At 44.5% G+C, this 123,839-nt stretch overlaps 4 protein-coding genes across 17 annotated transcripts; all 4 read right to left on the minus strand.

Annotated features, from left to right (window-relative positions):
* Window positions 1-1,551: 1,551 nt before the first annotated feature.
* On the minus strand, window positions 1,552-40,044 carry LOC105497056 (zinc finger protein 160). Of its 7 annotated transcripts, XM_071086079.1 has the most exons (8): window positions 39,813-40,044; window positions 26,980-27,064; window positions 26,750-26,874; window positions 21,248-21,301; window positions 20,139-20,194; window positions 11,391-11,517; window positions 10,811-10,939; window positions 1,552-6,938 (listed from the first exon to the last, which is right to left on the minus strand). In XM_071086079.1, the coding sequence occupies exons 6-8, from the start codon at window positions 11,422-11,424 to the stop codon at window positions 4,753-4,755; spliced, it is 2,349 nt and encodes a 782-aa protein (XP_070942180.1). In that variant the 5' UTR covers window positions 11,425-11,517; window positions 20,139-20,194; window positions 21,248-21,301; window positions 26,750-26,874; window positions 26,980-27,064; window positions 39,813-40,044; the 3' UTR covers window positions 1,552-4,752. The 7 variants fall into 7 exon arrangements, with proteins under 7 accessions (XP_070942180.1, XP_070942181.1, XP_070942178.1 ...); XM_071086080.1 differs by lacking the exon at window positions 26,750-26,874; XM_071086077.1 differs by lacking the exon at window positions 20,139-20,194.
* Window positions 40,045-45,445: 5,401 nt separating this feature from the next.
* Window positions 45,446-95,778, minus strand: LOC105497057 (zinc finger protein 415). Of its 7 annotated transcripts, XM_024797783.2 has the most exons (5): window positions 69,351-70,601; window positions 65,966-66,067; window positions 65,123-65,204; window positions 55,968-56,094; window positions 45,446-48,777 (listed from the first exon to the last, which is right to left on the minus strand). In XM_024797783.2, exons 3-5 carry the CDS (start codon window positions 65,135-65,137, stop codon window positions 47,246-47,248), a joined length of 1,674 nt encoding a protein of 557 aa, XP_024653551.2. In that variant the 5' UTR covers window positions 65,138-65,204; window positions 65,966-66,067; window positions 69,351-70,601; the 3' UTR covers window positions 45,446-47,245. The 7 variants fall into 7 exon arrangements, with proteins under 7 accessions (XP_024653551.2, XP_011766047.2, XP_011766045.2 ...); XM_011767745.3 differs by lacking the exons at window positions 65,966-66,067; window positions 69,351-70,601 and adding an exon at window positions 91,920-95,778; XM_011767743.3 differs by lacking the exons at window positions 65,966-66,067; window positions 69,351-70,601 and adding an exon at window positions 70,720-72,673.
* Window positions 72,790-97,208, minus strand: LOC105497059 (zinc finger protein 347). Of its 2 annotated transcripts, none has more exons than XM_011767747.3 (5): window positions 97,133-97,208; window positions 91,920-91,980; window positions 86,591-86,717; window positions 86,018-86,146; window positions 72,790-80,638 (listed from the first exon to the last, which is right to left on the minus strand). In XM_011767747.3, the coding sequence occupies exons 2-5, from the start codon at window positions 91,932-91,934 to the stop codon at window positions 78,390-78,392; spliced, it is 2,520 nt and encodes an 839-aa protein (XP_011766049.1). In that variant the 5' UTR covers window positions 91,935-91,980; window positions 97,133-97,208; the 3' UTR covers window positions 72,790-78,389. The 2 variants fall into 2 exon arrangements, with proteins under 2 accessions (XP_011766049.1, XP_011766048.1); XM_011767746.3 differs by having other exon boundaries at window positions 86,018-86,149.
* Window positions 97,209-100,993: 3,785 nt separating this feature from the next.
* On the minus strand, window positions 100,994-121,368 carry LOC105497063 (zinc finger protein 665). The gene is given in 5 exon segments (XM_011767751.3): window positions 100,994-104,140; window positions 104,142-104,316; window positions 109,306-109,432; window positions 116,432-116,487; window positions 121,271-121,368. Coding segments are annotated over 5 exon segments (2,100 nt in total). The 5' UTR covers window positions 121,302-121,368; the 3' UTR covers window positions 100,994-102,429.
* Window positions 121,369-123,839: the final 2,471 nt, after the last annotated feature.

Genomic DNA, 123,839 nt, shown 5'->3' on the forward strand with positions numbered 1-123,839 from the left:
AACTCACTTTATTGAACTTGTGTGCATGGGTTCTGTCTCACTGGAGTCAGACATTTGGTAACCAGTGCGAAGTGAACCTACATCACAGGCAAGAGAGTTTGTAATCCTCCTATGCTTGGTGGTGAGAATGTACAATGGCACACCCACTATGGAAAACAGTATGTTGGAAAACTTCCTCAATAGGGTACCTACAAAACCTTAGAGCAAACATCATACATCATGGTCAAAAAGTGAGATTCCTTTCCCAAGGTTGGGGACAAGGCAAAGATGTACACTGTTACCACTTTTATTCCACGTAGTGTTGGCAATTCTTGGCTGAGGGTAGTGGCTCACGTCTGTAATCCCAGAACTTTCGGAGGCTGAGGCAGGAGGACTGATTGAGTCCAGGAATTTGAGACCAGCCTGGGCAAGATGGGGAGACCCCATCTCTACAAAAAAACCCCTGAAAATTGGCTGGTGGCTGGGCGAGATGGCTCATGCCTGTAATTTAACCACTTTGGAAGGCTGAGGCAGGGGGATCCCTTAAGCCCAAGTGTTCAAGAGTGCAGTAAGCTCTGACTGCACCACCGCACTCCAGCCTGGGTAACAAAGCCAGACCCCATCTAGAAAAGAATAATAAATGAAATAAGAAAAATAAGAGACCAAAAAGGAAAGCATAATAGTGTACATGATGTGATGGCTGTGGTAAGCTAATGACCCCCACCCCCAAAGATACACATACAAAGAATTTCCGTATCAATAGCCCTATACCCTATATTACATGGTTTCTCAAAGCCGAGTTTGCAGATGTCATCTGGCTGAGGGCCTTGAGATGGCAGAATATCCAGGATTATCTGGTTAAAGCAACATCATCACAAGAGTCCATATAGGAAAAATACGGGTGGACTTAGAATCACAGAGAATTGGCAATGCTTGCATAGCAAAGACACAAGGAGATTTTATGACACTACCTTCTGACTGTGAAAACGGAGGGATGTAGACCATGAGGTAAAGGATCTAAGTGGCCTCTGGAACCTAGCAGGGGTAAAGAAATAAACTCTTCCCTAGAGATTCAAGAAGGATCATAGTTCTGTAAACCTGTTTTGACTTCTGACCACCACACATTAACAGCATAAATTTGTGGGGTTTTTTGGTTTTGTTTTTGAGACAGAGTCTTGCTCTGTCGCCCAGACTAGAGTGCGGTGGCACGATCCCGGCTCACTGCGACCTCCACCTCAGGCAATTCTCCTGCCTCAGCCTCCCGAGTAGTTGGGATTACAGGCATGTGCCACCGCGTCCGGCTAATTTTTGTAGTTTTAGCAGAGATGAGGTTTCACCATCTTGGCCAGGCTGGTCTCAAACTCCTGACCTCATGATCCACCTGCCTCGGCCTCCCAAAGTGCTGGGATTACAGGTGTGAGCCACCATGCCCAGCCTAAATTTGGGTTGTTTTAAGCCACTCACTTTGTGGTAATTGTTACAGCAGCAATGGGAAATTAATAGTTTATGTAGAAAACCCTAAGAAATCTAAAAAATCTGGAGAACGAGATTTTAAGGAAATAGACTACGAAATTAACATACAAAAACTACTTTATTTCTATATACTAGCAATTAATACATGGAAATTGAAAATAAAATACAATACTCCTCTGGTTTGAATATCCCCAACAAAACTCATTTGGAAACTTGGTCCCCGGTGTGGCCATATTGAGAGGTGGAGCCTTTAAGAGGTCACTGGATCATGAGAGTTCTGCTGTCATGAATGAATCAATCCATGCACAGATTAATGGACTGTGTTACCATGGGAACAGAAATGATGGTTTTATAGGAAGAAGAGAGACCTGAGCAAACAGTATACTCAGCGCTCTCACAATGATGTGCCACATTGCTTCAGGATGCCGCAGAGTGTCCACCAAGAAACCCTTAACAGCATTGACCAAAAAGGCCAAAAAATGTCTAATTTTAGTAAGGAGACCTTTGTTTCTTACAAAGGGTCGCAGCCTGCAGGCTAGCCATCTGGCAGGGTGGGAAGCATGGTCTCTACCAGAAGCAACACAGGTAGTTCAGAGGAGGAAAGCTGCCGCAGGAATTTATGCTGAATAGCAGTATGTTGAATATTAAGTAAACATACTCAACAGGTTATGGGAGAGTCATGCCTGTGTGTGATAAGCAAACATACATGTTCCTAGTTTATCTACCAGAACAAAATAAAACTCTCATTTTCTATATTTACTCTTAAGAGGAAACTCACGAACATTAATCTTTTCAAATTATATCAATATTCCAAGAACATCATGAAGGAGGTTTTATCTTTATTCTCCACTTTTTTTTTTGAGACAGAGTTTTGCTCTTGTTGCCCAGGCTGGAGTGCGGTGGCGCAATCTCAGCTCACTGCAGCCCCTGCCTCCTGGGTTCAAGCCATTCTCCTGCCTCAGCCTGCCAAGTAGCTGGGATTTACAGGCGTGCGCCACCACATCTGGCTAATGTTTTTGTATTTTTAGTAGAGATGAGGTTTCACCATGTTGGCCAGTTTGGTCTCGAACTCCTGACCTGAAGTAATCTACCCGCCTCAGCCTCCCAAACTGCTGGCATTACAGGCGTGAGCCACCATGCCTGGCCAAATTTAAAAAAAAAATTTTTTTTTTTTTTTGAGACCAAGATTTGCTCTTGGTGCCCACGCTGGAGTGTAATGGCACGATCTCAGCTCACTGCAACCTCCACCTCCCAGGTTCAAGCAATTCTCCTGCCTCAGCCTCCCAAATAGCTGGGACTACAGGCATGCACCACTAAGCCCAGCTAATTTTGTATTTTTAGTAGAGAAGGGGTTTCACCATGCTGGCCAGGCTGGTTTCTCCTGACCTCGGGTGATCTGCTTGCCTTGGCCTCCCAGAGTGCTAGGATTACAGGTGTGAGCCACCGTGCCTGGCCTTTTATTTCCCATATTCTTACTATGTATTTTCACTTCATGGAAAACAAGATGCATAGCATAGGTCTTACTTGGCATACAAGAAACTGATGTGGAAATATAATAATATGGTGCATATGCATCAATGGCAATGCAGATTTTGGGGTGTAAGAATGTGAAATTAACTTTCGCTAAGATTTTCATTATACCCCCAAAAGTATCCTAAGCCACAGTGTGGGGCACATAATTCAAGCGCAAAATGTGGTTATAGGTTTCCAAAACTGTGTTATTTGATTTCACCACGAAAAAAATTGTTCTTGATCCTTTAAGAGCCTAGTGGTGCATTGTTATTATGTTATGAAGTATCCTACTGAGACAGGATAAAACTATGTTGGCAGAAAGAATGTGATTCATTCATAGAGAAAAACCATTCTATTAGTTAAAACATTATATCTATGATACATTCTGAATAAAACATTAGCAAAGTGTGCTTTAAGCAGATAATGTGAGTTCTACTAAAGAATATGTTACTCTACTTCTGTTGATTAAACTCTTCACTCTGACTACTCTCTCTTCACTTTCTTTCTTTTTTAGATGGAGTTTTGTTCTTGTTGCCCAGGCTGGAGTGCAATGGCATGATCTTGGCTCACCACAACCTCCGCCTCCCGGGTTCAAGCGATTCTCCTGCCTCAGCCTCCCAAGTAGCTGGGATTACAGGCACCTACCAACATGCCCAGCTAATTTTGTATTTTTAGTAGAGATGGGGTTTCTCCATGTTGGTCAGGCTGGTCTCAAACTCCCGACCTCAGGTGATCCACCTGTCTCAGCCTCCCAAAGTGCTGGGATTACAAGTGTGAGCCACTGCGCCTGGCCTCTCTCTTCAATTTCAAAAACAAGATCAATTTTTCATCACTCTTTGCTAAACAACAGGTATTGCTCTTTAATGGATAACGGGGCGACCTTTTCCCCTGCAGTATTTCTACCACACAATCAGTGTCTAATTACCTATTACTCTCCTCCCACAAAAATCCCAATGTCCTAGGGTCTTGGCCTGCTCCATTTCATGTTCAGTTGATAGACCATTTCTTTCTTCTAAGCCACAGTACTCTCCTGGTAGGAGAAAGGCACCCTGAACATTATCAGAATGGTGAGTGACATCACGGTTTTACATTGTTTTTTGCCACTCCCAAATGCTAATTCCGACAATACTTGATTTTAAAAGCAAAGTCCTCCTTCTTCACAAATTGGATAGAAATAATCCTTCACCTAATTAATGATCTTCACCCAATCGATGATCCTTCCATCCCAATGATCTTTCCAAGAAACCACCATGGAAGGTGTGTAAGGATGCACAATAACAGATTTCAAAGTTCACACTGAAACTCAACAGTAGGCTTTCCAAAAAACCTTAAATAACTCAATAAAACATTTCATAAGGTGAAGGTAACTGACTGCCTACAAATATCCTGCAATCTTTTCATATATGAGTTAAAAAATATAATCTTTAGCATATTTGGACTGGTGAGTATTCTACAGTGTATAATATCAAAGGCAAACAGGGAAACCAGAGACTGTTATTCCTCATAGGAATTCTCACTTACCGTCAGTCACTGGGTAATGGCCTAAGGATGCATATTACATTTGTTTGGTTTCATCAAAGATATAAATTTTGATGCCTAGTAACCTGCGAGGCCTGGATAAACCCTCTGCCACATGTTTACATGATGTGTCTTGCTTATGGCCTCTCGTATCTATTAATGCTTCAACCCATGAGGGATTAGCCACTGTCACTGCATTTGTAAGGATTCTGTCAAGAATGAATGAATTGATGTGAAAAGAGTGAATTGTACCTAATGACCTCACCACACTCATTTGTAAGGTTTCTCTCCGGTATGCATTCTGTGATGACTTGCAAGATTTGAACTCTGCCTGAAGACCTTGCCACACTCATTACATTTGTAACGTTTTTCTCCAGTGTGGATTGCCATATGGGTAGTTAGACTTGACCTTACCCTAAAGGCTTTCCCACACTCTGTACACCTGTAAGGTTTCTCTCCAGTATGAATTCTTCGGTGATTTGCCAGGTGCGCATTTTGAGTAAAGACCTTGCCACATTCGTTACATTTGTAAGGTTTTTTCCCAGTATGGATTGCCTGATGGGTGGTTAGGCTTGAACGAACACTGAAGGCTTTCCCACACTCATTGCATCGGTAAGGTTTCTCTCCGGTGTGAGTCCTTTGATGATTTGCAAGGTGTGAATTTTGAGTGAAGACCTTGCCACATTCATTACATTTGTAAGGCTTCTCTCCAGTGTGGATGACCTTATGGGTAGTTAGGTTTGAATGCATACTAAAGGCTTTGCCACACTCATTACACTTGTAAGGTTTCTCTCCCGTATGAATTCGCCGATGAGTTGCAAGGTATGAATTGTGCCTAAAAACCTTGCCGCATTCATGACATTTGTAAGGTTTCTCTCCAGTATGTATTGCCTGATGAAAGGTTAGGCTTGAACGATCACTAAAGGCTCTGCCACAGTCATTACACTTGTAAGGTTTTTCTCCAGTATGAACTCTCCAGTGCCTTGCAAGTTGTGACGTTTGAGCGAAGACTTTCCCACATTCATTACACTTGTAAGGTTTCTCTCCGGAATGAATTCCCCGATGACTTCTAAGGTGTGATTTTTGAGTGAAGCTCTTGCCACATTCAATACATTTGTAAGGCTTCTCTCCAGAGTGGATTGCCTGATGGGTAGTCAGACTTGAACGAACACTGAAGGCTTTCCCACACTCATTACACTTGTAAGGTTTCTCGCCAGTATGAATTCTTCGATGATTTGCAAGTTGTGAATTTTGAGTGAAAACCTTGCTGCATTCATTGCATTTGAAAGGTTTTGTTCCAGTATGGATGACCTGATGGGTAGCTAGGTTTGAATGCATACTAAAGGCTTTGCCACATTCATTACACTTGTAAGGTTTCTCACCAGTATGAACCCTCCGATGCCTTCCGAGGTACGAATTGTACCTAAAGACTTTGCCACATTCATTACATTTGTAAGGTTTTTCTCCAGTGTGGATTGTCTGATGGATTGCTAGGCTTGAACGAACACTAAAGGCTTTACCGCACTCATTGCACTTGTAAGGTTTCTCTCCAGTGTGAATTCTCCAATGACTAATAAGGTGTGAATTTTGAGTGAAGAGCTTGCCACATTCATTACATTTGAATGGTTTTTCACCAGTATGAATTAACTGATGGGTAGTTAGGTTTGAATGTCCTCTAAAGGCTTTTCCACACTCATTACACTTGTAAGGTTTCTCTCCAGTATGAATTCGCCGATGAGTTGCAAGGTATGAATTGTGCCTGAAGACCTTGCCACACTCATGACATTTGTAAGGTTTCTCTCCAGTATGGATGACCTGATGAATAGTTAGATTTGAACGAACGGTAAAGGTTTTGCCACACTCACTGCATTTGTAAGGCTTCTCTCCACTATGAATTCTCCTATGACTCGTAAGGTTTGAATTCTGAGTGAACGCCTTGCCACATTCATTACACTTGTAAGGTTTTCCACAACTGTTTGCTTTTCGTCTTTGTGTGAGTAATGAAAAATGGTTAAGTTCATGATATTTTTTAGACCTGTGGGTTTGGACACTAGAAGGAATTTGTTGAAGTGGTGATACTGAGGAACCATTGTTCGTAGCCTTCTCAACTTGCTTACATTCATACATTTTCCCTTCACCTTGAAATAGCTGCAGTTCAGGCAGATGCGAATGAAAGCTTACTCCCAGCTGATTGTTAATAAGCTTGTTTTCTACGTCTCTTCTGTCGCGCTGATCTCTTTTACGTTCTTTCTGGGTCATAAGCACTCCCTTGTAATTTCCTGTGTCATCTCTCCATTGACACTCAAAGTCATGCATATTTTTCTGAAGTTCCTTGAAGGAAAAGTCTTCAATGTCAGGGCTTTCGTGTCTTTCCAACATCACTGTGTGGAATACTGCTTCTGTACTGCTCTTCTCTTCTGGTAGCAAATCCTTGGTTGTACATTTAGGAGGGATATCTATAAGACATAAAGAACCACACATTTCCAATTAATTACAGTAAGTAAGTATTTTACATTGAAAACATATTCCACCAAAAGTAATACTTCTATTGAACAGACTTCGGAACTTCAGAACCGTGAATTTCAATTTTTAGGAACAAAAATGTAGTTTTTTTTTTTTTTTGAGACAGAGTCTCGCTCTGTCACCCAGGCTGGAGTGCAGTGGTGCGATCTTGGCTCACTGCAAGCTCTGCCTCCCGGGTTCACGCCATTCTCCCGCCTCAGCCTCCTGAGTAGCTGGGACTACAGGTGCCCACCACCATACCCGGCTAGTTTTGTTTTTGTACTTTTAGTAGAGACAGGGTTTCACCATGTTAGCCAGGATGGTCTCGATCTCCTGACCTCGTGAGCCACCTGCCTCGGCCTCCCAAAGTGATGGAATTACAGGCATGAGTCACCACCCCCAGCCAAAAGTAGTATTTTTTAACAAATAAAATGCAGTTATATGTAATTCAAATATTTGGGAAGGGCTGGGTGTTGTGGCTCATGCCTGTAATCCCAATGCTTTCGGAGCCTAAGGTGGGAGGATCACAGGAGGCCACGAGTTTGAGACCAGCCTGGGCAACATAGCAAGACCCCATCTCTACAAAAACAAAATAATTTAAAAATTAGGCCAGGCGCGGTGACTCATGCCTGTAATCCCAGCACTTTGGGAGGCTGAGGAGGGTGGATCATGAGATCAGGAGATTGAGACCAGCTTGGCAAACATAGTGAAACCCCATCTCTACTAAAAATACAAGAATCAGTCAGGCGTGGTGGCATGCACCTGTAGTCTCAGCTTCTCAGGAGGCTGAGGCAGAATCGCTTGAACCTGGGAGGTGCAGGTTGCAGTGAGCCGAGATTGTGCCACTACACTCCAACAGGGGTGACAAAGCGAGACTCTGTCAAAAAAAAAAAAAAAAAAAAAAAATCAGTATGGCATGCTGGTATGTGCCTGAAGTTCTGGATACTCAAGAGGCCGAGGCTGCCGGGCACAGTGGCTCATGCTTGTAATCCCAACACTTTGGGAGGCCGAGGCAAGTGGATCACCTTAGGTCAGGAGTTCGAGACCAGCCTGGTCAACATGGCAAAACTCTTGTCTCTGCTAAAAATATAAACAATTGGCTGGGCATGGTAGTGGGCACCTGTAATCTCAGCAACTTGGGAAGCTGAGGAGGAGAATTGCTTGAACTCAGGAAGTGGAGGTTGCGGTGAGCTGAGATTGCACCATTGCACTCCAGCCTGGGCAATAAGACCAAAACTCCGTCTCATCCAAAAAAAAAAAAAAAAGGGCTGAGGCATGAGGATTGTCTTAGCCCAGGAGTTCAAGGTTACAGTGAGCTATGATTGTACCACTGCACTACAGCCTTAGAGCCACTAAGATGTCTTAAAAAATAAAAAAATAAATCGGGGTAGCCTAGCTTCAAACTACCTACGACCAAAACACTCACATGATGCAATCCTATGTTAGCCATCAAAGGATTATTTCTCCACCATGACCTCACAGCACAAACCAATTGGCCAAAAACATATGGCTAGCTCAGTTGAAGAAAAATAAGTTATACACATTTAAAGCATACTCATTATGTACAGATACATGTTAAAATACAACATAATATATTATAATGGCTCACAGGAAACATAATTAAGAAGCAGGAATTCTGAACTGCAAAACCATAACAGCACTAGGAAAATGAATATTCAATAAAACTATGTCAGAAAAAAAGGTCTTGAAATACCTATTATATAACTATATCCACACAGAGCAGGCATTTTGCAACATTAGTAAGTGGTACATGACAGTTATATTTCTTTGTTTTTTTTTTTGTTTTTTTTTAGACAAAGTCTTGCTCTATTCCCCAGGCTGGAGTGTAGTGGCACGATCTCGGCTCTCTGCAACCCCCGCCTCCAGGGTTCAAGCGACTCTCCTGCCTCAGCCTCCCGAATAGCTGGGACTACAGGCGTGTGCCATTACACCTGGATAATTTTTGTATTTTTAGTAGAGACGGGATTTCACCATGTTGGTCAGGCTGGTCTTCAACTCCTGACCTCACTATCTGCCTGCCTCGGCCTCCCAAAGTGCTGGGATTACAGGCATGAGCCTCCGCGCCTAGCCTGACAGTTACATTTCATAATACATGCTGAAAACCATAATGTGTTAATTTTATTAAAATCAACTAATAAGATATTCTAGCAGCCCATGATAAAATGAATTGAGAGGAGTAACTGCATATATAAAATGTTCTTGTTTAAGGCCATGTGTGGAAACTTAAAAAAAAAAAAAATTATTGGCCAGGCGTGGTAGCTCACGCCTGTAATCCCAGCACTTTGGGAGGCTGCAGCAGGTGGATCACCTGAGGTCGGGAGTTCAAGACCAGCCTGACCAACGTGGAGAAACCCCATCTCTACTAAAAATACAAAATTAACCAGGCATGATGGCACATGCCTGTAATCCCAGCTACTTGGGAGGCTGAAGCAGGAGAATCTCTTGAATCCAGGAGGCAGAGGTTGTGGTGAGCTGACATCCCACCATTGCACTCTAGCCTGGGCAACAAGAGTGAAACTTTGTCTCCAAAAAAAAAAAAAAAAAAATTATTGTCTGTGGGATAATAAACAATTTTCTCTTAAGAAAAAGAAAGATTTTTATTTCAGAACCAGCACAGATAACAAGAACTGGAATATGATTTTTTTTAAAAATTCTATATTGACAAATTATATATATTTACAGGAAACAAACTGATATTCTGTTATAGGTATACAATGTGGACTGATGGAAACAAGCTTATTACCATATAAGTCATCTCAAAAACCTATCATTTACTCCTAATGTTTTCACCCAGTGACTGACATCTCCCTATTCCCTCCAGTCCTCAACCTGTGGTAACCCACACACTACTCTTTGCTGCTATTAGTTTTATTGGTTTAGATTCCAAATATAAGTGAGGACATGTAGTACATGTACTTCTGTGCTGAAGCCTGGAAAAACAGAATATGCACCCCATGTAAGACTAAGAATCAATGAGAGAATGATTTTGTTAGGTGTCTTTACAGTTATGCTGAGAACAATCTCAGAAGATAGAACCCACTCGCTTATCACACACCCCCATGAAGAACGGCAAAAGCAGAATGGAAGAAATGGCTGAGGGAACTCGACAGGCAGAGACGGCTGGAGTCTCTTCCATGAGGTTCGGGGCAGCAGATGCCAAGGAGCAGCAGCCAATGGCAGGTCTCCACGCACAGGAAATGGGGTGGAACATAAATAAGTCTAAATGTTAGGACTAAGCACTATGGAGGCTTCACCTCTGACTCATATGGACTAAGAACTGAGCACCATATGGAATTCAATACAGAGGGCGAGACCAAGAAAGCAAGCAGTCTCTTCAAAAGGAACCACAGAGTTCAAATGACAGGGTGTTGTCCATCATGGTCAAGACTTTGCCTCTGTCTCTGAGGCAACTTATTTCCCCAAAGAACTGTCTCATTTGCAGAGTTTCCCACACTTATTTATTTATTTATTTTGAGACGGAGTTCCGCTCTGCCACCTAGGCTGTAGTGCAGTAGCATCATCTTGACTCACTGCAACCTCTGCCTCCCGGGTTCAAGCAATTCTCTTGCCTCAGCCTCCTGAGTAGCTGGGACTACAGGCATGCGCCACCACGCCCAGCTAATTTTTTTGTATTTTTAGTAGAGATGGGGTTTCACAATATTGGTCAGGCTGGTCTTGAACTCCTGAACTCAAGTGATCTGCTCGCCTTGGCCTCCCAAAGTGTTGAGATTACAGGCATGAGCAACTGTGCCCAGCCTCCCACACTCTAAGGAGTGGCCTTCTCTCTGCCCATCTGAGCTCTTACCTGTGATCACACCTTTGACACATTCCCGCATTCTTGGTTTTCTTGCTATTTTCACACAGTTCTTCACAGTCCAGGGCTCTTTCCCTTCCTCCAACATGGAGATAATATTCATATCAAAATGACACAGTCCTGTTTATAAAAAGAAAGGATCACAATGTGCTGGGGCTTTTTCAGAATCCCAGCCCTATGTTTACATGAGAGGACATTACAGGTGGATCTAAGAAAACGTCAAAAATTCATCCACCGGGCCAGGCGCGGTGGCTCACGCCTGTAATCCCAGCACTTTGGGAGGTCGAGGCGGGCGGATCACAAGGTCAGGAGATCGAGATCATCCTTGCTACCACGGTGAAACCCTGTCTCTACTAAAAACACAAAAAATTAGCCGGGCGAGGTGGCAGCGCCTGTAGTCCCAGCTACTCGGGAGGCTGAGGCAGGAGAATGGCGTGAACCCGGGAGGCAGAGCTTGCAGTGAGCCGAGATCGTACCACTGCACTCCAGCCTGGGAGACAGAGCAAGACTCCGTCTCAAAAAAAAAAAAAAAAAGAACAGATCTTGACTTCTGGAAGAAAGTCATTCTTACCCAGAGAAACCAGGTTCCAGTAGTTCTCCAACATCACATCCCTGTATAGAGTCCTCTGAGCAGGGTCCAGGCATTTCCACTCCTCCTGAGAGAATTCTATGGCCACATCCCTAAATGTCAACCGTACCTAAAATGAAAAACACATTTCACCAAGTGGCTAAGGGGAGAGTTCAAAACTTCACATAAAAGGAGAAGAGGAGAAAACTGTGAGAATAGGTCAAATTGAAGTGGGTGAGCTGACAGATCCAGATTGTGACAATGTGACATACAGATTTGGTCTTCATCCCCCTCTCCTGACATAAGAGGTCTCTTGAAATCTGTGAAGTGATAAGTGTCTTTTTGTACATTAATGGGATAATTGGTGGCTGGAGCACCTAGGTAGCTTCAGGATGGAGAGCGGTCACTGGAACTAAGGCTCGGAGGGTGGTCACTGGAAAGACTGAGGCTCGGTTAGACTAAGCCTCTGTCCTCTCGGGAGGGCAGAGGGAATGAAGGTTCAGTTGATCACCAATGCTAATGATGGGAGCAATGCCTCCATAATGGGGCCTCCATGAAAACTCAAAAGACAGAATACATCCCAGCTCCTCACTCCTCTCCCAGACCTCAGCTAATAGATCACTTCCATCTAGATGTTCATCTGTGTGCTTTGTAGTATCTTCTCTTATAAATGGGTAAATATAAGTAAAGTGTGTCCCTGTGTTCTGTGAGCTACTCAAGCAAACTAATCAATTCCAAGGAGGGGGTCACCGGAATTCATAATTCACAGTTGGTCACTGAGAAGCACAGGCCACAACCTGTGTTTGCGACTGGCATGAAAGTGTGTGTGCTGTTGTGGGACTGAACCCTCAGCCTATGGGAGCTGACCCTATATCCAGATAGACAGTGTCAGAATGGAATCGAATATGAGAACACCCATGTGGGGTCTGTTGCAGGACTGTTTATTTCATGTGTAGAGGAAAACCCAATACCTCCAAGATCACAGAAGTATTCATATTATGGAAGCAAAGTAGGAGAAACTGAGTCTGTTTTTCCCATATTTCCCTATACATTAAGGACTTTTGAGCAAGTTATGTCTCCCTAATTCTGTTTGATTATTCTTTTACCTAAGAGGTTGTGATATCCTCTATATTAGTGTCCATTTCTCAGTTTTATGGGCAATAAGTATACAAATAAAAAACTGAAAACAGGTTATCTCTATGGAAGTGTTAGATATGTTTGATATACTTAGTGATAGTCAATATCTACATGAACTAAAGCACAACTGATACCTTAAGAAATGATAATGCGGCTGGGCGTGGTGGCTCACGCCTGTAATCTAGCACTTTGAAAGGCCGAGGCGGGTGGATCGCTTGAGGTCAGGAGTTCAAGACCAGCCTGGCCAACATGGTGAAACCCCGTCTCTACTAAAAATACAAAAATTAGCCAGGCATGGTGGCAGGTGCCTGTAATCCAAGCTATTCAGGAGGCTAAGGCAGGAGAATCACTTAAACCCAGGAGCTGGAAGTTGCAGTGAGCCGAGATCACGCCACTGCACTCCAGCCTGGGCGAAAGAGTGAGACTCCATCTCAAAAAAAAAAAAAAAAGAAAGAAAACTGTACTGAAGTGATGCTGTCTATAAGACAGAGGAGTAGGAAGTCCCAACCACTACCCATGGAGACACAGATTTCATAACACTACATGGACTAAATTGCCTTTGTGGGAAATCTGGCAACCACATCAGAGGTTAGAACTCTTTTGAAACACCTACTCACCTGAGGCCCTGCCCTGGCATGATGCAGTATCCCTGTGAGAAAACCACACTTCCATTTTCTCCTGGGGAGAGAAAGTATGGGAATATCCATCTAACATTCGGACTTCTTTTTTTCTCTTTTTTCCTGTAATACCACACAAGGCTCATAACGTTCTGACTTTTCAGGGCACTGCTAAGGGACAAGTTTCTGTCTTGCCTGAATACAAACACTGAAGTAACAGGACCCCAGGTAAGCAAGCTACTGAGAACAAAGCCATCCATCATAAACCAGAGCTTGTAGTAACGTAGGCAGACACTAGGTGGCGGTGCAGCCCCCAGCTTACTAGAACACCAGCGAAGCAAAGCTGCTGCGGAACAGCCGGCAGACAACAGAGGCTTTCCCCGCATACAAACCGGCACAACTGCTTTAGTTAAGCTACAAGCAAAAAGTCCCTAGAAAAGGCGTGAGGGATCTCCAGAGCCTCTAGTCAGGATGACTGTAGCATGTCTTCCCTGAAGGAAGCCAGAATCAAAAACTAGAAGTGGCTGATTAGTGAAAAGCTCAGGTCCCAACAGGAGGTAACAAGATATCAAAAGAGGCCGGGCACGGTGGCTCACGCCTGTAACCCCAGCACTTTGGGAGGCCGAGGCGGGTGGATCACGAGGTCAGGAGTTCGAGACCAGCCTGGCCAACATGGTGAAATCCCACCTCTACTTAAAATACAAAAATTAGCAGGGCATGGTGGCAGATGCCTGCAATCCCAGCTACTCAGGAGGCCAAGGCAGAAAATCGCTTGAACCCGGGAGGCGGAGGTTGCAGTGAGCTGAGATCGCACCACTGCACTCCAGCCTGGGTGACAGAGTGACACTCCATCTCAAAAAAAAAAAAAAAAGATATCAAAAGGAAAAAAAAGAAACATGGACCGTACACAGCAACACATTAAATCACCACAAAGTAATACTAAAGCAGCATATATATACACACACACACACACACACACGTTAACAAAGAAATAACAATAAGACTCCTAAAGTTGCTCAATGTATTAAGGCAGTACTCATAAACAACTTCAGAAAATCAGAAAAACAATAAATATGAGACTATCAACAAAGAGATAAAAACTATGAATAAGAAACAGAAATTCTAGACTGAAAAACATAACTGAATTAAAAAACACACTAGAGCCAGGCGTGGTGGCTCATGCCTGTAATCCCAGCGCTTTGGAAGGCTGAGCCGAGAGGGCTGCTTGAGCCTGTGAGTTCAAAACCAACCTGGCAACATAGTAAGACCCTATCTCTACAAAATAAATAAATAAATAAAAATGAGCTGGGCATGGAGGCATGCATCTTTAGTCCAAGCTACTTGAGAGGCTGAGGTGGGAGGACTGCTCGAGCGCAAGAGTTCAAGGTTGCAGTGAACTATGATTGTGCCACTACACTCCAGCCTGGGTGACAACAAGACTCTGACACACACACACACACACACACACACACACACACACACACACACAGTAGACTTGACCAGGCAGAAGGAATCAATAGTGAAGTGAAAAAAGGAGAAAATGAGGCTAGGCACAGTGGTTGATGTCCCTTCTCCCAGAACCTTGGGATGCTGAGGGAGGAGGGTCGCTTGAGGCCAGGAGTTCAAGACCAGTCTGGGCAACATAGGGAGACTGTCATTTCTACAAAAAATGGGCCAGGCGTGGTGGCTCATGCCTGTAATCCCAGCACTTTGGGAGGCCGAGGCAGGTGGATCACCTGAGGTCAGGAGTTCAAGACCAGCCTGGCCAACATGATGAAACCTCGTCTCTACAAAAATACAAAAACTTAGCTGGGCATGGTGGCGGGCGCCTGTAATCCCAGCTAATTGGGAGGCTGAGGCAGGAGAATCGCTTGGACCCAGGAGATGGAGGTTGCAATGAGCTGAGATCGCACCATTACACTCCAGCCTGGGCAACAAGAGTTGCCATATCGGGAAAAAAAAAAAATACACAAAATTAGCTGGGTGTAGTGGCAGGAGCCTGTAGTCCCAGCTACTCAGGAGGCTGAGGTAGGAGGATCATTTGAGCCTAGGAGGTTGAAGGTGCAGTAAGCTATGATCACACCACTGTACTCCAGCCTGGGCTACAAAGTGAGACCCTGTCTCTAAAAAACATAAAAAATAAAAGGAGAAAATGAAATAGAAGAATGATGAAGATAGTCAGGCATGGTGATGTGTGCCTGTAATCCCAGCTACTCAGGAGGCTGAGGCAGAAGAATCAGTTGAACTCGGGAGGCAGAGGTTGCAGTGAGCCAAGATCACACCACTGCACTCCAGCCTGGGCAACAAGAGTGAAACTCCGTCTCAAAAAAACAAACAAACAAACAAAAAAGGTCTGCCTTGGCCTCCCAAAGTTCTGGGATTACAGGTGTGAGCCACCACGCCCGGCCCAATCAGCAGCACTCTTAAACGCCAGTAACGTTCAAGCTGAGAAACACATCATCAAGAATGCAATCCTATTAAAAATAGCCACACACCCCCAAAAATGCCTAGAAATATGTCTAACCAAGGTGGTGAACTATCTCTATGAACTACAAAATACCAGTGAAAGAAATCAGAGACAACACAAACAAATGGAAAGCATTTCATGCTCATGGGTTGAAATAATCAATATCATTGATATGTCCAAACTGCCCAAAGCAATCTATACATTCAACAGTATTTCCTATTAAATGATCAACATAACTTTTCACAGAATTAGAAAAACCTTCTAAAATGTATATGAAAGCTAAAAAAGAGCTCAAAGAGCCAAGACAGTCCTAAGCAAAAGGAATAAAGCTGGATGCGTCACACTACCTGACTTCAAACTATATTGCAAGGCTACAGTAAACAAAATAGCATGGTACTGGTACAGAAACAGACACATATACCAATGGAATAGAACAGAGACCCCTAAAATAAAGGCCCACACCTCCAACCAATTGATCTTCAGCAAAATCAACAAAAATAAACAATGAGGAAAGGATACCCTATTCAATAAGTGGTGCTGGGAAAACTGGCTAAACATCTGCAGAAGAATGAAACTGGACCCCTATCTCTCACCATATAAAAAAATTAACTTGAGATGGATTAAATAATATAAGACCTCCAACTATAAAAATTCTAGAAGACTTTGGCCTAAGCAAGGAATTCATGAAGACCTCAATAGTAAATGCAGCAAAATGAAAAACAGACAAGTGGAACTTAATTAAAGAGCTTGTTACAGAAAAACAAACTATCAACAAAATAAACAATCTACAGAATGGGAGAAAATACTTGCAAACTACGCATCTGACAAATGACTAATATCCAGAATCTATAAGAAACATAAGCAAATCAACAAGAAGAAAACAAATTACCCTACTAAAAAGTGACAAAATAACATAAACAGACACTTCTCAAAAGAAGTCATACTATTGGCCAACAAGCATATGAAAAATGCTCAACACCTTGATCATCAGAGAATGCAAATCAAAACCATAATGAGACACCATTTCATACCAGGCATAATAGCTATTATTAAAAAGTCAAAAAAATAACAATTATTGACAAGGCTTCAGAGAAAAGGAAACACTTATACACTCATACACTTACGGGAATGCAAATCTGTTCAGACCATGTGGAAAGCAGTTCGGAGATTTCTCAAAGACTGAAAACAGAATTACAATTCAAACCAGCAATCCCATTACTGGATATGTACCCGAAGGAAAATAGATTGTTCTCTCAAAAAGACACCTGTATTCATATGTATATTGCAGCACCATTTACAATAGCAAAGACATGGAATCAACCTAGGTGACCATCAACAGTGGATCAGATAAAGAAAATATAGTAGACATATACCCTATGGAATATTATACAGCCATAAAAAAACAAAATCATGTCCTTTGCAACAACATGGATGCAACTGGAGGCCATTATCCCTAGCGAATTAATGCACAAATAGAAAAATACCGCACATTCTCACGATGGAAGCTAAACACTGGGTGCACAAGAACACAAAGATGAGAACAACAGACACTGAGGACTCCAAAAAGGAACAGGAAGGAAGAGGGGAAGGACTGAAAAACTATCTATCGGGTACTATGTTCACTACTTGGGTGATGGGATCTTCGGAAGACTAAACCTCAACATCACTAAATATGCCCACGTAAGAAATCTCATGTGTACCCCCTGAATCTAAATAGTATAAAATGAATCAAATAAAGTACGTACCAATGTACACACATTCAAATTCATAAGACACATTCTGTGGAAAAATCAAATTGTTTTTCCTACTATAATCTCAGAAAATGCTTCTAAAATCAGATGTGCCAGGTACAGTGGCTCACGCCTATAATCCCAGCACTTTAGGAGGCCAAGGCAGGAGTACTGCGTGAACTCAGGAAAACAGCCTGGGACATGGAATGAAACCTCATCTCTACAAAAAAATCAAGCTGGGCATGGTGGTGCATGCCTATAGTCTCAGTTACTCCAGAGGCTAAGGTGGGAGGATCCCTTAAGCCCCAGAGATCGAGGCTGCAGTGAGCTGTGATCCCACCACTGAACTCCAGCCTGGACAACACAGTGAAACCCTGTCTCAAAACAATAAACAAACAAACAAATAAATATATAAACAGATGTATAGTTTCCCCCCATACCAGCAAGCAATCAATTGTGCAGGAGGCACCGCCTGGGTGTCCTCCAACCCCAGTTCAGTTTCAACACCATCGACCTGGAGATAGTGTCAAATCCCACAGGTTGAGGGTTCAGTCCCACTTTGGGTGCCAATAGCAAGCCCCAGGTTGTTTTTCCTGTGCTTTTGACAGACTATTAATCAGGGTTCCTGTAATTCCCTCATTGGGTTCAATTAATTTGCTAGACCTCACAGACCTCAGGGAGATACTTTATGTACATTTACCCATTTATTATAAAGGATATTACAACAAATGTATATGAAGAGATGCAGACAGTGAGGTATGGGAAAAGGGGCTGGGACTTCCATGCCCTCCCTGGGCATGCTACCCTCAGGAATCTCCGCATGCTCACCTATCCTGCAGCTCTCTCTGAACCGTGTGCTTTTGGGTTTTCATAGAAATTTCATGAAATAGGCATGATGAAACCATTGGCCACTGGTGATCAACCTTCATCGCCTCTCCCTCTCCCTGGCAGCTGAGGAGTGGAGTTTAAAGCCCCAATCTTCCAATCTTGCCGTGGATATTCTGGTGACCCGCGCCCTATCCTGAAGCCTGTTGGGGGCTGCCAGCTATCAGTCAATACATCAGCATGCAAAAGGCAACACTTTGGAAACTCTACAGATTTTAGGAGCTGTATATGCCAGGAACTGGGTCAAAGACAAAGGCCATGTGAACAACCCACCAGTAGATAAAGATAAAGCATATCATTTCATTTCGTAAGGCCTTCCAAAACAAGATAAACCAAACAAATAATTGAGAAAGGGGTAAGCAAAGAAAGATTACTTTTACAACAGAATAATGTGCAATTGAAAGGAACACAACAGTGCATATATAAAGAATTAAACCAAGCCGGGCACGATGGCTCATGCCCGTAATCCCAGCACTTTAGGAGGCACAGTCAGGAGGATGGCTTGGGCCCAGGAGTTCAAGACCAGCCTGGACAACATAGTGAGAACCTGTCTCTACAAAAAACAAAAACATAAAAAATTAGCTGGGTGAGACTGAGGTGGGACAACTGCTTGGGCCAAGGAGGTCAAGGCTACAGTGAGTCACGACTGTACTATAACCGAGTACCCTCATTTTTCCAAGAAAAAGGGGGTGAGTTATTATTTTTTTCTCTTATTTTCTCTTTTCTCCATTTTCCCCCGTTCCCTACTTCCTACTTAGCCCTTTAGAAATACACTTATAACCTTTTACCTCCCCTTCACCAGACACTCTCTACAGGGCAAGTTCATCTATGTGCTTGGAGCTCCAGAGGGGAATCTCACCTGCCAGGCCTCGAGACAGCAATCAGTCTACAACCCACAGTGCTGCTACAACACTCTCTCCCACCCGGAGAGTTTCAGCCACTTTTACAACCTAGTTCTGGTTGCCAGCTCAACCCCTCGGTACCTAAGGCACAGAAGCAAGTTAGGGGGACCCCCACCTGCTTGCTTCCTCTCCTGCGTGCCATTCATGCCAAGCCCCCCTTTTTAAAGCACCTGCTTTCTGCTCCAAAAGAAACGCAGTACCTTAAGGCAGGAAGCCTGTACTTCTTCCCCAAAGCTAGCTTTGGAATTAAAAAGTCACCGTCTTTCTACTAGACCTTGCTCTTGTTAACGGAACTCTGCCAGCAGCGAGCAACTGAACCTGCATGTCAGTGACAGGGCCGCTGTGCTCCAGCCTCGCTCCAGCAACAGAGTGAGACCCCGTCTCAAAAAATGTAATAAAAGTTAAAAAGAAAATAAACTGCAGAATACAAAATAGCTCCTGAATTCCAGGAACAGAAAATGGAGCAAAGTATAAAAATTCATTTCATATATACACATCTACAAAGTAATGCAACCCACTCAGACTCACAAGGAATAAGAAAATGAAAATGCAATGGGGTGCATTATCTCCAGATTTTCGTAATATAAAATGAACACAGTGGCAAGTTTGCTTAATGAGGGGGAAATCTGACGTGGTACTGGTGCGAGAGGCCGCCTCTGCACCTGGGATAGGGATAGAATCTTGCCAGATCTAGCAACACGGGCAATGCACCATCCTAGAAGAGATCACTCTTCCCATGGCCAAGCCCGGAGGAACCCTCCACGATCTGTAGTGAAGTCGGCATGGTCACAGGCAGCCAGGGTGGCACCTTTTTTCTTCTCTTTGAGACAAGGTCTGGTTCTGTCACTCAGGCTGAAGTGCAGTGGTGCTATAATGGCTCACTGCAGCCTCAATCTCTGGGGTTCATGATCCTCCCACCCTGGCCTCCACAAGTGCTGGGATTACAGGTGTGAGCCACCATGCAGCACCCTGTGTGGTATTCTTCATAAAAGTGAGAAAGTTAAAAGATCCACCTGTCTTCATTCCCAGAATGCTCCGACAAGGATGTAGAAAAGTGAGCTCCTGTTTCCTAACACGAAAACATGTCAATGTTCAAAACTTGCAGGTTAACATATCACAACCAAACATTCACTGAGGAATTTGTTGAAATCTCATAATGATGTCAAAATACATTTCTACAGGACTCGCACTGACCCTTCCCACACAACTGAGAACAGTGGCTTCCCACTGAGATGTGAGGGAGGCTGGAAGGCTGGACAGGAAAAGGCATGCTTTCCCTCTTGGCGCATAAATGTATTGTTTCACTATAAAACAAATATATACATGATGCCATGTTTAAAATAAAAGAAACGAAATGTTGACTCATAACCGGTAAAACAAAAATACAGTTCCAGTCTCTCTAACGGCAAGGTTGTTCTGCTCATATACCATTCTCACCTGCAATACCCGACGGACAAAGCTTCTTGTAAGAGCATCACAGTCTCCATGGGATAGAGTTTCTGAGACTAGTTTAATGAAACTTGTTACACATTTATGTTGATGTCATACATTAAACTGGATGAAGGAATGAAAGAATCATCTATCTCCAATATCAGCGTCTAAATTTTCCATTCCGTTCCCAGTCTTTACGAGTTTGGAGTCGGAAACACAATGACTCACTTGTTCGGCTTCAAATGCACTAAAAATGAGGCAGGAAAGCTTTCCTCTTAGTGTTCTTATTCTACGCCAGTGAGCAGGTGCTTGTGCACAGTAATACCTGACTTCATGGGCAGCTTCTGTTATCATGGTTTACACAGAGCTGACAGTGCATCCAAATGTGGCCCCTGAACAATCCCCGCTGCCCAACAGCCCTGACACCACGGGACCCTCACCCCGTCCTCCATCCACGTCTGGGTGTGAGCCCTTCCCAGGACCATGCCCAGTGCCGCCTCTTCCCAAGTTCACGTCACTGGGTCCTGATGAGACGGAATCTAAGCGAGATGAGAGGGACTGAGGGAAGGCATGGGTGAGTGTCAGCAAACGTGTCAGGCAGGACGCTTCAGACTCAGAGAAGATTCGCAACGGCAATACCAGGTATTTCAGGAAGAAATAAAAGAACAATCTACCAGGAATATCACTTTACCTGAGTAAGGGCCATTCCTGACTCCTTTCCTTTCCTCTTCTTCCAGACTTCTTCCTTGGGTAACATAAAAGAATCTTTAGAAGTCAATACTGAATATCCAAAATATGCTGCTTAGGGCTGAGAATCTATACTTCCCCTTCATGTGCCACAATTACACGCACAGAAGATCTCACCCTATGGAAAGATGGTCCTCTGCGCCCCACTGCACTGGGGGAATACAGGCACGAGAAACTCCTACAGGAAGAAGTGAGCTTCTGACCCCTTTCTTCAGAACCTGCTCTCCTCCTGGAGAAGCCCACACATGCTGCAGCAGTGGGGAGCTGGGCTGGACTGAGCTTCCCTTTAGGGCACAGACCCAGCCCTGACCAAACCCCACGCAGAACACAGCCCCTCACCTCTCTGTGGATCCCAGGCTGAGCTCAGCCTTCAGAAACAAAAGACAGGGGTTGGTACTAAGCTGGCTACAGAACAGAGTCAACTTTAAATATTACTCGGCTGGGCTCTAAAACACTGAAATGAAAATATGTCAAGGGGGTACAAGAGATGTTTCTGCAAAACGCCTGGGCACTCTTAACGTGAAGCCAGGGTTGAGCTGCACTGAGGGGGCGAGCCCAGCACAGCCCCACCTTCTGCCTCTGCTCTTCTGCTGGGGACTTGTTCTCACCAGGATCCAGACTGGATATTGAAGGAGCAAAAAGAATCACACCGCACAGGCAACATGGACCAGAGGTGGGGGTGAAGGTGGGGCTGCCATGTCAAATGGGAGGCTGTGGGACATCACAAAGGTTTCCACAGAGAAAGTGATGTCGGAACAAAGACCTCAGGAAGAAAGGCTGCTTGGCACTTGCAGCTGAGAGGCCAGAGAGTTCCAGGCAGAGGGCCAGCCCACATGGAAGCCTTGAGGCAGGCGCAACCTTGGCTCCAGGAAAAGGAAAGGGGCCTGTGTGGCTACAGCAGAGGGGGCGGGGCGGACACAGGAAGGAGATGACATCCGAGAGGTCCTGAGGGGGCAGATCACACAGGGAGAGGTCTTCAAACATTCTTTCTCCCATACCTCAAAAGAATTTATGAAACCATGTATTTCCTCACCTGTTTTAAGTAAATGCGTAATTTTTTCTTTATTTTACAAAGTAACACACTTACAACATAATATCTTCCATATTTTACACGTGACAAGAAGTTCAGCTGAGCCCCAGGAAGTACAGGGTTGCCCTCAGCTGAGATGTGCAAGACTGCAGGGGGTGGACATGTTTGGAGGAGTTTGGGAAGTCACTTTTTTTTTTTTTTTTTTGAGACGGAGTCTGGCTCTGTAGCCCAGGCTGGAGTGCAGTGGCCGGATCTCAGCTCACTGCAAGCTCCACCTCCCGGGTTCACACCATTCTCCTGCCTCAGCCTCCAGAGTAGCTGTGACTACAGGCGCCCACCACCTCGCCTGGCTAGTTTTTTGTATTTTTTAGTAGAGACGGGGTTTCACCGTGTTAGCCAGGATGGTCTCGATCTCCTGACCTCGTGATGCACCCGTCTCGGCCTCCCAAAGTGCTGGGACTACAGGCTTGAGCCACCGCGCCCGGCCGTCACTTTTATTTATTTAATTAATTTATTTATTAATTTTTGAGACGGAGTTTCACTCTTGTTGCCCAGGCTGGAGTGCACTGGCATAATCTCGGCTCACTGCAGCCTCTGCCTCCCGGGTTCAAGCGATTTTCCTGCCTCAGCCTCCCGAGTAGCTGGGATTACAGGCGCCCTCTACTACGCCTGGCTAATTTTTTGTATTTTTAGTAGAGACAGGGTTTTACCATGTTGGCCAGGCTGGTCTTAAACTCTTGGCCTCAGGTGATCTGCCTGCCTCGCCTCCCAAAGTGTTGGGATTACAGGCATGAGCCAGCGCACCCAGCCAGGAAGTCACTTTTAGACATATGAAGATGGAGATGCCTGCTGGGATATTCCTGCAGAGTGTTTTGGAGACAACTGGACACAGGATTTTAGACCTCAGAGGGGGGTCTGCAGGGGACATGGAGCCGTGTATTAATAGGTGGGACATAAAGCCATGAGATGAGACAGTAAGGAAAGGCAGTGGGTGTGGAAGGAGACAAGAAGAGGTGTAGGGACTGAGCCATGAGCACTCACACATTCAGAGAACAGAAAGTTCTGGAGACACCAGAAGAGAAGAGGAAAGCAGAAAGTGAGGAGAGTGGCAAGAAGATTGAATAGATATGTAAAAGTTAACGGGGTGTCACAAAAGCCAGGACAACAGAGGAGGAAGTGACTGGCTGTGCTACATGCTACCAATAGGAAGAAAAAGATGAGGACAGGACATGAATGACGGCATTTAGGAATGGGGAGGTCACTGATGACTGAAAAAGGAAGAATCGGTGGAATGCTGGATGTGAAAGCTAGATTCAAGCAATAATTCAAAGGTTGAAGCAAGAATTGAAGACAAAGTGGCCGCACATGGCTCACGCTTGTAATCCCAGTACTATTGGAGGCTGAGGTAGAAAGACTACTTGAGCCCAGGAGTTTGAGACCAGCCTGGCCAACACAGCAAGATCCTGTCTCTATATTTTTATTAAAAAAAAAAAAAAGAATTGAAGGCAAAGTAAAACTAGTTTTTAGTATATTATGCTCTTAAATAGAGCATAAATAGGTACTTATTACAGAGGGAAATGTAGTTGAGAGTATTTTTTGTCTTAAAGATGGAAAAGTAGAAGAAAAAAAGGCTTTATTACGCATTGGAGATCTGTTCAGAGAGGAAAAAAATTGTTCATACTACTCTGACACTCAACACAGAACGTTTCACCTCTAGTCACCAAAATGTGTGTCATTTTTCCCCACAATGGCAGGTTCTCCAGCAGACTACCAGGTAGGGAGTCCTGCCGTTTTCCTCAATTCTGACACTGTCTACAAAACAGAATCAGACACCACAGCTTGAGAGCTCAGTCGCACAAGGCTGCCCTCACTTCATATGCTGTACGCTCTGACTGACCTGATCGATGTGCTTCCCTAACACTTTGCTTGGGTTTGAATAACTAGCCAGCACAGCTTTTCCATCTGGCTGTTCATCTGTGTCCTTTGCAACATACTTTATAACAAATGAGTAAACCAAGTGTTTTCCTGAGTTCAGTGAATGACTGTGGCAGATTACTACAACCTGAGGAGGGGAGTCAAGGGAATCCCCAATTTACATTTGGTCGCCCAGAAATTCAGGTCCCAACCTGTGACTTGTGACTGGCATTTGAAGTGGGGGCAGCCCTGTGGAACTGACCAACCAGTAAACAGCATCTGATCCTAATTCTAGTTGGACAGTGTCAGAATTGAGTTGAACTATAAGGTCACCCAGTTAGTGTAGGATGGAAAATGCACTGCTGCTGGGAAGAAGTTCCTCCAGATTTTGGTGATGAGTTTTCCGTGTTGCGTGTTCACTATTATATTGACTGTACACTATTATATTGACTATAATCAGCATCATATAATACTAAATATTATGTAATCAGTATTACATTAACTCATGTTCTCGCCCCTACCCAATCCCAGGGAAAGGGAGGAAAAGGGTGGCCCACAAATGAATGAGTCAAGTCACTGCCCTCTGGTTGAAAAGGTTATAAGTGGAAGCTAACCTCTGATGCCATAATTATAAAATGCATAGCCTTATAGACAAGAGTTTTGCAATTCTCATCTTTATCTGTGTATTTTAAGCATATTTAAAACCTGTTCGATTATAAAGACAGAAATCAACATGTCACAACTAAGTTACCCATATTCAATCAACTCACCACTCACCTGAGCCAAGGTCCCCGCCTTCTTCCTGTGTGTTTTCCTCTCATTCTGTACATATCTCATCCTCACTTCTCTCTCTGGCTTTTTCTCTGTTTCCTCCCAGGTTTCTGCTCCTCATTTTGAGCCCCCCTCCTCTCCTGCTCTTTCTCCCCTTCTTCCCTCCTTTCCTTCTCTTCTGCCTGTTCTGCTCCATTCCTACACCTTCTTCCACCTTATTCCTCTCTCTGCCCAATCTTTTCATTGTTCCAATCCCAATCTCCACATATTTCTGCGTCTTTCTTCCCTCATGTGTGCTCCCCGTCTGCTCCCCCTATTAAATCCCCTCTTCCCTGTTACACCCCTTGTCCCCATTCTCTGGCACCCCCAGATCCCAAGCCTCCCCATGCTGTGGTTCTCCCTATGCTCTCCTTGTCGCCAGCTGTCCCGTCTTACTGTCCCAGCACCACACTGCTGTCTGCCCTGGCTCCAAATCCCTCCTCCTCTCCCCCACTCTGTCTGAGAAGCCTCCCCCTTTCTGCCCCTCTCCTTATCTTGCTGTCTTCATCTCTCTGGAGACGCAGCTTTTCTCTACATTTCTCCAGTTGCTCCCTGCCCCACACTTTCTCAGCTTTGTCTTTCACTCTGTGTCTGTCTGCAAATTCCCCACCCATCCTCTGCGTTGCCATCTGTTCATGGTTCTCACCCATCCTTTTCACTCCTTCTCAGTTTTTCTATTTCCTCTCTCTTTCTCCTGATCCCGTCTCTCTCCTGATCCCCTTTGGCCACATATTTACAGGGAAGGGGATGGAATAAGATGCCCACCTACTGAAAGCACAAGTTCTAGTGGAGTGGAATCTGGACAAAAGAACATTGGAGGTGAACAGACAGGCCCGAGTCACCTCCTTCAACGCTGGGTCAGAGGAAGCCATGCTTATGAGGGGGAGGCCTGCGGGGCAGAGGGCAAGGCTCAATGAGAGCAAGATGGGCAGGTGTCTCAGAGGAGGGGTGGATCTGCGGAATCCCAGGACCAGGGCGAGGACTCTTGCACTGGAGCTGCGGTGCTGTGGTGCAGACACAATGAAGGGTGAGGCTTAGGGGATCCAAAGGGTGAATGCACCTCGCAGGTGAGGACTTTACAAGGCACAGGGTGGGAAGTGAGTAAAGAGTTTTAAGCAGGAAATGGCGTGAAAGGTGTCTACATGGCCTGAAGGCAGAAATACTGCAAGCAGGACCAGCCTGTGTGGTTCAATGGGAAGTGACCCCTGACCTCTCATGGACATCTCTGAATTTACTTGGGGATAAGAGAGCCATGAGGGGATATTAAGGTCTATAGGACCCAAAGTGATGGCTCACGTCTGTAATCCCAGCACTTTGTGGGCTGTAATTCCAGTCGAAGCGGGAGGATCACTTGAGCACAGGAGTTCGAGACCAGCTCAGGCAACACAGTGAGACCCCCTCTCTACTAAATATATATATTTTAAAAATTATTTAAACGTGGTGGTACACACCAGCGGTCCCAGCTACTCAGGAGGCTGAGATGGGAGGATCACTTGAGCCCAGGAGGTCCAGGCTGCAGTGAACTACAATCACGCCACAGTACCCCAGTCTGGGCTACAGAGCCAGACCCTATCTTAATTTTTTTATATATATATATGTGTGTATGTATGTCTCTGAGGACTCCTGGAAATCAAGCATGGATGTGCAGGAGCCTGGGGAGCCCAAGTTTAACCTAAACAGAGGGAAACTCACGTGTGAGGCCTTCACTCCAAGTATCAGCTTCTAGAGGCTGCAGGAATCTGTAAGAAGAGCTGGGTTCCCTGCAGGCGGGGCCTGGGTGGGCGCCTCATGCAGAGGGGCCAGCAGTTGGGAGGAGCCTGAGGGATGAAGAGGGGAGGGCTTGGGGAAAGGCAGCAACACCTGTGCTTCCCTTCGTCTTGCTCCCAGGAGTCTGTTTCCAGAGCTTTGGAGGAGAGCCCTACCAGCGAGGCTGAAGCCACTCAGTGGGCTGGGAGCTAGGATCTCTCTAGGTCGTCGACGGGGCAGTGTTCAGATCCAGGAATGTTTCTGCAATACAGAACATGAAATGCAAAACTTGAGCTTAGCGGGGAGTGTACAATTTCATGCTGATCAGCAGAACCTCCTTTCCATTTCTATTCCCCACCCAGCCAGGAAGGACAGTGTCAACCTTGGTTCTGGAGCAGGGCTGAGGCCTATGATTAGTTAGGTCAATAACTTGCTTTTTAAAAAGCAGTAACTTTTTACAAATAGCAACAAATTCCATTGTTCTTCCTTTATCCCATTCCACTCTTGAGATGACACAGCCTCAAATACCTTTGAGATAAACTTTGTCATCAGAATATGCTTATGTCAATAATTTCTACATATAGTGTAATTTGAAATTCACTTTACATGTATTCTGAAAGTACTTGAAAAAATAGAAGAGAAACAAAAAAGCATAGATTACAATTTTTAAATAAAAATTGTTTTCTAAGTACTTATTTTAATCTGTTGTAGAAAAAAAGCCTGTAAAATCGTCTTCAGAAAACATCTGCATTTATATTCACCTCAAGGGTAATTAATTTTGCAAGATTTTAAGTGTATTTGATAGGGTATTCCCTTTTTTTTTTTTTTTTTTTGAGACAAAGTCTCTCTGTCGCCCAGGCTGGAGTGCAATGGCGCAATCTTGGCTCATTGCAACCTCCGCCTCCTGGGTTCAAGCAGTTCTCCTGTCTCAGCCTCCCAAATAACCAGGATTACAGACGCACGCCACTACACCCAGCTAATTTTTTTTGTATTTTTAGTGGAGACAGGGTTTCACATTGGCCAGGGTGGTCTCAAACGCCTGACCTCAAGTGATCTATCTGCCTTGGCCTCCCAGAGTGCTGGGATTACAGGTGTGAGTTACCATGCCCCGCTGGCTATTCTCCTTCATATGAACCCTATACAAAGTAAAACTAGATGATCAAATATTAAATGGCATCGTATCTACTAGCGAGAATTTTCTGTCAACATCTGTGAATTTACCTCTACTTTGAAGTATGTTTGCCTCTCACCTCCCTACATGTGGAAGATTTCATCAATGGAAATTTATTGAAGTGGTGATTTATTGAAAATACAATTGTTGGCCGGGCGCGGTGGCTCAAGCCTGTAATCCCAGCACTTTGGGAGGCCGAGACGGGCGGATCATGAGGTCAGGAGATCGAGACCATCCTGGATAACCCAGTGAAACCCCGTCTCTACTAAAAAATACAAAAAAAAAATTAGCCGGGCGAGGTGGCGGGCGCCTGTAGTCCCAGCTACGCGGGAGGCTGAGGCAGGAGAATGGCGTGAACCCGGGAGGCGGAGCTTGCAGTGAGCTGAGATCTGGCCACTGTACTCCAACCTGGGCGACAGAGCCAGACTCCGTCTCAAAAAAAAAAAAAAAGAAAATACAATTGTTTAGATAGGAAAAATAGCATATTTAACAACTATATCTACACAGTTTCAAAAGATACGGTGTCTGGGATTTGGCGACTTTTGCAAGGTAGACTGCTCTGTGTTACGCAATATTGTTAAATACCTGTGTTGCCAAGAAAGCAGTTTCAGCATGGACTTCCATGATTACAAGCAAAGAAATGATTTGATTTTGGATCTTTTCATTAAACTGAGAATAGTAGGGGTGAATCTGATTATAGGCGAAAGTCATGAATCCATTTTCTATATGCAGAGTTTAAATGCTTATACAATTTTCATTGAAGCAAAATCAACACATTCACAAGAGACTGAAAAAGGATATTTCCAGCTGGGCACGGTGGTTCATGCCTGTAATCCCAGCACTTCACTTTGGGAGGTTAAGGCAGGTGGATCACTTGAGGTCAGGAGTTCAAGACAAGCCTGGCCAACATGGTGAAACCTCGTCTCTATTAAAAATACAAAAATTAGCCAGGTGCAGTGGCAGCGCCTGTTATCCCAGCTACTAGGGAGGCTGAGGCAGGAGAATCACTTGAACCTGGGAGGCAGAGGTTGCAGCGAGCCGAGATCGTGCCTCTGCACTCCAGCCTGGGCGACAGTGCAAGACTCCATTTCAAAAAAAAAAAAAAAAAATGAACAAAGAATGGTGGGGGAGGCTCAACCTTTGCTATTTGCTAGGATTACAGGGTCAAAATCAGCTTCTACATTGTCAACACATAACAAGTTAAACTCAAAAATAATGAACACACATATATTTGAAAATTGGAATATGACAAACTTTAAACTTGCCCTGGTACCTTGGCCTTTGAGAGGCACTGAATCCAGCCTGGGCAACATAGTAAGACCCAATCTATACAGAAAAATTTAGAAATTATCCAGGTGTGGTCATGTATGTCTATAGTCCCAGCTATTCAGGAGGCTGAAGTGAGTTTGAGATTGCAGTGAGCTATGATCACGACACTCCAGCCTGGGCGACAGAGCCTGTCTCAAAAAACAAAAGCAAAAAGCTTTGCAGGGCACTCAATCTTCACTGTGGGTGTACTGACTATTCCTGTCACACATAAGATACATCATTAACTGCTAAAAGAAAATTTCAGCTAATTGAAAAAATGAGATGCACCAAGTTTACTTCAAAGCCATACACATCTAAAATCCCTTACAATTGTGTAACAGATCAACAACTGAAATACAAGGAAACAAGGCATTAGTGATGCACATGCTCCAATGAGACCCTGATATCATACAAGGTAACAAGCCAAACTATCATTTTATCTTCCAAAATGCATCTGAAAGCTTCTTGATCTACAACACAAAATACTCCAAGATACCAAAGGTAACCCAGAAATTTATCTCTGAGATTTCCCCTATAATTCCTCTATTTTAAGTATTCTTTATGTTTAAGGGAATGGTTGGCGACCTAAATTACCAGACACCCTTCCTCCACACACCCTGGTCCAGGGCCCTTGAAACGTCCCTGGACCTAAGCCCAGAGTTTCTCTCTTCCATCCAGAAATGGAAACGATGTTCTAATTGTTGTCACCATGAAACTGAACACAGCACAAGTAGAAATTTCACCTTCGTTTCATCCTCTAAACAGACAAATCAGGTCCTGGATTAATTAAGCAGGTCTAATTGCCAGTTCCAGGGTGAAACCACGGCCCCACAGGGACCATCCGCTGATGCCCCTGCACCCCTCCTGGTACCTTGAGCTAAAATGAGTTGTGATCCTCCTAAAGGTAGGATGCCTGTCTCCACCTGCAAACAAAATGAGTTTTTCACTTAAATCGTTTTCTTTTTTTTTAATTTTTTTTTTTTTTTTTTTTTTAATTTGAGACAGAGTCTCGCTCGTGGCCTAGGCTGGAGTGCAGTGGCACAATCTCGGCTCACTGCAAGCTCCGCCTCCCGGGCTCACGCCATTCTCCTGCCTCAGCCTCCCAAGTACCTGGGACTACAGGCGCCGCCACCTTGCCCGGCTAGTTTTTTGTAGTTTTTTTTTAGTAGAGACGGGGTTTCCCCGTGTTAGCCAGGATGGTCTCGATCTCCTGACCTCGTGATCCGCCCGTCTCGGCCTCCCAAAGTGCTGGGATTACAGGCTTGAGCCACCGCGCCCGGCCAAATCGTTTTCAATGTAAGAGTAAATAAACCTTAGCCTTCAATTAAGTGGCCCAATACAATTCTGTTCTTTTGCCTTAAATTGTTTGAAATGTTGTATTAACTGAAAATAAGCAGGAAGCATCCCTGAACTGAAAATAAGCCGGAAGCATCCCTACTTATTAACTGAAAATAAGCAGGAAGCATCCCCGCCTAATTTCAATTAGCTGAAATTTTCTTTTAGCAGTGCAATGCTGATGATCCAGTCCTAGTGGAGAGAAAATGACCTGGGGCCCAGAGGAGTAGAGAGCCCAGACCCGCTGCTTTTCTGGCCCTGCCCGCTTCCCACAGCCTAGACCCCACCATAGCAGCTTCCACCCTCCCATCCCGCCCTCTTCCACCCCTTTCCCATTGCCCAGACCCCACCCCGGGGAGGCTTCCACCGTTCTCACCCCGCCCCCTCCCCACTGTCCAGGCCCCGCACCCATAGTAGTTCCACCCTCCCACCCGACCCTCTTCCACCCCTTTCCCACTGCCCAGACCCCATCCCACGGTGGCTTCCACCCTGGTCCGTTGCCACTGTCCAGGTCCCGCCCCCACGGTGGCTTCTACCCTTCCCACCCCACCCCTTCCCAATGCCCAGGCCCCGCCCCCACGGCGGCTTCCACCCTCCCATCCAGCCTCCTCCCCACTGCCCAGGCCCCGCCCCACAGCATTTCCACCATCCCACCCGACCCTCTTCCACTCCTTTCCCATTGCCCAGACCCCATCTCACCCTCCCTACCTGGCCTCTCGCCACTATCCAAGACCCGCCCCTCGCTGGCCACAGCCCCCACCCAGAATCCGTTTCCAGTTTTCTCACCTGCAGGGGAGCATTCAAACCTGCCTTTCAGGGCACTCCACCCCGTCCAGCCACACTAGGAATCCACCATCCCACCAGACGTTAAAATCTCCAGGCGCGCCCATGGGATTGGAGTCCCAGGGTTCCGGTGGGAAACTCTGAGACCCGGTGGCTCTGTAACTTTTCTATGATTTGAACCCTCTGCTTGATTTGGAGACTGGACTGCTCTTTTTAATACTCCCAGTTGGTGGCTGGTGTGCTTCCCAGCTGTCTGCTGGTTTGTTCTCATAAGAGATGACTCCACAGTATCTAGTCTTTGCTTTGCATAACGGATGAGGAATACAAAATGCCTTAATCTAATGAATATATAAATTGTCTGTTTATGCACCCTGTTCAGTCGTTTATTCACTCGTCTCCCGTGGAATCCTAAGCACAATTATAAAAGAATCCCGTTACATGAGATCAGTGTCTAACAGACAAAGCCTCTGTCTCAATAACAGTAAATAATAACAGCAACATTAAATGAAATATTAGTATTGCTAAAATGGGGGTGTAGTAAAAATTAAATAATAAGTAAATAATTAAAAATAAATGACATATGGCCAGGCGCGGTGACTTATGCTTGTAATCCCAGCACTTTGGGATGCTGAGGTGGGCAGATCATATGAAGTCAGGAGTTCAAGACCAGCCTGACCAACATGGTGAAACTCCATCTCTACTAAAAATACAAAAAAATGACCCAGGAGTGGTGGCTCATGTCTGTAGACCCAGCTACTCGGGAGGCTGAGGCAGGAGAATTGCTTGAACCCGGGAGACAGAGGTTGCAGTCAGCTGACATCGCACCACTGCACTCCACCCTGGGAGACAGAACGAGACTCCGTCTCAAAATGAATGAATGAATGAATGAATGAATTAATTAATTAATATTAGGCCATTTTTATGGCCTTCACATTGGGAGACTGATGTATACAGGGGACTTGTTTGTCCTTGGGGTGATCTTTATTGTGAGAAGAGAGCTGAGCAGGACCAGCTGAGGGGCAGAGCCAAGGACCCTTCATGGAGACACTCTGCTTGCCCAACAGGTGGAAGGGCGAGTGTAAGTTCACCCCGAAACACATCTGGCTGACTATGGGATCGTTGTCTGAGGCTGAGCAGACCCACTTGGCCAATAAAAGACCCTAAACTCTGCAAAAAGAAGAGAGACCTCTCTGTGCCCAGACCCCTACATAGAAAAAAGGTCCTGGGGTCTAAGATTTCTCACTTGCCAATGATGTTGGCTTGAATATTATTCAGACCCAAATCCTTGGGTCTTGTGTGGGACAAACTGACCGTAGACATGCAGGAAGTGAGAGTCTGAACAGAGCAGCAGAAAGGCAGGCAGAAGACTTGAGGGAGGGGGGAAAGGAGAGACACAAACAGACCAACCCCTCCTCTTCCTCAGTCACCCACCTGGGGAAACATTAGTTTCCCCTCTTGGAGAGGACAGTGGGGAAAGGGAGAAGTGTCTGCATAGGGTGAGATGTGTGTTGGGCGGACAGAAAGACTCCTTTCCCTAAATGTGACCCCATTAGCTCACCCCATTCTATTGCACAAATTCCTGAGCAGAGGGGCACCCTGTGGGGATGAACACAGCTCTTCCTCCCTCCGGTTCCTGAGTCTCCCTGCCATGACCAGGGCTGTAATCCTCCAACTCCCTTCCCAGGGCCCCGTGGACCCTCTGCACTGGAGAAAGATCCGTGTTCCACAGCCGGTCTCAAGGACCTTGCCCCTCAGCTCCCCAGCTGCCCTGTGACTCTGTGATCTTGGAATAAACAGGGAGAGGCCACTGGCCTGGCAGCAAGAATGTGGCAGCTCTATCTTCCCAAGGACAGTCCCAGTGGAAGTCTTTGGGCTGCAGCTCAGTGTGCTATTTTCACCCTGATTCTTGGAGAAATCTTTCCCCTGCTCTGGGACCCTGACAACCACTCCCTCTTGAGTCGCACCCATAGATGCCCCCACAACAAACCCTCCCTAATGAAGGCCATCTGCGCCTGATTCTTAGGCCCTGCGTTGCCCTTCTGGACCCAGATATGCTTATAAACTCCCACACTCCTCATATACTTCATAAAGATCCCACATTCCCCAGATACTTCATAAAGATCCAGAAGCCCTGTTATGAAATCTCACAAGCCCCAGACACTCATGGAATAATATACACAAACACGCCAGGGACTCGCTGACCCAGGACAACATATTTCTACTCATAGTGACTCCACCCCACAAGGAAATACCACTAAAACCTACCAATGAAACAGAGATGTCTCTCATGATGCAATGCCCCAATTAGACTCCAGCACCATAAAAGGAAACACTCCAAATGATCATTTCATCCTCAGAAACGCAACTGAAAGTCTATTGACTTGCAACTGGAAATACCCCGAATGCCAAAGGCAACCCAGAAAATCATCTGCGATTCCTCCTATCTTTCCTCTATGGGTTTCAGGAGCGTTTCTGCACTTCCCAAAGCCTCCGCAGAAATCACCCTGTGGAGCGGATGCTGTGGAGCAGCTCTGGGATCCACACCCAGGCCAAGCTACCCATCCTCCTGCGGCTGAAGCTCCCTACGGGCTCAGCTTCGGCCCTGGTTCTAAGTACACTTCAGGAAGTTTCTCTGCATGATGCCACGGCCTTCAGTCCTCTTCACCGTGATGAGTTTCCCAGTTAAACTCCTGGTGCAAATCTCTGTGTCAGCATCTGTTTCCCAGGTAACCTGAGCTGAGACATCAGGGCGTTACAAAATGATCCTGCAGCCCCACAACCACCCCAAAATCCACTTAGCCAGACCTAAGACTTCTTTCCAAGTGTGCCACACACCCCGTGAGCCCGCAGCCACGCATGGGCCGGGTGCATGCGCATTCATCCAGCTCCTCCAGAGGCTCAGCCTCGCTTCCATGCCTCACTTGACACCTCTAAGTACTTCTTCACTTGCCCCATTTTTCTACTTCTCTTCCAGCCTGAGGAGCACACTGGATGGAAAGGCCTCTGGACACAAGCGATGTGGCAGGAATGGACACCAACGGCTATTTGCAGGACAGTGGGGCCTCGAGTGTAGATTCTAGAAGTTGGCCCTGCTGGAAGGAGTTGCCAGCGATTTGGGGACACCATGGAGTCCAGTTTAAAGGCAGGTGAAGATCAGCCAGACTGAGCTGATGGAGGATGTCCAAGAAAAAGAGAGGCCCCAGATCTCATGAGGGAGGCTGCCATTGTTCCGCTGTCTCTCTACTCACAGTCACCTGCAAAATCCCCCTGCTGTTTAGGGAGTGGCTTCTTCATGGCCCATTTAGCTTCTGAACTTCTCGCTGCCCTTCCTGAAGGGAATCCAGGACCCCTGACTCTGAGGACATCACCTGCTGGAAGGTAAAGCCCCTGCCCAGGACGGCCACTGGGCCCTGGTGATGTGCAGAGTGTGGGAGACCCGGGAGCTGGAGTAAGGCAGTGGGGACGCCTCGGCACTGGCTGAGGACACAGGGTCTGCGGGGCTTTTCAGGCCTCAGTGAGGCCTTCTGCTCTTTTTCTTTTTTTTTTCTTTTTTTTTTTTGAGACAGAGTCTTGCTCTGTCACCCAGGCTGGAGTGCGGTAGCGTGATCTCAGCTCACTGCAAGCTCTGCCTCCCGGGTTCACGCCATTCTCCTGCCTCAGCCTCCCGAGTAGCTGGGACTGCAGGCGTCCGCCACCACACCCGGCTAAGTTTTTGTATTTTTACTAGAGACAGGGTTTCACCATGTCAGCCAGGACGGTCTCAATCTCTTGACTTAGTGATCCGCCCGCCTCAGCCTCTCAAAGTGCTGGGATTACAGGTGTGAGCCACCGCGCCCGGCCATGCCTTCTGCTCTTATATAGACTGGAATAAATAGCCACAGGAGGTTTAGACCAATTACAGATGAAATTTCCAGAATATGGGACCATCCTCACTACCCGCCCTATCCTTTTGGTCTTCCCTGAGGACTCCTCAGCCCGACCCCAGCCCCAGCATCTGAATCACCACCCCGGAGGTGCTAGAGTCGTCCTGTGGCCAAGATGGAGATTGCGTCCTCCAACGGAGGGCGACACAAAACACTCAAAATAATCCACGCAGAAAAGTGTCCGATGTGGTGATGGATGCAGAGACAGTGAAACCTGAGTAACATGATAGACAGTGATGCAGAGAAAACTTCAGATGGGGGTGCAAGGGGGCAGGAGACAGCTCTGAGGCTAGACCCGAAGGAGAAGAAAGGGAGAGAGCTGTGATGATTTGGGGACATAGGGTAAGAGGAGGGGCAAACACTGAGACAGGAAGGGTTTTGATGTTTGGGAAAAGAGAAAAGCAAATGTGACTGGGGCAGAGGGAGTCGGGAGAGGAGGGTAAGCTCCCAGGAGGAGGCTGGACACTGGCAGGGGCCCTGGACACAGGGCTGTGGAGCCACAGTGAGGAGCTGGGCTTTTGTCCTGGGGAACACGGGAAGCCAGTGGAGGGTTCCCTGCCAGGGACTGACATGACTGTTTTAGATTTAGCCATAACTCTAATGCAGAGAAAGGCCTCTGAAGATGCTCTGACTCTGAGTCTATGCCCTGGCTTCCATCCTTGTGGTTTTAGTTTTGTTTTGTTTTAAATTTTAAAGGACTGAGTCCCATTTAAATTTTTAATTGCAGTGGGCACTCCCCACTTCCTAGAAGAACTGCAAAACACAGATGGACACCCAATTTTGCCAAACATTAAGGGGGTCAGTGTTGCTCAGACTGAGGTATATTACTGAGTCTCTCACCTTCATGTTGCAGGTGGGTTTACTGAGGGCTAGAGGGGGAGACGTTTCACCAAGTCATCGAAGTTGAATTCGAAGATGTATCTGACTCTACGACAGCCTCGAAGGGCCAATGGGAAACACTAGACTTTCTCACACCTCCCTGGAAAATTCCAGGCTCTTCTTTCATATACCTTGGCAAAAGAAACTTCTCCTTCACGGCTTTATCACACTGATCCCAAACATTTAATTCCTCTTTTCGAGAAACACACAACACACTTATGAAACGCAGAACTGTGAAAACATGGCTATTGGTGTTGAAAACAGTGAAAGACTGTCAGCTGTAGAAATGAACTCTCTCAGCAAATTTTTTCATGAACACATAAGCTCTGCTGGAATAAACTTTTGAGGCAATCCGGCCCATCCTTCCACATTTACAGAAAATAGAACTGACAAAAGGGACTTGAGGGGGACATCCACTTAGTAGTTCACAGGTCACTATTTTAACAGATGGCATAAGGGAAGAAAACGGACTAGTAACAAATTAGTTAGCCGGGCACAGTGGCTCATGCCTGTAATCCCAGCACTTGGGAGGCTGAGGCGGGTGGATCACGAGGTCAGGAGATTGAGATCATCCTGGCTAACATGGTGAAATCGCGTCTCTGCTAAAAATACAAAAAATGGCGATGGAGTGAGACTCCGTCTCAAAAAAAAAAAAAAAACCAAATTAGTTAATATGTTCTCATGTTAAGGTTTAAAAAAAAAAAAAGTCATTGATATCTTTACCAAATACACGTTGACACCATCTAAAATTTCTACTGATGGCCGGCGCAGTGGCTCATGCCTGTAATCCCAGCACTTCGGGAGGAATCACTTGAGATTAGGAGTTCGAGACCAGCCTGGTCAATATAATGAAACCCTATCTCTACTAAAAATACAAAAATTAGCCAGGTGTGGTGGCAGGTGCCTGTAATTCCAGCTACTTGGGAGGCAGAGGCAGGAGAATTGCTTGAACCTGGGAGGTGGAGGTGGCAGTGAGCCAAGGTCACACCAGTGCACTCCAGCCTGGGCGACAGAGTAAGACTCCATCTCAAAATAAATAAATAAATAAGGGCCAGGCACGGTGGCTCACGCCTGTAATCCCAGAACTTTGGGAGGCCAAGACAGGTGGATCACTTGAGGTCAGGAGGTTGAGAGCAGCCTGGCCAACATGGTGAAATCCTGTCTCTACTAAAAATACAAAAAATTAGCCAGGCATGGTGGCGCACACCTGTAATCCCAGCTACTCAGGAGGCTGAGGCAGGAGAATTGCTTGAACCTGGGAGACAGACGTTGCAGTGAGCTGAGATCATGCCACTGCCCTCCAGCCCGCGTGACAGAGTGAGACTCTGTCTCAAAAATAAATAAATATGAATAAAATTACCTACTGACTACCAAAGAGTATTCCCAATATGTGATAAAGAGTAGAAAGCGTACAGACCTCAATCTGAACTCAACACAATTAACTTCGAATGGAAACCATTTTGAATATATATATATTATTTAATATGTATATGTTATTTAACTATATATGGAATTCTACAAAGGGAAAAAATTGAAAATATATCACATTTAGAAAAGAATGACATGAGCCAATATAGGATTCCACAAAAGCTTACTTCAGCAATAATTACATATAGAAAAAGAGACTGAATTAGATAAGCTTTATCTCAACCTTCAACATGAACTGTGAGATGAAAGGTAAATACAAGGCCGGGCGCGGTGGCTCAAGCCTGTAATCCCAGCACTTTGGGAGGCTGAGACGGGCGGATCACAAGGTCAGGAGATCGAGACCATCCTGGCTAACACGGTGAAACCCTGTCTCTACTAAAAAATACAAAAAACTAGCCGGGTGAGGTGGTGGGCACCTGTAGTCCCAGCTACTCAGGAGGCTGAGGCAGGAGAATGGCGTGAACCCGGGAGGCGGAGCTTGCAGTGAGCTGAGATCCGGCCACAGCACTCCAGCCTGGGTGACAGAGCGAGACTCCGTCTCAAAAAAAAAAAAAAAAAAAGTAAATACAAGGCACCAGGCAGTGACAGTCAGTCACGCCTTGCCCCTCTTCACTGCCCCACACCCTACCCCATCCTAGGAAACAGGAAGAGGGAGACCCACAACCGAATGAGGCAAGTCACCGCCCAGTGGCTGAACAGCATGGGCAAATGAAAGCTAGCCTCTGATGCTATAATTATAAAATGCACAAACCTTTTACAGAGCTTTGTAATTCTCATCCCTACATGTAGAATTGAAACAGTAAGGTTACAATTTAAATGTAATACATTATAAATAGAGAAATCAAATTGTCATATCCAATCTCAACTTACCTCTCATCTGGCCCCAGGGCGCCCCTCTTTGTAACTATGTGTTCCTCTCCCCCCATTTTGTACCTCTCACTTTCACCCTGTCTCTCCAGCCCTTCTTTTCCCCCTTTTATTTTCCCCCTAGAATTCTGATTTTGTGGCTCTTTTTTCTTCTGCTGTTTCTCCCTTCTTTGTTTTCCCCCCTTATATCTGTTCTACTCCATTCTTGCAATTTGTTTCAACTCTTGTGGCGCTTTCTTTCCAATCTTTTCATCGTCCCAGTCTCCAACTATTTCTGCCTCTTTCTTACCCCATCTCTGCGCCTCCTCTGCTCTCCCTGTTAAATTCCCTCTTCCCTGTTACACCCGCTTATCCTCGCTATCTGGCAGTCCCAGACCGAGGCCTCCCCGTGTTGTAGTCCTCTCTCTGCTCGCCTTGTCACCGGCTGTCCCCTCCTGCTGTCCCAGCACCACGCTGCTCTGTCTGTCCTGGCTCCCAATCTCTTCGCCTCTCCCTCACTCTCTTGTCTGAGGAGGCTCCTTCTTTGCTGTCCGTCTCCTTATCTTGTGGTCCTTCATTTGTGGACATCGAGCTTTTCTCTACATTTCGCCAATTGCTTTTCTGCCCCTGCTACTTTCTTGACTGCTTCTTTCACTCTGTCTCTTTGCAAATCCCTCACCCATCCTCCACTTTGCTATCTGTTTATAGGTCTCCCTCATTTTTCTTTTTCTCTTTCTTGGTTTTTCCATCTCCTCTCAGTCGCTCTTTGTCTCTCTCCTGATTCCCTGGGGCCACATTCACTGGAGGGTTTGGAGTAGGATGTCTGCATGTCGGAGGAGTACATTTTCCAGGGGGTGGAGCTGGGCAGGCAAAAACATGGGGTATCACAGGACAGGCCCCGGGCACCTCCCCAACAAAGGCTCAAGGGAAGCGGTGACTGCGAAGGGGAGGCCTGGGGAGCAGCAGGGCCCGGCACGAGGAGGAGGGAGGCGGGGGGCAACGACGCCTTAGGACACGGGTGGGATCTGCAGGATTCCAGGATCAAGCAGAGGCGCGGCCTCCCCGGGACTGGGGCTGCGGCGCTGCGCTCCAGGGGCCGACGAGGGCGAGGCTGGGAGGCGCCCAGGGCAGGCGGTGAGGACTTTAAGCGATGCTGGGCGGGAGGAGGCGTCAGTAAAGGATTTTAAGCAGGAAAATCCTGCTTAAACGTTTAAAAAACCGGGAAAGGCCATGTTTACTTGGCCCGAGGCAGAAAGACCGGGGGCAGGGACCAGCCTCAGGGCGACTTTAACCCAAAAGGAAGCGTCTCCGGGCCCACACCGCAAGGCCTATTTACCTGAGGTGGAGGGTGCGGTGCGGAGATGTTAAGTCCGTAGCAAACCCCGGGCATCGGGTGTGCGAACGGGGGACGGCGAGGCTCAGGTTGACTCTACACAGAGGAACACTCATACGCCATGGTGTGATGCTTGCTCCGCACGATCCACTTCCGGGTCTGGGGGCAACTGCGCGGAGGGAAGCGACCCAGTGGCCTGGGGCGGGGTCCGAGGTGGGCGGAACCGGAAAAGGGCGGGGCGTTGAGAGAGCCGAGCTGGGGCTGGGGCAGGGGCCCCGGGGTCTAGGAACTAGGAGGAGCCACCGGGGAAGGGCGGGGAGTGGCCGAGTGGGAGGGACCCGGGGGCGGGCCGGGGAGGAGCCACCGGGGAAGGGCGGGGAGGAACAGGGGGGAGTGACCGCCTGGGAGGGTCTCGGGGGAGAGGCGGGGCGGGCCGGGCCGGGACACGCTAGGGTCTGCGATTTCGTGTGACGCCCACTGCCCAGCGCCCAGCGCCCAGAGCCTTTAGTCTGTAGTGTCATGTGGAACGGCGTAGGTGTTTCAAAAGGTTTCAAGTTAAAGGCACAGTTGTGTAGGTTATTTTGGAAACCAAACTGCTTTCCTCTTAGAATGGAAACGGTTTATGTTGAAAACATTTTTTGGCCGGGCGCGGTGGCTCAAGCCTGTAATCCCAGCACTTTGGGAGGCCGAGACGGGCGGATCACGAGGTCAGGAGATCGAGACCATCCTGGCTAACCCGGTGAAACCCTGTCTCTAGTAAAAAATACAAAAAAATAGCCGGGCGAGGTGGCGGGTGCCTGTAGTCCCAGCTACTCGGGAGGCTGAGGCAGGAGAATGGCGTAAACCCGGGAGGCGGAGCTTGCAGTGAGCCGAGATCCGGCCATTGCACTCCAGTCTCGGCGACAGAGCAAGACTCCGTCTCAAAAAAAAAAAAAAAAAAAAAAAAAAGAAACCATTTTTTGCTAGCGCGTTTACCCAGTAATGTTATTGACGCTGAAGCAGCCCAGGAGTCTGGGAATGTGGGTCGACACGGAGCGGTGATGGCATCCTGGAAAGTTTCTGCGATTAAAATTAAGTAACTTAAAAGCCCTGAAATTAGCAATACCTTTTAAAATATATATATAAATTGCATTGCCCTTTTTAAATACTCACTATTTTCTATTCCGTACGAGATGACAACCTCAAACGCCTATACTTTTTTTTTTGAGCTGGAGTCGCGCTCTCTCGCCCAGGATGGAGTGCAGTGGCATGCTCTCTGCTCACTGCAACCTCGGCCTCCCGGGTTCAAGCAATTCTCCTGCCTCAGCCTCCCGAGTAGCTGGGATTACAGGCGCCCTCCACCACGTCCTTTAGTAGAGATGAAGTGTCACCATGTTGCTCAGGCTGGTCTCGAACTCCTGACCTGAAGTGATCCACCCGCCTCAGCCTCCCAAAGTGCTGGGATTACAGGCGTGAGCCACCATGCCTGGCCCCAGGAACCACTTTCACCTACTGAATATATATTAAGCCCTCTGCCACAATAAGAGAATATACATAATTTATCTCAGAACAATTAAGACATTTACCACTGTAAATGACAAATTCAGACTTAGAGAAGGAAAGATTTTATTCAAAAGGACTATTGCAATAGAGCGAATGTTCCAATTACAAGATCTGAAAATGTCCAAGAGACACAAACTAACAAGCATTTTTTTTTTTCATATATGGAGGAGTAAACAAGGCTAGAAAGCACAAGCACAAGTTATGGGGCTGTGGATGAGCATTTGGCATGACTACAGTTATTCAGGGAAAGTTTATGTTATGTTATGTTATGTTATGTTATGTTATGTTATGTTATGTTATGTTATTGGAGAGAGTCTTGCTCTGTCACCCAGACTGGAGTGCAGTGGCGTTATCTCTGTTCACTGCAACTTTTCATCTACCAGGCTCAGGCAGTCCTCCCACCTCAATCTCCCCAGTAGCTGGGACTACAGGCACACATCACCACGCCTAGTTAATTTTTGTACTTTTTTGTAGAGACGGGGGTTTTGCCATGTTGCTAAGGCTAGCCTTGAACTCTTGAGCTCAAGGGATCCCCCACACCTTGACCTCCCAAAGTGCCGGGATTACAGGCGTGAGCCACCGTGCCCGGTCTATTTATTTTTTGAGAGAGCATCTTGCTGTGTTGCCCAGGCTAGAGTGCAGTGTCAAGACCATAGCTCACTGCAGCCTTCAACTCTGGAATCAAGTGATCCTCCTACCTCAGCCTCCCAAGTAGCTGGGACTATGGGTTTGCACTACCACACTTTACTAATTTTTTTACTTTTTGCAGAGGTGGAGTCTCACTATGTTGCCCAGGCAGGTCTTGAACTTCTAGCCTCAAGTGATCCTCCTGCCTCGACCTCCCCAAGTGTTGGGATTACAGGTGTGAGCCTGGCTCATCATGGAGTTCAAGACCAGTTTGGGCAACATAGCAAGACTCCCATCTCTACAGAAAATTTTTAAAAATTATCTGGGCATGGTGGCACACACCTATAGTCCCAGCTACTCAGGAAGATTGCTTGAACCCAGGAGTTCGAGGCTGCAGTGAGCTATGATCCTGACACTGCACTCCAGTCTGGGCAACAGAGTGAGAACCTGTCTCTCTTTCAAAAAAAAAAAAAAAAAAAAGCCTACTCTTGGGAGGGGTGTTGTTAAGGAAAAGTTGTTCCAAATTACACTGACAAATAATGGTGCAGAGGGTTGGGCATGGTGGCTCATGCCTGCAATCCCTGCACTTTGGGAGGCCGAGGTGAGCGGATATGAGGTCAGAAGTTCGAGACCAGCCTGGCCAACATGGCCAAACCGCGTCTCTACTAACAATACAAAAATTAGCCGGGCGTGGTGGTCCACGCCTGTAATCCCAGCTACTCAGGAGGCTGAGAGGCAGGAGAATTGCTTGAACCAGGGAGGCAGAGGCTGCAGTGAGCTGAGATTGTGCCACTGAACTCCAGCTTGGTTGACAGAACGAGACTCTGTCTCAAATAAATAAATAAATAATAACAAATAAATAAGGCTGTGTGCGGTGGCTCGAGCCTGTAATCCCAGCACTCTGGGAGGTTGAGGCGGGCGGATCACATGAGGTCAAGAGATCGAGACCATCCTGGTCAACATGGTGAAACCCTGTCTCTATTAAAAATACAAAAATTAGCTGCGCGTGGTGGCACATGTCTGTAGTCCCAGCTATTCGGGAGGCTGAGGCAGGAGAATTGCTTGAAACCAAGAGGCAGAGGTTGCAGTGAGCCAAGATCATGCCACTGCACTCCAGCCTGGTGACAGAGTGAGACTGCATCCCATGAATGAACAAATTAATGAATAAATAGTGAATTAGTAATCAAAAACCTCAAAAAAGAAAAGTTTGTAGCTGTACACGGTGGCTCACACCTGCAATCCCAGCACTTTGGGAGACCGAGGCAGGCAGATCCCTTGAGCTCACAAGTTTGAGACCAGCGTGGTCTACATGGTGAAACCCTGTCTCTACAAAAAATACAAAAATTAGCCAAGTGTGGTGGTGCGCATCTGTAGTCCCAGCTACTCGGGAAGCTGGGGTGGGAGGATCACTTGAGCCCAGGAAGTTAAGGCTGCAGTGAGCCAGGATTGCACCACTGCACTCTACTGGGCAAGAGACCAAGAGTCTGTCTCCAAAAAAAAGAAAAAAAAGACCGTTTAAAAAGTTCTGGAGTTTGTGTAGGTTTTGGAGAAACTCCTGCTGAGCCATACCCTCTGCACTAGAGAAGGAAATGTTACACTAAAACACACAAATCAATAGACATTCCCTGATACAACAGTTTCACATATCACAAATTTAAAACTATGAGTACTAAGGTGTCATCAACAAAACTGCTGATTAAATAAAAAGCCAAGTTCATTTATAATACATGGAAATGTACTAGACAAAATTAGCAGTGCTGGAGCGACCTCAGCAAGGTGGTTGACTACAGAAGCCTAGTAAAAATCATAAAAAATAACAAAGTAATTTTACTAAAGTTGAAAATAAACCTTAGAATATAAACAAACATTTCAGTGTTTGGCATTATCACTGTCAATACTGAAACTAAACCTTAGAAGGAGTTCATTGCAGTTCCTGTAAAGTGGTCACAAGTTAAAATTCCTAACAACGTTATCAGGGTGAATATATAATTTCTACTTTATCTACCAAAACAAAACAAAATTCACATTGTGTATGTTAATTTTTTTTTTTTTTTTTTTTTTTTTTTTTTTTTTTGAGACGGAGTCTCGCTCTGTAGCCCAGGCTAGAGTGCAGTGGCCAGATCTCAGCTCACTGCAAGCTCCGCCTCCCGGGTTCACGCCATTCTCCGGCCTCAGCCTCCCGAGTAGCTGGGACTACAGGCGCCCACCACCTCGCCCGGCTAGTTTTTTGTATTTTTTAGTAGAGATGGAGTTTCATCATGTTAGCCAGGATGGTCTCGATCTCCTGACCTCGTGATCCACCCGTCTCGGCCTCCCAAAGTGCTGGGATTACAGGCTTGAGCCACCGCGCCCGGCCGTGTATGTTAATTTTTAAAAGGAAGGTCATAAACAATAATTATTCTTTTCAAATTATGACACTGAACACTCTAAGGATAAAAAAACATTTTATCCTTATCCCCCACATTTAAAACATTTTAGGGTATTTTCCATATTCTTTTTTTTTTTTTTTTTTTTTTGGAGACGGAGTCTCGCTGTCACCCAGGCTGGAGTGCAGTGGCCGGATCTCAGCTCACTGTAAGCTCTGCCTCCCGGGTTCACACCATTCTCCTGCCTCAGCCTCCCGAGTAGCTGGGACTACAGGCGCCCGCCACCTCGCCCGGCTAGTTTTTTGTATTTTTTAGTAGAGATGGAGTTTCATCATGTTAGCCAGGATGGTCTCGATCTCCTGACCTTGTGATCCGCCCGTCTCGGCCTCCCAAAGTGCTGGGATTACATCCATATTCTTACTATATTTGTACTTTCCCTTCATGTAAATCAAGGTGTACACCTTGGGTCTTATCTGACACACAAGAGGCATGTGGAAAAATAATCATATGGTGCAAGTCACCAAGAGTGATACAGCTGGCCAGGGACGGTGGCTCACGCCTGTAATCCCAGCACTTCAAGAGGCTAAGGCAGGCAGATAACCTGAAGTAAGGAGTTTGAGACCAGCCTGGCCAACATGGTAAACTGTTGTCTCTACTAAAAATACACAAATTAGCCAGACATGGTGGCGTGTGCCTGTAATCCCAGCTACTCAGGAGGCTGAGGCAGGAGAATCGCTTGAACCCGGGAGGCGGAGCTTGCAGTGAGCTATTGTGCCACTGTACTCCTGCCTGGGCGACAGAGCAAGACTCCGTCTCAAAAAATAAAAATAAAAAAAAAGAGTGATACAGCTTTCATGGTGTAAAATAACTTTCTTGGGATTTTCATTATATTCACATAAGTATCCTGAGGCAGGGCATATGGAGAACAACTCAAGTGCACTCTATGTGTATGTTCCCAACATTCTATTTAATTCCAAGAAAAAAAAATGGTTCTATCTTTCAGCCTTAAGAGTCTAATGGTGTGTTGTTATCGTCTGTTACAAAGTATAACCTACTAAGGTGTGATAAAACTATGTTGGTAGAAAGAACATGATGCATTCATAGTTATGCAAAAATTAGATTTTATTAATTAGCACATGAGATCTATGATACATTCTGAATAAAACGGTAGCAAAATGTAATAACAGCAGTAAATGTGAATCCTAATTAGTAACATAGTATTGTGGTTTATCTTTGAGGTTGTGGTTTCTACCGTGGTTTCAATCTTGGCTGTACAACAGCGATGGCCGTTCCATGCAGAAGGTAGCCACCATTTTCCCCTGAATTATTTCCACCATGGAATCGGTCACTTATAACCCATTACGCTCCTCCCACAAATCAAAATGTCTAAGGTCTTGGTCGGCTCTTATTTTTTTTGAGACGCAGTCTCTCTCAGTCACTTAGGCTGGAGTGCAGTGGTGTAATCTCGGCTCACTGCCACCTCCGCCTCCCAGGTTCAAGACAGTCTCCTGCCTCAGTCTCCCAAGTAGCTGGGATTATAGGCATGTGCCACCACTCCTGGCTAATTTTTGTATTTTTAGTAGAGACGGGGTTTCACCATCTTGGCCAGGCTGGTCTTGAACTCCTGACCCCATGATCCACCCGCCTCAGCCACCCAAGTGCTGAGATTACAGGTGTGAGCCACCACGCCCGGTCGTGGTCTGCTCTGTTTCATGGTCAGTTTGTAGGTCATCTCTTTCCTGTAACCCAAAGTGCCCTCTGTCAGGAGAACACCCTGAACACAATAAGGATGATGATCAATATCATCGTTTTGCATTATTCTCTGCCTGCCCACATGCTTGGTAATTTGGGGCAGAGTCCTTATTCTTCAAAGAATTTGAATAGAAATGATCCTCATCTAATGCAGTGAGCCCTTCCATCTTACTGATTCTTTCCCAGACATCACCATGAAAGGCAGGTAAGGAGGCATATCAACAGATTTCAAGGTTTAGGTTGAAAGTCATAAATCCTAAAATATAAAGTAGTAGCCTTGCAAGACACCTAAAATAAATAAATAAAATATTTTAAAATCTGGAGATAACCAGTGACTTCAAACATCCTGTAACCTTTAATACATATCATGTTGTGTATGAGTTTTAACACATTTGAACTTGCAGTTGTTCTACAATGTATATGAAAAGTTTATCGGCCGGGCGCGGTGGCTCAAGCCTGTAATCCCAGCACTTTGGGAGGCCGAGACGGGCGGATCACGAGGTCAGGAGATCGAGACCATCCTGGCTAACACGGTGAAACCCTGTCTCTACTAAAAAATACAAAAAACTAGCCGGGCGAGGTGGCGGCGCCTGTAGTACCAGGTACTCGGGAGGCTGAGACAGGAGAATGGCGTAAACCCGGGAGGCGGAGCTTGCAGTGAGCTAAGATCCGGCCACTGCACTCCAGCCCGGGCAACGGAGCCAGACTCTGTCTCAAAAAAAAAAAAAAAAAAAAAAAAAAAAAAGAAAAGTTTATCAGCACTAGATTGAATTATTCCTCACATAAATCCTTGGATGTTTTACAGTTTTGATCCTTGGTTAATAGCTTCAACATGCACAAAATATAAAAAGATGTATATACATTTTGATATCTAGTGAGTTGTGAGACCTAAATGAAGCCTCTGCCACATACTTAGGTTTATATGATTTCTCTTTAGCATGGACTCTGACATCAATGAATGCTTGAACTCGTGATGAAGGGTTTGCCATATTTGTAAGGATTCTCTCGAGAATGAAATTCTCTGATGCTGTGTAAGAGTTAATTGTGACTGAAAACCTTGCCACATTTATTATATTTGTATGGTTTCTCTCTGGTATAAATTCTTTGATGACTCACAAGATTTAAACTTTGACTGAAGACCTTGCCATACTAATTTCTTTTATAAGGTTTCTCCTTAGTATGGATAATTTGATGTCTAAAGAGGTTTGGGCGCACACTAAAGGACTTCCCACAATCACTACATTTGTAAGGTTTCTTTCCAGTATGGATTATCTGATGTCTAGTGAGGTTTGGGCGCACACTAAAGGATCTGCCACATTCATTACATTTGTAAGGTTTTTCTCCAGTATGGATGACCTGATGGGTAGTTAGGCTTGAATGCACACTGAAGGCTTTGCCACACTCATTACATTTGTAAGGTTTCTCTCCAGTATGGATGACCTGATGGGTAGTTAAGTTCGAATGCACACTAAAGGCTTTGCCACACTCATTACACTTGTAAGGTTTCTCTCCAGTATGAACTCTCTGATGACTCGCAAGGTGTGAATTATAACTGAAAACCTTACCACATTCATTGCATTTGTAAGGTTTCTCTCCAGTATGAATTCTCCAATGCCTTGCAAGGCTTGAAGTTTGACTGAAGACTTTACCACATTCATTACACTTGTATGGTTTCTCCCCAGTGTGAATTCTCTGATGAGCTGCAAGGCTTGAAGTCTGACTGAACACCTTGCCACATTCATTGCATTTGTAAGGTTTCTCGCCACTATGAATTACCTGATGGTTGCTAAGTGTTGACCTCACACTAAAGGCTTTGCCACACACATTACACTTGTAAGGTTTCTCTCCAATGTGAATTTTCTGATGTAGTGCAAGGCATGAATTGCGACTGAAGACCTTGTCACATTCATAACATTTGTAAGGTTTCTCTCCAGTATGAACTCTCCGATGCAGTGCAAGGCATGAGTTGCGACTGAAACCTTTGTCACATTCATTACATTTGTATGGTTTCTCTCCAGTGTGAACTCTCCGATGACGCGCAAGGTTTGATTTTTGACTAAAGACCTTGCCACATAGATCACATTTATATCGTTTCTCTCCAGAATGACTTACCTGATGTACAGTCATGTGGGAGCCATGATTCAAGGCTTTGTCACACTCATTGTATCTGTAAGGTTTTTCCCTAATGCATGATTTCTGTTCTTGTGTGAGTAACGAAGAACAGACGAAATCAGTCCCATATTTATTAGAAATATGGGTTTTGACGGTAGAAGAAATTATTTGGGGTGCTGAGACTGAGGAACCATGGTTGACAGACTTCTCAACATGGTCACATTCATAAATTTTCCCTTCAGCCTGAAATTGCTGCAGTTCAGGGGGATGTGGTAGAAAGCTTAATCCAAGCTGATTTTTAATAGACTTGTTTTCTATACCACTTCTATCATGTTGGTCTCTTCTACAAGTAAGATTTTCTTTTGGGGCCATAGTCGCTTTGTTGTAATTTCTTTCATTATCTCTCCACTGAGAGTCAAAGTCATGTATTTTTTTCTTCATTTCCCTGAAGCAAAACTCTTCGATGTCATGTTTTTCATGTTGTTCCAATGTCACTGTGTGGAATACTTCTTCTCTGTTACTTTCCCGTTGCGGTGCTAATTCCTTGATCATACAGTTACGAGAGAGATCTATAAGAAATAAAAAACCATAGGTTTCCAATTAGAGACAGTATATAAATATTTTATACTGAATAACAGAATTACACAAAAAGCAATATTTATACACAACAGAGTTATAAAACTTCCCAATCAAGATCTTTAATTTTTAGGAACACAAAGGAATCACATTCTTTAGTAAAAAAAAGGTGATTATATGTAATTCAAATGAATTCTAGGGAAGGACAGTTTCAAACATCCTATGACCAAAACACATTGTTCAAACCTATGTTAGCCCTGAAAGGAGTATTTTTTCACCTTGACAACAAAGTACACACCGATTGGCAGAAAAGACATGGCTGTCTCATTATTGAAAGGAAATAAATATTACATTTTACCTAGCTACAGCATATTTACTGTGCCCATATACATGAAAAAAGTACTACACAATATATCATAATGGTAACTAAGCCGCAACAAACTTATGGAATAAGGTACATAAATGATAATTCTGAATTGCAAAACAGTAATAGCACTGACAAAATGAGAAAAAAATTAATAAAACATTGTTAAAAATAGCTAATTTTTCTGAATACCTGTTATGAAACTATCTGTACCCACCCAGACCAGGCATTTTTGACATTAATAAGTGATGCATGTCAGTTATATTGCATGAAACTTACTAAAAACCCATCATCTGTAAATCATAACAATTAATTAATAAAACACTGTAGTAACCCATGATAAAACCAGCAAACCAAAAACTAGTAACTACCTTGTACAAAGTTATAGCCTGTAAATGATTCTCACCTAAGAAAAAAACAAGGACTATTTCAGAACCAGCACACAACCTGTGAACCAGAATATATATTAAGATCTCTGACATTTGATGCATGAGGTCAGGTAAATATATAGCATTATAAAGAAGTGAAGAACAAAGTCAGAAATCACAATTATGACTTCACACCTGCACTTATACAACAAACAGCCAGTCAATAAAGCAATTCCCTACATATGCATTGTCCTTTCGTGACCTAGTTCATCGACCACAAAACACACATAACTTGGCAAATTTATTAACTGAAATCAGAGAACACAATGTTTAGAACGGACTGAAAAATAAAAACAAACAAAATAGAATGCAGTCTCTACGGTCTGAATATATTGGCCAAAATTCATATGCTAAGGTCCTATTCCCTAGTGTAATGTTGTTGCAGATGGGGCATTTGGGATATAATTAGGTCATGAGGTTGGACTACTCAAAAATAGGATTAATGTCCTTACAGGACGAGATGTAAGAGCTCGTTTTATCTTGCCCTTTCCATCATGTGGGACAGTCAGAAGATGGCTGGGGTAAACCAGGCAGCGGGCCTGCACCAGGAACTGATTCACCTGGCTCCTTAATTTTGACTTCCCAGCCTCCAGGTCTGGGAGATACAAATTTCTGTGGTTTAGTTCTCCTAGCTTATGATATTTCTTTTTTTTTTTTTTGAGACAGAATTTCGCTCTTGTCGCCCAGGCTGGAGTGCAATGGGGCAATCTTGGCTAACTGAAACCTCCGCCACCTGGGTTCAAGTGATTGTCCTGCCTCAGTCTCCCAAGTAGCTGGGATTACAGGCGCCTACCACCATGCCTGGCTGATTTTTGTATTTTTAGTAGAGATGGGGTTTCACCATGTTGGCCAGGCTGGTCTCGAACTCCTGACCTCAGGTGATCTGCCCACTTCAGCCTTCCAAAGTGCTGGGATTTCAGGTGTGAGCCACCGTGCCTGGCCCGCCTGTGATATTTCTTATGGCACGATGAGTTATATAAGACAGAAAAAGGACAATCTCATCACAATCATCAGAGAAGGTTGATCAATCTTATTAAACAAAGAAACTTTGGGACTTTACTGTAAGACATGCAATATTCCAAGTAATCACACACCACCACCTTGTTTTAAAAACTTTCAGGTAAATTGTTATTATTTTTCAAATAAAGACATTAGGCTCACAGTATTCATGTATCTAATCTCAATTTTTACAGAAAATAAGAGAAAAACAGGACTAAATCCTGGGCCACGAGGCTCAGACTTTTTTTTTTTTTCCTTTTTGAGACAGAGTCTCACTCTGTCGCCCAGGCTGGAGTGCAGTGGCGTGATCTCGGCTCACCGCCACCACTGCCTCCCAGGTTCAACCAATTCTCCTGCCTCAGCCTCCCGAGGAGCTGGGATTACAGGCACCTGCCACCATGCCTGGCTAATTTTTTTTTAATTTTTAGTAGAGAAGGGGTTTAACCATGTTGGCCAGGCTGGTTTCAAACTCCTGACCTCAAGTGATCCGACCACCTCGGACTCCCAAAGTGCTGGGATTACAGGCGTGAGCCACTGCGCCAGGCCACCAGACATGTTTTTAAGCACATGTCCACCCAGGCAGTACGGAAAACCTGGGTGGACATGTGCAGTGTTGAAAACTATCAGTCACAGCAAGAATGCACCCAGGCAAGGAGCACATGAAGAAAAGGAGATACAAGAGCTGGACTGTGTTGGTAATAGTGTTATTCAGTCAGCTCTTGTGGAAGGCAGCTATGCTCACCACTACACCACCAACACATCTAGGCAGTCAGCTCTCATGGATAATGGTATGTGAGTCATCACTTCCTACACATACTGATTTAGGCAGATCCTGACTTACAAAGCGGCTGAGTGGCATCTAGTCTTGCATACTGTAAGTAGTGTGGAGGGTGAAGAAGTCCTGTGGAAATCGGGGTGTTCAGGAATACAAAATCGATATGCTAAAAAGCAACAGTATATTCCATGCAGATCAAGATATCATGTGAGGATAGGAGAGAGAAAGGGCAAGAGCACAGGGGAGGGAGGAATGGGAATATAGGAGGAAAATTTGTGCATGCATGTCTGTGGGATATAATTCCACTAGGACAGTTACAATTCTGACCTTGGGGCCGGGCATGGTGGCTCACGCATGTAATCCCAGCACTTTGGGAGGCCGAGGTGGGTGGATCACCTGAGGTCGGGAGTTCAAGACCAGACTGACCAACATGGAGAAACTCTGTCTCTACTAAAAATACAAAATTAGCCAGGTGTGATGGTGCATGCCTACAATCCCAGCTACTCAGAAGGCTGAGGCAGGAGCATCACTTGAACCTGGGAGGCGGAGGTTGCGGTGAGCTGAGATTGTGCCATTGTACTCCAGCCTGGGTGACAAGAGCGAAACTCCATCTCCAAAAAAAAAAAAAAAGTATCTCAAAAAATACAGAATTTATGACTAAATGAAAAAGGTGTTCATTTATACCACATGTAAATGTACAAGATGAAAGTAATAGTGGCTTGGCCGGGCGCGGTGGCTCAAGCCTGTAATCCCAGCACTTTGGGAGGCCGAGACGGGCAGATCACAAGGTCAGGAGATCGAGACCAGCCTGGCTAATACGGTGAAACCCCGTCTCTACTAAAAAATACAAAAAACTAGCCGGGTGAGGTGGCGGGCGCCTGTAGTCCCAGCTACTCGGGAGGCTGAGGCAGGAGAATGGCGTAGACCCGGGAGGCGGAGCTTGCAGTGAGGTGAGATGCGGCCACTGCACTCCAGCCTAGGCGACAGAGCGAGACTCCGTCTCAAAAAAAAAAAAAAAAAAAAAAGAAAGTAATAGTGGCTTAAACATATGACACTGGACTTTAAAAACCAAGGCATTACAGCGGTGTGAAGCAAAAAAAAAAACAAATGAGAAGAAACCAAGGCACCATTCAGCTTCACAAGCTCCCTCCACAAGATGTGATGTGTCAACGCTGTATTTATTGTAGGTTTGAACCTACAACAAATTGAACCCAGGCTGAACAAAGGTTTGGTGATGAGAATGAACAATGGAGCACACAGGATGGAAAATGAACAAATACGGCGTGAACAATAGTTTAGTCAAGAGCCTCACACATATGATGCTGTGAACTTGGACAATGTCATCGCTAGGAGAACATCCCACACCGACTGCTGGCTTAGGGGAGATGATCATTAGTTTATGTGTCCAGCACTGTCACAGTGCCCTTCAGATACACTTTTGTGAGGCTCCTCAAAACTCGAAGGACAGCTGGAAACACTTGTCAATCAGGCTCGCCTGATATTTTGTATCCTGGGCCATGCTGACAATTCTGCTCAGCGATTTAAGGGGCATCTCTACATGTAGCAGGAGGCTATTCAATTATATTAGTCAAAGAGTTTTCCCTCACAAATTTCCTGTTATCACATAAACACCCTCCATAAGAGACTCCAGGAGAAGGTATGCATAACCTATAGGTTGGTTATCACAGCAGGAATACAAATGACAGACCCTAGGGGTGTGTATATCAAAAGCCGGGTTTTGTCTTGTTTTTGAAATGGAGTCTCGTTCTGTTACCCAGGCTGTAGTGCAGTGGTGCTGTCTCAGCTAACTGCAACCTCTGCCTCGTGGGGTCATGTGATTCTCCTGCCTTGGCCTCCTGAGTACCTGGGCTTACAGGCGCATGCCACCACGCCCGGCTAATTTTTGTATTTTTAGTAGAGATGGGGTTTCACCATGTTGGCCAGGTTGGTCTTGAACTCCTGATCTCAGGTGATCCACCTGCCTTGGCTTCCCAGAGTGCTGGGATTACAAGGCATGAGCCACCGTGCCCAGCCATGCCTGGCTAATTTTTGTATTTTAGTAGAGATGGGGTTTCACCATGTTGGTCAGTCTGATCTTGAACTCCTGACCTCAGGTGATCCACCCACCTCGGCCTCCCAGACAGCTAGAATTACAGGCGTGAGCCACCGCACCTGACCCAAAGTCGGTTTTCAGAGGAAAAATCATGCAAACTTAAGAGAAAACAAAATCAGGAAGAGCCAAGGTTTTTCTACATTCATATAGTAGTGAGACCAATGGAAAAGAGAGAAAAATACAACATATGAAGCTGGATTTTGAAAGATCTTGAGATAGGATTGTCTGCTCTGCCTATAGATAGATCCTAAGCTAAGAGCCTGAAAGACTAAGATATACTCCCTGTGTAGGACGGGGGATCCCAGTGAAGACCTATCAACTGTTCTTACAGTTCTGCTGAGTAACAGTCTCAGAAGATCCAACCCCCTCCCCTGGTCCACACACCCATGAACTGTGGCAAAAGCAGAAGAGAAGAAATGGCTGAGGGATCACAACAGGCACAAAGGGCTTGAGACAGCTCCTTGCAGCTTGCAGGGCCTCCGATGCAAAGGAGGAGCAGCCAGTGTTTCCCATCTCCTGCGCAGGTCTTCCAAACACCGGAAATGAGGTGGAGCATAGATAGCTCCAGGCATCAGGACTGTGGAGGCCTCAGCTCTGATCTATACGGAAAGCGAACTGAGCATCAGGTGGGCATCAAGAACAGGAGAGACTGGCAGGGTGCAGCAGCTCAAGCCTGTAATCTCAACACTCCGGGAGGCCGAGGCGGGCGGATCACCTGAGGTTGGGAGTTTGAGACCAGCCTGACCAACATGGTGAAACCCCGTCTCTACTAAAAATACAAAATCAGCCAGATGTGGTGGTGCACGCCTATAATCCCAGCTACCCGGGAGGCTGAGGCAGGAGAATCATTTGAATCCGGGAGGCGGTGGTTGCGGTGAGCTGAGATTGTGCCATCACACTCCAGCGTGGGCAACAAGAGCGAAACTCCGTCTCAAAAAAAAAGAAGAACAGGAGAGACCAAGGGAGAAGCAGACCCTTGTGATATGGCCCCTCCTGGACCCCTCAGAGTAAAGGAGCCAGAGAGTTCACGGAAGTCAGAGGGCAATGTTGTCCATCATAATAAGCACTTCCACTTGTCTCTGTTTGAGCTGCAGCTCCCCTGGACAGCGAAAGGATCATCCATGACACGTCTCAAGGGCAGAGGCAGAAGTAGGGGAAGTTTAAAATTTCCTCTAAGAGCTCACAGGATATAAACATTTGTTTTCCTATAGAACTCTCCCACTGGCTGAGAGTTTCCAAACATAATTTAATGGTGTGGCTTCTTCTCCGCCCATCTGAGGTCTTACCTATTTTCACACCTTTGATCCATTCCCAACCTTTTGGTTTTCTTGCTATTTGCACTTGGCTTTCCATGGTCCAGGACTCTTTCCTGTGCTCCCACATGAGATAATATTCTGGTCAAGAAGAGAATTTCCTGCTTATGAAATGAATGGAGCCGGGCGCGGTGGCTCAAGCCTGTAATCCCAGCACTTTGGGAGGCCGAGATGGGCGGATCACGAGGTCAGGAGATCGAGACCATCCTGGCTAATATGGTGAAACCCCGTCTCTACTAAAAAATACAAAAAAATAGCCGGGCGAGGTGGTGGGCGCCTGTAGTCCCAGCTACTCGGGAGGCTGAGGCAGGAGAATGGCGTAAACCCGGGAGGCGGAGCTTGCAGTGAGCTGAGATCCGGCCACTGCACTCCAGCCTGGGCGACAAAGCGAGACTCCGTCTCAAAAAAAAAAAAAAAAAAAAAAGGCCGGGCGTGGTGGCTCACGCCTGTAATCCCAGCACTTTGGGAGGCCGAGGTGGGCGGATCACAAGGTCAGGAGATCGAGACCATGGTGAAACCCCGTCTCTACTAAAAATAGAAAAAATTAGCCGGGCGCAGGGGCGGGCGCCTGTAGTCCCAGCTACTCGGGAGGCTGAGGCAGGAGAATGGCGTGAACCCGGGAGGCGGAGCTTGCAGTGAGCCGAGATTGCGCCACTGCACTCCAGCCTGGGCGACAGAGCAAGACTCCGTCTCAAAAAAAAAAAAAAAAAAAAAAAAAGAAATGAATGGAACATGATGTGCTGTGGCTTTTCAACAATCTCAGCCCTTTGCTTGGATAAGAAGAGAGAATATCACAGATGGATCTAGGAAAATATTTCACAAATTCTTTCACTGAATGCCTACTCTGAATGCTTAGGGAAGACTGTAATATGCAAATATCTAGCTCCCCTCCAAGAACGACTGAATCAAAGTACAGGGGTAGAAAACAAGAAGTGAGTATTTCAGAAGTCTACTATAAGCTTTCATGGATACTTCAGCTCTGGAACCACCACTGTGGTATCAGGAAGGGATCAGAACATCTGGAAAAAGGGGATGGTTGAACTCCAGAGTCCGCATTATGGAGCTTTTCATTTCAGAGTCAACAAGGCCTCAAACTCAGTCAGGCAATGCAGGGGCTCCCAAGAGGCACACAAGGGAAAATAGCAAGATACCAAGGGCAGATTTTGACTTCTGGAAGAAAATAATCCTCACCCAGGGAGACCAGGTTCCTGTAGTTCTCCAGCATCACGTCCCTGTATAAAGCCCTCTGTGCAGGGTCCAGGCATTTCCACTCCTCCTGAGAGAATTCGATGGCCACGTCCCTGAATGTCAACTGTCCCTAAAATAATAAACACATTTCACCAAGGGGTTATGAAGGGAGTTACCATCTTCACACAAAATCAGAATCAAAGAGAATTTTAAGTATAGATTTAATTGAAGTGTGTGTTCTGATAAACCTACACTAAGGTATTTTTGAGTATACATCTCTCCCTAATTGTGCTTTTTTTTTTTCTCTCTCTCTCTTTCTTTTTTTTTTTTTTGTTTGAGACAAGGTCTCGCTCTGCTGCCCAGGCTGAAGTGCAGTGGCATGATCATGGCTCACTGCAGACTCAATCTCCCAGGTTCAAGTGACCCTCTGACCTTAGCTTTCCAAGTAGCTGGACTATAGGCATGTGTGTACAAAGTACATTTGAAAACTTCCATGATGAACTAGGGATCAAGCAGAAGAAAAAAATTCAGAACTTGAAGACAGGTCTTTTGAAATAAACAAGTCAGACAAAAATAAAGACAAAAATAAAAAAGAATGAACACAGCCTATGCGACATATGGGGCAGGCACCATAAGGTGACCAAATATTTGAATTTTTGGTGTCCCAGAAGGTGGAGAGAAAATGAAAAGGATAGAAACCTATCTAACAAAATAATAACCAAAAACTTTCTAAGTGTAGTAAAAAGCTTAGATACCTAGATACAGGAAGTTCATAGATTCTCAAAGAGAGACAATCCAAAAATGTCTTCTCCTTGGCACATTATAGTCAAACTGTCAAAAGAAAAAGAAAGAGAATTCTAAAAAAAAAAAAGCAAGAGAAAAGCATCTGGTCACTTACACAGGGTGCTCCATAAAACAGGAAATTTCTCAATAGAAACCTTACAGGCCAACAGAGAATGGTATGATATATTCAATGTGCTGAAAGAAAACCAAAACCAAAAACAAAAACCCTGCCAGCCAAGGATACTATACTCAGCAAAATTATCCTTCATAAAAAGGAGAAATAGTCTTTCCCAGAGAAGCAAAGGCTTAGGGAATGCTTCATCAGTAGACTGGCCCTACAAGAAAGGCTTAAGGGATCCCTACATCTAGAAGCAAAAGGACAATATTGGCCATCATGAAAACACACAATACTATAAAACCCACTGTCAGAGCTAACATGCAAGTAAGGAAAGGAGTCAAATGTAAATGTTACCACTACAGAAAACCACCAAACCACAATGAAAAACAGTTAGACAAAGAAAGGAGCAAAGAACATACAAAACAACCAGAAATCAATGAACAAAGTGACAGTAACAAGCCCTTGCATGTCAATAATGAACTTAACGTAAATGGTTTAAACTTTCCACATAAAAGATATAGACTGGCTAAACTGATACAAGCATATAACCCAACTATGTGCTACCTTTAAGAAACTCATCTCAGCCAGGTGTGGTGGCTCACGCCTGTAATCCCAGCACTTTGGGAGGCCGAGGCGGGTGGATAACAAGGTCAGGAGTCCGACACCAGCCTGGCCAAGAGGGTGAAACCCTGTCTCTACAAAAAATAAAAAATCAGCCGGGCATGCTGGCACGTGCCTGTAGTCCCAGCTACTTGGGAGGCTGAGGCAGGAGAATTCCTTGAACCTGGGAGGTGGAGGTTGCAGTGAGCCGAGATCACGCCACTGCACTCTAGCCTGGGTGACAGAGTGAGACTCCATCTCAAAAAAAAAAAAAAAAAAAAAAGATTCCATCTCAAAAAAAAAAAAAAAGAAACTCAAAGAAACTCATCTCAACTGTAAAGACACAAATAGACTCAAAGTGAAAATATGAAAAAAGGTATTATATGCAAATGAAACCAAAAGCAAGCAGGAGTACCTCTACTTAACAAAATGAACTTTAAGTTAAAAACAGTAAAAGAGATGAAAAAGGTCATTATATACTAATAAAGAGATCAATAAGAGGAATATAACAATTGTAAACATATATGCACCCAACACTGGAGCATCCAGACATATAAGGCAAATATTATTAAAGGGAGAGATACACTCCAAAACTAATAATTGGGATTTTAGCATTAGACAGCTGATTTAGACAGAAAATTAATAAAGAAACACTGAATTTAAACTGCATTTTAGACTAGCCATACCTAAGAGATATTTACAGAACATTTCATCCAACAAGTACAGAATATACATTCTTTGCATCAGCACATAGAACATTCTCCAAGACAGACTATATATCAGAACACAAAACAAGTCTCAACACATTTAAAAAATATCAAAATCTTAATAAGTATCTTCTTAGAACAACAATGGAATAAAATTAGAAATCAATACCATGAGAAACTTTGAAAACTGTACAAATACATGGAAATTGGACGGCCTAAATGACCATTGGGTCTAGGAAGAAATTAAGGGGGAAATTTAAAAAAAAATCTTGAAACAAGTAAAAATGAAAACACAATATGTCAAAACCTATGGAATACAGCAAAAGCAATGCTAAGAGGGAAGTTTATAGTAATAAACACCTACTTGAAAAAAGTAGAAAAATTTCGAATAGGCCAGGCACAGTGGCTCTCTCCTGTAAACCAGCACTTTGGGAGGCCAAGGTGGGTGGATCACCTGAGGTCAGGAGTTCAAGAACACCCTGGCCAAGATGGTAAAACCCCGTCTCTACTAAAAACACAAAAATTAGGCTGGGTGCAGTGGCTCACGCCTGTAATCCCAGCACTTTAGGAGGTCAAGGCTGGCGGATCACGAGGTCAGAAGATCGAGACCATCCTAGCTAACATTGTGAAAACCCATCTCTACTAAAAAATAGAAAAAATTAGCTGGGCGTGGTGGCAGGCGCCTGTAGTCCCAGATACTCGGGAGGTTGAGGCAGGAGAATGGCGTGAACCTGGGAGGTGGAGCTTGCAGTGAGCCGAGATCACGCCACTGCATTCCAGCCTGGGCAACAGAGCGAGACTCCATTTCAAAAAAAAAAAAAAGAAACACCTAGATGGCAAACCCACAGCTAAAATCACGCTGAATGGAAAAAAGCTGAATGCTTTTCCTCTAAGAACTGGAATAACTCAAAGATGCCCACTGTTACCACTTCTATTTCACACAGTTCTGGAAGTTGTAGTCACAGCAATCAGGCAAGAAAAAGAGATAAAGGACATCGAATTGAAAAAGAACAAGTCAAACTGTCCTATTTTACAGATGATATTAATCTAAAAAAACCTCAAGGGCCCACCAAAAAATACTTAGTTCTGATAAATTCAGTGAGGTTGTAAGTTACAAAATCAATATACAAATACCAGTAGTGTTTCTATACACCAAAAATAACTACCTGAAAAAGGAATCATGAGGGCAAAATCAAAGGAATCACAAAGGCAAAATCAATTTATAAGAGTTACAAAGAATTAAAATACCTAGGAATGGCAGGCTGGGCATGGTGGCTCACACCTATAATCCCAGCACTTTGGGAGGCAGAGGCGGGTGCATCACCTGAGGTCAGGAGTTTGAGACCAGCCTCGCCAACACGGTGAAACCCTGTCTCCACTAAAAATACAAAAGATAAGCCCAGCGTGGGGGCAGGCGCCTGTCCCCCAGCTACTTGGGAGGCTGAGGCATGAGAATCTCTTGAACCCAGGAGGCGGAGGTTGCAGTGAGCCGAGACCAACCTGTGCAACAGAGCAAGACTCAGTCTCAAAATATATATATATTAATTCTTTCAATTTGTGAGCATGAAATGTCTTTCCCTTTGTTTGTGTCCTCTTGAATTTTTTTCACCAGTATTTTGTAGGGTTTTTTTTTTTTTTTTTTTTTTTTTGAGACACAGTCTCTCTCAGTCACCTAGGCTGGAGTGCAGTGGTGTAATCTCAGCTCACTGCAACCTCTACCTCCCGGGTTCAAGGGATTCTACTGCCTCAGCCTCCCAAGCAGCTGGGATTACAGGCATACACCACACCTGACTAATTTTGTATTTTTTTTAGTAGAAATGGGGTTTCTCCATGTTGGTCAGGCTGGTCTTCAACTCCTGACCTCAGGGATCCACATGCCTCGGCCTTCCAAAGTGCTGGGATTATAGGTGTGAGCCACCGTGCCCAGCTGTAGGGTTCCTTTGGTAGACATCTTTTACCTCCTTGGTTAAATCCATTCCTAGGTTTTTCTTCTTTTTTTTTTTTTTTTTGAGACAGAGTCTTGCTCTGTCACCTAGGCTGGAGTACAATGGTGTCATCTCGGCTCACTGCAACCTCCACCTCCCGGTTTCAAGCAATTCTCCTGCCTCAGCCTCCTGAGTAGCTGGGATTACAGGTGCCTGCCACCACACCTGGATAAGTTTTTGTATTTTTAATAGAGACGGGGTTTCACCATGTTGGCCAGGCTGGTCTCGAACTCCTGACCTTGTGATCTGCCCGCCTTGGCCTCCCAAAGTGAGAATTAATATTGTTAAAATGACCATAGTGCCCAAAGAATTTACAGATTCAATGCAATCTCTATTGAAATACCAATGTCATTTTATTAAAAACAGAAAAATGAATCCTAAAATTTGTATGGTATCAAAAAAGAGCCCAAAGAATCAAAGCAATCCTGAGTAAAGCTGAAGGCATCACTCTACCTGACTTCAAAATGTATTACAAGGCTATAGTAAACAAAAGAGCATGGTATTGGTATAAAAACAGCCACACAGACAAATGAAACAAAATTGTGAACCCAGAAATAAATACATGTACTTACAGCCAAATGATTTTTGACAAAGGCACCAAATACATACACTGGGGAAATGACATCCTCTTTAATAAATGGCGCTGGGAAAATTGGATATCCACGTGTAGAAGAATGAAATTGGATCCCTATATGGCACCATATACAAAAATCAACACAGATGGATTAACAACTTAAAAATAAGATCCCCAAAATATAAAACTACTATAAGAAAACAGGACAAACACTTCAGGACACTGGTCTAGACAAAGGTTTTATGGCTAAGACCTCAAAAGCATCAATGGCAAAAACAAAGATAGATAAATGGCACTATATTAAATTTAAAAGCTTTGCATAGAGTGAAGAGGCAACCTGTTGAACAGGAGGAAATATTTGTAAACTATTCATCTGACAAAGGACTAATATTCAGACCGTACAAGGAACTCAAACAGTTCAAAAGTAACAAAGAAATAATCCCATTAAAACTTGGGCAAAGGACAGAAGAGACCTTTCTCCAAAGAGGACATACAAATGGCCAACAGATGTATATAAAAAATGCTCAACATCAGTAATCATCAAAGAATGAGAAAAGCACAGTATCATCTTATCCCGGCTATTACTAAAAAAGACTATTAAAAGACTATTACTAAAAAGACTATTACTGGCTATTACTAAAAAAGACAAAAAAAATAACAGATGCTGGTGAGGAATATGGAGAATGGGTAACTCTTATTCACTGCTGGTGGGAATGTAAATTAGTATAGCCATTACAGGCCAGGCGTGGTGGCTCACATCTGTAATCTCAGCACTTTGGGAGGTCAAGGCAGGCAGATACCTGAAGCGAGGAGTTCGAGACCAGCCTACTCAATATGACAAAACTCACCACCCCCTGTCTCTACTAAAAATACAAAAATTAGCTGGGTGTGGTGGCGGGCACCTGTAATCCCAGCTACTCAGGAGACTGAGGCAGGGAGAACTGCTTGAACCTGTGAGGCGGACAATGCAGTGAGCTGTGATCGTGCCACTGCACTCCAGCCTGGGCAACAGAATGAGACTCTGTCTCAAGAAAATTAAAATAAATAAATAAATAAATTAGTATAGCCATTATGAACAGTATGAAGACTTCTCAAAAACTAAAACTAGAACTACCACATAATCCAGCAATCCCATTACTGGGTATTTATCAAGGAAGAAGAAATCAGTATATCAAAGGGATACTGTACTCCCATGTTTACTGCAGCACTATTCACAATAGCAAAGATATGACATCAACCTAACTATCTATCAACAGGTGAATGGATAACGAAATGTGGTATACTCAGCCATAAAAAAGAATGTAGCAACATGAATGGAACTGCTGGTCATTATATTAAGTGACATACATCAGGAACAGAAAGGCAAATCTCACATGTTGACACTCACTGGTAGGAGCTAAAAAAAGTTGATTGCATGGAGGTAGAAAGTAGAATGGTAGTTATCAGAGACTGTGAAGGGTGTGTGGGTGGGTGCGGGCAGGGAGGACAAAGAGAAGTTGGTTAATGAGTACAACTATAGTTAGAAGGAATAAGTTCTAATGTTTGACAGCATTGTAAGGTGACTACAGTTATCAACAATGTATCGTATATTTTCAAAACAGCTAGAAGAGAGGACTTGAAATATTCTCAACACTTAAAAATGATAAATAATTGGCCGGGCACGGTGGCTCACGCCTGTAATCCCAGCACTTTGGGAGGCCGAGACGGGCGGATCACGAGGTCAGGAGATCGAGACCATCCTGGCTAACACGGTGAAACCCCATCTCTACTAAAAAATACAAAAAACTAGCCGGGCGAGGTGGCGGGCGCCTATAGTCCCAGCTACTCGGGAGGCTGAGGCAGGAGAATGGCGTGAACCCGGGAGGCGGAGCTTGCAATGAGCTGAGATCCGGCCACCGCACTCCAGCCTGGGTGTCAGAGCGAGACTCCGTCTCAAAAAAAAAAAAAAAAAAGATAAATAATCAAGGTAATAGACACCTCAAATACCATTACTTGATCATTACACATTCTATGACACATGCAACAAAATATCACATCTGCCCCTTAAATATGAACCAATATGATGTATCGACTTGAAAAAGGAGCAAGCTATCCTTGTTCCTTAATATGAAAACATGTAAATATTCACAACTTGCAGGATAAAATACCCCAACAAAACATTTACTGAAAATTTTCTTCTAAAATCTCACAATGATTAAACACATTTCAACAGGGCTTGAACCGTCTCTTCACACAGAACTGACAATAGTGGCTCACCATTGATACGTGTGCAAGGGTGTAAGGCTTGATAGGAAAAGGGATGCTCTGTATCTAAGCACCTAAATGTGTCTCTACTGAGAGTTTCACCATAAAACAAATATATACATCGTGTGATGTTTAAAATAAAAGCAGCATAACAATAATAATAGATATCATAAGAATATGGCTATATCCTCTTCAATGAAAAAGGAGTTCTGCTCTGATATCTGAGCAAAACTGTTATCATTTTTGCCTAAAATATCTGATGCCTAAGAGACCCTGCAGGAATAGCACCATCTCCGTGGTATGCAAATGCTGAGAATGGTTTAAAAACTTGGCCGGGCGTGGTGGCTCACGCCTCTAATCCCAGCACTTTGGGAGGCCGAGGTGGATGGATCATGAGGTCAGGAGTTGGAGACCAGCCTGACCTACATGGTGAAACCCCGTCTCTACTAAAAATACAAAAATTAGCTGGGCGTGGTAGCGTGCACCTGTAATCCCAGCTAGCCAGGAGGCTGAGGCAGGAGAATCGCTTGAACTCGGGAAGCAGAGGTTGCAGTAAGCTGAGATCGCGCCACTGCACTCCAGCCTGGGTGACAGCAAGACTCAAAAAAAAAAAAAAAAAAAGTCCTACTCCTACAGCTGGCCAGGCACAGTGGCTCACGCCTATAATCCCAGCACTTTGGGAGGCTGAGGCAGGTGGACCATACGGTCAGGAGTTCAAGACCAGTCTGGTGGCCAACATAGTGAAACTCCATCTCAACAAAAATTAGCCGGGCACAGTGGTGGGCGCCTGTAGTCTCAGCTACTTGGGAGGCTGAGGCAGAGGAATCACTTGAACCCGGGAGGTGGAGGTTGCAGTGAGCCAAGATCATGCCACTGCACTCCAGCCTGGGCGACAGAGTGGGACTCTGTCTCAAAAACAAACAAAAAAAAGTCCGACAGTTACACTTTTTGTTGTTGTTGTTAGACAGAGTCTCGCCCTATCACCCACACTGGAGTGCAGTGCAGTGGTGCGATCTCCACTCACTGTAACCTCTGCCTCCCAGGTTCAAGTAATTCTCCTATCTCAGCCTCCTGAGTAGTGGGGATTACAGGCGTGTGCCATCACGCCTGGCTGATTTTTGTATTTTTAGTAAAGACGGGGTTTCACCATGTTTGCTGGTCTCAAACTCCTGACCCACAGTGATCCGCTCACCTCGGCCTCCAAAGTGCTGGGATTACAGGCCTGGGCCACTGTGTTCAGCCTTACAGTTACACTTCTACATTGACTTTACGTTTCAAAGTCATTAAAGGAAAAAACGCCCTCTGGTACTGATGTCTGCATCTCAACTTTACATTCCATTCCAAGTCATTAACAGTCTGGAGTCAGAGAATCAGGCACAAAATATATCCCCTTATTGGCTGCCTTTTCCAGGATTTACCAGGTATTTGTCTACATTAATATGTGACTTTAGGCCAGGCATGGTGGCTCACACCTGTCATCCCAGCACTTCGGGAGGCCAACGCAGGTGGATCACCTGAGGTCGGGAGTTCGAGACCAGCCTGACCAACATAGAGAAACCCCATCTCTATTAAAAATACAAAATTAGCCAGGCATGGTGGCGCATGCCTGTAATCCCAGCTACTTGGGAGGCTGAGGCAGGAGAATCGCTTGAACTCGGGAGGCAGAGGTTCCGGTGAGCCGAGATTGCACCATTGCACTCCAGCCTGGGCAACAAGAGCGAAACTCTGTCTCAAAAACAAACAAACAACAACAACAAAAAGAAACATGACTTCCATGGGCAGCTTCTCTGCTTCTCTATTCCTGGGCCACAGAGAGCTGACAGAGCATCCAGATGTGGCCCCTGAACAATCCTTGCTGCCCGACAGCACTGACACCACGGGACCCTCACCCCGTCTCCATCCATGTCTGGGTGTGAGCCCTTCCCAGGACCACGCCCACTGGACTCTTCCCAAGGTCATGTCACTGGGTCAGAGTGAGACGGAATCTCAGTAGAGATGAAAGGGACTGAGGAAAGGCATGGGCGAATGTGAGCAAACCCGTCAGGCAGGACACTTCAGAGTCAGAGAAGATTTGCAGCTCTAATGCATTGTCTCCTGCCTTTCTGAAAGGAAGAAGACAGAATGATCCACACAGAATCTTTCTTTACCTGAGTAAAAGCCATTCCTGACTCCTTTGCTCTCTTCTTCCGGGTTTCTTCCTCATGTGCCAAGAGTCTTTAGAGGTCAATGCTGAATAACAACAACAAAAAGTGCTCTTTATTGCTCAAAAACAAGACACCCCCTCTTGTGTGACAGGCACACACATACACAGGGAGGAGCTCGCCCTGTGCAAAGATGGTCCTCTGCTGCCCACTGCACCAGGGTGGCCCCAGGGACAAGAAACTCCTACAGGAAAACCCATACATGAGTCTTCTGACCCCTTTCTTCAGAACCCTCTCCCCTCCTGGAGAAGCTCGCACACACGCTGCAGCAGTGGGGAGCAGACCCAGCCCTGATCAACCGCCATGCAGAGCCCAGCCCCTTTTCCCTCTCTGTGGCTCCCAGGCCGAGCTCAGCCCTCAGAAATAGAGGGCGCAGAGCCTTGGTGCTCAGGGCTGGATATAGTTGAGAATCATGCTGGGCACTGTATCATCTAGGGCAGGTCCCAACCTATGTGAATGGGAATCTCTGTGACACGGGTGCGGGCACAAGAAGTATATCTGCAAAGTACCTCAGCACTTCCACGTGAAGCCAGGGGTGAGCTCTACTCAAACAGGGTCAGCCCAGCATAGCCCCCACTTTCTGACTCTGTTCTCCCCTTGGGACCTTGGGTTCATCAGGATCCAGACAGTGGAAGCAGAAAGAATCGAGAGAAGCATGCAGAACAGGTAATATGGACCAGAGGAGGGAGTGAGGGTGAGGCTGGAGTGTTAAATGGGAGGTGGGTCACAGAAGTCCCCACTGAGAGGGTGATATCAGAACAGAAACCTGGGGAAGGAGGGTGTTTGCACCTGCAGCTGAGGGGTCAGCGAGTTCCAGCAGAGGGACAGCCCACGTGAAGGCCCTGAGGCAGGAGCAACCTCAGCCCAGGAACAGGAAAGATACCTGCGTGGCTGGAGCAGAGGAAGAGAGGAGGATACAGGTAGGAGATGAGGCCAGAGAGGTCCTGGGAGGGCAGATAAGACAGGGCAGATGCCTTCAAACGTTTTTCTCCCATATCTCAAAAGAATTTTGGAAATTATATATTTCCTCACCCATTTTAGACATATAATATTTTCTTTATAAATTAACACAGTTACAATGTAATATCTTTTTTTTTTTTTTTTTTTTTTTTTGAGACGGAGTCTCGCTCTGTCGCCCAGGCTGCAGTGCAGTGGCGCGATCTCGGCTCACTGCAAGCTCCGCCTCCCGGGTTCACGCCATTCTCCTGCCTCAGCCTCCCGAGTAGCTGGGACTACAGGCGCCCACAACCGCGCCCGGCTAATTTTTTGTATTTTTTTAGTAGAGACGGGGTTTCACCGTGGTCTCGATCTCCTGACCTTGTGATCCGCCCGTCTCGGCCTCCCAAAGTGCTGGGATTACAGGCGTGAGCCACCGCGCCCGGCCCAATGTAATATCTTATATATTTGAAGTCCCAGGAAATACGTGGTCGCCCTCATCTGAGATGTGCAGGACTGCAGGGGAAGGCATCTAGGGAGGCAGGAAGTCACTTTTGGACACCTGAAAGTGGAGATACCTGTTAGATGTCCTAGCAGAAAGTTGAGGAGAAGGCCAGGCGCAGTGGCTCACGCCTGTAATCCCAGCACTTTGGGAGGCCGAGGCAGGTGGATCACCTGAGGTCAGGAGTTCGAGACCAGCCTGACCAACATGGTGAAACCCCATCTCTACTAAAAATACAAAAAGAAATTAGCCAGGCATGGTGGTGGGCACTGGTAATCCATCCCAGCTACTCGGGAGGCTGAGGCAGGAGAATCGTTTGAACCCGGGAGGCAGAGGTTGTGGTGAGCCGAGATTGCGCCACTGCACTACAGCCTAGGCAACAAGAGCGAAACTCCATGTCAAAAAAAAAAAAAAAAAGAGGTTTATTTGGCTCATGGTTCTGCAGGCTGTACAAGCAGCACAGTGCCAGCATCTGCCTCTGATGAGGGCCTCAGGAAGCTTCCGTTCAGCGTGGAGGGTGAAGGGGCGCCAGCAGGGCAGATGAAATGGTGAGAGAGGAGGCAAGAGACAGAGAGAGGTCAGGCTTTTTGACAACCAGTTCTCAGGGGAACTAAGAGTCAGAACTCACTCCCTAGAGAATGACATCAAGTCATTCGCAAGCGATCTGCTCCCATGACACTCACCAGACCCTACCCCCAAGTTTGGAAATCACATTTCAACATGAGAGTTGGTGGGGCAAAACAAATCATATCCAAACAATTGCACATTCTGAGGCTATGAGTGGGGCTGGCATCTGGTACACAATTGGAGGGTTAGCAGCAGCCAGGAGCAGGAACAGACCATTCCCAGTCACTACTGAGTAGGGATCCCAAGCCCTGAGACAGGTGGGTGGGTAAGTTGGAAAAGATCTCTTCCTTTGCTTCCAGGGGCTCAACAGTGAAGAAAAACCAAGGCCTTCAAATGAGCAAAAAGAAGAAAGAAAAGTTCCAGAGACAAGGTGCAGAATAGAAAAATAGGAGAATGGAAGAGGTGTGGGGCAGGAATTAAATGACACCAGGAAATCTGGGTGTATGTTTTCTCCAGGCTGTGATCAGTTACCCAGGGACAGAAGCAAAGTAACAGAGTTGGATGTGGGGATATCTGGGAGAAACACATGATTTCGTACACTTGACTTACAAATCATGTAGTATCTGAAAGGGTTTGTTCATATCCAATTTTTTTTTTTTTTTTTTTTTTTTTTTTTTTTTTTAGACGGAGTCTCGCTCTGTCAACAGGCTGGAGTGTGGTGCCGTGATTTTGGCTCACTGCAACCTCCGCCTCTCGGGTTCAAGCAATTCTCCTGCCTCAGCCTCCTGAGTAGCTGGGAATACAGGCACATGCCACCATGCCCAACTATTTTTTGTATTTTTAGTAGAGACAGGGTTTCACCATGTTGGCCAGGATGGTCTTAATCTCCCGACCTCATGATCCACCCACCTCAGCCTCCCAAAGTGCTGGGATTACAGGCATGAGCCACTGCTCCTGGCCTTTTTTGTTTTTAAACAGGATCTTGCTCTGTCGGCCAGGCTAGAGTGCAGTGATGCAATCCTGGCTCAGTGCAGCCTTGACCTCCTGGGCTAAAGCAATCCTCCCACCTCAGCCTCTGGAGTAGCTGGGACGACAACAGGCACAAGCCACCATATCTGGCTAATTTTAAAATTTTTTATAGAGACAAGGTCTCACTATGTTACCTAGGCTGGTCTCAAACTGGGCTCAAGTGTTTGTCCTGTCTCAGCCTCTGAAAGTGCTGGGATTATAGGTGTTAGCAACCATGCCTGCCATATCTCTATCATTTTAAAAATAAAACTGGGGCCGGGTGCAGTGGCTCACGCCTGTAATCCCAGCACTTTGGGAGGCCGAGGCGGGCGGATTATGAGGTCAGGAGTTTGAGGCCAGCCTGACCAACATGGTGAGACCCCATCTCTACTAAAAATACAAATTAGCCGGGCGTGGTGGCGCATGCCTGTAATCCCAGCTACTCGGGAGACTGGGGCAGGAGAATCACTTGAACCTGGGAGGCGGAGGTTGCAGTGAGGTAAGATCATGCCACTGCATTCCAGCCTGGGTGACAGAGCAAGCCTCCGTCTCAGAAAGTGCTGGGATTATAGGCATGAACCACCGTGCCCGGCCTCAACACTTAATGTTCCTTTAGAGCAAGGTTGTCCAATCCGCAGCCTAGGAAGGCTTTGAATGCAGCCCAACACAAATTCCTAAACTTTCTTAAAACATTTTGAGATTTTTTGCATATTTTTAATTAATTAATTAATTTATTTATTTTTAGCTCATCAACTATTGTCAGTGTTAGTGTACTTTATGTGTGGCCCAAGATAATTCTTCTTCCAATGTGGCCCAGGGAAGCCAAAAGATTGGACACCCCTGCTTTGAAGAGACACTATGTAGTGACAGAGTCACTTTCTGTCCAGCTTTACTCTCCCACTCCCCCTTCCCCTCCCCCTGCCCCAATGCCAGGGAAGGGGAAGAGGATGACCTGTGGGATTAATGAGTCAAGTCACTTCCCTCTGCCTTAACAGGGATTGCAAGTGGAAGCTAACTTCTGATGCCGTAATTATAAAATGCACCAGCCTTAATAGGCAGGAGTTTTGCAATTCTCATCTTCATCCGTGTATTTTAAACTTATAAAGACAGAAATCAACAGGTCAAAATGTAGATAACACATCCAGTCAATTCACAACTCACCTGGACCCAGGGTCCTCCTGTTTCCTCATTACGGTGTGTTTCCCTCCCTCATTCCGTACATAGCTCTCATTCTCACCTTCTTTCTCTAGCTCTTTCCTTCCCCTTTATTTTCCCCCTAGGATTCTGCTCATTTTGAGCCCCTCTCCTCTCCTGCTGTTTCTCCCCTTCTTTCCTCTATTTCTTCCACCTGTTCTTTCCAGTCTTGCAATTTGTTTCACCTCATATTCCTCTTTCTTCCTAATCTTTTCATTGTCCCAATCTCCACATATTTCTGACTCTTTGTTCCCCATTTCAGCGCCCCCTGTTAAATTCCCTCTTCCCTCTTACAAACCCTTGTCCCCACTCTTTGGCACCCCCAGATCCCAGGCCTCCCCGTGCTGTGGTTCTCTCTCTGCTCTCCTTGTCTTCGGCTGCCCCTTCTTTTTGTCCCAGCACCACACTGCTCTGTCTGCCCTGGCTCCAAATCCCTTCTCCTCTCTCCCACTCTCTATGTGAGGAGCCTCCCCCTTTGCTGCCACCCGCCCTACCTTGCTGTCCTTCATCTCTCTGGATACTGTGCGTTTTCTCGAAATGTGTCTAGTTACTTTTCTCTCCTTGCAACTTTCTGGGCTTCTTCTTTCACTCTTACTGTCTCTTTGAAAATCTCTAACCATCCTCTACTTTGCCATCTGTTTATTGGTTTCCCTCATTCTTTCCTCTGTCTCAGGTTTCCTACTGCTCTCTCTGTCCCTCTCCCGATCCCTTTGGCCCACACATTCACAAGAGGGTTTGGGGTAAGATGCCTGCAACCTGGAGGAGAGCATTTTCCAGGGAGTGGAGGGGGGCAGGCAAGAACACCGGGTGTCACAGGACAGGCCCTGAGCACCTCCCCAACGCGGGCTCAGGGGAGGGCTGGGGAGCAGCAGGGCCCGGCACGAGGAGGAGGGAGGTGGAGGGCGACGGCACCTTCGGACAGGGTGGGGTCTGCAGGATCCCAGGACCAGGCAGAGCACGCGGGCGCTGCACGTGGATCCCAGGACCAGGCAGAGCACGTGGGCGCTGCGCTCCAGGGGCCGACAAGGGCGAGGCTGGGATGCGCCCAGGACGGGAATCCACCTCTTGGGTGAGGACTTTAAAAAGCCCGGGGTTGGAGGAGGGGTCAGGAAAAGGTTTTAAGCGGGAGGAAGCAGCAAAGGGCCGGGGACAGGGAGCAGCCTCAGAGCGACTTCAACCCAAAGGGAAGCGATTCCGGACCTACACCGTGAGGCCTGTATTCACCTGGGGTGGAGGGCGCGGTGCGGGAATTTTAAAGCCCGTAGCGACCCCGGGCATCGGCTGTGGAAATGGGAAACAGGGAGCGCAGGTTTAATCTACACAGAGGGCCACTCACGCTCAGCGCCGTCACCTTCACCCAACACGATCCGTTTCCGGGACTGTAGGAAACTGCGCATGTGCGGAGAGAAGAGCCCAGGCAGCCTGGAGGCGTGGCGTGGTTGGAGTGGGCGGGGCCTGCGCCGTTTTAAGGTTAAGAAGCAGAGTTGTGTGGGCCACTTATGTTGGAAACCAAAATATTTTCCACTTACCAAGTTGAAAACGGTTTATGGTAAAAGCATTTTGCCTGCAGGTTGGACCCGATCCTGCTAGGGAGTCTCCTGCAGCTTAGCAGTCCGGGAATTGGGATTTCAGTGGGGGATCCACAACTAGCAGTGGCTGGATCCATAAACGTTATTGAAAAACAAAAATAAAGTGTCTGGAATAAATCCACTGGATTTCAAGACTACCAATATAGGAAAGATAATAAAAATTGTGTGGTATTGGGGCAATAAAAGACATGGATTGATGCAATACAATAAGTGAGTGCAAAAATAGCCTCCACAGGTACTTCCAACTGATTTTTGACAAAGTTACCGAGGGAATTGAAGGAAGGAAGAATTTTGTAAAACTGGTGAGGAGCTAACTTAATATCCATAGCAGAAAAGAAGTCATCTTTACTCAAACTTCACAAGCGTACAGACATTAGCTCAACATTGACCATACCCTAAATGTAAAGTATCAAACCATAAAATGGTATACTGTAAGAGACTGAAAGAAAAAAATATTCACAGAATAAAATCATAAGAATCAAGAGCTTGTTCAAAAATTCTTAGCCATGGCAGCAAAAGCATGATTCATTAAAGAAAAAAAATCAACTGGTATTTACCAAATTAAAAACTTAAGACAAGGAAAGAAAAGGTATTTGATATGGTTTGGATCGATGTCCGCATCAAATCTCATCTTCAAGTATAATCCTCAGTTGTTGAGGGAGGGACCTGGTGGGAGGTGACTGGATCATGGAGGTGGTTTTCCCATGCCGTTCTCATAATAGCAAGTTCTCAGATCTCATGGTTTAAAAATCTGTGATAGTTCCTCCTTTGATGGCTCTCTCTCCTACTGCATGCAAGGCGTGCCTTGCTTCCCCTTTGCCTTCCTCCATCATTGTAGTTTCCTGAGGCCTCCCTAGCCAAGTGGAACTGTGAGTCAATTAAACCTCTTTTGTTTATAAATCACCCAGTCTCTGACTGTATCTTTATGGCAGTGTGAAAATGGACTAATACAGTACTGAATAATAGAAAATATTTGCCTACCATATATCTGCCATAAAACTGGTATGTGGAATGTATAAATTCTAGAATGACTTATAAAAAAACAAAATAATCAAATTAGAAAATGGATAGAACTATGAAGAGACATTTCACTGAAGCAGATATACTGAGATAAATGGGCACATAAAAACATTTCCAACATCACCATCCATCAAATCTCAGACCTCAGCATTTTCTGCTTTCTCCATATGAACCCCTGGATGCTGTCAGAGATAATGGGAAACACAGGAGCTTCTACTGAACAGTCCAGTTGATGTGTATTAGCAACCTGTAATTGTTTTTGGAAACTAACAACGGAAACACAGATACAAAAATATTAGCTCAACAAATATGCACTGTCTTTGTCACTATTAGCGATTTTTTTTTTTTTTTTTTTTTTGAGACGGAGTCTTGTTCTGTCACCCAGGCTGGAGTGCAGTGGCGTGCACTCGGTTCACTGCAACCTCTACCTCCTGGGCTCAAGCGATTCATTGGCCTTAGCCTCCTACGTAGCTGTGACCACAGGTGCGTGCCACCACACCCAGCTATTTTTTGTATTGTTAGTAGAGATAGGGTTTTGCCATGTTGGCCAGGCTGGTCTGCAATTCCTGACCTCAGGTGATCTGCCCACCTTGGCTTCCCAAAGTGCTGGGATTACAGGGGTGAGCCACCGCGCCTGGCCACTATTAGTGAATTCTTAAACTCACACCTCAGGTACTGGATGCCTCCTTCGAAAGATTTGATAATCTTTCTTACAGGATTATGTGGTAATGAGTGTCTCTGTCATTCATTTAGGTAAGATGCATAGGCAATAGTGATCTAAAAAAATGTAGACTTAATTGATCTATAAAAATATAGATTTAATACAAAGTTACCACAATCACAATGACACATGAAGATAAACCATTTAAAAATTACAAGAGATACTAACAAAATAGGCATAGCTGGTGAGTAAAGGACAAAAATAACTAGCATTGTTACTGTAGCATCATCATTAAAAGCTTTGTCTTTGCAGCCAGACAACATGGATTCAAATCTCGATTCTGCCTCTTACTGAAATGTGATTGAGCCTTTTAAAGCAGAATATGCTGAGGTCTGAGATTTGATGGATGGTGACGTTGGAAATCTTTTTATGTGCCTATTTATCTCAGTATATCTGCTTCAGTGAAATGTCACTTCATAGTTTTAACCATTTTCTAATTATATATAACATATACGTATATATTATATAATGTGTATGTTATATACGTATATATTATATACAGTGTATATCATGTGTGTATTATATATGTATATATTATATACATATATTATATATGTATATTATATGTATATAGGTATATTATATATGTATATTATATACATATGTATATAATATACATATATGTATATTATATATAGTATATGCATATACAGCATAGTATGTACATAATATATACGTATATTATATATGATGTTATATGTATATAATATACATATATTATATATGTATTTTAGAGAGAGAGAGAGGGAGATGCAGTCCTGCTCTGTCGCCAAGGCTGGAGTGCAATGATGGGATTTCGGCTCAATGCAACAGCCACCTCCCAGGCTCAAGCGATTCTCCTGCCTCAGCCTCCCAAATAGCTGGGATTACAGGTGCCCGCCACCACACCCAGCTAATTTTTCTATTTTTAGTAGAGATGGGGTTTCACCATGTTGATCAGGCTGGTCTTGAACTCCTGACCTCAGGTGATCCCCCCCCACCTCGGCCTCCCAAAGTGCTGGGATTACAGGCATGAGCCACTGTGCCTGGCCTAATTTGATTATTTTGCCTATCTGTCCTAGGTTTCCTCACCTCTGAAATGAGAATATCATCAATACTTATTTCAGGGAGCTGACGATTCAGTGGTTACATTTAAAGCATTAATAACTGTGATTCTTACTCTAACTGCGATTGACCTAAAAGAAAATATATATGCAAAGATAAATCACTTATTAAAGTATATATATATATATCAGTTTTTTTTTAAATGGAAACAAAACTAAAGGGAGTATATTAAATGGCAGCTATCATGGCAAAAGTTGCACAAATATCATGTTTTGCTGTAAGAGCCTCTGGCTCAGAACAGAAATACTAGCCACAGTGGGAAGTTGAATTGCCTCCAGGGACTCACTGAGAGAAATTATCTCCTTTGCATAAATGATAGTATCTTGGGGACTCTCTTATTAACTGTATTTTCATTTACTTCTCCAGATGCTGGTTAACATCCACACGCTTGATTTTCAAGCAGCTGATCTTTGATAACTTCCATATTAAGAGACTTCATTTCACCATCTAGTATCCCTGTACTTTAATTGAACTGAAGATTTACAAGGACACTCCATTTTCCTATTTACAGAGAACCTAGTCTGTACCTGCCATTGTCTTACATACATTTTCATGTCACAAAATTTTATTTCCAAACAACACCCTAATTTATGTATTTTCTAAGTTTTCACTGGAGTAACACAGAGAAGAAATGCAGTAAACATATAATTTAGATTAAAATGTATGGAAGGAAAAAATCCTTAAAGTAAAAATCATATACAAAAAGTCATTTTACTACTATTGGCTCACGGCTGTAATCCTAGCCCTTTGGGAAGCTGAGGCAGGAGGAATGCTTGAGGCCAAGAGTTCAAGACCAACCTGGCCAACATAGCGAGACCTCACGTCTAAAAAGAATTACACAATGCCATAAACTGAACATGACATTAACATAACACAGCCTTTGGAAAAATACCCTTTGGCTAAAGTTGCTTGATCATATTATGTAATAAACTTTTCCACAAATTCATTTGCACTGAACTACTATAAAAATATTTTAGGCAATTTAAACAGCATTTCACAAACATTTTCAAGAATGACGTTATGTAATGGGATCTATGGGTTCAGCAGAAAAGGAAGAGTAGTTATCTACTATATGAAGAAAGCGAAGGTCTTTCCTAACAAAGAAGTTAGAAATTTTTTTTTTTTCTCTTTTGTTTTGAGACAGAGTCTCACTCTATTGCTCAGGCTGGAGTCCAGTGGTGAGATCTCAGCTCACTGCAACCTCCATCTCCCAGGTTCAAGTGATTCTCCCGCCTCAGCCTCTCTAGTAGCTAGAACTACAGGTATGCGCTGCCACACCTGGCTAATTTTTGTATTTTTAGTAGAGATGGGGTTTCACTATGTTGGCCAGGCTGGTCTTGAGCTCCTGACCTAAGGTGATACATCTGCCTCAGGCTCCCAAAGTGCTGCAATTACAGGCATGAGCCACCATGCCTGGCCAGAAATCAGAAGTTTCAAGAGTAAATATTCAGTGTTGTACTAGAGTCAGTTTCCATTTTGTGATTTTTGTCTTATAACACCTTTTATACCTCTGCACTCCCCCTTCTTATTCTGCCCATCTGGCCAAGCTGGTAATGCCCGTGTTCCCTCCTTTGGCACTAGATGGAAGTTCAAAGCACGTGTGGGACCCTCACCCCAACTTCACCCTTTTATTAAAGGTTATTACCATAACACCCCAAGCAAGTTATTTATCCTTGCTCTCTCAAGCCATTTTGGACCAGTTTGGGAAGTCAATCCTGCTTCTCACAGAAAGCCTCATTATGCAATACACATTTTCCTAAAACTTCATTGTTTGGCATCATTTTCCATATCTAAACCAAACTGTAGGTGGAGTTCAATACACTTCTTGTGGAGAGGTGACAAATTAACATTGCCAAAAACGTGATAAGGTTAAATTTATGAAACTTCTAGTTTACCTACCAAAACAAAATGAAATTTCCATTTATATGTTCATTTTTAAGAGGAAACTGATGAATATTAGTCTTGTCAAATTACGTCACTGAGCATAGCATTCTTTATTAGTGTTATTTTTGTTATTCTGCACTATTTATAATTTTTTTTTTTTTTTTTTTGACGGAGTCTCGCTCTCTTGCCCAGGCTGGAGTGCAGTGGCGCGATCTCGGCTCACTGCAACCTCCGCCTCCTGGGTTTAAGTGATTCTTCTGCCTCAGCCTCTCGAGTAGCTGGGATTACAGGCACATGCCACCACGTCCAGTCAACTTTTTTTTTTTTTGTATTTTTTAGTTGATGATGGGGTTTCACTGTGTTGGCCAGGGTGGTCTCGACCTTCTGACCTCATAATCCACCCACCTCAGCCTCCCTAAGTGCTGGGATTACAGGTGTGAGCCACCGCACCCAGCTAATATTTTCCATACAATTTTTTTTTCTGAGACAGGGTCTCACTCTGTCACCCAGGCTGGAGTGCAATGGTGTGATCTTGGCTCACTGCAACCTCTGCCTCCAGGCTCAAGTGATCCACCTGCCTCAGTCTCCCAGAGGATCTGGGACTACAGGCGTGAGCCACTCTGTCCAGGTAATTTTCCTATTTTTTTTTTTTTTTTTGTAGAGACAGGGTTTTGCCATGTTGCCCTGGCTGGTCTAACTCCTGCACTCAAGTGACCCACCTGCCTTGGGCTCTCAAAGTGCTAGGATTACAGGCACGAGCCAACACACTCAGCCCATACATCTTCTATATTTGTATTTTCACTTCATGTAAATAAAGATGCATGCCATGGTTATTTGGCACACAAACATGTAAAAATAAAATATGATATATATTCACCAACACTGTGGCAGGTTTCACAGTGTAAGAATATCAAAATTGCACTTTCTATGGGATTTTCATTATATCCATATAAATATTCTAAGGCAGAGTGTAGAGAGAATAATTCAAGTGCAGAGTATGATTACAGTTTCCCAAAATTGTATGTTGATTCCACAAAGAAAAAAAAAATTGTTCTAGATCCTCCAACCTAAAAGACTGAGTGTATTGTTATTATCTGTTATGAAGTATCCTACTGAGGTAGGATAAAACAGTGTTGGTACAAAGAATGTGATTTGCTCATAGTTATAAGAAAACATTGAATTTTTTTTGGCAAAACATTATATGTCTGTGACACATTCTTAATAAAACTGTAGCAAAATGTAATTCCAGCAATTAGTGTGAATTCTACTAAAAAAAAACCAAACCAAACCAAAACAAAAAAACACGGTATTCTGGTTCTTCTGACCAAGCTCTCCATTCCAATAACTGTTATCTCTTCGATTTCAAAAATAAGCCTATTTTTCATCAATCTCTGCTATAAAACAGCTATTGCCATTCAATAGAGAAAGTGGCAACCATTTCCCCTGCACTATTCCTATCACATATATGTCACTAATAACCTATCACATATATGTCACTAATAACTTATTACTCTCCTCTCATAAAAATTCCAGTGTCCTGAGGTCTTGGCCTACTCAATGCAGGTAGAGCCTGACTTCCCTAAAACCCATGGTGTCTCTCAGAAGAGCACCTTGAACACAATCAGTATGATGATTGATAATCATAGTTTTACATTATTTTCTGCTCCTAAACCATGGTCTCTCAATTGAGAGAAGATTTAACTTTATAAGGCAGAGTCCTCCTTCTTCAATAAACATAGATAAAAATTATCCTCATGTAATGAAGTAGGCCTTTCCATACTGCGTTTCTTTCCCAGACAGGCACCATGAAAGGTGCTTAAGGATGCAAAATAGCCACAGATCCATAGTTCAGGTTGAAAGTCACAAACAGTACTCTTTTTAAGAAACCTCAAACAATGGAATGAAAGATTTTATAACCTGAAGGTAAGCAGCCATTTCCAAATGTCCTTCAACCTTTGAAATATATAATGTCTTAAGTTTTACCATATGGGGATGTGTAATTATCGTGCAGTTTATCATATTAAAAGTGAATCAAAGAACTAGAGACTGAGTCACTCTTTGTATGAATCCTCACCTACAGTTACAGTCTTAGAGTAAGAGCTTCAGGATACACATTGCATTTGTGTGGTTCCATCAAATATGTAGACTTTAATGCCTACAAAGCTGTGAGGCCTGAATAAAGCCTCTGCCACACACAGTACATTTATGTGATTTCTCATTATTATGGACTCTTGGATGTCTATTAATACTTGAACTCATGAGGAGTTCGCCACAGTCATTGCATTTTCTTTTTCCTTTATGATGGAGTTTCGCTCTTTTTGCCCAGGATGGAGTGCAATGGCACAATCTTGGTTGACTGCAACCTCCACCTCCTGGGTTCAAGTGATTCTCCTGCCTCAGCCTCCTATATAGCTGGGATTACAGGCATGTGCCACCAGGCCTAGCTAATTTTGCACTTTTAGCAGAAATGGGGTTTCACCCTGTTGGTCAGGCTGGTCTTGAACTCGTGACCTCAGGTGATCCACTTGCCTTGGACTCCCAAAGTGTTGGGATTACAGGCGTGAGCCACTGCGTCCAGCCAGTCATTGCATTTTCAAAGAATCTCTCAGGAATAAATTCTCTGATGTTGTCAAAGGAATGAATTCTAACTGCAAAAGTTACCACCTTCATTTGTAAGGTTTCTCCCCACTATGAATCCTGTGATGACTTGCAAGGTTTGAACTCTGACTTTAGAACTTTCCACACGTTATATTTGTAAGGTTTTCCACCAGTATGGATTGTCTGATGGGTAGTTAGGCTTGAACAGATACTAAAGGGTTTCCCACACTCATATGGTTTCTCTCCGGTATGAACTCTCTGATGCCTTTCAAGTTTTGAAGTTTGACTAAAGGCTTTGCCACACTCACTACACTTGTAAGGTTTATCTCCAGTATGAATTCCTCGATGTCTTGCAAGGTGCGAATTCTGAGTGAAGACCTTCCCACACTCATTGCATTTGTAAGGTTTTTTTCCACTATGGATTGCCTGATGGGTAGTTAGGCTTGAACGGACACTAAAGGCTTTCCCACACTGATTACACTCATATGGTTTCTCTCCAGTATGAACTCTCTGATGCCTTGCAAGCTTTGATGTTTGACTAAAGGCTCTGCCACATTCACTACACTTGTAAGGTTTATCTCCAGTATGAACTCTCCGATGTCTTGCAAGGTGTGAATTCTGAGTGAAGACCTTGCCACACTCATTACACTTGTAAGGTTTTTCGCCAGTATGGATGACCTGATGGGTAGTTAGGTTTGAATGTTCACTAAAGGCTTTGCCATACTCATTATACTTGTAAGGTTTCTCTCCAGTATGAATTCGCTGATGCCTTGAAAGGTATGAATTATGCCTAAAGACCTTGCCACATACATTACATTTATAAGGTTTCTCTCCAGTATGAATTCCCCGATGTCTTGCAAGGTGTGAATTCTGAGTGAAGACCTTGCCACACTCATTACATTTGTAAGGTTTTTCTCCAGTATGGATGACCTGATGGGTAGTTAGGCTTGAATACACACTGAATGCTTTGCCACACTCATTACACATATAAGGTTTCACTCCAGTATGAATTCTTTGATGATTTGCAAGGTGTGAATTTTGAGTGAAGACCTTGCCACATTCATTACATTTGTAAGGTTTTTCTCCAGTATGGATGACCTGATGGGTGGTTAGGTTCGAATGTGCTCTAAAGGCTTTGCCACACTCATTACACTTGTAAGGTTTCTCTCCAGTATGAATTAGCTGATGCCTTGCAAGGTGTGAATTACGCCTAAAGACCTTGCCGCATTCATGACATTTGTAAGGCTTTTCTCCGGTGTGAATTACCAGATGAATAGCTAGGCTTGAACGAACACCAAAGGCTTTGCCACACTCATTACACTTGTAAGGTTTCTCTCCAGTGTGAATTCTCCAGTGATTTGTAAGGTGTGAATTTTGAGTGAAGACCTTGCCACATTCATTACATTTGTAAGGTTTTTCTCCACTGTGGGTTGCCTGATGGATAGCTAGGCTTGAACGAGCTCTAAAGGCTTTCCCACACTCATTACACTTATAAGGTTTTTCTCCAGTATGAATTCCTCGATGTCTTGCAAGGTGTGAATTCTGAGTGAAGACCTTGCCACATTCGTTACATTTATAAGGTTTCTCTCCAGTGTGAATTTTCCGATGTTGTGAGAGTTGTGAATTTCGACTAAAGACCTTACCACACTCATTACATTTGTAACGTTTTTCGCCAGTATGGATTACCTGATGGGTAGTTAGGTTTGAACGTGTTCTAAAGGCTTTGCCACACTCATAACATTTGTAAGGTTTCTCTTTAGTATGACTTCTTTGATGACTCACAAGGTGTGAATTATGAGGAAAGACTATGCCACATCCATTAGATTTGTAAGGGCTTCTCCAATTATTTGCTTTTTGCCCCTGTGTAAGTAATAAGGAAGAGATAAAATCTTTGAGATACTTGTTAGAAATGTGTGTTTTGACATTATAAGGCATTTGTTGAAGTGATGAAACTGAGGAACTATTGTTGAAAGACTTCTCAACCTGATTACATTCATAAATTTTCCCTTCATATTCAAAAAGCTGCAGTTCAGGCAGATGTGACTGAAGGCTTAATCCAAGCTGATTTTTAATAAGCTTGTTTTTTGCATCTCTTTTATCATGTTCCTCTCTTCCATGAGTGAGATTGCCTTCTTGGGTCATAAGCACTCCTTTGTAATTTCCTTCAGCATCTCTGCATTGATACTCAAGGTCATGCGTATTTTTCTGGACTTCCCTGAAGGAACAGCCTTCAATGTCATGGCTTTCCTGTCTTTCCAACATCACTGTTTGGAATATTTCTCCTTTATTACTCTTCCCTTTGTGTGGTAAATCTTTCATTAAAAATTCAGAAGAGAGAGCTACAAGATATAAAGATCCGTAGGTTTCCAATTAATTGTAGTATGTAAACAAGTATTTTACACTGAAAAACAATATTACACCAAAAGCAATTCTTATACTGAACAGATTTATGAAACTTCAGAACAATAATATTCAATTTTTAGGAACACAAAAAAGAAAGAGGATTGTTTAATAAAGAAAAGTTGATTCCATGTAATTCAAGTTAATAGCATGGAAGCCTAGTTCCCAACCTACAAGACTGTAGCCAGCAAAGCAATCGTTCAGTAATAAAGGAGAGACAGTCTTCCCCAGACAAACAAAGCTAAGGGAATTTACCATGATCAGACATGTTTTACAAGAAATGATAAAGGGAGTTCTTCAAATCCAAAGAAAATGACACAATGTAACTGTTACACTAATATTAATATCATAATCATGGTGTGCAAACCATTTATATATTTACTAAGAGGGCCAAAAGATAAAACTATTAAAAATAAGCACAACAATTTGTTAAGAGATAGGCAGTACACAACATAAATTGTGACATAAAAAATTCAAAATGCAGGGTGAGAAGGGAATGAATACACACAGAGGTTTTAGTTTCTTTTTTCTGCAATCAAAGGTAAGTTGATATTGATTTGAGATAAACTGTTAAAAGCTATAGGGTGTTTTTGTAAGTCTTATTTTATGGTCACCACAAAGTAAAAGCCTGTAATAGACATATTAATAATAAAGAGCAATGAATTAAAACATACTGTCATTTTGTTACTTCTTTTCTAATTGTTTTCTAACTCCTTTCTGGCTTTCTTTCTTACTGTCTTCCTTTGTGCTTAAGTGATTTTCTCTGGTAGTATAAGTCCTTACCTATCAATAATAACATTAAATATAAATGGACTAAATTCTCCAATTACAAGAGAGAGGCCTGCTGAATGGATTATAAAACACAGCTAACTATATGTTGCCTACAACAAACAAACTCACTTCACCTATAAGGATATATGTAGACAAAAAGTGAGGAGATGGAAAAAGAAATAAAAAAAGAGCAGTAATTAGATAAAACAGACTTCAAGTCAATAAGTGTAAAAAGAGACAAGGTCGGTATATAACGAGAAAAGGATCAACTTAGCAAAAGGATATAACAAATACATACACACCATAATATGTAAACCTAATGTTAATAAATCTAAAGGCAGAGATAGGAAGCAATACAATAATATTAGAGGACTTCAAAACACAATTTTTGGTAATGAATAGATCATCCAGGCAGAAAACCAATTAAAAAAAATTAGAGTTAAAGTATACTGCAGACTAAATGAACTTAAAAAAGACTTTTTTTTTTTTTTTTTTTTTTTCCTATTTTAAACAGATGGGATCTCCCTGTGTTGCCCAGGCTGTTGTGCAGTGCTTATTCACAGGTGAGTTCACAGTGCACTGCAGCCTTGAACTTCTGGCCCTAAGCATTCCTCTCTCCTCAGCCTCCCAAGTAGCTAAAATTACAGGCATGTTCCATGCCCTAACAGACACTTACAGACCATTTTATCCAACTGTTGCAAAATACATATTCTTCTCATCAGCACGTGGATTATGCTTCAGGACAGATTATATATTAAGACACCAAACAAGTCTCAATAAATTCAAAAAAGTCAAAATTGTATCTAGTATCTTTTCTGACCAGAGTAAAATAACACTAGAAACCAACAAGAAGAGCCTCAGAAGATACACAAATATAGCTGGGCACAGTGGCTCACGCCTGTAATCCCAACATTTTGGGAGGCCAAAGTGGGCAGATTACCTGGGGTCAGGAGTTAGAGACCAGCCTGGCCAACATGGTGAAACCCTGTTTCTACTAAAAATACAAAAATTAGCCAGGAGTGGTGGCACATGCCTATAATCCCAGCTACTTGGGAGGCTGAGGCAGAAGAATTGCTTGATCCCAGGAGGTGGAGGTTGCAGTGAGCCAAGATTGTGCCACACACTCCAGCCTGGGTGACACAGCAAGACTCTGTCTAGAAAAAAAAAAAGAAGATACACAAACACATGGAAATTAGATGACATATTCCTGAACAGCCATTGAGTTAATGAAGAAATTAAGAAGGAAATATAAACATTTCTTTCCCTTTTTTTTTTTTTTGAGATAAGGTCTTGCTCTGTCACCTACCCTGGAGTGCAGCTCAAGTGATCCACCCACCTCAGTCCCCCAAGTAGCAAAGTCCACAGGCACACGCCACCATGCCCAGCTAATTTTTGTATATTTTACAAAGACGGAGTTTGGCTATGTTGCTCAGGCTGGTCTCAAACTCCTGAGCTCAAGCAATCTGCCCGCCTCAGCCTCCTAAAGTGCTGCGATTACAGGCATGAGCCACCACCATGCCTGGCTAAAAATTTCCTGAAACAAATTAAAATGCAAAATAGCACAATCTATAGGATACAGAAAAAGCAGCAAAAAGAGGAAAGTTTGTAGCAATAAACACCTATATCAAAAAAATAGTAAGTCAACAAATAAAGTACCTAATGATACACCTCAACTAGAAAAGCAAGAACAAACCAAACCCAAAAGTAGTAGAGGGAAAGGAATAATAAAGATCACAACAGAACTAAACAAAATAAAGACTAAAAACACAATATCTAAGATCAATAAAATGAAAAGTAGGATTAAAAAAAAATTTTTTTGTGAGATGGAGTTTCGCTCTTATTGCCCGGGCTGGAATGCAGTGGCGCGATACTGGCGATACCACAACCTCTGCCTACCGAGTTCAAAAGATTCTCCTGCCTCAGACTCCTGAGTAGCTGGGATTACACGCATGTGTCACCACACCCAGCTAATTTTGTATTTTTAGTAGAGATGGGGTTTCTCCAGGTTGGTCAGGCTGGTCTCAAACTCCCGACCTCAGGTGATCCACCCGCCTTGGCTTCCCAAAGTACTGGGATTACAGCTGTGAGCCACCACACCCGGCCTAAAAATATTTTTTTTAAGAGATGGGGTCTACCTCTCTCACAAAGGCTGGAGTACAGTGGCCCAATCATAGCTCACTGCAGCCTTGAACTCCTGGGTTTAAGTGATCCTCCTGCCTCAGCCTCCCAAGTAGCTGGGACTACAGGCATACACTACCATGATTGGCTAATTTTCATTTTATTTTTAGAGATGGGGTCTTTTACTATGTTGCCCAGGCTGTTTTGAACTCCCCGCCTCAAGCAATTCTCCTTCCTCAGTCTCCCAAGTTCCTGGGATTATAGGCGTGAGGCACCATGCCTAACTTGAAAAGTAGGTTTTTTTAAAAAGATAAGCAAAATCAACAAACTTTTAGCTAAATTGAAATAAAAGGTCAGGAGGAGGTACACCCAAATTAATAAAATCAGAGACAAAACAGAAAACATTAGAACTGATACACAACGGACCATTAGAGACAATTATGAACAACTACATATAAACAAATTTTAAAACCTAAAAGAAAGGGATGCGTTTCTGGACACATACAACCTATCAAGATTGAACCATGAAGAAATAGAAAACCTGAAGACACCAATAACAAAATTGAAGCTGAAAAAAAAAAAAAAAAAATTCATGTAGAAGAAAAGCCCAGGATTGAATGAATTCACTGCTGAATTCTACCAAACACTTGAAGAATAGTTAATACTGGTTAGGCATGTTGGCTCATGCCTATAATCCCAACAATTTGGGAGGCTAAGATGGGAGGATTGCTTGATGCCAGAAGTTTGAGACCAGCCTGGGCAACACATCAAGACCTCAGCTCTACTAGAAAATAAAAAACGATTCGGCCAGGCACAGTGGCTCATGCCTGTAATCCCAGCACTTTGGGAAGGAGGATCACCTGAGGTCAGGAGTTCAAGACCAGCTTGGCCAACATGGTGAAACCCCGTCTTTACTAAAAATACAAAAATCAGCCAAGTGTGGTGGCAGACGCCTGTAATCCCAGCTACTTGGGAGGCTGAGGCAGGAGAATCGTTTGAACCTGGGAGGCAGAGGTTGCAGTAAGCCGAGATCACGTCACTGCATTCCAGCCTGGGCAAGAGAACGAGACTCCATCTCAAAAACAAACTAACAAACAAACAAAAAACCCCACAATTAGTTGGGCATGGTAGTGTGCACCTGTAACGCCAGCTACTGGGGAGGATGTGGAGGGAGGGTCAGTTGAGCCCAGGAGTTTCAGTTTGCAGTAAGCTATGATTGTGCCACTGCACTCCAGTCTGGGTGAGATAGAGAGAGAGAGACTATCTCAAAATAATAATAATAATAATAATAATAATAATAATAATAATAAAGAAAGAAAGAAAGAAAAGAAAAAATAAAGAATACTAATTCTACTCAAACTATTTCAAAAACTGAAGGGAGCACATATTTCCAAACTCATTTTATGAGGCCAGCATTACCCTGATACCAAAATGAAGACAAGGACACAACAACAAAAAGAAAACTATAGGCCAATACCCCTGATGAATATACATGCAAAAATCCTTGAAAAAATAGAATTAGCAAATAGAATTCAACAACACATTAAAAAGACATTCACCATGATCAAGTAGGATTTATTCCAGGAATGCAAGGATAGTTTAACACACACAAATCAATTAATGTGATTCATCACATCAACAGAATCAAGGACAAGAAGCATATTATCATTTCAATAGATGCTGGAAAATGACTCAATAAAATCAATATCTCTCCATAATAAAAAGTCTCAACAACTTGTGTACAGAAAAAACATACCTAAGCATGATAAAAGCCATATATGACAAATCCAGAGGGAACACAGTAAACAAGAAAAAATTGAAAGCCTTTCTGCTAAGATCTGAAAGACAAGGATGTCCACTTTCACGACATCTATTCAACATAGCACTGATGTTCTAGCCAAAGCAATTAGGCAAGAGAAAGAAATAAAAAACATACAAATTGAAAAGGAAGAAGTCAAAACATACTTCTTTGCAGATGACATGATTTTATATTTAGAAAAACCTAACAACTCCACTAAAACACTCTTAAAATTTAGCAAACTATATAGAATTTGGATCTATATGTCTGAGAACTGGGCATCAGATAGAATCAACTACAGAAGGAAACACCAAAGGACATCAAACAACCCTTTTGTAACAGCCCTCCCTGTGCCACATAGAGTCAAGGAACCAGAGTTCTCAGAAGCTAGATAACATTGTCATCCATCATGATAAAGACTTTGCCTTTGTCTGTTTGAGCTGCAGCACCATTGGAAGGTGAAAGGATATAGTACAAGTCTAAAGGATAGACAAAAGGGGGCAAATAAAGATTTCTGTTCAGAGGTCACAGGATTCAAATTTCTGTTCTCCCATAGAACTCTCAAATTTGCATAGAGTTTCCTAAACACTATTTAATAAGCGGCATTTTCTCTACCCATCCGAACTCTTACCTGTAATTACGGCTTTGATCCATTCCCATCCATCTGGGTTTCTTGCTATCTGTACTTGGCTCTCCACAGTGAAAGGCTCCTTCCCTTGCTCCAACATAGAGATAATACTGAGGTCAAAACAAGAGATTCCTGCTTATGAAAAGAAAGGAAAACAATGGGCTGTAGAGTCCCAGTCCTATGTTTCCAGAGTCCCAGTCCTATGTTTACATGAGGAGGGAGGACTTTACAGCTGTATCTGAAAAAACACTTCAAAAATTCATCCACTAAATGCTTCCTTATAAATTGTTAGGAAACACTATAATATGCAAATATATAGCTCTCATCCCAAAACCACTAAATCAAAGCATGGGGATAGAAAACAGGGAATTGGATATTTTAAAAGTCCTGAAACCCTCCAGTGATATCGGGAAGAGGACAATTAAAATCCAGTTTCCACATTATGGAGACTTTCATTTTTGAGTCAACACAGCTTCAGTTTCAGCCAAGCAATGCAGGAGCTCCCAAGAGACCCACATGGAAAATGAAAAGATACACAGGGGAAGATCCTGACTTCTGGAAGAAAGTCATCCTCACCCAGCGAGGCCAGGTTCCTATAATTCTCCAACATCACATCCCTGTACAAAGTCCTCTGAGCGGGGTCCAGGCATGTCCACTCCTCCTGAGAGAATTCTATAGCCACATCCCTGAATGTCACCTGTCCCTAAAATGAAAAACACATTCACCAAGGGGATATGAAGAAAGTTCCAAACTTCACATAAAATGAGAAGGGAAAATAGATGAAACTGAAGTGAGTGGGACAACATCGAAGTTGTGATATAATAAAATATACATATGGTCTTCATCCCCCTTTCCTGACATACATCTCACTTGGAATCTCTGGAGTGATAAGTGCCTTTGTAAGCTAATAAGATGACTGGTGGCTGGAGGCCCCAAGATAGTTTCAGAATGGGGGGTGGTTACCAGAAAGACCAAGGCAGGATTAGAAAGTTGGGACTTCGAGCCCCATCCCCCAACTTCCCCTGAGGGGATGGGGGCTGAAGGCTCAGTTGATCACCAATAGCCAAAGATGTAAGCAATCATGCCCACGTAATGAAGCCCCCATAATAACCCAAAAGGACAGGGCCTGAACAAGTTTCAGGATAGGGAAACACATGGAGGCTCTGAGAATGCCCCCCAGACCCCCAACAAAGACAGCACTCAGCCTCCCAAGTAGTTGGGATTACAGGAAAGCACCACCATGCCATGCTCCTTTTCCCATACCTTACCCAATAGACTGCTTACATCTGGCTGTTCATCTGTATATTCTGTAATATCCCATATAATAAATGGGTCAATATAAATAAAGTGTTCCCCTGATTTCTGTGAGCCATTCTAGCAAATCATTCAAACCTGAGGAGAGGGTCATGGGAATTCATGATATATAAGCCAGTCAGTGAGAAGCAAAAGGCCACTTGTATTTGCAGCTGGTATGGAAGTGGGTACACTCTTGTGGGACTGAGCCCTCAACCTGTGGGATCTGATGCTATGTCCAGGTAGATAGTGTCAGAATTGAACTGAATAGGAGGTCACTCAGCTGGTGTCCAGTGCAGAATTGCTCGCTTGGTGTGTGTATGGGAAAACCCAGGACATCTGGGATCGTGTTCTCTGTTGTGAGAGTACAGTAGGAGAAACTGGATCTGTTTTCACCACATTCTCACACACACAGGTATTTTTGGGCAGAATGTTTTCTTAATTCTGTCTTCCTATACTTTTCTATAAGAGGTTAGGATAGTCTTTAAATCAGTGTTGATTTCTCAGTTTGGTAGACAATACAAAAACTATACAAATATACAAATAAAAAACCAACACCGGGTTATCTTTATTGAAGTGTTATATATTATGTCTGACACACCGAGTGATATTCAGTATCCAGATGATCTACAGCGTGAGTGATGTCTTACGAGATGAAAATGTGTACAGTGAATTTAAAGAAAGACAGGTTAGAATCTAAAAACTGTGATGATCATCGCAATGACAGATGTTTCTGAGCACTTCCCAAGTGCAAGGCATTATTCTACTTATTTATTTACTTACTTACTTATTTTTTTGAGACAGAGTCGCTCTATCGCCCAGGCTGGAGTGCAGTGGCATGATCTTGGCTCACTGCAACCTCCACCTCCTGGGTTCAAGCAATTCTCCTGCCTCAGCCTCCCAAATAGCTGGAATTACAGGCACCCACCACCATGCTTGGCTAATTTTTGTACTTTTAGTAGAGACGGGGTTTTACCATGTTGACCAGGCTGGTCTCAAACTCCTGACCTCAGATGATCTGCCCGCCTTGGCCTCCTAAAGTGCTGGGATTATAGGCGCAAGTCACCGTGCTTGGTCTGGCATTATTCTAAATAAATGTCTTGCATGTACTAGCTTGTATATGAATATGATAGCCCATGAGAGAAAGATCTGTTCCCATCTTACTAACAGATAAATACATAACAGATACTCTAAGAAACTTGCGTCAAGTCAAAGAGCTAAAATGTCAGAGCAAGCACCTAAATCCAGGTGTCTGGGAATAAGAATTAAACCTAAAGAATCAAATAGTTGGCCAGGCCCGTTGGCTCACGCCTGTAATCCCAGCACTTTGGGAGACCGAGGCAGGCGGATCATGAGGTCAGGAGATCAAGACCATCCTGGCTAATACGTTGAAACCCCGTCTCTACTAAAAAAATACAAAAAATTTGCTGGGTGTGGTGGCAGGCACGTGTAGTCCCAGCTACTCGGGAGGCTGAGGCAGGAGAATGGCATGAACCCGGAAGGCAGAGTTTGCAGTGAGCCAAGATTGCGCCACTGCACTCCAGCCTGGGTGAAAGAGCGAGACTCTGTCTCAAAAAAAAAAAAAAAAGAATCAAATAGTTAAGTAAAAGAACATGAAAAGTACCTAAATGAGCAAAGTTGAAACAAGTTCATGAATAACAATATGGAACTTCATAAAAGGTAACTGCATATATACACATTTATTTATGCCCATAATATGTTACTATTCTTACTATTAAATCATTAATGTGATAGTTGAGACAAATTTAAGGGCACAGAAAATATTTAAGATACAATTTGAATTGCTAAAAAGCACAAAACTTATTTGAAATCACGATGTGTAGGCTAGGTGCGGTGGCTTACACCTATAATCCCAGCACTTTGGGAGGCTGAGTCAGATGGATCACCTGAGGTCAGGAGTTCGAGACCAGCCTGACCAACATGGTGAAACCCTGTCTCTACTAAAAATACAAAAATTAGCTGGTGTGATGGCGGATGCCTATAATTCCAGCTACTCGGGAGGCTGAGGCAGGAGAATCGCTTGTACCCGGGAGACAGAGGTTGCAGTGAGCTGAGATCGCACCACTACACTCCAGCCTGGGTGACAGAGTAAGACTCTGTCTCAAAAAAAAAAAAAAGAAAGAAATCATGACGTGTGCTTAACAAAAAAACATGCACTCACATCACATATACACAGTTTAGTAATAACAACAGTGAAAGTTAAAACATCCACTCTCTCCTCATTCAGAGAAGGCTCCAAAAAAGATGGAGAATGAGCTATCGATCTTTCCTAACATGAAAACACGTAAATTTTCAAAATCTGCAGGCTAAAATGTCACAACAAAACATTCACTGAAGGGCCGGGCATGGTGGCTCATGCCAGTAATCCCAGCATTTTGGGAGACCAAGTGGGCTGATCCCTTCAGGTCAAAAGTTTGGACCAGCCTGGCCAACATGGTGAAACCTTGTCTCTACGAAAAATATAAAAACTAGCTGGGCATGGTGGCATGCAACTGTAGTCCCAGCCACTCTAGAGGCTGAGGCAAAAGACTTGCTTGAGTCCAGGAGGCAGGGGTTGCAGTGAGCCGAGATTGCACCACTCCAGCCTGGGTGACCGAGTGAGATTCTGTCTCAAAACAAACAAACAAACAAAACCCAAAAAACATTCACTGAAAAATTTTGTTCTTTTTTTTTTTTTTTTTTTTTTGAGACGGAGTCTCACTCTGTCGCCCAGGCTGGAGTGCAGTGGCGCGATCTCGGATCACTGCAAGCTCCGCCTCCCGGGTTCACGCCATTCTCCTGCCTCAGCCTCCTGAGTAGCTGGGACTACAGGCGCCCGCCACCGCGCCCGGCTAATTTTTTGTATTTTTTTTAATAGAGACGGAGTTTCACCGTGGTCTCGATCTCCTGACCTTGTGATCCGCCCGCCTCGGCCTCCCAAAGTGCTGAGATTACAGGCGTGAGCCACCGCGCCCGGCCAAAAATTTTGTTCTTAATGTTATAACAATCTATAAACACATCTCTATAGGACTTGAGCTGTCTCTTGACACAAAACTGACAACACTGTTTCCCCACTGAGACAAGAGGGAGGGTAGAAGACTGGACAGGAAAGGTGATGCTTTAGGTCTTAGGACATAAGCTGCAAGTTTGTTTGGAGTTATACTGTAAAACAGATAAATACAACATATAATGTTTAAAATAAGAGAAACAGGGCCGGGTGTGGGGGCTCACGTCTGTAATCCCAGCACTTTGGGAGGCCAAGGTGGGTGAATCAGTTGAGCTCAGGAGTCCGAGACCAGCTTGGGTAACATGGTAAAACCCTGTCTCTACAGAAAATACAAAAATTAGCCAGGCATGATGATGTGTGCCTGTAGTTCAGCTACTTGGGAGTCTGAGGCAGCAGGATTGATTGAGCCCAGGAGGTAGAGGTTGCAGTGAGTCGAGATCATGTCACTGCACTTCAGCCTGGGTGCCACGGTGAGACTCTCTCAAAATAAATAAATAAATACAATAAATAGAGTATTTAATAATTGGTAAAAACAGGCCAGGCACGGTGGCTCACACCTGTAATCCCAGCACTTTGGGAGGCCAAGGCAGGTGGATCATGAGGTCAGGAGATCGAGACCATCCTGGTTAACACAGTGAAACCCCGTCTCTACTAAAAATACAAAAAATTAGCCAGGCGTGGTGGCGGGCGCCTGTAGTCCCAGCTACTTGGGAGGCTGAGACAGGAGAATGGCGTGAACCTGGGAGGCGAAGCTTGCAGTGAGCTGAAATCACGCCACTGCACTCCAGCCTGGGTGACAGAGCAAGACTCCATCTCAAAAAAAAAAACTTGGTAAAACAAGAACATGGTTCTATCCTCTCTAATGTGAAAGAAGTTCTGCTCCTATAACTGAACAAAATAATAACCATTCTCACCTAGCACCCGCTACACAACGGTCCCTGCAGAAACACCAGTCTCCATTATATGGGTTTTCTGAGAATAGTTCAATGATTCTCCTGCATTTTCCATTTAGGTTGATTTCATATATTAAAATAGATGATGGGATGAAAGAATCTTCTGTCACTGATGTCTGTCAGTCTAAAATTCCCATTCCATTCCCAGTCATTAATAAGAGTTTGAGGTTGGAAATGCAGTGACTCACTTGGTCAGCTTCAAATGTAATATAAATGAACCAGAAAAATTTCCCCTTATTAGCCTTATTTTACAGAATTTAGCAGGTATTTGTGCACATTAGCACGTGACTTCCACATGCAGCTTCTCTACTCCTGGTCCACAGAGAGCTGACAGAGCATCCAGATGTGGCCCCTGAACAGCCCCTGCTGCCCAACAGCACTGACACCACGGGACCCTCACCCCGTCTCCATCCATGTCTGGTGTGAGCCCTTCCCAGGCCCATGCCCAGTGCCGCCTCTTCCCAAGTTCATGTCACTGGGTCACAGGAGATAGAATGAATCTAAGCAAGATGAGAGACTGAGGGAAGGCACGGGTGAGTGTGAGCAAACCTGTCAGGCAGGACGCTTCAGACTCAGAAGATTCCCAACTTCAAAGAATGACATTTCAGCAAGAAATAAGAGACAGAACAATCCACTGATAATATTATTTTACCTGGGTGAGAGCCATGCCCGACTTCTCTTTCCTTCCTCTTCCTCCTCTTCCAGCGTTCCTCCTTAGGTAACAGGAAAGTGCCTTTAGAAGTCAATACTGAATATCCAAAGTGTGCTGTTTATTGCTCAGAATCAACACATCCTCTTCCTATGGCACAATCACACACACACAGGGAAGACCTCACCCTGTGGAAAGATGGTCTCAGCTGCCCACTGCACCAGGGCGATGCAGGGACAACAAGCTCCTACGGGAAGACCAGTAAGTGAGTTTCTGACCCCCTTCTTCAGAATCGGCTCTCCTGCTGGAGGAGCCCACACACACGCTGCAGCAATTGGGAGGTGGGCTGGACTGAGCTCTCCCATTCAGGGCACACACCCAACCCTGACCAAACCCCATGCAGAGAACAGCTTCCCTCACCTCTCTGGCCTCAGAAACGAAAGGTAGAGGCTGAACGTGGTGGCTCACACTACAATCCTAGCACTTTGGGAGGCTGAGGCAGAAAGATCAATTGAGGCCAGGAGTTTAAGACCAGCCTAAATAACATAGTGAGACACCATTTCTCTTAAAAAATAAATAAATAAATAAATAAATAAATTTAGCCAGGCACAGTGGCTAACGTCTGTAATCTCAGCACTTTGGGAGGCCTAGACACAGGATCCAGAGTTCACGGGAGAGTCCCGCAGGTGACACGAAACTGTGCAGGTGGGGTTCAAAGCCATGAGCTGAGTTGATAAGGAAAGGCAATGAGTGTGGACAGACAAAAAAAGTGGCTGAAGGACTAAGCCCATATTCAGAGAACAGAAAGTTCTGGACACACAAGAGGAAAGCACAATGTGATCAGGGAGGCAATAAGAAAATTACAACAAATAGTTGGGTGCAGTGGCTCACGCCTGTAATCTCAGCACTTTGGGAGGCCAAGGCGGGCGGATCACGAGGTCAGGAGATCGAGACCATCCTGGCTAACACGGTGAAACCCCGTCTCTACTAAAAATACGAAAAATTATCCAGGCGAGGTGGCGGGCGCCTGTAATCCCAGCTACTCGGGAGGCCGAGGCAGGAGAATGGCGTGAACCTGGGAGGTGGAGCTTGCAGTGAGCCGAGATTGCCCCACTGCACTCCAGCCTGGTTGACAGAGCAAGACTCCGTCTCAAAAAAAAAAAAAAAAAAAAGAAAATTACAACAAACAGATGTGTAAAGCTCAACGGGATGTTCTAAAAGCCAAGAAAATAGAAGAGAAAGTGTTCAACTGTGCCACATGCTACTGACAGGAATGGAAAGATGACAGGACATTAAACATTGAATTTCAAATGGAGCTGTCAGTGGTAAATGAAAAAGAACGTCAGTGGTATATGAAAAATAATGTTGGGTATGCGAGCTTGATTTAAGCAACAGTTCAAGCAAGAACTGAAGGCAAGAATTAAACACAAAGTAAAAAAAAAAAAAATTGTAGTGTATTGTGTACTCAAATGGAGCATAGAAGAGGGGTACTTACTACACAGTGAAATGTAGTTTAGAGTTTTTTATCTTTATTTTTTGAGATGAAGTCTCACTCTTTTCACCCAGGCTGGAGTACAATGGTGCGATCCCAGCTCACTGTAACTTCCGCCTCCCAGGTTCAAGTGATTCTCCTGCCTCAGCCTCCCAAGTAGCTAGGATCACAGGCACATGCCACCATGCCTGGCTAACTTTTGTATTTTTAGTAGAGATGGTGTTTCACCATGTTGGGCAGGCTGGTCTCGAACTCCTGACCTCAAGTGATCCACCTGCCTCAGCCTCTCAAAGTGCTGGGATTACAGGCGTGAGTCGCCGTACCTGGCCAATTTAGAGTATTTTTTGTTTTAAAGATGGAGTATAGAAGAAAAAAAGACTTTATTCTGTGTGCGTCTTTTTTTTTTTTTTGAGACAGGGTCTCACTCTGTTGCCCAGGCTAGAGTGTGATGGCATGAACATGGCTTACTGTAGCCTCAAGCTCTTGGGCTCAAGCGATTCTCTCAACTCAGCCTTGCAAGTAGCTGGGACCACAGGTGCAAGCCACGATGTCCAGCTTATTTTTTTCTATTTTTCGTAGACAAGGAGTCTTGCTATGTTGCCCAGGCTTGTCTTGAACTCCCGGACTCAAGCAATCCTCCCACCCTGGCCTCTGAAAGTGTTGGTACTACAGGTGTGAGCCACTGTGCCCAGCCCTGTGTACGTGAATTAATGGAGAATACCACCCCCTGGGTACAGGGATGAATTCCCTTGAGGTTAAAATTTTGAAAGCTTTACGGATTGAGAAGAAAAACAAAGTTAAAATTGATGGCATGCATATTGTCCTGAGACTGTGAGTGAGGCTGGCACGTGGTGCACAATTGCAGGCTCAGCAGCAGCCAGAAGTAGGAACAGGCCATTCCCAGTCACTACTGAGTGGGTGGGCCACTTGGAGGTCTTTTCCTTTAGTCTCTGAGATAGGAAAATACCCAACTCTACATTCTGCTCTCATATTAAACACAGAATACTTCACCTCTAGTCACTAAAATGTGTGTGTGGCTTTTCCCACAATGACCAGAGGACTCCCAGGGGACTCCCAGCTCGGGGCATGAGGCGGGGGTCCTACAATTTCACTCAACTCTGACATTATCTACAAGAAGACAGCATAGGCCGGGTGCGGTGGCTCATGCCTGTAGTCCCAGCACTTTGGAAGGCCAAGGCAGGTGGATCACTTGAGGTCAGGAGTTCGAGACCAGCATGGCCAATATGGCAAAACCTCGTCTCTACTAAAATACAAAAATTAGCTGGGTGTGGTGGCGCACACCTGTAATCCCAGCTACTTGGGAGGCTGAGGCAGGCAGGAGAATCGCTTGAACTCGGGAGGCAGAGGTTGCCTTGAGCCAAGATTGTGCCATTGCACTCCAGCCTGGGTGACAGAGTGAGGCTCTGTTTCAGAAAGAAAACAAAAAAAAAAGGCTGCATGATGAGGTGCTACAGGTTCAGAGCTCAGTCTAAAACTGTCCCTTACTTCAGACACAGTATGCAAGTGGTAACTGTCACTTACACTTTTGAGTAACCTGATAAATACTGTGGTTCTCTTAACCCCTCCTCTGCTTTCACTTTCTAGGACAGCTCTTCCTTCTGACTGTTCATCTGTATCCTCTGTAATATCCTTTACAACAAATGTGTAAACTAAGTGAAGTGTTCCCCTGAGTTCTTTGAGCTGCCCTTACAAATTAATAGAACCTGAGGTGGTTGGGAGGGGGATGTCAAGGGAATCCCCAATGTATAGCTGGTCACTCAGAAGTTCAGGTACCAGCGTGAGACTTGCAACTGGCACCTGATTCAGGGGCAGTTTCGTGGAACTGAGCCTCACTCAGTAGGATCTGATGCTAACTCCAGGTACAGAGTTTCAGGTACAGAAACCTGTCTCCAGGTACAGAGTTGAACTATAGGACACTCAGTGTCTGATAAAGATTGGTTGTTGGTGGGAGAAATCCGCACACATTTTCCTGAGTGGAGGTGAGACATTGTGTAGAATGTGCACTGTTGTATTGAGTGCGACAGGAAGGAAAACCAAAGGAAAAATACTTTTTCCTCTTAGTTCATACACTCGTCCACACCCTACCTTATTCCAGGAAAACGGAAGTGAGTGGACTCAAAACTAAATGAGCGAAGTCACTGCACTCTGGTTTGAATAGTGATTGCAAATGAAGCTATGCACGAATACTAATAATTGTCAAATGCATGTCTTACACATTTTACGTAAAGGAGTTTCTTCAATTCTCATTTGCAGCTGCATAATTTGAGTAAACATATTTTAAATGTGTTGCAGTATTATATACCAAGAAACCAATGTCAAAACGTAACCATCACATTTAATCAACGCACCACTCACCTGGCCCCAGGGTCTCTCTCTTGCTTCCATACTGTTTCCCTCCCTCATTCTCTACATAGGTCTCACTCTCACATTAGCTTATTTTTTATTTTCTGTGTTTTTCCCCTGGTTCTTTGCGTGTCGTTTTGAGCCCCTCCCATCTCCTGCTGTTTCTCCCCTTCTTCCTCCTCTTGTACCTGTTCTGTCCCATTCTGGGGCCTTGTTTCAACTCTGATTCCTATTTCTCCCCAATTTTTTCATTGTCCCCAAGTCCATATATTTCTGCCCCTTTCTTCTCCCGTCTCTGCTCTCTCTGTTAAATCTCCTCTTCCCTGCTACACCTCTGCCTCACTCTCTGGCACCCCCAGATCCCAGGCCTCCGCCTACTGTGGTTCTCCCTCTGCTCTCCTAGTCACTGGCGGGCCCCTCTTGCTGTCCCAGCACCACGCTGCTCTGTCTGCCCTGGCTCCAGTTTCCTCCTCCTCTCCCGGACTGTCTTGTCTGAGGAGCCTCCCACTTTCTGCCCCTCTCCCTACCTTGCTGTCCTTCATCTCTCTGGACATCGAGCTTTTCTCTACATTTCTCCAATTGCTTTTCTCCTGCCTTCTCAGTTCCTTCTTTCACTCTTACTATCTCTGCAAATCCCTCATCCATCCTCTACTTTGCCATTTGTTTACGGGTTCCCCTCATTCTTTCCTCTCAGTTTTTCTACTTCTCTCTCTGTCTCTGTCCCTCTCTCTATCTCCTAATCCCCTTGGCCCACACATTCACAGGAGGGTTTGGAGTAAGACGCCTGCATCTTGGAGGAGCGCATTTTCCAGGGGCTGGAGCTGGGCAGGCAAGAACACCGGGTGTCACAGGGCAGGCCCCGGGCACCTCCCCAACGCGGGCGCAGGGGAAGCGGTGACTGCGAAGGCGAGGCCTGGGGAGCAGCAGGGCCCGGCACGAGGAGGAGGAAGGTGGGGGGCGACGGTGCCTTAGGGAGAGGGGTGGCGTCTACAGGATCCCAGGACCAGGCAGAGGACGCGGCCTTCCCCGGACTGGGGCTGCGGCGCTGCGCTGCAGGGTCCGACGAGGACGAGGCTGGGAGGTGCCCACGGCGAGAATCCACCTCGCGGGTGAGGACTTTAAAAAACCCGGGGCGGGAGGAGGGGTCAGGAAAGGGTTTTAAGCGGGAGGAAGACGCGAAAGGCCGGGGACAGGGAGCAGCCTCAGAGCGACTTCAACCCAAAGGGAAGCGACTCCGAACCCACACCTGGGGTGGAGGGGCGCGGTGCGGGGATATTAAGGTCTGTAGCGAGCCCGGGAACTGGCTGCGGAAACAGGGCAGGGCGATTCGCAAGTTTAATCCATACTGAGGGACACTCACGCTCGGCGGCGTCACCTCCACCCAGCGCGATCCGCTTCCGGAACTGCAGAAAACTGCGCGTGCGCGGAAAAGAGCCCGGGCACTCTGGGGGCGGGGCCTGGGCGAGAGGCGGGGTCTGCGGACGAAACGCTGGGGCGGAGCCGGGGCGGGGTCTGCGCTTCTCTCTGCCGCCCTCGCCCGCAGTCTGATTTTTCCCGGTTTGGAAATGGTGGAGTGTTCACCGTGTCCCGGGCAACAGCGTTCCAATTTGAAGCAGTTTTAAGGTGAAAGAATACACTTATGTGAACCCCTTATGATAGAAACCAAAATGATTTCCTCTTACCAAGTTGAAAACGGTTTATGTTAAAATTGTTTGCCGGCGGGTTGGACCCAATTCTGCTAGGGAGTCTCCTGCAGCTCAGAAACGGGGATCTGGGATTCGGGGATCTCGGTCTAGGAACTGGGATCTTAGTGGAGGATTCACGAGGCACAGCGATTGGATCCAGGAATTCCTGCAATTAAAATGCATTTAATTTAACTGAAATGTCCTGAAATTATCTCTGAGGATGATGCAAAGTAGAATGGGAAATGCAGCGTCTAAAATTCGTCCTACCTGGACGGATATGCAATTTAATGCAGTAGCCCATCAGAACCTCCTTTGCATTTCAAATCCCCATTCTCCCCAGTGGAAGAGTCAAGCCTGTGCTCAATTCATGGGAAAGTTAAGGCCCCCGATAAGTTAGATCACCAAGGGCTGCTTTATTGTTCTTTAAAATATGTATTTTTATAAAGATGGGGGTCTCAGCCCAGGCTGGTCTCCAACTCTTGGCCTCAAGCAATTCTCCTGCCTGGGCCTCCAAAAGTGCTGGGATTACAGGAGTGAACCACTGTGCCCAGTCAACTGCTCATTTAAACCATGCAAATTTTTTTTTAAAATAGAGATAAACTGCATTATTTTTGCTTATATTCGTTATTACGTTCCACACTTGAAATTAACCGCAAACAACTTTGACATAATCTTTCTTTGCATCAAAATATGCTTAAGTCAATAATTTCTAAGTATGTAATTTCAAAGTCACTTTATGGGCGTTTAGAAGGTAACTAGACACAGTACTTTTTATTTTAAAATTGTAGTCTATATTGGGGCTATTTTTTGTTTTCTGTTTCTTAATGTTCTATTAGATGTGGATAACAGAGTGTGGAAAATAGTCACCACATGACAATTGGGTTTATTTTCAACTAAAGAATAATTTTCCAGTATTTCTAACGTATCATCCCGGTAGAACTAAAGACTTACAGGGACACCGTGTTTTCATGTTTATAGAGAACCTAGTTTACACCGGCTATTGTCTTATGTACATTTTCATGTCACACAATTTTATCTCCAAACAACACCCTTATTTATATACACTCTATAGATTTCACTTTAGTAACACAGACAACAAAATATTAAACGTTTCATCTGGGTTACAATGTATGAAAGAAAAAAAATAAAAGGGAAAATCAGATTAAAAAATAAAAAGTAATTTTACTACAATTGAACATAAAGCATGAAATATATTGCTCAATACCATAAACTGAAAAGAACATTTCCATAGCCTTTGGAGAAATGCCCTTCCAGTAAAACTGCCTAATCATATTTACTATGTGATAAACTTTTCCACAATTTTTCACTGAGTTAGTATAAAAATATCTTAGGCATTATAACTAAACAGGATTTCAAAAACATTTTCAACAGTTGTGTTATTTTTAATGAGTCCTATGGGTACAGCGGAAAAATAAATGTAGACTATTACTATGAAGAAAACTAGGGCGGGGCGCAGTGGCTCATGCCTGTAATCCCAGCACTTTGGGAGGCAGAGGCGGGTGGATCACTTGAAGTCAGGCGTTCAAGACCAGCCTGGCCAACATGGTGAAACCCTGTCTCTACTAAAAATACAAAAATTAGCCAGGTGTGGTGGCACACACCTGTAGTCCCAACTACTTGGGAGGCCGAGGCAGGAGAATCACTTGAACCTGGGAGGTGGAGGTTGTAGTGAGCCGAGATCACGCGACTGCATTCCAGCCTGGGTGACAGAGCAAGCCTCCATCTCAAAAAACAAAACAAAACAAACAAACAAAAAAGAAAACTGGAAAACTGGGGTCTTCCCAAACCAAGATGTCAGGAGTTTCCACAGTAAGTAATTCAGTGTACTAGAGTCAGTCTCCATTTTGTGATGTTGTACTACTAACACTTTTACAGCTCTGCACTTCCTCTTCCTGTTCTGCCCATTTGGTCAAACTGATCATGCTTGAGTGCTTCCTCCTTTGTCACTAGATGGACGTTCAAACCACACAAAACATAACCCAGCCCCACACCTTATCAACCATAACACACCAAGCAAGTTGCTTATCTGGGCTCTCAAGCCATTTTTGGACCAGCTTTGGAAGTCTACCCAGCTTTCCCCAGAAACCCATATTATGTAATAAACAGTCTTATAACACTTCTCAACCAAACTTGAGGTGAAATTCAATACAGTTCCAGTAGAGAGGTCACAAGTTCAAATTACCAAAATGTTATGAGGGTGAACATTCAAACTTTGTAGTTTATCTGCCAGGAAAAAAAAAAAAAAATCTGACTGTGTTATGTTCATTCTTAAAAGAAAATTTATATATATTAATTTCTCCAATTGCCACTGATCATTCCAAGGGTAAAAAAGAGATGTTGTTTTTATCCATATTCCACACACTTTTTGTTTCCTAATGTCATATTTTTACTATACTTGTATTTTCACTTCACGTACATAAAGATAATGCCATAGGTGTTATTTGGCATGCAAGAAAGAGACATGCAAAAATATAATACAGTGCATACGCATCAAGAGCAATGCAGACTTCAGGGTGTGAGAGTCTGAAATATCCTTTCTATGGGATTTTCATTATACCACATAAGTATCCCAAGGCAGAGTGTGGAGAGACTAATTCAAGTGCAAAATACAATTAGTTTCTGGGCTGAGCGTGGTGGCTCACGCCTATAATCCCAGAGCTTTGGGGGGCCAAGGCGGGTGGATCACTTGAGGTCAGGAGTTCAAGACCAGCCTGGCCAACATGGTGAAACCCTGTCTCTACTGAAAATACAAAAACTAGCCGGGTGTGGTAGCGGGCACCTATAATCCCAGCTACTTGGGAGGCTGAAGCAGGAGAATCACCGGAACCCAGGAAACAGAGGTTGCAGTGAGCTGATATCACGCCGTTGCACTCCAGCCTGGGTGACAGAATGAAACTCCATCTCAAACAAACAAAAAACCAAAATACGCTTAGTTTCTGAAAATTATATGTTGTTTGATCCAACAATGGAAATCATTATTCTAGATCCTTCGATAGCTTAATGGTGCACTGTTATTATCTGTTATGAAGTATGCTACTGAGGTAGGATAAAACTACGTTGGCAAGAAATGATTCATTCATACTTACAAAATACATCGAATTTTATTAGTTAAAACATTAAATCTATGATGCATTCTTAATTAAATAGTAGCAAAATGTCATTCCAGCAGTTAATGTAAATCCTAGTAACAAACATGGGATTCTGGTTACTTTGATTAAACTTCCTATGCTCAGCCGGCCGGGCACGGTGGCTCACGCCTGCAATCCCAGCACTGTGACAGGCTGAGGCGGGCAGATCATGAGGTCAGGAGTTCAAGACCAGTCTGGCCAACACAGCAAAACCCCATCTCTACTAAAAATACAAAAATTATCCTGGCGTGGTGGTACATGCCTGTAATCCCAGCTACTTGGGAGGCTGAGGGAGGAGAATCACTAAAATCCAGGAGGCTGAGGTTGCAGTGAGCTGAGATTGCGTCACTGCACTCCAGTCTGGGTGACAGAACAAGACTCTGTCTCAAAAAAAAAAAAAAAAATCAATCTTTGCTATGCAACAGCTATTGGCATTTGATGGAGAAGGTAGCTTTTTCTGCATTATTTGTACCACACATCAGTCCCTAATAAGCTATTACTCTTCTCTAATAAAAATCCAAGTGTCTTCCTGGCTCTATTTCATGGTCTGTTGGTAGAGAATTTCTTTTTCTTTTTTATTTTTTTGAGTCAGAGTTTCGCTCTTGTTGCCCAGACTGGAGTGCAGTGGCGTGATCTCGGCTCACTGCAACCTCTGCCTCCGGGATTCAAGCGAGTCTCCTGCCTCAGCCTCCTGAGTAGCTGGGATTACGGGCATGCACCACTGTACCTAATTTTGTATTTTCAGTAGAGACGGGATTTCTCCATGTTGGTCAGGCTGGTCTCGAACTCCTAACCTCAGGTGATCTACCCACCTCGGCCTCCCAAAGTGCTGGGATTACAGGCGTGAGTCACCGTGCCGGCCAGTAGAGAATTTCTTTCCATACCCACAGTGCCCTTCTGTCAGAAGAAGAGCACCTGGAGTGCAATAAGGATGATGAGTGACATCATAGTTCATTATCCTCTGTCCTTTCCAAGTACTCTCTAATTCAGACTCTATTTAATTTTAAAAGGCAGCGTCGTTCTTCTTCAGGAGCTTGGAGAGAAATAATCCTTACCCAGTGAAGTGAGTGAGCCCTTCCATCCTTTCTTTCCCAAACACCACCATGTAAGGTGTATAATCGTGTATAAAATCAGCAGATTATATATCAGAGGGTTATGAGGAAACTAGAGACTGAGTTATATTATTCCTATGAATCCTCAGCTATAGGTGTAGTCCAGGAGTAATAGTCTCGGCATGCATGTTACATTTGTGTAATTTCATCAAAGATATATCTTTTGATGCCTATTGAGCTCTGAAACCTGGATAAAGCTTCTGTCATACACAGTATATTCACAGGATTTCTCTGTTATGAACTCTGATGTCTGTTAATGCTTAAACTCATCAGAAGTTTGCCAGTCACTGCATTTGTAAGAATTGTCTCAAGAATGAATTCCCGATGTTGTGAAATAAGTAATTTGTGGCTGAACAACTTGCCACACTCCTTTGTAAGGTTACTTTTTCTGTGTGTGTGTGTGTGTGTGTGTGTATGATGGAGTTTCACTCTTGTTGCCCAAGCTGGAGTGCAATGGCATGATCTCCCTCACTGCAATCTCCGCCTCCCAGGTTCAAGTGATTCTTCTGCCTCATCCTCCTGAGTAGCTGGGATTACAGGCATGCACCACCATGCCCAGCTAATTTTTGTGTTTTTAGTAAAGACAGCATTTCATCATGTTGGCCAGCCTGGTCTTGAACTCGCGACCTCAGGTGATCTGCCTTCCTTGGCTTCTCAAAGTGCTGGGATTACAGGCATGAGCCACCACACCTGGCGTCCTTTGTAAGGTTTCTATCCACTATGAATTCTTCGATGTTTTGCAAGGTTTGAATTTTGAGTGAAGACCTTGCCACATTCGTTACATTTGTAAGGTTTGTCTCCAGTATGGATTGCCATATGGGTAGTTAGGGTTGAGCGAACACTAAAGGCTTTCCCACACTCATTACACCTGTAAGGTTTTTCTCCAGTGTGAATTCTTCTATGATTTGCAAGATGTGAATTCTGAGTGAAGACCTTGCCACATTCATTACATTTGTAAGGTTTTTCTCCAGTGTGGATGACCTGATGGGTAGCTAGGTTTGAATGTACACTAAATGCTTTGCCACACTCATTACACTTGTAAGGTTTCTCACCAGTGTGAATTCTCTGATGAACTGCAAGGTATGAACTGTGCCTGAAGACCTTGCCACAATCATTACATTTGTACGGTTTTGGTCCAGTATGTATTGTCTGATGGATAGTTAGGCTTGAATGAACACTAAAGGCTTTGCCACACTCATTACACTTGTAAGGTTTTTCTCCAATATGAACTCTCCAGTGCCTTGCAAGTTGTGATGTTTGACTGAAGGCTTTACCACATTCACCACACTTGTAAGGTTTTGCTCCAGAATGAATTCCCCGATGACTTGCAAGGTGTGAATTTTGTGTGAAGACCTTACCACAGTCATTACATTTGTAAGGCTTTTCTCCAGTATGAATTGCCTGATGGGTAGTTAGGCTTGATCGCACACTAAAGGCTTTGCCGCACTCATCACACCTGTAAGGTTTCTCTCCAGTATGAATTCTTTGATGATTTGCTAAATGTGAATACTGAGTGAAAACCTTGACGCATTCATTACATTTGAAAGGTTTTTCTCCGGTATGGATGATCTGATGCTTAGTTAAGTTTGAATGCATACTGAAGGCTTTTCCACACTTATTACACTTGTAAGGTTTCTCACCAGTATGAATTCGCCGATGCTTTGCAAGGTGTGAATTGTGCCTGAAGACCTTGCCACACTCATTACATTTGTAAGGTTTTTCTCCAGTGTGGATTGTCTGATGGGTAGTTAGGCTTGAGCGAACACTAAAGGCTTTGCCACACTCATTACACTTGTAAGGTTTCTCCCCAGTATGAATTCTTCGATGACTTGCAAGGTGTGAATTTTGAGTGAAGCACTTGCCACATTCCTTACATTTGTAAGGTTTTTCTCCAGTATGGATAACCTGATGTGTAGTTAGTTTTGAATGTGCTCTAAAGGCTTTGCCACACTCATTACACTTGTAAGGTTTCTCTCCAGTATGAATTCTCCGATGACCTGCAAGGTTTGAAGGTTGACTGAAGACCTTTCCACATTCATGACATTTGTAAGGTTTTTCTCCAGTATGGATTACCTGATGGATAGTTAGGTTTGAACGAACAGTAAAGGCTTTGCCACACTCATTACACTGGTAAGGCTTCTCTCCAGTATGAATTCTCTTATGACTTGTTAGCCGTGAGTTTTGATTGAAGACCTTGCCACATTCATCACATTTATAATGTTTTCCCCGATTATTAAGAGACTTCTCAACTTGATTGTATTCATACATTTTCCCTTCACCTTGAAATTGCTGCAGTTCAGGCAGATGTGACTGAAAACTTACTCCAAGCTGATTTTCAATAAGCTTGTTTCCTGCAGCCCTTCTATCATGTTGATCTCTTCTATCAGGGAGATTTTCTTTTTGCAACATAAGTACTCTTGTAATTTCCTTCATCTTTCCACTGCCACTCAAAGTCATATGTATTTTTCTGAACTTCCTCAAAGGACAGGGCTTCATCACAGCTTTCAAGTCTCTCCAGCTTCACCATGTGGAATGCTTCTTCCATACTGTTCTTCCCCTTTGGTGGCAGATCCTTGTTTACACATTTACAAGAGATATCTGTAAGATATAAAGAACCACAGGTTTCCAATTAATTATAGTACATAAATAATTATTTCCCATTGAAAAACCTAATGTTACACCAAAAGTAATAGTTATGTTGAACAGACTTATGATTCTTCAGAACCATAATTTTTCAGAACACAAAAGGAATAGGATTCCTTATCAAAGAAAAGGTGGTAACATGTAATTCAAATAGTAGGGGATCCTCGTTTTAAACAATCTGTGAACAAAACCCTCATATTGTACAAACCCATATTGGCCCTGAAAGGAGTACTTTCCAACCATGACCCAAGGCTACCAATTGGCAATATGTTTTATATGGCTGTCTTAGAATTCAAGAGAAAGAATTCTTATATTGTGCCTATTTAAAGCATATTTGTTATGCACAAGTAAATGCTAAAGCACAACGTGATATACTGTAATGGTAAATAACTCACAGCAAACATACGTAATGAATAATTAAAGAAGTAGTAATTTTGAATTGGAAAAAAATAATAGCACTGAAAAAATGAGGAGGAATTCAATTTTAAAATGTCAGAAAAAACTTTTTGAATTGGAAAAAAAAAAAAAGAGAGAGAAAAGAGGAGTTCTACTTCAGAACCAGCACAGGACATAAGAACTGGAATATAGTCTCGCTGTGTCACCCAGGCTGGAGTGCAGTGGCGCGATTTCGGCTCACTGCAACCTCCGCCTCCCGGGTTCAAACAATTCTCTGCCTCAGCCTCCTGAGTAGCTGGGATTACAGGTGCCTGCCACCACGCCCAGCTGATTTTTGTATTTTTAGTAGAGACAGCGTTTCACCATCTTGGCCAGGCTGGTCTTGAGCTCCTGACCTCGTGATCCGCCCACCTTGGCCTCCCAAAGTGCAGAGATAACAGGCATGAGCCACTGCGCCCAGCCTGTTTATATTATTCTTGACTGCAAATCGTGTCACATGCAGTAAGTGTGTGTATAAGTTTTGGTAAGTTTTAATTTTTTATCATAGATTTGTGTTTTTTTGAAGCGGAGTCTCATTCTGATGCCCAGGCTAGAGTGCAGTGGTGCAATCTTGGCTCACTGCAACTTCTGCTTCCCAGGTTCAAGTGATTCTCCGGCCTCAGCCTCCCAACTAGCTGGGATTACAAGCATGTGCCACCACGGCCAGCTACTTTTTGTATGTTTAGTAGAGACAGGGTTTCATCATGTTGGCCAGCTGGTCTTGAAATCCTGACCTCAAGTGATCCACCCACCTTGGCCTCCCAAAGTGCTGGGATTACAGGCGTGAGCCACTGCACCCAGCCAGATTTGTGTGTTTTTGTTTGGTTTGTTTTTGTTTTTGTTTTGCAACAAAAGAACAGCACAGATTTATTGAAATGGAAGTACACTCCACAGAGTGGGAGCGGGCTCTAGCAAGCAGCTCAAGAGCCAGATTTGTGTATTTTTTTATGGTGGTAAATAATAGAGAAGTACTTTATGCATTCATCACATACCTAATTTTTTCTTAATTTTTATGATATTTTTACGTTATGCAATTTGTCTGCTTTATCAAATTGTTGCAAATGTCTTTAAAAATTTCCAATATATTTACTGGAATAAAACCCATGTATAGGCCGGGCGCGGTGGCTCAAGCCTGTAATCCCAGCACTTTGGGAGGCCGAGACGGGTGGATCATGAGGTCAGGAGATCGAGACCATCCTGGCTAACACGGTGAAACCCCGTCTCTACTAAAAAATACAAAAAACTAGCAGGGCGAGGTGGCGGGCTCCTGTAGTCCCAGCTACTCGGGAGGCTGAGGCAGGAGAATGGCGTAAACCCGGGAGGCGGAGCTTGCAGTGAGCTGAGATCTGGCCACTGCACTCCAGCCTGGGAGACAGAGCAAGACTCCGTCTCAAAAAAAAAAAAAAAAAAAAAAACCCATGTATAAGATGACCCATGGAATTCAAACCTGTGCTGTTCAAGGGCCAACTGTATACCCAGAAGTGGGATTGCTGGATAATATAGTACTTTTATTTTTATTTTTTTGAGAAATTTCCATATAATTTTTCATAATGCCTAGACTAATTTACATTCAATCAATAGTGTATGAGAACCCCCAGTCTCCATATCCTTGCTAACACATATCTTTTGTCCTTCTGACAGTAGCCATTCTGACAGCTATATGATATTTTATTCTGCTTTAAATCTGCATCTCTGCAAGTAGTGATGTTGTTGGCTGTTTGTCTGTCTTCCTTCAAGAACTGTATATTGAGGCTCATGCCTATAATCTCAGCACTTTGTGAGGCCAAGTTGGGCAGATCACCTGAGACTAGGGATTTGAGACCAGCCTGGCCAACATAGTGACCAAAAATGCAAAAATTAGCCAGGCGTGGTGGCGCGCACCTGTAGTCCCAGCTACTTGGGAGGTTGAGGCAGGAGAATAGCTTGAACCTGGGAAGCAGAGATTGCAGTGAGCCGAGATTGTGCCACTGCACTCCAGCCTGGGTGACAGAGCAAGACTCTGTCTCAAAAAAAAAAAAAAAAGGAAAAAAAATGTATATTGAGATCCTTTGGCCATTTTTTAATTGGTTTGTTTTCATGCTATTGAGTAGTTTTGATTTCTCATACATTTTGGATATTAAATTGGTGTCAAATATACAAATTGCAAATGCTTTCTCACAATCCGTAGGTTGTCTCTTCATTATGTTAATTGTTCCCTTTGCGGTGATTTTCAGTAGATGCCACCCCATTTATCTGTTTGCTTTTGTTGCATAAGCTTCTGGCATCGAGGCCAAAAAATCATTGCCTGGATCACGTCATGTAGCTTTTCCCCTATGATTGCTTCTAGTAGTTTCACATTATCAGGTCTTACGTTTAAGTATTTAATACATTTTGAATCAATTTTGGTATCTGATGTGAGATTAACATCCATTTCATTCTCCTGTGTGTGGATATTGAGTTTTTCTAGCTACACTTATTGAAAAAACTGTCCTTTGTTCATTGTGTGTTCTTGGCACCTCTGTCAAAAGCCAGCTGGTCATATATTCATCATTTGTTTTTTTTCTTCACTTTTTTTTTTTTTTTTGATATGGAGTCTCACTCTGTCGCCCAGGCTAGAGTGCAGTGGCGCAATCTCAGCTGACTGCAACCTCTGCCTCCTGGTTTCAAGTGATTCTTCTGCCTCAGCCTCCCAAGTAGCTGACCACCACGCCTGGCTAATTTTTGTATTTTTAGTAGAGACAGGGTTTCACCATATTGGACAGGCTGGTCACGAACTCATGACCTCGTGATCCACCCACCTCAGCCTCCCAAAGTGCTGGAATTACGGGGGTGAGCCACCGCATCCGGCTTTCTTTTTACTCTTTCTATTCTGTTCCACTGGTTGATGTGTCTATTTTTAAGGAAGTACTATCCTGTTTTAATTACTATATCTTTATAATATAGTTTGAAATAAGGTAGTGTGATGCCTCCAGGTTTGTTCTTTTTGTTCAATGAATCCCATGCTCAAGTGTAAAAAAATAGGATACACACCCCATATAGGACTGGGATCAAAAAGAGAAAGTTTCTGTCCATTGTACTTAACAATTTGGCTAATCATCTCGGAAGATCAACCCACTCCCCTTGTCACCCACATCCACAAACTGTGGCAAAGTGGAATAGGAGAAGTAGCTGAGACCTCAACAGGCAAAGAAAGCTTAAGACAGCTCTGTGAAGTTTCTGGGGCCCCAGGTGCAAAGGAGGAGCAGCCAACGTTTTCTATCTTCCAAGCTCATGAAATGGGATAAAATATGGATAGGGGCACTTGTCATAACTATGGAGGCCTCACGTCTGATCTCTGTGGACAGAAAAATAAGGATTTTTGATTGAATGAAGCACAGAAGGAGAGACTAAGGAGGAAAGCAACCCTTTTGAAAGGAACCAAGAGTTCATAGAAACCAAGTAACAGATGGTTGTAGGTCATGATCAAGACTCTGCATGTGTTGCTGTTTGGGCTGTAGCACCACTGCAGGTTGGAAGGAGAAACTTTTACACATCTAAAGAACAGAGTATTAAGTGGTAGGGAAAAAAATTCTTATCAGTGATCACAGGATATAAACTTTTATTTTCCCAAAAAATTCTGCCATTTGCAGGGTGTTTCTCAAACACTGTCTAATGAGACGCTTTCTCTCTGCCCATCTGAACTCTGACCTGTAATTACACCTCTGATCCACTCCCACTTGCTATTTTCTCTTGGCTGTCCACATTCCAGGGCTCCTTCCCTTGTTCCAACAAGGAGATAATACTCAGATCAAAAGGAGAGATTCCTGCTTACGAAAAGAAAGAAGGCCAGGCATGGTAGCTCACACCTGTAATCCCAGCACTCTGGGAGGCTGAGATGTGCAGATCACCCTGAGGTCAGGAGTTCGAGACCAGCCTGGCCTATAATCCCAGCTACTCAGGAGGCTGAGGCAGGAGAATCACTTGAACTTAGGAGGCGGAGGTTGCAGTTGCAGTGATCCGAGATCGTGCTATTGCACTCCAGCCTGGGTGAGAAGAGTGAAACTCCATTTCAAAAAAAAAGAGAGAAAAAAAAGAAAAAGAAATATAATGTGCTGTGGCTTTTCCAGAACTACACCCTTAGGTTAACATGAGAAGAGAGGAAACTGCAGATGGATTTGGAAAAACATTTCAACAGTTGATCCACTGAATGCCTCCTGAGTGATTAGGAAACACCAGACTACACAGATACCTAGCTTTCGTCCATGAACCACTAAATCAAAAGCACAGAAGTAAAAAACAGAAAATCAAACATTTTAAATCTGGTACAAGGTATTATGCATACAAAGCTCTAAAACTCTCCACAAAGTGGGCAGACCATCTCAAGAAACGGCAAGATTAAAGTCCAGATTTTGTATGATCAGGCTTTTCATTTCTGAGTCAACAGGTCATCAATCCTCATCGAGGAATGCAGGGGCTCTCAAGAGACTCACAAGGGAAAATGAAAACATACACAAGAACAGACCTTGACTTCTAAAAGAAAGTCATCCTTACCCGGTGAGACCAGGTTCCTGTAGTTCTCCAACATGACGTCCCTGTACAAAGTCTTCTGAGCAGGGTCCAGGTATGTCCACTCCTCCTGAGAGAATTCTATGGCCACATCCTTGAATGTCAACTGTCCCTAAAATGAAAAACACATTTCACCAAGTGACTATGAGGCAAATTTGAATCTTCACATAAAACGAGAAGAGGAGAGAGCTGTAAAAATAGGTTCAATTCAAGTAAGCAGACTGACACATCCAGGCTGTGATCATGGTACATACAGATTTGATCTTCATCCCTTTTCCTGAAAAGAGCTCACTTGAAATCTGTGAGGTGATAAGTATCTTTTTGTACGTCAGTGAGACTAACTGGTGGCTGAAGGCCGCCAGATAGCTTCACGGTGTGGGCTGGACACTGGAAAGACCAAGACAAGATTACAGGGTTAGGCCAGGTGCCATGGCTCATGTCTGTAATCCCAGCACTTTGGGAGGCCGAAGCCAGTGGATCACTTGAGGTCAGGAGTTCGAGACAGGCCTGGCCAACACGGTGAAACCCTGTCTCTACTAAAAATACAAAAATTAGCTGGGCATGGTGGCACGCACCTGTGATCCCAGCTACTCAGGAGGCTGAGGCAGGAGAATCACTTCAACCTGGGAGGCAGATGTTGCAGTGAGCTGAGATCACGCCACTACACTCCAGCCTGGATGACAGAATGAGACTCTGTCTCAAAATAAATAAATAAAAATAAAAATAAATAAATAAATAAAAGATTACAGGGTTGGGACTTCCAGGTTCAATCTCCAACACTGCAAAAGGGAAGAAGGCCTGAAGTTTCAGTTGAACATCTATGGCCAATAATGTAAACAGTCATGCCTATGTAATGAAGCTTCCATAAAAATGCAAAAAATGAAGGTTCTGAGGAGCATTTGGGACAGATGATAACATGGAGGCCCCTTGAGTGGTGCACCCACAGAGGGCATGGAAGCTCAGAGCTCCTCCCTATGTCACCCAATAGATCGCTTCCATCTGCATTCTTTGTTATATCCTGAGCAATAAATGAATCAACATGAATCAAGTGTTTCCCTGAGTTCTGTGAGCCACTGTAACAAGTTAATTGATCCCAACGAAGAGGTCATGAGAATTTACAACTTAAGCCGGTTAGCGAGAAACCCAAGCCACAACCTGTGTTTGCGAATGGCATTGAGGTGGCTGCACCCTTGTGGGACTGAGCCCTATACCTGTGGGATGTGATGCTATATCCAGACAGCGTCAGAATTGAACTGAATGGGAGGACACCCAGGTCACGTCCACTGCAGAATTGCTTGATTGATGTGATGGAAAACCCAACACATCTGGGAGAACGGAAGCACTCTGTGTTGCAAGTAGTAGAAGAAACTGTATCCAGCTGGACACGGTGACTCATGCCTGTAATCCCAGCACTTTGAGAGGCCGAGGCGGGTGGATCACCTGAGGTCAGGAGTTCAAGACCAGCCTGGACGATGTGGCGAAACCTCGTGTCTACTAAAAATACAAAAATAGCCAGGCATGGTGGTGGGCACCAGTAATCCCAGTTACTCAGGAGCTGAAGCGGGAGGATCATTTGAACCTGGGAGGTGGAAGTTGTGGTGAGCCAAGATCACGCCATTGCACCCCAGCCTGGGCAACAGAGCGAGACTCTATCTCAAAAAAAAAAAAAAAAAAAAAAAAACTGAATCAGTTTTTCCCTATATTCTCACACACTAAGGTTTACTTGAGCAAGTTATGTCTGCTTAATCCTGTTTTATTATTCTTTTCCCTAAGAGGTTATGATATCCTCTAAATTAGTGTGGATTTCTGTTTTGTGGACAATAAATAAATATACAGATACAAAATCGGCTGGGCGCAGTGGCTCACTCATGCCTGTAATCCTAGCACTTTGGGAGGCCAAGGTGGGGGAATCACTTGAGGTCAGAAGTTCGAGACCAACCTGGCCAACATGGTGAAACCCTGTCTCTACGAAAAATACAAAAATTAGCCGGAAATTGCTTGAACCTGGGAGGCAGAGGTGGCAGTGAGCCAAGATGGTGCCACTGCACTCCAGCCCGGGCAACAGGGGGACAACCAAAACAAAAGAAAAAAGCCCAGCATAAGTTCATCTCTACCAGCTTTAGATAGATATTATGTCTGATACATCAAGTAATATTCAGCATCTAGATGACCTAGAGAATGAGTGGTGTCTTCAAGGATGACAACATCCACAGTGGCTTTGAAGAAAAAACAAATCAGAGTTTTAAAACTATGATGAGAGCAATAGCAATGATAGGGATTTAAGAACAAGGTCCGTATGCGAGGTAGCATTTTAAATCCTTTATGTGTACTAACACGTACAACACTGTAGCCCATGAGAGAAAGATCTGCTCCCATTTTACTGTGGGACAGCTGTTTCACAGACACACCGAGAAACTTGTCTCAGGTCAAAGAGCTAAAAATGACAGAGCAAGTACCTATATCCAGGTATCTGGGAATTAAAATTAAACCTAAGCAATCAGTTAAGCAACAGGCAAGCTACCTGAAAGAGCAGCTCACAAAGCCCTGAATAATCTTCCAAAGAGAGTAAGTAGGTGGTTTGGAATCCTAAAGCATTAAGGAAGGCTACATAGTCAAGCGCCTTCAGAGTTTTCATTTTAGAATCTCAGTGTCTTGAGATCAGCACAAAGGAGTCAATATATCTGTCCAAGGTTCTGAAAGGGAAGTCATTTTGGAAGAATTCATTTATATAATGAGAGGCCGAGTACCCGAGTAACGGGTACCAGTGTCTAAGAGATTCCCAACATCCTTTTGTGCAACATGTATCAGCAGCTGCCCACAGCTCTTTAGTTTACCATTCTACTGTGAATGACTGACATGTAGATTGGTCTGAATAGTTTCTTGGTCATTAAACTGGCTAGGAAAGAATTTTCCCAGTCTTTAAGATGCTACACTGTGGCTGAAATCCTCTCAACTACTGTGAAAACGAGGTTTAAAAAATAAAGAAGTTGGCCGGGCATGGTGGTTCATGCCTGTAGTCCCAGTACTTTGGGAGGTCAAGGCAGGCATATTGTTTGAACCCAGGAGTTTGAGACCAGCCTGGGCAACATAGCAAGACCTTGTTTCTACAAAAAAGTAAAAATAATAATAAAAGGAAAAATAAACAAATACAAATAAATAAAGAAGTACAAGAAATGAGAGAATGTTAGAGAATGAAGGGTAAAATAATGTGGAGCAAAACTGGCCAGAGAATGTGTTAATATATTCCAGTTCAAATAGTGTTTTATGGAGAAAGAGACTTTAAAATCTCAGGGGTAAGCAAATTTAAACTGAAAACAGAATAAAAAGTCCTAGAAAGATATAGTAAAAAGTAGTGTCTGTCTCTTTGCATAAAGTAGTATAATGTAGTTTGCATAAAGTAGTATAATCTAGTTTGCATAAAGTAGTATAATATAGTTTGTACACATTTGTAAAACAACCAGCTAGCAAGGGAATTATCTCAAAGAACGACACAGGAGCCAAATGAGATTATCAAGGACAACAAACCACTTCTTTTATTACAATGTCACACTTATAGAAGAAAGCACATGTAAAAGCCTAATTTCAGCACTGAATTTGGGACTTTGTCACTGGAAATTTGGGTAGAATCAAAAGAGAAAATAAAGATAAAAGTGGCGATGAGTTTTGTAGAAATATGTAAATTTCTTTTTTTGTTGTTTTTTTGGAGACGGAGTTTTGCTTTGTCACCCAGGCTGGAGTGCAGTGGGTTTGGGGAGCTTCCAGATGGATGACACGTGGAGGTTCCTGGAGGACGGCATACCCAGGGAGGGCAGGGAAGCTCTGCACCCCTTTCCCCATACCTCACCTTATGCATCTCTTCACTGGTATCTTCTGTAATAGTATTTATAATCAACCTGTAAAACTGAGTGTTTCTCTGACCTCTAAGAGTTGCTCCAGCAAATTAAAGAAGGGTTCATGGGAACCTCAACTTGAGGTTGGTCGGTCAGAAGTTTCAGAGGCCTGGACGTGCAATTGGGAACTGAGCCATCAATCTGTGAGATGTGACACTATCTTCATGCAGACAAGTGTTGGAACTGAACTGGAGGACAGCCAGTTGGTTGCTCGCTGTTTGTTGGTGGGGAGAAATCCCTCACATGTGGCCACAGAAGTCTTCTGTGTGGATTGTGGTGTTGGTGTGAGAGCAGAGGGAAACATGGTGTTTGAGTTGTTTTAACTAAACACTCCAAAAGTAAATTGACACGAGGTCACCTAAGTGAGAAAAACTGAAACAAGTTCAAGGCTAACAATATGGAACTTCACCAAAGGTCATCATATACACAAACGCATTTATGCCCATATGTTACTATCCTATTAGTTCATTAATACATAGTGGAGAACAGGCCGGGTGCGGTGGCTCACACTTGAATCCCAGCACTTTGGGAGGCCGAGTCAGATGGATCACCTGAGGTCAGGAGTTCGAGACCAGCCTGGCCAACATGGAAAACCCCATCTCTACTAAAAATACAAAAATTAGCCAGGTGTGGTGGCGGACACCTGTAATCCCAGGTACTTGGGAGGCTGAGGCAGGAGAATTGCTTGAACCTAAGAGGGGGAAGTTGCAGTGAGCCAAGATTGTGCTCCTTCACTCCAGCCTGGGTGAAAGAGCGAAACTCCATCTCAAAAAAAAAAAAAAAAAGGCAGCAGAGAACAAAGTTAAGGCCATAAAAATATTTAAAATATGATTTCAAATGATAAAACACATACAATTTATTTAAATCATGGTACGTCTTTTATAAAACCATGGGCGTATGCATCTACATATTCATGTGCGCACATCACATATACCAGTTAAATTAAGTGAAATAAGGAGATGTGTCTCAACGATGTATTTGTTTTTGATGATATCTTTAGTTGTCTTTTTTGCTCATGTGCATTTCAGAAAGTCTGGGACAATTAAAATGCATGAATTGTACTTAATTTAGTTTATAAACATTTTTGTAAGTTAAGCTGTAAAAATGCTAAAACAAAAATATGTAAGAACTTGTACTCCAATTGGTATTAAATACAATTATTAAAAATACTGATACCATTTTTTCCAGTTAAATTTAGATATTTAGGCATTAACAAAAGCCCAATGGAGGTTTTAGTTTATTTTACTCATGAAATCATAACATAAGGTTAGGACATTTTTTAATATCATACATTAATTTAATAGACTTAAGAAGTATATATTGCAACGATATTTACTCAAAGAAATTATTGGATAATTAAAAATTGGTTCAAAAAGGAAATTTGAAAAACACCCAAAAGCTAATATTAAACAAGAAAATTTCACCAAACACATAATCAAGCAGTAAATGCTGGATGCATTTGCTCTAAATTAAAATGGAGAAAATGGGCTGGGCACGATGGCTCATGCCTGTAATCCTAACAGTTTGGGAGGCCAAGGCGGGTGGATTGCTTGAGCTCAGGAATTCAAGATGATCCTGGGCAAAATAGCGAGACCCCCATCTTTACAAAAAATATACAAATTAGCTGGGTGTGGTGGCATGCACGTGTAGTCCCAGCTACTTGAGAGGCTGAGGTAGGAGGTTGGCTTGAGCCCAGGTGGTGGAGGCTGCCGTGAGCCGAGATTGCACCACTGCACTCCAGACTGGGTGACGGGGCCGGACCTTGTATCAAAAATAAAAAAGGAGAAAACAGGGCTCACCAGGGCTCCAGCTAAAGCCCACTTCAGAGCATGCCTGAGCTGAGACCAAGAAAATGGTAAAGTAGGAGCTAGACCTGTTAAAACTAACAGATGACATACTCACAACCTAGGAAAAGAACGCATTGAAGTATAAGAACTAATAACAACACTGTGAAAACAATCTTCATTCTTTCTTTAGCAGCTCTCATTAAACATACAACGCATCTCACGAGTACATTAGGAATGATACAATGCTACCTATTAAAATACATTTCCACACCTATTTAAAGAAATTATAAAACTGTACTAAAGTGATGATGTCAATAAAATAGAGGAATAGGAACTCCCAAACACTACCTCCACCATGGAGACACAAATTTAGTAACAATATATGAACCAATTGCCTTTGTGAGAAATCCAGTAACCATTTAAGAGGTTGGAACTCTTAACAGAAGTCTAGAAGAAAAATACAGGACATCTGCTCACAGTGGCCTTACCCTGGCATGATGCAGTGTCACTGCAAGAAAAACACCAATTTCCCATTTCTCCTGGAAGAGGAAAAGTATGAAAACATTCATCCATATTCTGTCTTTTCAGGGCGCTGGCTGAGGGATAAGTTTCTCTCTTGGTTGAATATAAGTAATGAAGGCCGGCAGCAGTGGTTCACGCCTGTAATCCCAGCATTTTGGGAGGCCGAGGCGGGTGCATCGCTTGAGCTCACGAGTTGGAGACCGGCCTGGGCAACATGGTGAAACCCCATCTCTATTAAAAATACAAAAAAATAGCCAGGCATGGTGATGCACGCCTGTAGTCCCAGCTACTCGGGAGGCCATGGCAAGAGAATCACTTGAATCTAGGAGGCAGAGGTTGCAGTGAGCTGAGATTGCGTCACTGCACTCCAGCCTAGGCAACAGAGCAAGACTCTGTCTAAACAAACAAACAAAAAAGGAGTTTGGAGTCAGATAAACACAGTGACTCACTTGTTCGGCATCAAATGCAATATAAATGAGGCTACAAAGCTTTCCCCACAGTGGTCTCATTTTACAGCATTTCGTGAGTGCTTGTGCACAGTAACATCTGCCTTCATAACCAGCTTCTCTTATCAGAATTTACACAGAGCTGGCAATATATTCAAATATGGCCTGAACAATCTGCGTTGCCCAACAGCACTGACACCACGGGGCCCTCACCCCATCTCCATCCATGTCTGGTGTGAGCCCTTCCCAGGACGACGATGCCCAGTGCCGCCTCTTCCCAAGTTCATGTCACTGGGTCACGAGAGATGGAATCTAAGCGAGATGAGAGGGACTGAGGGAAGGCATGGGTGAGGGTGAGCAAACCTGTCAGGCAGGACGCTTCAGACTCAGAGAAGATTCCCAACTCCAAGGCCCAGCGTTTCTGAAAGGAAGGAGACAGAACAATCCACCAAGAACATCATCTCACCTGAGGAGGAGCCATCCCTGACTCCTCTGCTTTCCTCTTCCTCTTCTTCCAGGGTTCTGCCTTGGGTAACATGAAAGAGACTTTAGAATTCAATCCTGAATGTCAAAACTATGCTGTTTATTGGTTAGAATCAACACACCCCCTCCTGTGCCATAACCTCATACACAGGGAAGACCTTACCCTGTGGAAAGATGGTCCTCTGCCGCCCACTGCACCAGAAAAGATGCAGGGCTAAGAAACTCCTACAGGAAAAGCAAGTGAGTTTCTGACCTCTTTCTTTAGAATCTGCTCCCCGCCTGGAGAGGCCCGCACACAGGCTGCAGCAGTGGGGAGCTGAGCTGGAACGAGCTTCCGTTGAGGGCACAGACCCAGCCCTGACCAAACCCCATGCAAAGCACAGCCCCGCTCCCCTCTGTGGATCACAGGCTGATCTCAGCCTTCAGAAACGAGCAGCAGTGCCCTGGTGCTCAGTGGTAGATACAGAATAACAGAATAGAACCAATCTTAAATGTCATTGAAGCTGGGCTGCAACTTACTTGAATGAAAATCTCTGCTAAGGGGGCATAAGAGATGTATTCGCAAAATGCCTCAGCGTTCTTGAGCTCCGCTGAGAGGGGCCAAGCCCAGCACAGCCCCCCACCTTCTGGCTCTACTCTCCCTGGGGGCCTTGTTGTCACCAGGATCCAGACAGTGGAAGGTGAAGCAGCACAGAGAAACATGCAGAACAGCCACTGTGGACCAGAGGTGAGGGTGGGGGTGGGGATGGAATGCGGAAGCGGGGGTCAGGGAGAGGGTCACAGGAGCCCCCATTGAGGAAGTGCTATCAGAACAAAGACCTGGGTTAGGAAGGGTGTTTGCACCTGCAGCTGAGGGGCCAGAGTCCTAGGCACAGGGACCACCCATGTGAAGGCCCTGAGGCAGGAGCAACTTGGGGACCCCAGAAAAGGAAAGGGGCCTGCGTGGCTGGAGCAGAGGGAGCGAGGAGGACGCGGGCAGGAGATGAGGTCAGAGAGGTCCTAGGGGAGCAGGTCAGGCAGGGCTGAGGTCTTCAAACAATTTTTTTCCCACCTCCAAAGAATGTTGAGGCTGGGTGCAGTGGCTCTTGCCTGTAATCTCAGCATTTTGGGAGGCACAGGTGGGTGGACTGCTTCATGCTTGAGCTCAGGAGTTTGAGACCAGCCTGGGCAACATGGCAAAACCCCATCTCTAAAAAAGGTACAAAATTTAGTCACGTGTGTTGGTACGGGCCTGTGTGTGTGTGTGTGTGTGTGTGTGTGTGTGTGAATAGACAAGACCACTAATCTGGATATGCTCATCAAAATAATTCCCTTGAAGTAAAAGTTGATGCAGTGGAGGAGGGAGTGCCACCGTCCTGAGACTGTGTGCACAACTGAAGAACCAGCAACAGCCCGGAGCAGGGACAGTCCATTCCCAGTACCTACTGAGTTGAGATCGCAGGCCTTAAGACAGGTGGGTGGGCCTGTTGGAGAGCTCTTCCCTTTACTGTTTGAGACAGGAAAAAATCAACCTGTTCATACTATTGTCACACTCAACCCAGAATACTTCACCTGCAGTCACCGAAATGTGTGTAGTTTTTCCCACAATGACCAGTTCTGCAGTGGACTCCCAGGGGTGGGGGTGGGGGGGTCGTACAATTTCACCCCACTCTGACACTGTCAGATCTCCCAGGTGAAGATCTCAGTGTGCTATATGCTAGTAGTAACTCTTGGCTACACTCTCACCAGATAAATACCGTCATTCTCTTAACCCCCTCCTTGGATTCAATTAACTTGCTAAAACCATTCATCTATATGATTTGTAGTATCCTTTATAACAGTTGGGTAGGCTGGGCGCGGTAGCTCATGCCTGTAATCCCAGCACTTTGGGAGGCCAAGGTGGGTGGGTTACCTGAGATCAGGAGTTCAAGACTAGCCTGGCCAACATGGTGAACCCCCTTCTCTACTAAAAATACAAAAATTACCCGGGCATGGTGGCGGATGCCTGCAATCCCAGCTACCTGGGAGGCTGAGGCAGGAGAATTGCTGAGCCCGGGAAGCGGAGGTTACAGTGAACCGAGATCGTGCTATTGCACTCCAGCCTGGGTGACAGAGCAAGACTCCATCTCAAAAACAAACAAACAAACAAAAAACAACGGGGTAAACCAAGGAAAATGTTTCCCTGAGTTCTACAAGCTGCTCTGGCAAATAATAGCACCTCAGGAAGGGATAAGGAGAATCCCCAATTTATACTCAATGGGTCCGAAGCTCAAAATCTGGGACTTGGGGCTGGCATCTGAAGTGGGAACCCTCAACTAGTGGGATCTAATGCTAACTCTGGGTAGATAGTGTCCGAATTGAATTAAATTATAGGACAGTCAGGTAGTGTCTGTTGAAGAATTGCGTGTTGGTGGGGAGAAATCCCCACCCCACACATTTTGGTGACGAGAGGCGATGCATTCTTTAGTGTTCATTAGCTGATTATGAGAGGAGGAAAAATACTTTCGTTTTTCCTCCTCATTCATACACTTGCCTTCATATTACCCCATCCTAGGAAAAGGAAAGAGAGTGACGGACAACTGAATGAGTCAAGTCACTGCCCTCTGGTAGAATAGAGATTGCAAACAGAAGCTAACCTCTGATGCCAGGAATTATAAAATGCACATGTCTCACAGACAGGACTTTTGCAATTCTCACCAGCATCTCCACAACAGAAACAAAATATATACATATAAAATTAGTTAGATTATTATTATTATTATTTTTTTTTTTTTTTGAGACGGAGTCTCCCGCTGTGTCACCCAGGCTGGAGTGCAGTGGCGCGATCTCGGCTCACTGCAAGCTCCGCAAGCTCCGCCTCCCAGGTTCACGCCATTCTCCTGCCTCAGCCTCCGAGTAGCTGGGACTACAGGCGCCCGCCACCACGCCCGGCTAGTTTTTTGTATTTTTAGTAGAGACGGGGTTTCACCATGTTAGCCAGGATGGTCTCGATCTCCTGACCTCGTGATCCACCCGCCTCGGCCTCCCAAAGTGCTGGGATTACAGGCTTGAGCCACCGCGCCCGGCCAAATTAGTTAGATTATTAGGGGCCGGGCACAGTAGCTCACACCTGTAATCCCAGCATTTTGGGAGGCTGAGGTGGGTGGATCACCTGAGGTCAGGAGTTCGAGACCAGCCTGGTCAACATAGTGAAACCCCATCTCTACTAAAATTACAAAAGTTAGCCAGGTGTGGTGGTGCATGCCTGTAATCCCAGCTACTCGGGAGGCTGAGGCACAAGAATCGCTTGAACACGGGAGGCGGAGTTACAGTGAGCTGAGATCATGCCATTGCACTCCAGCCTGGGCAATAGAGACTCTGTCTCAAGAAAAAAAAAAAAATTGTTAGATTATGGACACAGAAATCAATATATCACGATGTAATTATCCATACCCAATGAAACCACCATGCATCTGGGCCAAAGTCCCCCTCTTTCTTCCTTCCTGTGTGTTTCCTCCCTCATTCTGTACATCTCTCATTCTCTTCTTCTCTCTCTGGCTTTTTTTCTTGTCTGTGTTTCAGCCTGGGTCGCTGCTCCTCATTTTGAGCCCTTCTCCTTTCCTGCTGTTTCTCCTTCCCTCTATTCCTTCTCTTCCACCTGTTCTGCTCCATTCTTGCAACCTGTTTCACTTCTTATTCCTCTTTCACCCCAATCTTTTGGTTGTCCCCAATTTCCATATGTTTTTGCCTCTTTCTTCCCTTATCTCTGCTCTGTTAAATCCCCTCTTGCCTGTCTCACCTCCTTGTCCCCACTCTCTGGCACCCCCAGATCCCAGGTCTCCCCCTGCTGTGGTTCTCCCTCTGCTCTCCTTGTCACCGGCTGCCCCCTCTTGCTGTCCCAGCACCACGCTGCTGTCTGTCCTGGCTCCAAATCCCCGCTTCTCTCCCCCACTCTCTGTCGGAGGAGCTGCCCCTCTCCCTACCTTGCTGTCCTTCATCTCTCTAGACATCGAGCTTTTCTCTACATTTCTCCAGTTGTTTCTCCATGCTGTTACTTTCTCAGCGACTTCTTTCACTCTTACTGTCTCTTTGCAAATCCCGACCCATCCTCTACTTTGCCATGTTTATTGGTTTCCCCCATTCTTCCCTCTGTCTCCGTTTCTCTGCTTTTCTCTCAGCCCCTTTCTCTATCTCGTGATCCCCTTGGCCCACACATTCACAGGGAGGGTGTGGAGTAAGACGCCTGCATCCTGGAGGAGCACATTTTCCAGCGGGTGGAGCTGGACAGGCAAGAACACCGGGTGTCACACGACAAGCCCCAGGAACCTTCCCCAACGCGGGCTCAGGGGAAGCGGTGACTGCGAAGGGCAGGCCTGGGGAGCAGCAGGGCCCGGCACGAGGAGGAGGGAGGTGGGGGACGACGGCGCCTTAGGAGAGGGGTGGGGTCTGCAGGATCCCAGAACCAGGCAGAGGACGCGGCCTCTCCGGGACTGGGGCTGCGGCCCTGCGCTCCAGTAGCGAGGTTAGGGCGAGGTTAGGGGACGGCAAAATCCTGCACCCACTTCGCGGATGAGGACTTCCCAGAGCGCCGGGGTAGAGGTCAGCAAAGGGTTTTAAGCAGGAAACGGCGCAGGAAAGGAGGCGTCTGCATGGTCTGAAAGCCGAAATACCGCGGGCAGGACCAGCCTGTGTGATTTTAACCCAAAGCGATGCGACCCCCAGAGTCTCGCGACAACGTCTGAATTTACTCGGCATGGAGGGAGCCGTGCGGGGACTTCAAGGGCTATAGGAACCCCCGGACATCGTGTAGGGAAATGCAGGGGACTCCGAAACGCAGGTTTAATCTAGATAGAAGGAAACTCACGCGGCGAGGAACAGCCTTCACTCCAAAACATCTGCTTCCGGGTTTGCAAGAAACTGCCCGTGCAGTAAACGGAGCCGGCGGCTGGGGGCGGGGCCTGGGCGGACCGGGGCAAAGGGGCGGGATGGGGGGGGGAAAGGCCAGGCGTCGGGAGTGACTGAGAGCATAGGGTGGGCGGGGCAGGGGCGGGGCCTGAACCCGGGAGGCGGAGGTTGCAATGAGCCGAGGTCGCGCCATTGCACTCCAGCCTGAGTGACAGAGTGAGACTTCGTCTCACCAAAACAAACAAACAAAAACAAACAAAACCACTTAGCCTATCTAAAAGTGTAACCAATGGCAGTAATATAAGCAATCATGCATATGTAATGAAGGCTCCATAACAACCCAAAAGGAGAGGATTCAGAGGAGCTTCTGGATAGGTGAACACTTGGAGGCTCCTGCAGTGTGGTGCACCCAGGGAGGGCACCAAGGCTCAACGCCCCTTCTCCCATGCCTCACCTCACTGATCCCTTCCATCTGACTGTTCATCTGTCAACTCTGTAATATCCTTTATAATAGGTAAATCTATGTAAAGTGTTTCCCTGTATTTTGTGAGCCACTCTAGCAAATTCGTTGAACCCTAGGAGGGGGTCAAGGGACTCCAGGATTTATATCTGATCAGTAAGCACAGGTCACAACCTGTGCTTGAGACTGGCATTGAAATGTGTGCACTATTGTGGGACTGAGCCCTCAAAGTGTGGGATCTGATGCCGTGTCCAGGCAGATAGTGTCAGAATGGAACGGAATGAGAGAACACGCACCTGGTGTGTGTGGCAGGATTGCTTGCTTGGTGTGTGTGGGAAAACCCAGTACCTCTGGGCTAACAGTAGCGTTCTGTGTTGTGAGAGAACAGTAGAAGAAACTGAATCAGTTTTTCCTATATTCTTAAACACGTGAAGTTTTTTGGGTCTTCTTCTTCTTCTTCTTCTTCTCCTTCTCCTTCTCCTTCTCCTTCTCCTTCTCCTTCTCCTTCTCCTTCTCCTTCTCCTTCTCCTTCTCCTTCTCCTTCTTCTTCTTCTTCTTCTTCTTCTTCTTCCTCTTGACAGAGTCCTGCTCTTGTCACCCAGGCTGGAATGCAATGCCATGATCTCGACTCACTGCAACCTCTACCTCCTGGGTTCAAGCGATTCTCCTGCCTCAGCCTCCCAGAGAGTTGGGATTACAGGTGCCTGCCAGCACACTCGGCTAATTTTTGTATTTTTAGTAGAGATGGAGTTTTGCCATGTTGGCCAGGCTGGTCTCAAACTCCTGACCTCGTGATCTGCCTGCCTCGGCCTCCCAAAGTGTTGGGATCTCAGGCGTGAGCCACCGCGCCCAGCGTGAAGGCATTTTTGAGCAAGTTATGTCTCTCTGTTTCATTGTACTTTTCCCTAAGTAGTTATAATAGCCTCTAAATCTGTGTGGAGTTTTCAGTTTTGTGGACAATACAATCAATATACAAATAAAAACCCAAAGCATGAATGATGTCTTCAGAGATGACAAGGTCCACAGTGGCTTTACAGAAACACTGGCCAGAAGTAAAAACTGTGATGATAATGGCAATAGCAATGACTGACTTTTCTGAACACTATGTGCAAGGCATTATTCTGAATACGTTACCTGTATTAACTCATATAACAACATAATAGCTGTGGGCGGCAAGCCACCCAGGTGCTGAGGTAAGAGACGGAGGGCACGAGCTGTTCCAGTGTAATAAAATATATAAAATAACAAGAGTTATACTAGATACAGATCATAGGTATGATTATATATGAATATCATTAATCATTAGTTTGTAGCAATTACTCTTTATTCCAATATTATAATAATCCTTGCTCTACAATCATAACCTAGGAAAAACCAGGCCATATGGAGATAGGAGCTGAAGGGGCAGGGTGAGAAGTGACCAGAAGACAACAGTGTGAGCCCTCTGTCATGCCTGGACAGGGCCACTAGAGGGCTCCTTGGTCTAGCGGTAACGCCAGCGTCTGGGAAGATGCCCGTTGCCAAATGGACCATGGTAGAGCGGTAGCATCAGTGCCAAGGAAAAGCACCCGCTGCTTAGCTGACCAGGAAAGAGAGTCTCCACCACCTCTTGTGGAGGGCCTGACATCAGTCCTCCTGCAGTTATCCGGAGGCCTAACCGTCTCCCTGCGATGCTGTGCTTCAGCAGTCACACTCCTGTTTCACTTTCATGTTCCACTCTGTACACCTAGCTCCGCCCTCTAGATAGCAGTAGCAAAATTAGTGAAAGTATTAAAGTCTTTGATTTTTCTGAAAAGAGCATAGAAGAAATAATGACGTAAGCTGTCCTCTCTCTCTCTCCACCTCAGCTACCTAACAGGGAAGTGCCCCTTGTCCGGTGGACACATGACTCACGTCACCTTATCAATCATTGGAGATGGCTCACACTCTTTACCCTGCCCCTTTTGCTTTGTACCCAATAAATAACAGCGTAGCCAGGCATTCGGGGCCGCTACCAGTCTCCACGTCTTGGTAGTGGTCCCCCGAGCCCAGCTGTCTTTTCTTTTATCTCTTTGTCTTGTGTCTTTAT

The sequence above is a fragment of the Macaca nemestrina genome, chromosome 20 (assembly GCF_043159975.1).
Source record: "Macaca nemestrina isolate mMacNem1 chromosome 20, mMacNem.hap1, whole genome shotgun sequence".
Lineage (NCBI taxonomy): Eukaryota > Metazoa > Chordata > Mammalia > Primates > Cercopithecidae > Macaca > Macaca nemestrina.

Excerpts from the sequence above, each read along its gene's own strand:
- LOC105497059 (XM_011767746.3), bottom strand. Across the intron at positions 86,150-86,590 it reads TAGGAACCTGGCCTCGCTGG|CAGGAATCTCTTGTTTTGAC; the intron begins GTGAGGATGACT and ends TCTTTTCATAAG. Across the intron at positions 80,639-86,017 it reads GATCAAAGCCGTAATTACAG|CTCTCTCTTCTGAATTTTTA; the intron begins GTAAGAGTTCGG and ends TATATCTTGTAG.
- LOC105497057 (XM_024797787.2), bottom strand. The coding sequence starts at position 54,846 with ATGTGGGAGCACAGGAAAGAGTCCTGGACCATGGAAAGCCAAGTGCAA. Across the intron at positions 54,394-54,749 it reads GATCAAAGGTGTGAAAATAG|ACGGAGTTTCGCTCTTGTTG; the intron begins GTAAGACCTCAG and ends TTTTTTTTTGAG. Across the intron at positions 48,778-54,270 it reads CCGGGTAGCTGGGATTATAG|ATCTCTCTCGTAACTGTATG; the intron begins GCGTGCACCACC and ends TATTTCTTATAG.
- LOC105497056 (XM_024797766.2), bottom strand. The coding sequence starts at position 21,313 with ATGTTACCCAAGGAAGAAGTCTGGAAGAAGAGGAAAGGAAAGGAGTCA. Across the intron at positions 11,518-21,247 it reads CAGGAATGGCCCTTACTCAG|GTACGGTTGACATTTAGGGA; the intron begins GTAAAGTGATAT and ends TTTTCATTTTAG. Across the intron at positions 6,939-10,810 it reads TGTCAAAGGTGTGATCACAG|ATATCCCTCCTAAATGTACA; the intron begins GTAAGAGCTCAG and ends TATGTCTTATAG.